We start from the raw sequence: 144,179 nt of genomic DNA, 5'->3' as shown, positions 1-144,179 counted from the left end.
GAACTGCATGTATTGAGTGCGTGTCATAACTTTCTATCATAGTGGTCTCCAGGCCTGTGGGTTTTAAGGATACTCTAGGCAGAATACCAAACAAGGGTTCGCTTGCTCCTAGACTACCCTAAATCCCAACCACTTTTGGTGGCAGCGGTGGGATGGTCATCTAAGTCCGGTAAGTCTGATCTAATTATTATTTCTCTTACCATGACCTCTAGTTCAAAGACTGATCCCTACATGGGACTAGCAGAAGGTGTAGTGTTAGAAGCATTCATGTAAATGTATGAACCTCGGCAGAAGTCCGTTTGGGTGACGGCAGTATAAGGAACTCTGAGATAGTTCCGGGGTTCTGAGAAGCCCAAAGTAATATAGTACAGTACTGTAAGAAGTTTGATAAAGATATCTGATAGAGTGTGCCAGAAAAACCCAACCTCTTTGCTTGTCTTTCCTGTCGCGTAGAAGTAAATAAGATAATCTGTACGTGTATTGTGTGGATTTTGTCAGACACCACAAGGTGAGGTAGCATCCTCCACGGTGTTATTATGGGTCAGCTTTCGGGGAAGAAGATTCCCCCTCCCAGATGTAGGAGAGACATGTAAATGTTATGTAGCCCGAATATGTGGAACTGATTATGTGTATATTAACCCTTGGGTAGATAATCTGGCGGGGTGGACTGAAACCACGAGGAATAGTAACCCGTTTCCCCGACAGGGTGATAACGATACATTCCATATGGATATGATCAAGGTTCTTTGGGAGATAGGGAAGCCTTCCCATATTACACGGGAGACCCCCAATGGGACAAGGACTATATGAGGAAAGGCGGAGAAAACTGGTTATTGTATGCCCCCTATTGGTATGAGAGAACTGATAAGAAAATAAGAAAGAAAAGTCCAAATCCAAGGGACAAGGAAGTCCCGGGGTTACATGCTTGTGAGAAGAGACTTAAATCAGGTTTCCCATCCCTAGCTCCCTGTGCCCCGCCACCTCCACCTTATGTACCGCAGCCAAACAAGGGATGACCTAAACAAATATACCCCTCATTCTCAAAAGAGGATATGGAGTTTTTGGCTGCAGTTGCAGCAGCCGCCCATTTGAGAATAGAGTGCCACCTGCAGAGGCACCTGCCCTCCCTGCCCCTGTTCAGCAGCAGGCTGCAGTGGTGGATCAGGCACTGCCTGTGGTCCTACAAGAACCACAGGTTGCCGCCGTAATAGATCAGCCACTGCCTATCACTTCACAAATACAACAGCTGACCGGTGCTGCCTCCTCCACTGTAGATGAGGAATTACCCAGAGCTAAAAAAATACCTGCAGAGGAACAAAAACAAAAAATGCCCCGTTATGCAGGACCCCATAGAGAAGATCCTGCCCAAACTAGGAGTGCAACACAGAAGTTAAAACAGGCTGCAGAGGCTGCACACGCTGCAGAGGGTCAGAGTACAAAACACGCAGTTTTAAAACAGGCAGCTGACAGAGAGAAGCCGGAAGAAGAAGAGGAAGTAACTATGCAGTTAGTTATGCAGAATTTTCCTTTATAGACAGTTTGGGGGGAACTACCTCCCCTTGGGATTGGACCAAAGTGCCCACCATAAATGTCCTAGAGGCACCCACCACCAAGGCAGAGGCTTATTCACTAAACACTGTTGAAGGAAGGAACCTTATGTGGGAAGAGCTAGAGAAGTAAATGAAAAGAGTTTTCATTAACAAGTCATCATTGCCTACTGCAGTAGCCTGCAAACAAAAATCATCAGAGTCAGTGTTGGAATTTTGGAAAAGATTTCAGGAAGTCTGGACACAAGATGCCGGACTTAACACTCAAGATGAAATGCACATCTTCTTCTAATACAGACTTATCTTAGCAACCTGACCCCTAAATATGCACTCACCGTGAGACAGCAGATATCAGACTGGGCTACAAAGAGTATGACTGACTTTCAAAAAACATTGACTGAAAAAGACGCAGCGGGATGTTTTAACATCGCCAAACAAACACCAGTACCGACACATTACCAGGATAATTTCTCAGGAAATCAAAGGGGTAACTTTTACAAGAAAAGGGGACAGAACAGAGGGGGTTATAGAGGTGGATATAGGGGAAGAGGATGGCCACAAAGAGGGGATTTCCAGCAGAGGCAACCTAAGACAGGGTGTTTTAACTGTGGAGACCCCAGACACTGGAAAGCCCAATACCCCTGGTATGACCAGGAGTGAACAAATTCAGGGCCACCCGCTGGCCCCGACCCCCCCCAGGCACCAGCCCCAGTACAGCAGCAACATGGTGTTAAGTACCCCATTACTTGGAAATAACAGCAGTCACAATGAAGCTGCCTGGAAGGTAGTATCCCAGCATTTCCACTATCCCTGAACCCTCGAAGATGACCTCGCTTATTTCACCACAGACTTCTGGCAAGGCATTTTGCCTCCTGTTCCTGATCACCCTGATGGTGTTCCTGCCCACTTGGATCGTCTCTAAGGCCCCTTTAACACTGGGGTGGTTTGCAGGCCTTATTGCGCTAAAAATAGCGTCTGCAAACTGACCTAAAACTGCCGCTGCTGTTTCTCCAGTGTGAAAGCCCGAGGGCTTTCACACTAAAGCGAAGCGTTAGCAGGAGAGAAAAAAACTCCTGCAAACAGCATCTTTGGAGCGGTGAAGGAGCGGTGTATTCACCGCTCCTTCACCGCTCCTGCCCATTGAAATCAATGGGGCAGCGCGGCAATACCGCGGCTATACCGCTGTAGCGGCGCTATGCGAGCGGCTTTAACCCTTTTTCCCCCACTAGCGGGGGTTAAAACCGCACCACTAGCGGCCGAATACCGCCGCTAAAACGACGGTAAAGCGACTCTAAAAATAGTGCTGTTTTACCACTGACGCCCCCACCGCCCCAGTGTGAACGCCCCCACCGCCCCAGCGTGAACGCCCCCACCGCTCCAGTGTGAAAGGGGCCTTACTGTATTTACCACCCTAAGGATTTGGATGACATTAAAAGTATTTGTGGGAACACACATACACAGGAGAACATTACAGTGATACAAGTTAGAAATAAGAGAGACATTGAAGATAATTTTGCTGATAAAATGCTTTTGCTAAAATTTAAATATGATTATGCTCAGAAATCAGGATTTCAGAAATGTTGGATCTGTAGCAAACTGCACCCTAGCACCGTTAGAATACCCCTAATGGCTATACCTTTAAATATTACCCCCCTTTTGAGAGGAAAGATTCCCCTTGACCTTTTGAATGTCAGTAGAAGAACTAATGACACCATTTCCTTTCACATCATCAATAGAAGCCATAATCCTACATGGTATTTTAATTTAGGGAATTCTACTAGAAATGCTCATACCTGTAGTCAATCAGTTTTGAACATCTCTGACTGTTATGCCCCTAGTGGTGAGTCCTGTTCCTTATATCAGGCTCATCCAAGTAAGACTGGAGTAAAAACAGACTTAAATAAAACTCTTGCCTCTAAAAATGATAGTAGTAAACTTGTACAGCAGTTGTTTCAGGTTCTGGCAATAGTTACAGCAGTAGATCAACAAACTGTTGTGAATATGCCCCTCTCATTTGGTAATAATTTTTATGTTTGTTGTGGAAAGACTTGTTATCCCTGGATTCCACAAGGGGCCCAAAGCTGGTGTTACCTGGCCTCACTGGTGCCCATAATGGGGGTGGTAGGCGATAGTGATGGGAGTCATTTACTTGAAGCTAGCATACACCCAAGGTATCCATTAAAACATCATAATAGGAGAGAGTTATTCCTTGAAAAGGATATGGCCTGGGCATGGTTTCCTTCCTGGACAGGATGGGGAATAGATTTGATGAAAAGGTTAAATAATTACTCAGGAATTATTGATGAGATCATAGAAAAGAACTCTGATGACATTTCAAAACTTAATGTTGAAAATAGGGCTGTTATAAAACAATTAGAATTGCATGACTTAGCCATTGAAAGCATGGGTTCAGCCCTTACAGGATTATGTGAAATGACTGAGGATTATGAATGTTGTACTTGGGTACACAATACTTGTATAGAGGTAACAGACTATTATGATGTGATAGCTCAGCATAGGAAAGAGGTGGCCAAGCTGCAACAAGAGGCTCGCAACATAGCCCAGACCTGGAGTCCTTTTGGAAATTCTGAGTTTGGATTTGGAGGGATATTCTCTTGGATAAGGGATATTGCCATAATTTTAATCACGATTGTGCTTTTTTCCTTTTCCTTTATCTTGTGTATAAGCTTACTATGTGCCTTATTAATAGAGCCACTCGCATTTCAGATCCCTCATCTCCCAATAAAACTTATCTCAGTATGTATCATCAGAAGCAGGCTGAGAATACCACCATGATAAGGAAGTGAGATCATACAGATATGATCTAAGAGGGGGCTGAAGGGATATTTTAGCTTGCTGTCCACCATTTTAGCTATACACCCTTGTAAAACTGTGTATTCATCTTAGAATAAATGTGTATACCTGATGTTTATGAGAAGTTAGGTTTCATGTTTTTGAGTTATAAGGACGTTATATTGTTTTCTGCATGTACTCAGTAATGTTCTATTTTTGCTTGTTTTAGAACATCCTGTAGAATGTCCTGTATGTCTGTATCTTTACCATATATTAATGTAAGAAGGGTTGGACCTTCATTGTGATGTCATTTTGCTTATATAAGCTGAAGTCCGGAAATAAATCGTTAGATCACTCTGAGAACTGCATGTATTGAGTGCGTGTCATAACTTCCTATCAGAGTGGTCTCCAGGCCTGTGAGTTTGAAGGACACTCCAGGCAGAATACCAAACAAGGGTTCACTTGCTTCTAGACTACCCTAAATCCCAACAGAGGGCCAGAGCTTCTCGTCCACATCAGTGCCTGACCTCACAAATGCGCTGCTGGAAGAATGGTCAAACATTCCCATAGACACACGGCTAAACCTTGTGGACAGCCTTCTCAGAAGAGTTGAAGCTGTTATAGCTGCAAAGGGTGTGCCAACTCAATATTGAGCCCTATGGACTAAGACTGGGATGCCATTAAAGTTCATGTGGGTGTAAAGGTAGGTGTCCCAATACTTTTGGTAATATAGTGTATCTGTAAGCAGTCATTGGTTATACGGAGAGTAGTTGTTTGTGCAGAGCAGAAATCAGTCTATCACAGCACAGCAGTACCAACAGCAGAGAAAACAAATAGTCCTTGTACTTTCCCAAGCAAATTCAACACACAGAAAATCTTGCTTTCTGCATCAACATATTGCCCTAGACCCAGTCTGTCTCAACAATATGGTGACCTGCTGATTAAGCTCCATCCACAGGCAGTTTAATTCTTTATTAAGACACAGAAGTGGAATCCAGTGCAATTTTACTTCAGCTAAACACAGTGCAGAGGATGGATGGAACATACTAAAATCACATTAGTAAACAGGTTGAAGTGACTTAAACCTGCCATTAGATGTCAGCACACTACTGAAAAGTTATAACCACATGCAGTTCTATAAAAAAATACATGAAAGTGTAGAACAGGTCATCTCCCACCACTGAGGGCTGGTATCTCTGATGATACCACTGCTGCATCCCTGGGACATTTTGATGGAGGTTCACAACTGACAGGTCCTTTGCCTACTTGCCAACAGTCCTGATTATCCCAGGATATTTAGGGTATTCAGACCTAAATCCCGGTTCTTACCGTGTCCTGGCAAAATTCACAGGAAATTGTTCTGGTGTTCCGTAATGAATCGACAGAGCCGCCAGAGATCTGGGGTCACTGCTATTTTTGCGAAGAGCAGCTCTCATTGAGTCTGAGAGGAAGAAAAAAAGGCGGAGCCCGGGCTGTGGGCCAGGCCATGGGGCGGGGGGTTGGCGGCAGCTCCATTTCTATTGGCAGCCGCTTTCATTGCCACCTGGGCTCTGCCTCTTGTTTGTTCCCCTCGGCCTCCACAAGAGCTGCTCTTTGCAAAAATGGTGGTGAAGACAATATCACCAGTGCCAACGTTGGACCTCTAGTAGCTGCTCTGGCGATACAGCAGCATGAAGGTCTCAGAATCTGGTGGCAAGCTACATCTTGGTGACAAGTGAGCACTGCATCTCTGTTGGCAAGTAATAAGCTGCATCTGGTGACATGTAAACACATTTTTTTGTTTATTAACTTGGTGTATTGCACAGCTCCTCCAGCTGCAGAAGCTTTTAGCTCCTCATAGAGTTTTACAGGATGCCGTCGTTGGGCCTGGAATTCTGGTACCTCATTCACAGGTGCTAAAACCCAGTGTGCTTGAGGCTTTAGCTGCTTCCCGCCTGCTGTATAGTGAAATGATGGATGGACGGAAGCAGTCTCATTCTGGGAGGAGGTCATCTGACATCCTCCCATCCTTGCCATGGGGGCGCGCAGCAATCGGTGGTGCATTGTGTCCCTCAGACACAGCGCATCAACGATCACAGTAAATAGCCTATGACGTAGGCTCCTTACCATGTGATCAGCTGTGTCCAATCACAGCTGATCACAGTGTAAACAGGAAATGCCTGTTATCAGCATTGCTCTCCTCACAATGATCAGTACAGCCCTATCAGTACCCACCAGTGATGCCTGTCAGTGCCCATCAGTGCTGCCTTTCAATGCCCATCAGTGATGTCTGTCAGTGCCCATCAGTGCCTCCTCATCAGTGCCACCTATCAGTGCCCATCATTGCCACCTATCAGTGTCCATCAGTGCCACCTATTAGTGCCCACCAGTGCTGCCTATCAGTGCCCATCAGTGCTGCATATCAGTGTCACCTTTCAGTGCCTATCAGTGCTGAATATTAGTGCCTTCTCATTAGTGCTGCCTATCAGTGCCCATCAGTGCTGCTTATCAGTGCCCATCAGTGCTGCCTTTCAATGCTGCCTTTCAGTGCCCATCAGTGCTGCCTATCAGTGCCTATCAGGGATGAACATTAGTGCCCCTTCATCGGTACCAATCAGTGCCACCTCATTAGCGCCCATCAGTGCAGCTTCATCAGTACCCATTGGTGCAGCCTATCAGTGCCTGTTAGTGCAGCTTCATCAGTGCACATCAGTGAAGGAGAAAAATTACATATTTACAAAATGTTATAACAGACACTAAGTTTCTGTGTTTTTTAGCTTGTGTAGCAACAAATAAAAAACACAGTGATGATTAAATACCACCAATAGCTCTATCTGTCTCAGAAAAATGAAAGAAAAAATTGTTTTGGTGCTGTATTGCATGACCGTGCAATTGTCATTGAAAGTGCGACAGCGCTGAAAGCTGAAAATTGGCCTGGGCAGGAAAGGGGTGAAAGTGCCCTGTAGGCAAGTATTAAAAGGAAGCCTGTCATGAGGGAAAAATGAAACTAATGACCTGGAGCTAGCATGCTGATTAGAAGCTCACAGTGGAGTCAGAACCTTGAGGCTGGGTTCACAGTGGAGAACGCAGCGGCTCATAGCAGGACTCCATTCACTGTTTCAGGTCTGATTACATCCCAAATTTTTGGCTGAATTTGGACCTGAAACAGAACCAAAAGACACACAGAACTCCTGTGCAATTTGCATAAAGAGCCGCTGTGGAGATGTGTGAACCGACTCCATAGAGAGCTGGTCAATCTCCTGACATGTGAATTGGATGTGGGGAAATCGCATCCAATTGGTAATAGTGTGAACCCAGCCTTAGTCTCTGCCAAGTAAACAGTGGCAGTTTCTATATTTTCTCACTACCTTTTTCCTTATATCCTAATTATATGGCTAGCCCAAGTATGCACAAAAGCTGTGTAATAGTAAAACCATATATAAAAACATTGTCATTCTTTTGTATGATGGCCATGAGATAGAACTCCTATCAAGCCTATTATGTTTGTATGAGATGTTTTGCATATTTACTGATCTGGTTGGGGACTTTGGTGTAATTAGACTAGCACAGCTGTTTAACAACCTGCACCTTCACCTACGCTGTTTGTTTAGCTGGCACAAATAATGTAAAAATGATCTGATTGCATTCACCATAGTCTCTCCCTATTGTCACGTGAAAGATTCTAAATATACAGAGCAATAAACAGTAGGATTATATTTTATGACCTAGAAACTGTTTTCCTGAATGAATTTATATATACTTCATCCACTGTGGGAATCACTAGCAAATGTTTCTTTTTTTGCTTTTATATCTAAATAATGTTATCATGCATTTCTAGAAAGATTACTCTGCTGGTGAAATAACTCATGGGAATTTCGATTTGGGAAATTAAAATTAAATCTTTGCTTGAAAATAGTCACAAACAAAGCAGAAGGAGTTGTAGTAAATATATACAGAAATAAAGTACAGTAATAACTGCTTTTAAATTTTAACACATAGAGCCTGGCTTTTTAGGACAAATTGATGTAATATGAAACCACAGGTCCATTTAAACATGATTAATAGTGGTGAGCTGAACATACCTGGGTTCGGTTTGGGGTGAGTTTAACTAACTTTGCTGAAATAAGGTACTAAAGTAATGCCCCTGCCCATGAGAATGAGTAAGGGGTACATAGTACCCCTACTCATCCACAAAAAAAGGAAACAGTATAGACACCGCACTTTTTGACTTTATTTTTTTTTTTAAACTGTCCCATGGTGTAAATCCATCTTTAGCCATGTCATCCAGTGATGCTGATCCTCCGCAATCATGATGAACAATGCCGGTCGGTACACTGAACAAAAAATATGCCAAAAAAATATGACCCGCTGACACATTTGCTCACTTGCTGCAAATGACAGATCCCTAGGTGACAGCCCAATGTAAACAAAGGGCCAGGATATACCCAGTAATATCACTGACCACATACGGACAGAACCATATTTGGTGGCCTATTGGGGGATTCACATGAGGAAGTGCAGTATTTTCAATGGGGACTTCTAGATTCCGATAAGTCCCCTGGCCTGAAGATCCCCAAAAGCACCAAGCCAGGGTTGTGGGGAGGAGGGTGCCCCCTGACAAGGTACCCTGCCCATGTGAAGGCATGTGACCTGGCATGGTTCAGCAGGGAGGTTCATGCTTTTTACCCAACCCTGTTCTGGTCTGCCACACTGCATGCTAGGATAAGGTGGGACCGCATGAACTTCACTCTTGTCAGCTCAGTGCTTGTGGTACATTGTCCAAACTCATTTGGAACCCTATCTCCCCCCAACTGCTAAGTCAACCGATACCAATACTCTATCTGCTGACTTTGCCAAACCCATACACACTATACCTACCTCTTTAGTGTTCATATTTATGGATGAATTCACCAAAGCATGTAGTGCAAGTGCCTGCCTGAATACTTTCAAATGGTACTGTTAGAAATTGTTTTGTTCTCCTATTATCTTCATAGGTAATTGCAGAATGTAAAAATGTGATTTAATTTGTTCAATTTGGACAGTGTATTCATATTTTTGGATTATGACACTTCTTACCTGTCCAGTGGGCTGCCAATAGTGTAAGTAAGTAGGGGCTGGCCAAAGTAACACACATTATTTATGCATTCAGCTCTCAATGAAGTGGAAAAGGGTTATCTGTCCAAAACATCTACTCACCCCCACCATTCATTTTTTACAATGGCCCACTAGAGGGTGGTGAGGAATCTGATAAGTTGACCTTATACTTTTTTTTAAATACTCATTTCAATAAATGTTACATTTATGTTGGCCAAGGATGTTTGTGTCTAATCTGCTTGCAATGTTATGTGCAAAGGTAGTATTTTTTTTGTTTGACTCCACAGTTTCCTTCCAACCCACAGAAATGACAGACTGTGGCTTCTCAATTGTGGTGGTGCTATCGATGGAAAGCACGTCAGGATCATCCCACCACCCAACTCTGGGTCGTACTACTTTAATTATAAGGGGTTCAGTAGTATAGTGATGTTGGCGGTGTTGACGGCCAATCATGAATTCATCTACCTGGACGTAAGGAAGAATGGCCTTCTCTCTGATGGATGAGTGATCGCCCAGACAGAGTTTTACCGGCAATCTACAAAATGGCACCTTGGGGTTTCCACCTCTGGAGGATAATGTTGCGGGCCTCAAGTTTGTATTTGTGGCGGATGAGGCCTTTGCTCTGGGGGAACATCTGATGAGGCAGTTTCCCATAAGGACCATGACCCCAGAGCAAAGGGCTTTTAATTACCGGCTGGCCCATGCCAGAAGAGTGTTTGAGAATGCCTTTGGCATAATGGCCAGCCGGTTCAGGCTTTTCCTTACGTCAATCAACCTGGCTGAATACAAACTTAATCATGTTGTCTTGAGCTGCTGCATTCTGCACAATTACCTTTGCAAGAATGCAGCCAGCTATCTGGCCTCAGTTGTGACTGAGGCCGACTTTTCAACACTACCTACATCGATCACGGTGCTCAAAAGTTGCAATCCTGGCTTGCCCCCCCAAAGAGCCAGGGAAGTCCGGCAAAACTATGTTGATTACTTCGTGGGTAGGGGGGCAATTGATTTACAAGAAACTCTTGCAGATGGTGAATAAAATTTGTTTGAAAAACTAAACTCATATTTCATTTGAATTACTGTTTGTGTTTCTTATCTGTCTCCTAGGTTCTCAAATGGCCTTTTAATTTTGGCCATTTTCTTCAATAGTGCAAACATAACTTATTTGATGCATGAGGTGACGATCTCTTCTTCAGCTAACTATTAAGTTGTGCTGATAGAAGGAACCCTAAAAACAGGTAAGAGGGAGCACTTGTACCCCCAGTACTTGGGACTTTAAAGGCGAACAGTCAAAGATTATCAAACCATATTGTTTATTTAGAAAAAATTACTTTACAAAAAGGGGGAATGATCAGTAAAAACATGGTAACAGTCTGTACATAACAGTCATATATATATCACAGTTTGCATATATTCAATATTCTATGAATTTCCAAACTGAATCCAGATTTTTCCATAAGCCTAACATGTTTCAGGACGATGTTCCTTCTTCAGAGGCGTTTTTATAGGAGAGAAAAATGGGTATATTCTGAAAGACAGGCAGAAACAATTTTAACATAGAAATTTCATTCAGCGTAACCATTGCAGCATGACAGAAATATCCAAATACATACCAGTATTGATGTAAAGAAATATGTATATGAATGTATGCAAAAAATATTTTCTTTGAAAACTTTTTTTGAATAGATCTCCGCTACCAGCTGTCCATCAAAAAGGTGATGGTCCCCGCCTGTGCCCAGAAGAGCCCACACAAAGGTCCCGTAGGAGGACGGCCACCACAGCATACCCGTAAGGGATCCTAAGAGGATGGTAAATTAGAATAAATTATAGATGAATTGAATGAAATAGGATTACATATAAAAGGGGAAAACTACCCATGCCTGAGCAAAACTCCAATGATCCCAGTAGTTTGGTATTACTCTAACTATAAAGCACCTTTGGAGATGCAATCAGCTAGTAATCTCATAATGATTAAAAACGTTTTTGCAGGGACAGGGAGAGATAGCCAAAAGACTACTTGTCCTTTCCTTAAATGCATAAAAAGAAAGGGGGGATTTTCAAACAGAGGGAAACAAAAGAAAGGTACACCAACTGAATTGTATAATTACTTACTTTAGGAACAGAGTGGCCAGGGCGTTGTTCATCTGGTTAAGCACCTGTCTGCATCTAGCAGAGCACCTGCAGCGGGCTTTAATGACTATTTGGCGCCTGTGCAGTGCAGATGATGCCACAGTGTCAGCAATGTGTGTATTAAACAGAAAGGCCGCGTCATCGCGCACAGCGCAGTGATGTCATTATTTCGTGGCCAAGAACCAGAGCAAGGGGAGGGGAGGAGGGAAAGAGAGAGCAGAGGCCACACACAAACCGACGTGTCAACCACGCACAGTAGGAAACTCCCCCAAACGTCCCCATGACAACCATCCACAAAGGGAAAGAGGCCATCACACACTCTGCAGAAATGGGCCATGGACAGACATCTGATGAGACCTCCAGAGCAGGATCTGCACGGCACCCGCCCATTGCCAAAAACATTGGAGGGGCGCCATGCAGATGAAGCCCACCGATGCAGCAACACCGCAAACACCCAGAGTGCCCAGGAAAAGACCCGGGCAAACTGAGCAAGCGGTGCAAAAAGAAGCCCGCCCACCCACCCAACAGGTGGAGAGAGAGGGCCCCCGTGCGCCAGGTGGGGATCACCTGGGCACAGAACGGGATGACAGAGAGCAGAGATACAAGTATAACTAGTCTGACCATATAGCATACAAATGAATAATGTATGTCAAAGGACATCTGGACATATTCGGATATCGGCAATGATCACACTAGAATGGATAAATGATCTACAAATAGATTTGACTTGTGTTAAGATATACAACATCAGGTGTATCATCTATTGTTTGAAAATGCACGAATAAAAATGCTTTACAGATAAATTAATACATCAGAAAGAAGCACTATAACGGCAAAAATTGGCGTGTGTTTCAAGAAATTATTTGAAAAATGCACAGATAAAAATGCTTTACAGATAAATGAATACATCAGAAAGAAGCATATATATCACAGCAGAAATTAGCATATTTTTTAAGAAATATGGTGGAATATAGATAGAACTTGAATAAGTGTCTATTCTTTTTCACATCCTCCTGACACAAAACCATCCAAAAATGGGCGAAAACTGAATTGGGTTTTAAGTCTGGGAAATTGGGTTGCCTTGAGATCAGCAATCCAGCGGACCTCCCTCTGGAGCAAGATTTTGTTCTAGTCATCCCCCCCGGCTGTCCGGATGTACCTGTTCGAGGATGGTGAAACAAACAGAGGGAAAATTGCCTGCATGATGGTCTCGCACATGTCACCCCAGAGGGAGGTCCGGGTTCGCCTGCCTCATACTGGTAATATGTCGTGCTGCTCTTTTATGGAACTCCAATTTTGTTTTACCAACATAAAAGCATTTGCATTGGCAAATTAGAAGATAGATGACACCGGGCGTCTTACAATTAGCGTAATGTCTAGGCCTATATCTTCTACCATTTGGTAATATGAATTTTAACTGTATATTTATATATTGGCAAAGGGGGCATCCCCCACAGGTAAAAGTCCCAAATCTTTTGCATTTATCAGAATGGAAGATGCCAGTGTACTCACTTTTGGCCAAATGGTCTCTTAACGCCTGCGCCCATCTAAAAGTAATGGTGGGTGTTGCAGATACATGTGATTTCAAATTAGGGTCAATTTGTAATAAGTGGCAATGCTTCTGTAGGACATTTCTAATGCTCTTATGTTGTTTATTATAGGTGGTAATTAGTCTCGTGATTGGCTTTGAATCATTAGGTGTTTTATTGGAAAACAGTATATTCTGTCTCAGATGCCCGCATGCACGATTGAAAGCCTTTTTAAGGCATGTAGGTGAGTAACCTCGGTCCAATAATCTTGTCCTCAATAAGTTAGCTTCACGGATAAATTCAATATCCGTGGAGCAATTTCGTCTAAGTCTTAAATACTGCCCATATGGAATGGACAGTACTAAGGACCTTGGATGCGAGCTGGATGCATGTAAAATGGTATTACCAGCAATCTCCTTGCGATAGAGACTGCTGGATAGGGAACCATCTTTAGATTTTACAATGTTTAAGTCAAGAAAGGTGATAGAAATGTCACTGAACGTCATTGTAAAATATAGATTAAATGCATTTTTGTTCATAACATGTATAAAGGCTTGTAAGTCTTCTGGCGTGCCATCCCATATCATCAGTATGTCGTCTATATACCTGAACCACGCCACCACGTGGGTGATACAGGACGACAAACTGAGATCAGACAGCAAAGACTGCTCCCACTCCCCCAGGTACAGGTTGGCGTACGATGGGGCACAACAAGTCCCCATCTCAACCCCCTGCACCTGGAGGTAGTGGGACCCATCGAAAGAGAAGGTGTTGTGCGTCCAGAAGAAAAAGGTTTAATTTACGATCGTCTTTATGTGATTGTGATAAGATGTGTTTGATTGCAGAGAGACCTAAGTTATGGGGGATGGAGCTATATAACGCTTCCACATCAATGGCAACTAAAAAAGAAAATGGTGGGAAATTAAATTTTTCTAAATTTTGTAATAAGTGAATAGTGTCTTTGATGTGAGAGGATAAATTAGCCACAAAGGGTCTAAGATGGCTATCAACAAATTTACTAAGATTTTCAGTTATAGATCCATTTCCAGAAATAATGGGGCGGCCTGGGGGTGTTTTTTTATTCTTGTGTACTTTTGGAAGGCAGTATAGCGTAGGAATGCGTGGGTATGGTGTTCTAATATATTCCCAGACATCCTTATCAATAGCGCCATTACAGAATGCCTCATCTACTAAATCATAAAAGGATTCATTAAATTTATCTATGACATTTTTCAAAATAGGTTTGTACCATGATTTGTTTGTGACAACCTTCATGCACATTGCTTTATATTGCTCATTTGTCATGATAATGATGTTTCCTCCCTTATCAGAAGGTTTAATTGTCAAAGAGTGTTCTTTTTTAAGGGATTCTAGGGCTAGTTGTTTCTGCATCTTTAGTAAGGTTGCTACAGAATGTCTGTGGTTTAATTTTATTAATTTCAGATGTAGTTGAAGCTATGCAAGCTGCTAGATTAGGATTGCTTGTGAATAAGGGAAATTTATCTGACTTTTTTTTAACTTTCTTTGTTCATTTGGTAGTGATGAAGGTTGTTTAGTAATATGTTCCTCTAAAAGAATTTCAATATCCATTGCATCAATCAAGTCATCTGGATCTTGTTCCTCAAGGAGCGCCAGGAGATCATCTAATGCTTCATCTGATCCCCTAGTTTCTGTTTGGGAGATGTTTGTTTCTTTCTCCTTGGAAAGGAGACTTTTGTAATAGAGTTTCCGCACAAATAGGTGTAAATCCTTTATTACTTCAAATGTGTTCAGGCCAGTGTCTGGACAGAAACTGAGACCCTTGTATAATAAATCCCTTTCCGCTTGGGTGAGTGAATAATTGGAAAGATTAATAATGGTTTGAATATTGGAATTAGAAGAAAATGAAGAATTCTGTGAGGAAATACATGATGACGTTATATATCGGGAGGACTCTCCATTTTGTGGACTAAAAAATCTTTGTCCATTTGTAATAAAGTTGTGGTAATTGAAGATACGGAAGGTTCACCAGTGTGTGAAATAGAACCACTACCAGAGAGGTCTGTAGAGGAAAGTTGATTACAACCACATGAATTACCTTTACCCGTAGATGCAAGAGTGAGTGTAGATTGAATAGAAGTGGGATCCATAATTTTTTTCTTGGTTGATGATGAATCGTCACCCGATGTCAATCTTTTGTTTTTCTGTGGTTTGCGATTCCTGTGTCTATTTTGGGAGGAAGATGAGACCGAAGAATTCAAAGAAGAATTAGATTCAGAATTTCTGGAATTTTTATTTAATCTGCCTTTTGGGGAACGTTGTGTTGGAGTAGTTTGATGCCATTTATAAGCCTTTCCTTCTTGGAAGGCTCTTTTATCACGCCAGATTTTTTTGTCTCTTATTGCTAGTTTTTCCTGAGATTTATGATTAAGTTGATTTTTGATTTTTTCCTCATGTTCTTTGAATATGGGCAAATCTTTAAAAGAAAGTAATTTTGCATAGATTGTATTGATGTCCTTATCAAAGTCCGCAATGCGTTTTTTTATATTCTTCGCTTAATAAAGTCATCATAGTCCTAGTGCAGAGTTGTAGATTCCCCTACCATTTGGTTTTGAAGATGGAATCCACATCCTCTAGCAAAGGAAAAATCTGAATTCGTAATCCTAGGGGATTAATATCTTCCTGGATATATCTATCAAAACTGTCAGCATGCCAGAAGCATGCGACTTTTTTTTCCACGATTTTGCCCAATTGAAAAAACAGATAGGAAATTTGTGATCGAGAAGATGATTTTTTGTTGTAATCTTTGGAAAATCCTGCCATCAGATTATCCCAATCCTTGCCTTGGAACATTTTTAGTTGTACAAATTAAACAACAAAGAGGAGAAAAAGATAATGTACATTTATAAAGTGATAATTTGTATAGAAAAATATGTGAATATCACATTTGTAACATTTTTTCACAAATACGATCAGTGGTTCGAGGGGTGGGGGGATCAGTATTTTCTACCCTATAATTGTGAATAAAGTAATGAACCACAAAGAGAAAAAATTAAATTCTCAAGGTTGTTGCGCTGTAGGTCTGCTACACACACACAATGTTATTGTTGTTAATGTATGTAATGCATTAATGATAAAAATAATCATCCCTTTCAACGCCATGAATTAATTGCTTGGAGTCCCTAAAATGGCCTGATTTTGGCAAATTTTACAGCACAGTGGGGGTTATTTACTAAAGGCAAATCCACTTTGCACTACGAGTGCGCTGCAAGTGCACTTGTAGTGCAAAGTGGATTTGGCTTTAGTAAATAACCCCCATTGTCACCGTAATTACACCAACTTAAAAAATAAATTGGTATTGAGCATTTAAATAAGAAGCCACACATTTTTGAGTATAAAACATTTTACTCTAAGCACATTCACATGTGCATAATAAAGGGTTTTGGAACAAACTGACATCTTGGTGTATAACATGTATGTTTGACATAAATTTGCCTTTTTTGGGGCTAAACAGGCATGTTTAAAAACATATCATACACATCCCCAACTCAGAAACGTACAAAGTTCAACTTTGCTAACGTGAAGACCATATGAGACATTAGTATGTTAAAACAGTGTTGATTTTTCCTTCATCAGATGGGGTTATCTCACCCCTCCAAAAGCCAAATGTTGAAGACGCACATAAATTGGGACTTAAAATTTGAATTTCCCTCATGATTCCATGCCTAAAATGTGTGTGTTTTCCCTACATCTATTTTGCTAAAGCCACAAAACACCTCCTTCCTCCAAACTAAAGTAGGTGAGAGGAAAGGGTTGCACCCCTGAAACACGTCCATTGATCCCCCATGATGGGAGCTAGCCCATGTTGACACACTGGGGCTTATTTCAGAAAGGACAATGCACTTTGCCCTACAAGTGCACTTGCATTGCACTTGTAGTGCAAAGTGGTTTTGACTTTTTGAAATAAGCCCCAGTGTGTCAAGTGCTAGCTCCCATCATGGGAGATCAATGGACGTGTTTTGGTGGTGCAACCCCTTCCTCTCACCTACTTTAGTTTGGAGGAAGGGGTTGCACCCACAAAATGCGTACATTGATGTACCATGATGGGAGATAGCACATGTTGACACACTGTGCGCATCTTCAAAATTTGGCTTTGCAATTCATTTAAAACTGTAAAAACATGTACAACATAATAACTACTTTAAAATGTTTTTTTGGTTTAGATTTTGCCTATAATATCAATGATGTTGCTCAGTCTTTTTTGAACATCATGGAATGTTTTGTTTCATCTTTTCCAAGTCACGATTGCACACCATGATGCATGATCTCACTGATCAGTATTTGTGCACTTGCACTGCTGAAGTGAGTTTCTTCTTCCACAACATCCACATCACCTAATATAAAAAAAAAGACCATGTATTATAAATATGCAGGTATCCATCTATTACCTGAAGCTGTGGTCTCAGACACTGACCTGTTGTCGACACCATTTCTACCACTTCACCCAGCAGTTCCTGAACCTCTGCATCCACATCTTCATGGTGTGTGGTGAGTTCCCTTTCTTCATTTGATGTGGGGTTACTGGTGTCCTCAGATGTCCCTATTATTTTCTCTCCTATGTGAATACAAAAAAAGATATACTTAGCAGACAGATAGTAATATGGAATATTGCTTGGAAGTGTCGTCTAATTGTCTGTTTTTGCAGAGTTCCAAGCTGAATTTTTTCACTTTCAAAAGCTGGACTACTTACTTGTTTTGTGCAAGTTTCAAACATGGAGAGACCCCTAGTATCCACTGGAGTACCTGCGTGGAACACCATAACAAGGTTGTTATGGTGTCCCACACTAGTACTCCTGCATCCAGATGTGTAAAAGACTGCTGAGTGTCCTCTCCTGACACTGAATAAAGTTGTCATTTCATTATAGTTTCAAACACATCTAGACAACAATGTAATAAACTTATTTTAATCAAAATAGGCATGAACAAATGTAGTTAACCTGCATCTGCCAAAAACGACGTATTAGTGTTTGAACGAACAATGTTTAATATGAACGATTCCTGTGTCCATGAACCTCAAATTTGGCATTTTAAACTGTACAACAGTAAAGAAAAGCACATGGACCAGCACGAAAATAATAATAATAATAGGAACACATGACAAATACTTTTTTGCAGCACTTTCCTGATCTTTCTATACTGATCTTGCTCCCTCAATTTCAGGTTTTACAATGTTTCCTCAATTGGTCCTTGGATCGTTGTACCCCAAAATTCCTGTGCAGGCTTCTCACAACTTTAGCCATGATCTTGGCCTTTCTCACATTAGGGTTTCTGTACGGCCCATGCTTCCCATCATAGTCTGTCCTCTTCAAGATGACCGCCATCTCCACCATTTCTCCAAAGGACATATTTGAGGCCTTATATCTCCTGCCTTGCTCCGGGCTTTTTGTCTTTGCTGCTCTCAGCACACACCTGCTGTGTCTCCGCCATGTGCTTTCCCACTGCCCCGAAAGAGAAGAGGGAATACACTAGAAAGAAGGACCAGGGTGGAGTTTCACGCATGCGCAGTGTATATAAAGCATAACATGCGGGCGACGTATGTACGATCTGTGAGTGGAGGACGGAGGTACGTTAGCGCCGATCATTCAAACGAAGGTACCATTGTAACTTGGGGCATCAGTGGTTAGTGGCCTATACTGCTTATAGATTGAGGCCTATATTGGGACAAGATTAGGAGAATTTAGCCTGACATTAGGGTTTGTCTTGTGTTGTGTCTTGCAGATAAAATGGTTGATAAATTTAAAGCCCCTGATTTCCTGCCCAACTTCATCGACAAATATAGGAGATGCCATGTCTCTGGCAAGTCCAATGCAGGGACTATTCTAACAAGCTAAACAAGAAGGCAATGCTGGAGAAACTGTTGGAATTAGTGAAGCCTGTGTATCCCACGGCAGACATCACCTATTTGAAGGCCAAAATTAGCAGCCTGAGGAGCACATATAATAGGGAGCGCAAGAAGGTCCAGGATTCCCTGAGATCCGGAGCATCAGCAGATGATGTATATGTCCCCAGGCTGTGGTACTACCACAGCCTGTGTTTTTTTGTAAGACCAGACAGAACCCAGGCCATCACTATCATCACTTCCTTCCACATCAGCTGAGGCTCCTGAGCTCCAACCTGGGCCTTCCACCCAGGAAGAAGATGTGGAGGAGCCCAGCCTGACCCAGGTATAGCATTGATATTTCTTGTCAAAAATTGAATGATGTTAACTAGATGTTATTGATCACAAATTTCTGATTTAACAAAGTGGTTTACATATCAATAGACAGTAGTAGCCAAAAATGATTGGGACAAGAATGAAAAATGCTGGGGTCAGAATGATAGTCTTTTCTATTTGTTAACATTTAATTTGCAACAGTCATGAGCTCAAAATTGTGTGTGATTGATGACCAAAAACCTAAAACTATGTACCATTTCCATACACAGGAAAGTCACAGCCAGGAGGAGGCCGTAGCAAGCAGCCTAACCGAATCACAGGTTCCTCTCCTCTACCCTCCCACCAAAAGGATCAGGAAGGCAAGGAACCTGGAGGGTGGCCATGGCTGCTTTCCTAAAACATGCTACTGCGGCAATTAGCATGGCCTCTGATGGCCACGAGGTGTTTTGATGCATCACTGTCAGTAAATTACAACAGATGGAGGAGGCCCAACGCACTATATGCAAAGAGATAATTCTGCAGGCCCTAAACAAGGGGATGAGGGGTGAACTCACACGTCAAACATACCTCTGTGAGTTAGACCATGCACCTCCACCACCTCCACCAACACCACAGCAGCATGGAAGGAAGTCTGGAAGGAAGTGTTGAGAGTGATGGCCTGGGTTTGGTGTGGTCTGGCAAAAATGCAGGCTCTTCGGGACATGTATGCAGGAGCTTCGGGACATGTATGTCATCTGCTGCTGCTTCCAACTTCTCGGAGTCCTGGACCGTATTGCGCTCCCTATTAAATGGACTCCTCAGGTTACCAATTTTGACAGTCAGTCAAATAATTGATGTCTGCCATGAGGTACAAAGGCTTCACCAATTCCAACTGTTTCTCCATTGTTGCCTTCCTCTTTATTTTGTTACAACCTTGTGCTCTCTATTAAATGAAAAATATTTTTTTGGACCAATACTTGGCTATGTGTTTTACTTCAAAAAGGACAGTTTGTTTGTGAGTAGGCAGGTACATTTCAAAAATACAATGTCAAATTAACAAGGGACACCAACATAGTTGTATCTTTGAGGTAAAAAACATACAAGATAATAATGTTGTTGTGGTAACTTGACACACAAAATGAAAAAACAAATTATTCTGGAGATCACTAGAAAAAGAAAAAAATATTATGGAGTTTACTAGAAAAAAAATATATTATTCTGGAAATCACTAGAAAAAAAACACAAAAAAAAATATTATTCAGGAGATCACTAGAAATAATAAAAAATACTTTTGTCAGAACTCTGTGAATACCAGCAGCAAAGCAACTTTTTTATTATACCATTATAAAGAAAAAGAGAATGCGCTGCATTGAGAGATTTCATAATTTGCAATATCTCCATTACGAACGCTAGTTTTACAAGACCAAGCGCTTCCAGCTTGTACTTGATTTCAAGCATGCGTGTTTGTACTTTTTTGTACTTTTGTGCGACGCTCTTGTGTATGCATGATCGGAAAGTCCGACAACAAACATTTGATGAAATTTGAGAACCTGCTAGCCAACATTTGTTGGCAGAAAGTCCAACAACAAATGTCCAATGGAGCATACACACGGTCGGACTTACCGCCAACAGGCTCACATCCAACATTTCCCGTCGGAAAATCTGATTGTGTGTACGCAGAATTATATAGAATACAATTGTTTTCTAAATGCCCAAGTGGTAGCCTGAATTTATCCAGTGAGGAAAAATGCAGGTTACCGTAAATAGTGTGAATGAGCCCTAAATTGATTTTTTAAATGTAAGCAATGTAATTACCTGAATTTGACTTTGTATTATTCTTTTTGCAGTCCATGTATAGCAGTGCTGGAGTGTGAGAGAGAGAAGCAATACAATTACAATTTATATGCTGATAGGGAGAGACAGCAGAGTGATGGAAAAATATGATAATCACTGTGCTCCTTCTCCTGCTCAGTTATGGACCAGGATGAACTGGGTTGAATGATGCTTGTCACTGGTCAAGGACATCAAATGGCAGAACAAAGGGAAGGGAAAATCCTCTAGATTAAAGCTGATTTTTGCAGCAAATGCTGGTTTTGTTAATTTACCTTAAATGGTTTATATAGCCGGAGTTTTAAACTCCAGCTCCACTTCTTTAAACTAAGAAGTGTAATTGAAAACCTAATACTCTCATCCCAAAATCGACCTGAAGATTACAATAAAACATGGTTTCATTGGAATAGCTTTAAATATTTAGATGAGGGAAACACTTTATTTTAAACCAGTTGCTGAATTATAGCAATTATTATTCTGGATGCTTGCTACCTACCCTCCTCCCCCACTTTTTTACTTTTATCATAACCACATTTAATCTGTACGTTAATTTTGGTTAGGGAAATTCCACTGCTATGTACCACATTATTCTTTCATTTTTCCTGACCATTTATTCATTAATGTTCTTTTACTAGAATTCATCTTTTTTCAGTCTTTTTTATACTACAGTGAATATTGATATAATCTGTATATTTGAATGTACAAAATAAAATTTTACTATTAAATAAAGAATAAAAAAAAAAAAAAGAAATGTAATTGTTATGGTGTTTTTTTGTGGCAGCATTCTAATGCCCCGTACACACGGTCGGACATTGATCGGACATTCCGACAACAAAATTATAGGATTTTTTCCGACGGATGTTGGCTCAAACTTGTCTTGCATACACACGGTCACACAAAGTTGTCGGAAAATCCGATCGTTCTGAATGCGGTGACGTAAAACACGTATGTCGGGACTCTAAACGGGGCAGTAGCCAATAGCTTTCATCTCTTTATTTATTCTGAGCATGCGTGGCACTTTGTGCGTCGGATTTGTGTACACACGATCGGAAATTCCGACAATTTTTTTGAAGGATTTTGTTGTCGGAAAATGTTATAGCCTGCTCTCAAACTTTGTGTGTCGGAAAATCCGATGGAAAATGTGTGATGGAGCCTACACATGGTCGGAATTTCCGACAACAAGGTCCTATCACACATTTTCCGTCGGAAAATCCGGCCGTGTGTACGGGGCATAACAGTTTCTCATTTCCTAACATTCTGCTCTCTTTTTCTACTTAGAAATATGTTTAAGTAAGGGAGAAAAATAAAGATGATGGCTATATGAGGAAAAAAAATAGGACATTGTGGAGTGGTGATATAACTGTATGTTGTCTACTGGGCGCTCGGGTTCGGCACACCATGGATCTGGTAATAAAGAGAAAAGTTGAGATAAATAGGACTGAGGGTGGGCCAACATCCCTGTGTACAATATACAGAGAGCAAGTCTGGATAATTCAAATCTTCCATTATGACGACACTTCCCATCCTTGCCGTTAATCCAAATTGTGATAGGAGCTCCACCTCCTCCCTCTGGTTAGGGGGCCTATAGCATACTCCCAGTATTACTTTACCCTTAGTTTCATCCCTTTGCAGCTCTACTCATTAGGATTCCACCTCCTCGCTTGCTCCCTTAGTGATGTCATCTCTCACATTCACTTGTACATCCTTTTTTATATACAGGAATACCCCTCCCCCTTTTTTACCCTCTCTATCTCTGCGATATAGGGAATACCCTTCTAATGGTTGCCAGCCAATCATGAGAGTTGTTGAACCAAGTCTCTGAAATTCCTAGAAAATCTAAATCCTCCTTGAACAACAGTAGCTCTAGTTCTCCCATCTTGTCCGCCAGACTCCTGGCATTGGTGGACATGCCACGTAGTTTAGACCGGTCGCATACTGTCTCCTAATTGGGTGTTCTGAGGTTGAAAATAGGACTTGTTACTATACTTACCTCGGGTTTAGGTGCTTTAGTCAACCTACTACTAATGTTTCCAATACTACCCTCTGGAATATGTTCCATGATGACTATCCCTACCTCTGGTCCCTCCCCCCTTTGCCTAGTTTAAAAGCCCCTCTAACTTTTCAGCCATCTTCACTCCCAACAGATCTCCACCCTCCTTATTTAGGTGCAGTCAATCCCTTCTATAGAGCTGGTGATCGACTGAGAAGGCAGCCCATTTCTCCAGGAACCCAAACCCCTCCTTACTATACCAGCTCCTCAGCCACTTGTTTACTTCCCTAATTACCTTTCTGGTGTGGCTCAAGGTACCAGTAGTATTTCTGAGAATACTACCTTGGAAGTCCTCTTCCTCAATTTTGCTCTTAAGTCCCTAAAATCATTTTTTAGGACACTCGATCTTCCTCTGACTTTGTCATTGGTGCCAATGTGCACCATGAAAGCCTGGTCTTCCCCAGCACCTCCCAGTAATCTGTCCACCAGATCCATGATACAGAGAGCAATGTTCCCCCTTGTGGGGTTTTAAAGGCCCTGGTGGTGATATAACACCAAAAAACAATGTAGGTAATATGTGTAAAAATAGAAATTTATTATAGTATATACGGTTCAAAGATAAATGACAGACAATAAATAATTGATAAGGAAAACGTGGCTAATACAATTACACATCAACATGACACAATGGCTAGATGCTGTGAGGGGTCATAAGACACCACATGGTAAAGATGGAGTGCAGGCTCCACACCCAATGCATTTCAGAAATTGCTTCCTTCTTCAGGGATATTTTAATGGATAAAAGCATTCATACTACAAATGCAAATAGACAAAGTTTAGACAAATACAGCATAGCAAGACATAAACAATATGGCCTCTGTCTATTATGGAACCAACCCAATCAACCCGTAAATCATGGAATCATGGAAATATATTGGCACCTCTTAAGTATGGACATGGAGATTGGCCCACATGTTTCAGACAAACCCTCCATTACATATAGGAGGGCCAAATCGATAAAAGACCAATTGGTCCATAGTGAATTTGCAGTTGGCGGTAGAAAAGATCCATGCAAATACCCCGGTACCTGTGTGGGGGCTGTAATTATTGTCAATTTATGAACAGCCAAACAAGTATGCTTGCCTAATGGCACTATTTTCAAACATCGTCACTACGCCAACTGAAAAACACAGGGAGTTGTCTATCTCCTTACCTGTGAGTGTGGGTGCTTCTATGTGGGTAAAACTATACAGGAGTTTTGGAAGCGCGCCTACAGACATATCTTGAGCATGAAATCATGCAACCCAGATTCACCATGGGGGAGGCATGTCAGAGATGCCCATAATGAGAAATTTCCTCGGATTCAGTTCCTTTTACTGGACAGAGTACACCCCCCTCCGGGGGGGTGATTGGAACAAAAAATTACTACAAACCGAACTAAGATGGATTTACCGTCTTGGAGCCACATCACCTCCAGGGATGAATGAGGTCACTAATTTCAAACCCTTCCAAGAGGGTTTTACCTTGGGGGGAGATGAGATATGGGGGGAACATCCACTATATGGAACATAGGAATCTTGGTACTACAATAACATTGTGTTTATTATGCAAGCAGCTTTAACCCTGCTACACAGCAAATAGGAACATTACACAAGTATAATGTCTTTGCCTGTCTTTTTCTTCTTTTCCTGTTTTGGTTTCTTGCTATATTTCATTATTGCATATTTATTAATATTTCTGTTTTGTCTTCTCCTATGTGCTGTTTTGAAGAGTAGGATGCATGTCTGTTGAAATTTCCAAGGTTTGTTTTAAATATATTATATTTTTCAGCCTCCTCCATCCGGGGGTTCACTCGCCCCATGTCTGCTGACACGATCCCTTGGCTCTTCTAGGCTCCCACCTGGTGCACCCAGGCAACTCATGCGGCTGCAGAGGGTGGAGGCTTTTTCCATCTTGGGAGAACTGGTTGCCGGACAGTGGCCTCTCCACCCCTGGGCTGCCTAGCAACCCTTGGCAGTGTTTGGTTGTGCTGTCCTGGCTCCGCCCATTTGTGAATCGGCAGGTGAGTGACATGGTTCCACCCCAGTGATGTGGTTGCACCACGCGCCATGCTCCTGGGGGCCAGCCCAGCATGGCGCTACGACGTGACATCGCGGCTGATACTCCCAAGGTGTATTTAAGGTGCTCTGCTGAGCCAATCCTGTCTCCTCCACATGCTATTTGGCAGGGCTGTTTCCACCACTGTCTTGGGTATGCTCCAACCCATGATTGATTTTTTCTGGTAAGTAATGCTGGGTTGTCCTCTTTTCTGTTGATTCTCTTTGCACGGCCAGCATATTTGTGTTGCATAGGGCCATATATATTAGAGCACAGGACAATGACTTCTATAATTTCTGAGTCCATATATTTATTATTACCTTCATGGTCACATGTATATATACATCCTTGCCTTGCTTGCCATGGTAATCATGTTGCTGGCTATTAAGGCGTTTACCTGCCTAGACTAGTGCACAACCTTCTCCCCTGCTATTGATATGATATATTTTTGTAAGTAGCATTTTCGCTGTGTTGCTTCATATCATTTTTTATGTATACCTGCTTCTTTTTCTCAGCAGCCATACCACTTAGAACCTAAGGACCTCTTTGCTGCACATCAGCCCTGCTGAGCTCGTTCCGATGTCTGACCTCGCTGGGCTTCCTTTTGCTGAGCCCCGGTGATGGTGAGTGGTTTTAGTGCACGGGATACCCCTGGATGAATCTGGCTGTTTTTAAATTTGTGTACTCTATGTGGCTGATATGCGATTTTTCATTGTCATGTAAGTCTGTTTTTGGCTTGGTTCCATAATAGACAGAGGCCATATTGTTTATGCCTTGCTATGCTTTATTTGTCTAAACTTTGTCTATTTGCATTTGTAGTATGAATGCTTTCATCCATTGATATACTCCTGAAGAAGGAAGCAATTTCTGAAACGTGTTGGTGTCTTATGACCCCTCACAGCATCTAGCCATTGTGTCATGTTGATGTGTAATTGTATTAGCCACACTTTCCTTATCAATTATTTATTGTTTGTCATTTATCTTTGAACCATATATACTATAATACATTTCTATTTTTATAAATATTACCTACATTTTTTTTGGTGTTATAACACCACCAGGGCCTTTAACATCCCACAAGGGGAAACATTGCTCTCTGTATCATGGATCTGGTGGACAGATTACTGGGGGGTGCTGGGGAAGACCAGGCTGTCATGGTGCACTTTGGCACCAATGACAAAGTTAGAGGAAGATGGAGTGTCCTAAAAAATGATTTTAGGGACTTAAGAGCAAAATTGAGGAAGAGGACTTCCAAGGTAGTATTCTCAGAAATACTCCCGGTACCTCGAGCCACACCAGAAAGGCAGAGGGAAATTAGGGAAGTAAACAGTGGCTGAGGAGCTGGTGTAGTAAGGAGGGGTTTGGGTTCCTGGAGAAATGGGCTGCCTTCTCAGTCAGTCACCAGCTCTATAGAAGGGACCGACTGCACCTAAATAAGGAGGGTGGAGATCTGCTGGGAGTGAAGATGGCTGAAAAGTTAGTTGGGCTTTTAAACTAGGCAAAGGGGGGAGGGTCCAGAGGTAGAGATAGTCATTACAAAACACATTCCAGAGGGTAGTATTGGAGACATTAGTAGTAGGTTGACTAAAAAACCTAAACCCGAGGTAAGTATAGTAACAAGTCCTATTTTCAACCTCAGAACACCCAATAAGCAGACAGTATGCGACCGGTCTAAACTACGTGGCATGTCCACCAATGCCAGGAGTCTGGCGGACAAGATGGGAGAACTAGAGCTACTGTTGTTCAAGGAGGATTTAGATTTTGTAGGAATTTCAGAGACTTGGTTCAACAGCTCTCATGATTGGCTGGCAACCCTTAGAAGGGTATTCCCTATATCGCAGAGATAGAGAGGGTAAAAAAGGGGGAGGGGTATGCCTGTATATAAAAAATAATGTACAAGTGAATGTGAGAGATGACATCACTAAGGAAGCAAGCGAGGAGGTGGAATCCTAATGAGCTGCAAAGGGATGAAAAGGGGAAAGTAATACTGGGAGTATGCTATAGGCCCCCTAACCAGAGGGAGGAGGCGGAGGCAGAGCTCCTATCACAATTTGGATTAGCGGCAAGGATGAGAAGTGTCATCATGGAGGATTTGAATTATCCAGACATAGATTGGGGAGAAGGAACCGCGCATTCATCTAAGGCTCACCAGTTCCAAAATGTCTTGCAGGACAATTTCATGGATCAGATGGTAAACACACCAACTAGAAACAAAGCATTACTAGACCTACTGATTACCAACAATACAGAGTTGATCACAGATGTAGAAATACGGGGCAATTTACTAAAGAGCGATCACAGGTCAATTAGCTTCAGTATAAGTCACGCTAATAGGAAACATAAGGGAATACAAAGACACTGAATTTCAAAAGAGCCAACTTCCCTAAACTATTAGCCTTGTTAGAATATACAAATTGGGATAAAATCTTAGGAACAAAGAACACGGAGGAGAAATGGGTATGCTTTAAGAGCATATTAAATAAGGGCATTAGCCAGTGCATCCCAATGGGAAATACATTTAAAAGGGCTAATAAAAGTCCTGTGTGGCTTAACTCCAATGTAAAAATGCATATAAAAGCAAAGGAGATGGCCTTAAAAAAATACAAGGCTGAGGGATCATCATCAGCATTCCAACTTCACAAAGAATGCAACAAAAAAAGGTAAGGGTGCAATCAAGGCGGCCAAGATAGAACACTAAAGGCACATAGAGTAAGAAAAATCCCAAGAAATTTGTTTAAGTACATAAATAGTAAGAAAGGGAGGTCAGATTATATTGGTGCCATAAAGAATGATGAAGGGAATCTGGTTACTAAGGATGGAAAGATGGTGAAGGTATTGAATTTATTCCTCTCCTCAGTCTTCACAAGGGAATCGGGGGGCTTCAGTAACCAAAACTGCAATGTTTATCCTCATGACACGTTACAGGAAGCACCCTAATGGCTAACATAGGACAGAATTAAAATTAGACTTGAAAAACTTAAAAATTAATACGTTACTGGGACCAGATGGCTTGCACACGAGGGTCCTTAAGGAACTCAGTCAAGTAATTGCCAGACCATTGTTCCTAATTTTTTGAACAGTCTACTGACTGGAATGGTACCAGCTGATTGAAGAAAAGCCAATGTAGCACCAATATTTAAAAAAGGGTCAAGATACATCCCTGGGAATTACAGACCAGTTAGCCTAACATCAATCGTATGCAAGCTCTTGGAGAGGATGATAAGGGACTATATACAAGATTTTAGCAATGACAACTGTATAATTAGTAGTAATCAGCATGGGTTCATGCCGTTCTTGCCAAACCAATCTATTACCTTCTACGAGGAGGTGAGCTGCCATCTGTATAAAGGAAGGCCCGTAGACATGGTGTATCTGGATTTTATAAAAGCATTTGATACAGTTCCCCATAAATGTTTACTGTACAAAGTAAGGTCCGTTGGCATGGACCATAAGGTGAACACATGGATTGAAAACTGTCTACAGGGGTGAGTTCAGAGGGTAGTGATAAAAGGGGAGTAATCGGAATGTGCAGGGGTGGAAAGCGGGGTCCCCCAGGGTTCTGTCCTGGGACCAATCCTGTTTAATTTATTCATAGACGATCTGGAGGATGGGATAAACAGTTCAGTATCTGTATTTGCGGACGATACTAAGCTAAGCAGGGCAATAACTTCTCCGCAGGATGTGGAAACCTTGGAAGAAGATCTGAACAAATTAATGGGGTGGGCAACTACATGGCAAATGAGGTTTAATGTGGAAAAATGTAAAATAATGCATTTGGGTGGCAAAAATATGAATTCAATCTACTCCCTGGGGGAGAACCTCTGGAGGAATCTAGGATGGAAAAGGACCTGGGGGTCCTTGTAGATGACAGACTCAGCAATGGCATGCAATGCCAAGCAGCTGCAAGCAAAGCAAACAGAATATTGGCATGCATTAAAAAGGGGATAAACTCCAGAGATAAAACAATAATTCTCCCACTCTACAAGACTCTGGTCTGACCGCAGTTGGAGTATGCTGTCCAGTTCTGGGCACCCGTCCTCAGGAAGGATGTGCTGGAACTGGAGAGAGTCCAGAGAAGGGCAACAAAACTAATAAAGGGACTGGGGGACATTAGTTATGAGGAAAGGTTACGAGCCCCGAACTTATTCTCTCTGGAGAAGAGACGCTTGAGAGGGGATATGATTTCAATGTAAAAATACCGTATTAGTGACCCCACAATAGGGATAAAACTTTTCCGCGTAAGGGCATTTAATAAGACAGGCTGCCGTTCACTTCTTTACCCTGAGAGCGGTTAGGATGTGGAATTCCCTTCCACAGGCAGTGGTTACAGCGGGGAGCATCGATTAATTAAAAAAAAACTATTAGATAAGCACCTGAACAACCACAACATACAGGGATATACAATGTAACACTGACATAAAATCACACACATAGGTTGGACTTGATGGACTTGTGTCTTTTATTCAACCTCGCCTACTATGTAACTATGTAAATGTGGTGGCAGATATGGGCAATTGAGGGTCTCCCTAAGCCTACTGCTACCTGTGTATTTTTCACCTATTTATTTTTTGATTGTCATTTATTGGTCTAATGGCTGAGATTGCAGAAACCCAAAATTGTGACAAAACTGCAGACAGGGTTTCAGCATATATAAAAACATTTAGTCAAGTAAATTACACATGCTGGTTACAAGCGTAACAGTTTCAGACAACCATGCCCCTTAAGATTCTCCCACAACCCTCTGCACACTACCAGATATAGGTTGAATAAAGACATAAGTCTATCCAGTTCAGCCCCGTGAATATATATGTCACTACCATTTTCAGTATCCCTTGCTAAGAAAAACATATAAAAGTTTTTTGAATTTTATCTACACTCCCTGCTGATACTACTAGCTGTCGGAGGGAGTGTTAGATCCTTACCACTCTAAAAGTAAAGGACCACTCACACAATTTAACATTTAACCAACATATGTAAAAAAGTAACTTTATCGAGTATATAAAGGTAATCATACATAGTTTACATCAAAAGATAAAACAGTTGGTAATAGGTAGGATACATAATATGATGTGAACACATCTGTTGCAAAGATCCATGTATTGTGATACACATCTAAAACTCTACGCGTTTCACGAGTCAATGCTCGCTTCTTCAGGAGTAAGTAAATTAGCAGTGCATCTAAAATAGAAAACATCAATTGTAGGTATATGTCATGATGATGCGAATCATTAGACGACATGGTGAGGAAGGGGGACCTTATGAGTAGAAGGTCCCACACTTACCACTAGGCAATACCAAGGTGCAACAGGCTTGTTTTCTAAACAGTGGCAGTGGCACGAGCATAGCAAGGGAGCTGAGGGAGTGGATCCAGCAGGACCCCTCCGGTTGCCAACTGGAGGATGAATGGAATCAGAATAAAAATTAGGTGTCCCCTGGGGTTTCTCAATGTCCATAGTTATGGAAAACAGCTGCAACACAAATGTGTATGGGTAGGTCAGTAGTTGCTACAAGAAAGCATGATACTTGTGGCTAAGTGTAACAGGTATCAAGTACAATGCAGCCTGGTGAGTCATGATATGGACAGAGAGACCGAGGAAGTTAAGGTGAGGTAAGAGGAAATGCCAATGAGGAAGTGGCTAACATGAAGTAAACCAAATAAGACCAAAAAGGAATGATGAAAAAAGTAATTAAAAACAAAATAGTGTTGAAGTGAAAGAGTCTAGAAGTATGGGCATCAAACTCATCCAAAGTGAGTAGGTGCTGGCGATGGGGGAATGACCTCCATGTGAAAAGCCAAAGAAAGAGATACCAGTGACACAGTTCTTCAAATAAATACCTCCTGGTGGGCACTACCCCCAACACCATGTGTGGATGGCTGGACATGCAGATGCTAACAGCTTCTGCAGCCAATGCAGCAAAGCAACCCCCATCCATCTCTAAACACACCAAAAATCATACATCGATATATGGATACTCACTCGGTTGAGGCCAGATGTAAATGGGGAAGCTGAGGGAACTTGAGGTGTATGTAGGTTCTACCATGAGTGCATCAGGCCATTGGAATGCACACCAAATTCCCGGAAGAATATTGACCTGTGTGTGCCAAAGCACTGGCTTGTGACCCACAAACGTCACTTCTGGTGATGCAGGGCAATGTAATATCTGGCGATCCCACTAGGGAGGCTGGAAACATCATTTCCAGTGATGTAGAATACATCCAGTGGCGCACAGGGGCAGCCGGAAACTGGAACAGTGACACCCATAGACGACGCATCCGGATGCTGACCACCATGGGGACACCCATGCCAATCTCCATTGTCAACGCGCATGTCGCAGCTGTTTTTTCACTATTTCTTTTTGCATTAATTTCACTTTTAAATGCAGGTATATACCAGTCTTTTCTCAACTGATAAATACAGACCAGACAGGTTTAATTCCAGGAAGGGAAGCTAGAGATGATGCATTGAGAGCCCTCTGAATGATAAATTATGTGGACAGGAACCCCCAGCCCACCTTGCTATTATTCATCGATGTACTCAGGGGAAGCATTTGATAGCTTGCATTGGGGATTCCTTAAGACAACTCTACCTTATTATGGTTTTGGATGAAGAATCAGCCAAAGTTAGGATCAATGGCCTCCTCTCATCCCCTTTTACTCTGTATAATGAGACTAGACAGGGATGCTCACTCTCCCCAATTTTATTTGCTAATTGAAACCATTTCTACACAGAGTTAGATTAAAAGCTGACATACTGTACATGGCTTACATATTAAAGTGATTGTATAGCTTTGTTTTTGTTTTTTAAATAACAAACATGCCATACGTACCTCCTCTTTGCAAGGTTTTTGTACAGCTCCCACTGCTATCAATCTATCCAATGAGGACCTGAGACAGTGGCTGGAGCTGCTGTACTCATCCCCGTTGCTGGAACAATCAGGCTCAGGTAAGAAAAATGGGGGATTTGGGAGGGTGTTGCAGTACAAAAGGTTTTTTCACCTATGATCATCTTTTTTAAATCAACAATCATCTGCATCTATTACTAACTAACCTGCTTAAAGTGATATTAAAGGAAGATTTTCTTTTTCAATTGCTATTGCTGCTATATCAGCCAATGAAGAAGAAGAGACCTCTGCTCTTGTGCACATCGCTAGATCGAGATAGGGCTCAGGTAAGTATTGGGGGTAACCGGGGGGGGGGGGGGGGGCTGCTGCACACTGAAGGTTTTTGTTACCTGCATGCAAGGGATAAATGAAGCTAAAAAACCTACATCCCAAATTTTGCGTTGTGCCCAGAAAAGTAATAGAGAGGAAGCCTTCAATTGGGGACACTAGTTCTGGTGACACAAATTCTGGTGACCTTTGGGGCCCCAAGGATTTCCTTAAATTTGCAGGGATTTCCACTCACTTCCTGATGCTATATATAAAGTGAGGCTGCTGCTATCACTAAATGTGTTCCCACATACAGTGCAATTGGTAAAGTAAAAAGTTGTGATAATGCTGCCCAATAGTGAGCAATCAATCAATCACTCAATCAATTGAAAAAACAAAAAATAGTGACTTCCATAAATATTAGGTAGCAATCAATTCTTGTGCTATAAAATTTCTATAAACATTGATACATTGAAAAATACATAAAGACATATTAGGTGAATAGATAAAGTCCCAACACCTTCTGAAGCAGTCACATGGGAGAGTGGTGTAATGCGTAAAGGGGGAGCCAGGTGATATGTATCATTACTTGGTCTGGATGCTGTGAGACCCTGTTACAAAGAGGAGAAGCTGGTGTGAGATGGGTGAACAAGAGGTGATGTTTCAGTTCCAATTAGTATTCATACAACAACTATCTTGGGCCCGCGGGACTTTTAGTGAGTCACACCTCAGACATATATAAAATATAAGAAAATGTATTTACATGCATTTAAAAATGACAAATCATACATAAATAGTAGGAAATACATATTTGATGCTACACATATTGCAATATGAACCTAGACGGTCCATATTAATATCCACCATCAACCTGGAAAATCTGTGCTAGCATTCTTGATGGGTTGCATGAGGAAAACTGTGCTTCTTCAGGACAGGCACAGAAGAGTATCTGGAGATAAAAAACACATACAGTATCTCACAAAAGTGAGTACACCCCTCACATTTTTGTAAATATTTTATTATATCTTTTCATGTGACAACGCTGAAGAAATGACACTTTGCTACACTGTAAAGTAGTGTACAGCTTGTAAAACAGTGTAAATTTGCTGTCCCCTCAAAATAACTTAACACACAGCCCTTATTTCTAAACCGCTGGCAACAAAAGTGAGTACACCTCTAAGTGAAAATGTCCAAATTGGGCCCAAAGTGTCAATATTTTGTGTGGCCACCATTATTTTCCAGCACTGCCTTAACCCTCTTGGGCATGGAGTTCACCAGAGCTTCACAGGTTGCCACTGGAGTCCTCTTCCACTCCTCCATGACGACATCACGGTCATGGTGGATGATGGAGACCTAGCATTAGAGGATGACCCACAGTTGCTCAATAGTGTTTAGGTCTGGAGACATGCTTGGCCAGTCCATCACCTTTACCCTCAGCTTTTTTAACTAGGCAGTGGTCATCTTGTAGGTGTGTTTGGGGTCGTTATCATGTTGGAATACGGCCCAGTCTCTGAAGGGAGGGGATCATGCTCTGCTTGAGTATGTCACAGTACATGTTGGCATTCATGGTTCCCTCAATGAACTGTAGCTCCCCAGTGTCAGCAGCACTCATGCAGCCCCAGATAATGACACTACCACCACCATGATTGACTGTAGGCAAGACACACTTGTCTTTTTACTCTTTACCTGGGTGCCACCACACACGCTTGACACCATCTGAACTAAATAAGTTTATCTTGGTCTCAGACCACAGGACATGGTTCCAGTAATCCATGCCCTTCGTCTGCTTTTCTTCAACAAACTGTTCTATTGGGCTTTCTTGTGCATCATCTTTAGAAGAGGCTTCCTTCTGGGATGACAGCCATGCAGACCAATTTGATGCAGTGTGCAGCGTATGGTCTGAGCACTGACAGGCTGACCCCCCCACCACTTTAACCTCTGTAGGAATGCTGGCAGCCCTAGTACATCTATTTCTCAAAGATGACCTCTGGATATGATGCTGAGCACGTGCATTCAACTTCTTTGGTCGACCATGGCAAGGCCTGTTCTGAGTGGAACCTGTCCTGTTAAACCGCTGTATGGTCTTGGCCACTGTGCTGCGGCTCAGTTTCAGGATCTTGGCAATCTTCTTATAGCCTAGGCCATCTTTATGTAGAGCAAAAAAATTTTTTCCAGATCCTCAGAGAGTTCTTTGCCATGAGGTGCCATGTTGAACTTCCAGTGACCAGTATGAGAGAGTGAGAGCAATAAAACCAAATTTAACACACCTTCTCCCCATTCACACCTGAGACTTTGTAACACTAGCAAGTTACATGACACTGGGGAGGGAAAATGGCTAATTGGGCCCAATTTGGAAATTTTTACTTAGGGGTGTACTTACTTTTGTTGCCAGTGGTTTAGACATTAATGGCTGTGTGTTGAGTTATTTTGAGGGGACAGTAAATTTACACTGTTATACAAGCTGTACACTCACTACTTTACATTGTAGCAAAGTGTAATTTCTTCAGTGTTGTCACATGAAAAGATATAATAAAATATTTACAAAAATGTGAGGGGTGTACTCACTTTTGTGAGATACTGTATAAGTAACAAAAGAACCTTTAAGCCAACCCGGCAGTACTATGCAGTAAGATTACTTCAGGATACGTCCTCCAACTGAGTCCCCAGGCCCCTCTCCAGATCAGCATTCTGCATGATCCTTCCATGACGGGTCCTCCCCTGGGATCTCCTCAGTTGTCCAGCTTCTTTTCTCAGGATAGACAGCCCAGGACCATTCCTCTGCTGCTGTGGTAGGCCCCAGACGGGCTTCTGGGCCCACCCACATGCTGCAGCGACGTGGGCCTCCGGAACGGAGGACCACGAGGTGGTATTCCTAATGCATACCTGTCGGCCAGGAGGGCCAGCAGGTGGAGGAAAAAGACCCCTAAACATGGCGTCTGTCCCATAAATACCTTCTCCCAGAATGCAACTCGGAGGACCACCTCCACCGAGTTGTCTCCGGGACAGAGGAGCACTCATACGCTTCAATATGTTGCCTTTCCAACACTGGCCCATGGGGACAATGACACCCACCGGCGCAGTGTGGAATTACACGCAACTCAGCCAAGCTGGAACAGAGGCAAATCTAACTTCACCTAACAAGTAACCCACTAAATTTACCTATCAGTAGTAGATTAAAAATCTACCAGCGCTACATATCTATGTATGGTTTGTTGTTTTTAAATGCATGTAAATACATTTTCTTATATTTTGTATATGTCTGAGGTGTGACTAAAAGTCCTGCGGGCCCAAGATAGTTGTTGTATGAATATCACATTACTTGTTTTTAACTAAAAAAATGTGAGTACATTTCCTTGGCTGGTATTCTCTTATGCATTTTAACCATAATACTGCACTATTGGAGATTGTTTCCTTTATTCTGAGAGTTCTGTGGAGTCATCCCAGCGGCCCAGTCTCCCAGAAGTTCGGCCCCCTCCTCCTTCCTCCACCGCTCGACCAATTAGAAATTGCAGCGTGCTTCATGCATGCGCAGTAGGGAACCTGCTGTGAAGCTAGAAGGCTTCACTGCCGGGTTCCCTTACCAGGAATGGCGGTGGCTGTAGATCGGCTGGGGTGCCGACATTGCGGGCTCCATGGACAGGTAATTGTTCATATGTTAAAAGTCAGCATCTGCAGTATTCGTAGCTGCTGACTTGTAATTTTCGTGGGGGAGGCTGGACCTCCTCTTTAATATGTGTTTATGTATTTTTCAATGTATCAATGCTTATAGCAATTTTATAGCACAGGAGTTTATTGTTAACCCAATATTTATGGAAGTCACTATTTTTTGTTTTTTCAATTGATTGAGTGATTGAATAATTGTTCACTATAGGGCAGCGCTATCACAACTTTTTTCTTAAAATTTTTTACATTCTCTTGGTATTATATTATCTGATGAACAGACATTTTAAAATCTTACGATAATGTCATACTTCTAAATCTCTCTTTATTTACTTGTGCTAGGATTATATTGCATGTTTTTGAGTTAATACCCCCCCAAAATGTATTAGTGTAATAGTGACGAAGAGCTATTGACGTAAACACACATATATATATATATATATATATATATATATATATATATATATATATATATATATAGTATTCATATCCCTTGAAATTTTGTCATGTTACAACCTAAAACGTAAATGTATTTTATTAGGATTTTATGTGATAGACCAACACAAAGTGGCACATAATTGTGAAGTGGAAGGAAAATGATAAATGTTTTTAAACATTTTTTACAAATAAATATCTGAAAAGTGTGGCATGCATTTCTTTTTAGCCCCCTTTGCTCTGATACCCCTAACTAAAATCTAGTGGAACTAATTGCCTTCAGAAGTCACCTAATTAGTAAATAAAGTTCACCTGTGTGTAATTTAATCTTGATATAAATACAGCTGTTCTGTGAAGCCCTCACAGGTTTGTTTAGATGGAGAAGTTTAAAGCAGGGTTAGGTTAATAAAAAATGACCCCAAGCTTTGAACATTTCACAGAGCACTACTCAATCCATCATACGAAAATGGAAAAAGTATGGCACAACTGCAAACCTACCAAAACATGGCCGTCCACCTAAACTGACAGGCCGGGTGAGGAGAGAATTTATCAGAGAAGCAGCCAAGAGACCCATGGTAACTCTGGAGGAGCTGCAGAGATCCACAGCTCAGGAGGGAGAAAGCTATAAGAAGTCCCATTTGCAGTTTGCGAGAAGCCATATGGGGGACACAGCAAACATGTGGAAGAAGATGCTCTGATCAGATGATACCAAAATTGAACTTTCTGGCCTAAAAGCAAAACGCTATGTGTGGTGGAAAACTAACACTGCACATCACCTTGTACACACCATCCCCATTGTGAAATATGATGGTGGCAGCACCATGTTGTAGGGATACTTTTCTTCAGCAGGGACAGGAAAGCTGGTCAGAGTTGATGGGAAGATGGATGGAGCCAAATACAGGGCAATCTTAGAACAAAACCTGTTAAAATCTGCAAAAGACTTGAGACTGGGGTAGAGGTTCACCTTCCAGCAGGACAACGACCCTAAGCACACAGCCAGAGCTACAATGGAATGGTTTAGATCAAAGCATATTTATGTGTTAGAATAGCCCAGTGAAAGTCTAGGCCTAAATCCAAGTGAGACTCTGTAGCAAGACTTGAACATTGCCATTCACAGATGCTCTCCATCTGATCTGACAGAGCTTTAGCTATTTTGCAAGGAAGAATGGGCAAAAATGTCACTCATGTCCAAAGCTGGTAGAGACATACCCAAAAAGACTTGCAGCTGTAATTACATTGAAAGGTGGTTCTACAAAATATTGACTCAGGGGGGCTGAATACAAATGCACGCCACACTTTTCACACATTTATTTGTAAAAAATTTGGAAGACCATTTATCATTTTCCTTCCACTTCACAATTATGTGCCACTTTGTGTTGGTCTATCACATAAATCACATAAAATCCCAATAAAATACATTTATGTTTTTGGTTGTAACATGACAAAATGTGGAAAATTTCAAGGGGTATAAATACTTTTTCAAAGCACTGTATACTGTATATATAATCTGGTGAAAAACAATTATATTAAAAATTACATTTAAAAAATGTATAAATATGTTGGATTTGCCGCTGTTATATAGACACTATTGCCTCTAGTACAATGTCATACTTCCATTAGTGCAAAATATAAGCTACTGAATTTCAAATTGGTTGCACAATGGTATTTATTCCATTTGTATCTGGCCTCTATTTCTGTGGCATACCCATTAAAGTGTTGGAAAGGTTGTGATGCAGAATGGACCATTGCACATATGTGGTGTACATGTCCAGTTATTTAAACATATTGGTTGAGTAGTGAGTGCAAACTCCAGGATTTCTGATCGGACTGCCCCTTTGGATCCATGGGTCTGTAATTTCATATAAAGATTATTGGAACAGTCTAATTCCCAATGTATTAAACTCTGCAAAGAATGTGTCTTTACATTGGAATTCGTCATCGTCCTATTGTGTGGTTTAATCAGATAGATCATATAATGCACATGGAGGAACTAATGCAGCACAACCACAGCAATCTTTAGAATCTAATATGTGGAATTTTTGGAAAAAACCTATGACAGCTACAAAATATTCACAGGCCTACAGTGCCTTGATTTAATTGATTTAATGAATAATGATTCAATTTGACCCTTAGACATAGAATTTTTCTATTCTTAGATTGTTGAGCTCCATGGAGATATAATTTTTTATCATTTGAACAGGGGAATCGGTCATTCCCCTAACCTTTTTGCTTTGTGTTTTTGTATTATTTTTGCTTATGTATAACTTTAACTTTAATGTTTGGATAACAATTGGATTGGAGATTGTTATGATGATTATTTTTCAGATAAGGAAAGCATTTTTCTATCAATAAAAATGTAGTGAATAAAAAAAAAGATCTTTTCCTAATTGTTTCATATCTACAGATAAACATGACTATAACCCCTGTTTGAAAAGGTACAACCAGGGTTCACTTCCAGTCTACTGAATCCAGTTTTTTCACTTTTAATTCTAACAAGGACATTGATTAGTAAATGTGTGGTTCTGATTTAAATGTCAATGGTATTAAAATATACTCTCTTACAATTAACATTTTTGCTATTTCCAGGTATAGGCTTATTTTCTAATTTTTTTCTAATCTGTTGATGTTTTACATTTTGATTGAAAGGGAAGTCAGGATCTCAGTGCAGAGATTTTTTTTTCAGAAGCTGCTTAAGTAGTTTTGTAATATGCAAAGATTGCGTTGGATAGAGAGAACAATATCATCTAGATGCATCTGCTTATCTGCAAGAAGTGAAACCTTGGAAACTGAGGGAGATAGTCATAAAAATATAATCAACTTCAAGCACAGAGAAGTGCTAATAAGACATAATAATATAATAAAAGAAAATTGGACTGAGATTTTACAGCTGAACACAGTCTTTTTTCATATTTTTTGTCCTGGCTGGTGAAATATTAAAAATATCCCTTCTCCTTAGGGTCATATGCCTTTAAATGTTAACTGTTTGCATTGAAAGAGGCCAACACTGTTGACCCCAACATTTAGATATCGTACCACATATACTAAAGATGGTACTTTGCTAGTCATAGACATGAAAGGCTCATCACCAATTTCATGTAAATAGGCATTAAAAGACGAGTTTGCAGCTAGCAGGACTGAGTGATGGTTTTCTGTTATAGGCACATACTACCTATGGTATACCTTCTATCCTCTTCCTTGTTAATAAATAGATAATAGCAGATAGATAAGACATTAGGAGGTTAAAGTGGATGTGAGTCTAAAAAATTGACTTAGATCAATTGTAAACCCTTTTTTTTTAACCTTTATAATGTGTGTGTTTTATCTAATGTGGCTTACAAAAAAACTCCAAATACCCATTTAGCCTCCTAATCCCTGGTGTTCTGCTCAGCTTCCTCTTTTTTACTGACCATGCTATCCACAGGTTCAGACCCAAGGTACAGGTGACAGATGTGTGCAGTAAAACTTTCATAATGAACACCAGGTTATGTAATGGATGATTGGACCTTGTGGTAACCGTAGAGAAAATGATGTCACTCGTACTGGACAAAACTACAAATGATGAGGTTACTAAACTGTTCTGCATGAAAACAAAATAAAAAATAAAAAACAGATAAAGGCTAATAATAGGAATTGCAATAAAAACAGTATAGTTAACTGCTTCATCATTTATTTTGCTTTTAAATCAGTAAAAATGGTAAAATAGTTATCATTTTTTGCCATCTGTGTCCCATTAAGGTCATATCCCTTCATTTGTTTGTTTGCTGTTTGTTTGCTGTTTGCTGTTTGTTTGCTGTTTGTTTGCTGTTTGCTGTTTGCTGTTTGTTTGCTGTTTGTTTGCTGGGTTGCATTTTTGGGGCTTTTCCTTTTAGTTTTTAATTTGCCTTTTGCTGTCACTTTTTAAATAGCTTTTTTTTTTTTTTTTTTTCTTCCCCTGGTTTCATCAGTCTATCAAATAAGGGGTGTGGTTAATTGCTCACAGGTGCCTATTTAACTGGTTGTAGGACTCAGTCTGAGCGTGCTCAGTCTGAAGCTGTGGAACTTGGTGTAAGTGGAGCTGGAATAAGTGGGAGTTAAAAAACCAGAGTTTAAAACAGGAGGTTATAACAGGGGTCATAGTACCTGTGCAGTGTGAGTATCTGAGTGTTGTCTGAGTAGTGTGTGTGGATCGTTAGTACTTGTGTATTGTGTACTGTGTACTTGTGTATTGCGAGTGCACATAGGTCTGTGAGTACCTGTGTATTGTCTTGTTGTGTACCTGTGTATTGTCGTGTACCTGTGTATTGTCTTGAGTATTAGTGCCAGGAATATTAATTAGGGGTAGAGGGTGCTACCTTACCAGGGTACCTTGATTTTGTGATATAATAAACCTCAAAGGAAAAGGGGACAAGAAAAGATGAAAGTGAAAATAAAATTAAAACCAACCCCTTATTCACTCATTTAGGTAGTGAGTCTAATTGTCCAGTGTTACCTAAATGGACTGTGCTACCAGGTGAGTCTTATACCTAATATGCAGGTATACACCGTGTGGCTAATCAACATAGATTAATAAAGTGACATTTTGTAAGAATTATGACATTCCAAAAAATAAAATAAAAACTAAAAAATAATTATAAAACACCACGGATTGAAACCTATATTAGTCTCCAATAATGTCCAAATGTGCTTTTATAAGAGGTGAGTTAGATGATCCCACCATTAGGCATATAGTGCAGGGCTGCACATTAGATTAAATAACCAGGTGTGAAATAAAATAAGTGAAAAGTATATTAAATAAATTTAAATTAATGTATCAAAGTCCAGTATCAAAAAGTAAAGACGTCTGTGGTAAGTGACTTTCGTGATAACCAGCTGATCAAATCCGGTGACTTGCGGTGCTCCCCCTCAAAGATCCCCACTCACCAGCTCCCTGCACCCCTGCAGGGGTAGTAGGCGTGTAGTAGCAACCAGCAGTATGATGTGTATGGGTCCTCAGGGTCCACCGTTCCAGCTGAGAAGTATCCTTCAATGTGTCCTCATATAGAAGAAACAGGGCTCCATAGTGTGATACGTTTTAAATAGTTTATTGGCTATCATAACAGCACAAAAATAGGCAACTAAAAAGTTACTAAAATAGGAATTAAAAAGACCAAATAGTCACACAGCGTGTGTTCTTCATTCGTATGGAGAGTGCAGTGTGTGTAGAACCATCAGCTGCGCGGCGTGCGCCTCAGCTGCGTTCCACACTCTCCTACTTCCGCGTGTGGCGTCAGTGCGTAGCTCCGCCTTACGCGTTTCGTCATCAACGTTGTCAAAGGCGCTTGTCACTCCTTCGGGGGTAAGTGTAAGGGGAGGCTGCAACCCTTCAGGTCCGTGAGCGCGGAAACCCGTTCCCCATTAGTGCCAGGAAGCTAGCTGTTAGGTAATTTGGACAGGGTAAAATTCCCAAATCCTCACTAAATTTAATAGGTACGATGCCCGGCGGGTGTGGAGAGGCGACTCTTTGTACATCTTGCCGCATGTATGCGTTCCTTGATCATCCGATCGAGGGCGAATACTGCTGTGCAAAATGTAAGCACATTGTTTCCCTGGAAGCCCAGGTTCTGAATCTGGGGAAGCAACTGTCAGCACTGAGAAGTCCCTCCATACTAAAGGTGAGCCAGGAACGTACACGGCAGGTGCCGGCAGGGGCCAGCACAGAGGCGGGTGGAGACAAAGAGGTGCAGGCACTAGCAAAGAGTAGATGGGTGACAGTCAGGAGGGGTAGAGGGGAAAGTGCCAGAGAGGCCGATCCAGGACTGGAGCATTCCAATAAGTACGCTCCATTGAGTGACATTGGTGAAACCAGTCAGGGACCAGCACTGCTGGAGATGAGGGACTCTCCTAGCTGCCAGGGGAAGAACTCCTCCAGTGAGAGTGGGGGGGCAGCAAAGGGAAAGGAAAGACAGATTCTGGTGGTAGGGGACTCAGTTCTTATAAGGACAGAGAGGGCAATCTGTAACCAAGACCTGAAGTGCCGAACAGTATGTTGTCTACCGGGCGCTCGAGTTCGGCACATCACGGATCTTGAGGACAGATTACTGGGAGGGGCTGGGGAAGACCCGGCTGTCATGGTGCACGTTGGCACCAATGACAAAGTCAGAGGCAGATGGAGTGTCCTAAAGAACGATTTTAGGGACTTAGGAGCTAAATTGAGGAAAAGGACCTCCAAGGTAGTGTTCTCAGGAATACTACCGGTACATCGAGCCACACCAGAAAGGCAGAGGGAGATTAGGGAAGTAAACAAGTGGCTGAAGAGCTAGTGTAGTAAGGAGGGGTTTGGGTTCCTGGAGGACTGGGCCGACTTCTCAGTCGGTAACCGGTACTATAGAAGGGACGGACTGCACCTAAATGAGGAGGGTGCAGATCTGCTGGGAATGAAGATAGCCAAAAAGTTAGAGGGGTTTTTAAACTAGGCGATGGGGGGGAGGGTCCAGAGACAGTGATAGCCAGCGTGGAAGATATTCCAGAGGGTAGTATTGGGGGCATTAGTGGTAGGTTAACCAAAGCACAAAAACACAAGGTGAGTATAGTAGCAAGTCCTAGTTGCAATCTTGAAACACCCAATACGAGGACAATATGCGACCGGTCTAAACTATGTGGCATGTTCACTAATGCCAGGAGCATGGCGGACAAGATGGGTGAACTAGAGATACTGTTGTACAAGGAGGATTTGAATTTTGTGGGAATTTCAGAGACCTGGTTCAACAGCTCTCATGATTGGCTGGCAAACATTCAAGGGTATACCCTATACCGCAAGGATAGAGAGGGTAAAAAAGGGGGAGGGGTATGCCTATATATCAAGAATAATGTACAAGTGAATGTGAGAGATGACATCACTGAGGGGGCTAGGGAGGAGGTGGAATCTTTATGGGTAGAGCTCCAAAGGGATGAAGCTAAGGAGAAAATAATACTGAGAGTATGCTATAGGCCCCCTAACCTGAGGGAGGAAGTGGAGACGGATCTCCTATCACAAATTGGATTAGCAGCAAGGATGGGAAGTGTTATCATAATGGGGGATTTTAATTATCCAGACATAGACTGGGCGGAGGGAACCGCGCATTCATTTAAGGCTCGCCAGTTCCTTGCAGGACAATTTTATGGGTCAGATGGTAGACGCACCAACTAGAAATAAAACATTATTAGATCTACTGATTACCAACAATACAGACCTGATCACAGATGTGGAAATACGGGGCAATTTAGGTAACAGCGATCACAGGTCAATTAGTTTCAGTATAAATCACACAAATAGGAAACATGAAGGGAACACAAAGACACTGAATTTCAAAAGAGCCAACTTCCCTAAACTACAAACCTTGCTAAAAGGCATAAATTGGGATAAAACATTAGGAACAAAGAATACGGAGGAGAGATGGGTTTGCTTTAAGAGCATATTAAATAAGGGCATTAGCCAATGTATCCCATTGGGTAATAAATTTAAAAGAGCGAACAAACATCCTGGATGGCTTAACTCCAATGTAAAAATGCATATAAAAGCAAAGGAGAAGGCCTTCAAAAAATACAAGGTTGAGGGATCATCCTCAGCATTCAGAATTTATAAAGAATGCAATAAGAAATGTAAGGGTGCAATTAGGACGGCTAAGATAGAACATGAAAGACACATAGCGGAGGAGAGCAAAAAAAAATCCCAAGAAATTCTTTAAGTATGTAAACAGTAAAAAAGGGAGGACAGACCATATTGGCCCCATAAAGAATGAGGAAGGACATCTGGTTACAAAGGATGGGGAGATGGCAAAGGTATTGAATTTATTCTTCTCCTCAGTCTTCACGAGTGAATGGGGGGGGTTCAGTAACCAAAACTGCAGTGTTTATCCTCATGACACAACACAGGAAGCACCTACATGGTTAACAGAGGACGGAATTAAAATTAGACTTGAGAAACTTAACATTAATAAATCACCGGGACCAGATGGCTTGCATCCGAGGGTACGTAGGGAACTCAGTCAGGTGATTGCCAGACCGTTGTTCCTAATTTTTACAGACAGTCTATTGACTGGAATGGTACCAGCTGATTGGAGAAAAGCCAATGTAGCACCAATATTTAAAAAGGGCCCAAAAAACATCCCTGGGAATTACAGACCAGTTAGCCTAACATCAATAGTATGTAAACTCTTGGAGGGATGATAAGGGACTATATACAAGATTTTAGTAATAAGAATGATATCGTTAGCAGTAATCAGCATGGATTCATGAAGAATCGTTCTTGCCAAACCAATCTATTAACCTTCTATGAGGAGGTGAGTTGCCATCTAGATAAAGGAAGGCCCGTAGATGTGGTGTATCTGGATTTTGCAAAAGCATTTGACACAGTTCCCCATAAACGTTTACTGTACAAAATAAGGTGCGTTGGCATGGACCATAGGGTGAGTACATGGATTGAAAACTGGCTACAAGGGCGTGTTCAGAGGGTGGTGATAAATGGGGAGTACTCAGAATGGTCAGGGGTGGGTAGTGGGGTTCCCCAGGGTTCTGTGCTGGGTCCAATCCTATTTAATTTGTTCATAAACAACCTAGAGGATGGGATAAACAGTTCAATCTCTGTATTTGCAGACGATACTAAGCAGGGCAATAACTTCTCCGCAGGATGTGGAAATCTTGCAAAAAGACCTGAACAAATTAATGGGGTGGGCAACTACATGGCAAATGAGGTTCAATGTAGAAAAATGTAAAATAATGCATTTGGGTGGCAAAAATATGAATGCAATCTATACACTGGGGGGAGAACCTCTGGGGGAATCTAGGATGGAAAAGGACCTGGGGGTCCTAGTAGATGATAGGCTCAGCAATGGCATGCAATGCCAAGCTGCTGCTAATAAAGCAAACAGAATATTGGCATGCATTAAAAGGGGGATCAACTCCAGAGATAAAACGATAATTCTCCCGCTCTACAAGACTCTGGTCCAGCCGCACCTGGAGTATGCTGTCCAGTTCTGGGCACCAGTCCTCAGGAGGGACGTACTGGAAATGGAGCGAGTACAAAGAAGGGCAACAAAGCTAATAAAGGGTCTGGAGGATCTTAGTTATGAGGAAAGGTTGCGAGCACTGAGCTTATTCTCTCTGGAGAAGAGACGCTTGAGAGGGGATATGATTTCAATTTACAAATACTGTACTGGTGACCCCACAATAGGGATAAAACTTTTTCGCAGAAGAGAGTTTAATAAGACTCGTGGCCACTCATTACAATTAGAAGAAAAGAGGTTTAACCTTAAACTACGTAGAGGGTTCTTTACTGTAAGAGTGGCAAGGATGTGGAATTCCCTTCCACAGGCGGTGGTCTCAGCGGGGAGCATTGATAGCTTCAAGAAACTATTAGATAATCACCTGAATGACCGCAACATACAGGGATATGTAATGTAATACTGACACATAATCACACACATAGGTTGGACTTGATGGACTTGTGTCTTTTTTCAACCTCACCTACTATGTAACTATGTATATGTAACTATGTAATTCCTGTCCTGTAGAGACAACAAGAGGTGAAAAAAATGCATCAATTATATGAAATGTCCTTGTATACAGCTGTCACCAAAACAAGTGCTACAATTCTGAAGATTTACCCTATATTCCTGTTTTGATGTCCACCTAAAATTTGGGATTTCTTTCACTGTCAGTAATAACTGTCACCCGGACAAATAGAGAGGGCGAATTATACAAACGGGGTCACAGACAGCAATAAACACTTGACAGATGTTCTAATCCCTCTGCACACAATCCAAAAAGTAAAAACAAAAAACTTTTTTCTTTAGTTTTAGATTAACAAGGGACACATACAGCAACACCACTTTACCCGCCCAAAAAATTTGGGCTTTACATAAACTTCAAGACCCAGCTTATGACTGGGTGGGGAAAGAGGGCTATGTTGAGGGTAGATAGATATGTTGAAAAGAAAGAATTTTGTATTATTTAAAGTTACTCTTCAACCACCATTATTTGTCATATACATTGCCTTGAAAAAGTATTCATACCCCTTGAAATTTTCCACATTTTGTAATGTTACAACCAAAAACGTAAATATATTTTATTGGGATTTTATGTGATAGATAAAGTGGCACATAATTGTGAAGTTAAAAAAATGATAAATGGTTTTCAAAATGTTTTACAAATAAATATTTGAAAAGTGTGTTGTGCATTTGTATTCAGCCCCTTTTACTCTGATACCCCTAACTTAAATCTAGTGGAACTAATTGCCTTCAGAAGTCACCTAATTAGTAAATAGAGTCAACCTGTGTGTAATTTAATCTCAGTATAAATATAGCTGTTCTATGAGCCCTCAGAGGTTTGTTAGAGAACCTTAGTGAACAAACAACATCATGAAGGCCAAGGAACACACCAGACAAGTCAGGGATACAGTTTTGGGGAAGTTTAAAGCCAGGGTTAGGTTATAAAAAATATCCCAAGCTTTGAACATCTCACGGAGCACTGTTCAATCCATCATCCGAAAATGAAAAGAGTATGGCACAACTGCAAACCTACCAAGACATGGCTGTCCACCTAAACTGACAGGCAGGGCAAGAGCATTAATCAGAGAAGCAGCCAAGAAGCCCATGGTAACTCTGGAGGAGCTGCAGAGATCCATAGCTCAGGTGGGAGAATCTGTCCACAGGAAAACTATTAGTTGTGCACTCCACAAATCTGACCTTTATGGAAGAGTGGCAAGAAGAAAGCCATGATAGAAAGCCATAAGAAGTCCCATTTGCAGTTTGCGTGAAGCCATGTGGCAACAACAACTTGTTGTTGTTGCAGAGATGTTTGCTTCAGCAGGGAAAGGGAAGCTGGTCAGAGTTGATGGGAAGATGGATGGAGCCAAATACAGGAAAACCCGTTAAGCCACGTACACACGAGCGGAATGTCCGACAGAAAAAGTCCAACGGAAGCTTTTTATCATCTATTCCGATCAGGTGTGTGCCTCATCTGACTTTTTTTTTTGAAAATTCTGACGGACCTAGAAATAGAACATGTTCTAAATATTTCCGACAGAACCAAAAACGACGCATGCTCTGAAGCAAGTACGAGACGGTAGCTATTGGCTACTGGCTATTGAACTTCCTTTTTCTAGTCCCATCGTACATACTGTACATCACTGCATTCTGGACGGTTGGACTTTGGTTGGACTTTGGGTTGGCCGTGTGTAGGCAAAACCACTTGAATGGAATTCCGTCAGAGAAACCTTCGGTGTTTATTCCGATGGCAAAACCGGTCGTGTGTACACGGCATTAGAGTCTGCAAAAGACTTATGACTGGGGCAGAGGTTCACCTTCCAACAGAAAAATGACCCTAAACATACAGCCAGAGCTACAATCGAATGGTTTACAGTAGATCAAAGCATACTCATGTATTCATGTGTTAGAATGGGCCAGTCAAAGTCCAGACCTAAATCCAACTGAGAATCTGTAACAAGACTTGAAAATTGCTGTTCACAGATGCTCTCCATCCAATCTAACAGAGCTTGATCTATTTTGCAAAGAAAAATGGCCAAAAATGTCACTCTCTAGATGTGCAAAGCTGGTAGAGACATATCTAAAAAGACTTGCAGCTGTATTTGCAGCGAAAGGTGGTTCTACAAAGTATTGACTTATAGGGGCTGAATACAAATGCATGCCACACTTTTCAGATATTTATTTGTAAAAGATTTTGAAAACCATTTATCATTTTGCTTCCACTTCACAATTATGTGTCACTTTGTGTTGGTCTATCACATAAAAGCCCAATAAACTACATTTATGTTTTTGGTTTTAACATGACAAAGTGTGGAAAATTTCAAGGGGTATAAATACTTTTTCAAGGCACTGTAAAGTGTATTAAACAATGCAAGCGAATACAACTGAATACACTCCCATCTCCCTCTTAGGCCTCATTAACACTTAACCATCAAACATGTGTTTTTATACATTAAGTGCTGTCAGGTAGGCACTAGGGATGAACCGAACACCCCCCCGGTTCGGTTTGCACCAGAACCTGCGAACGGACCGAAAATTCGCACGAACGTTAGAACCCCTTTGATGTCGGAGCAGGTCCTGCTGGGATGGTTTGTTTCTATCCGCTGTGAACTCTGGAAGGAAGCGCTAGCCCGTGAGCAGTGACACCAGGGAAAAGTTCTCCCCTCCATCGAGGAAAGGTACTGGTTGCAGTATGGATTGTGAGTTCTGTTTTTAGGAGAAAAACCGAACAAGGAGCAGACAGCGGAATTGAGCAGGCTGGCCTGGACAGAGATGCTGCTGGATGACAGCTACAGAGCCCTCTGGTGGCATGTATCCCAAGCATGCCCTTGGATAGCGGATGACAGTCCAATGGAAGGCTTTGGCTACGGCGGCCTGGGACTGTTGTATGTGAAGCTGACAGGGGACCCTAACTTTGGGAGTGATTTGGAGTCTCGGTTGGACGAAATAATGGATTACAGAGAACAGCTATTGAAGGTTTCGGAAGTGCACTGGGCACTAGAAGATATAGAGTTTCTGGCCGTTCAGGAATGGGAGCTGGAGATCGCCTACAGACGGCTGCTAGACTCTGCTCAGTGTGAGGGCTGGGCTCCCTTTGCCTGGGACTATCAGGAAATATCAGGTGACAACTCTGAAATCCTGGCTGAAGAGTCGGCAATGTGGCAGAGTAACAGTGTGCTTTGCCAACCTGCCCCCACAGCTAGGGAGGCAGAGGACTTATGGCGGATGCAGCAAGTGCTGACTGACCTTGATGATCCTGTTTCTGCATGGGATAATCTTGGATGGAGGCCTGTCCAGGAGCATGCCAGAGAATCGGCAGTGGAAAATCTGAAGATTGCCGTCCCCAAACCTGAAGTGCTGACAACAGGGCAGAGCTCTGCTAATCTCTGCCCAGCACTGATAGTATCTTCTGGGTTCCATGGGCAGGAGATGGTGAACCTCTATCCCCAGACACCAGTTGCAGAGACAGGGGATTTCATAGACTTTTCTGCTGAGGAAGAACAACCTGAACAACCTGATGAGCCTCCAGCAGGAGAGCTGGTATTAGGGCCAAACTTGACTGTGCTCTGCCCAGCACCAACAGCAGTATCTGTGGAGTTACAACAAACTTCTCCAGCTGAAGATCTGGTAACTGAACAGAGGGTCCAAGACCTCTGCCCCACACTTTTAGCAACTTCAGAGACTGGGGATTTAATAGATGTTTCTGTAGAGGAGGAAGCACCTAGCAAACCCCCAGCAGAAGTGCTGGCAACCGGACAGAGGGTCCAAGACCTCTGCCCCACACCTGTGGCAGTTTCGGAGGCTCAGGGTGAGAAGGTGGCAATCACTTCCCAGCAGCAGATACAGGGGGAGAAGGGAGAGGAGGTGTGTGTTGTCCCTCCCCAACAGTTGGCCAGGGTGGAGGAAGCGGCCTTTCCTCCCCAGCAAAGATCTGTGCACCTGGGAGACAGTACCATAGACATGTCATCCAAGCAGCCAGATGAGGGAATGGAAAAGGAAGCAGCCGGCTCACCTCCCCAATGGCAGCTACACAGTTTGGAAGTGGAGGAAGCCAGCCTCCTGCCCCAACAGTTAGCCGGAGCGAAGGATGCGGAGTCCACAGCAGAAGTGCTGGCAACAGGGCAGAGTGCTACCAACCTCTGCCCAGCATCGGCAACAACTGTGTGTCTCTCCAGCGACAAGCTGATGTAGTAAAGATGCTACTCCCAGCTGAATCACTGGCAACAGGGCAGATCGCTGGCGTCTGCCTAGCACCTACAGTGTCTCTACAGTTTCAGAAAGCTGGGGCGATCGGCCCCTCTGCCCAGCAGCAGACCGAGCCCCGGAATGTTAAAAACCACCCAACTGAAGCGCTGGCAGCCAGACAGAGAGTAAATGACCTCTGCCCCACACCTACTGAGGTCAACTATTCCTTGCAGCCAAGAAAGAAAATCATGCAGACTATGTGAGTTCACTCTGCCTGACTAACGCATGTCCAGACCAGGTGGAGGTCTGGGACCTTGTTAGTCAACCTTTGATGGGGGAGAAATGTGACAGACTCACCGGGGATAGAGGCTTTTGGAGGGGACTTAATGCAAGCCTCTTGCCGACCGATTATGGGCCCTGGCATTTGGGGGAACAGTGCTCTTTGTGAGCTGTATGCCTGGGGACTCTTGAGGTGGTATTACTGTGGATTCGGGTCCTGGTCCCCCAGGACACACAGACTCTGGGGACCCTGTGTATGCCATATGGGAAATGGTGACTTGGAGGATATGTCTTGGATTGCTTAAAATGGGACAGTAATATTTATCCCCAATATCTCCCAGGATATATATGTAAAGACTATTATTGGTTTGTTTGATTCTGAACTCAACATGTTAATTGAGTGAGCTGATCACATTGTTCGTCTCCTAGCCAGTCCTGGAGGCCAGTCTACTACTACTATAGTTGTTGAGGAACTAGGCTGAGGAGGGGGGGATTCCTCCAGCAGCCCCCCTGCTGATAAGACTGATTCATACTGTTGGGGCACATACTGTGAGGAGATGTTGGTGCCATCAACTCCAACTACCTGTCTTGTTGTCTGCTATAATGTGTTTAATGTAAATTAGTCTAGTCTAGCTTACCACAGGTTCTAAGGGTATTCCACACATTGTTGTTTGTTTAAATAACCCTGTGTTGATGTTTATGGTAATGTGTATTGAATAGTCACCTAGTCTGGGTAAATGATTTAGTAAACTAGCTCATGTTAATTAGGTTACAGTTGTATTGTTAGAGGAGGTTCCTAACAGCATATAAAGTCTTGTAATTTTGATTCTAAATAAAACAGTCCATGTTAGCAGTGAAACAAGTGTCACCTTGTTTTATGCTTGGGAGCAGTTGGAATATCTGATATCTGTATCCAGACAAAGGAAGTGGTATACTGGCGGAAACACTCAAGTGGAGTGTGGGACGTTCCGTGACAAGCAGTATGCAGGTGGTGCAAATAAGACAGGGACTGTAGATTTGTTGTTAAGTAGAATCTGTTTGTCATTTTGAACTGGTACATTTTTAACGTGTTTAGCTCCGGCCAAAAAATCTATTTTAAGATTTTTGGAAAACCTAGGGAAGGGTTATCACCCCTGTGACATTTGTTTTGCTGTCTGTGATCCTCTTCAGAAGATTTTACCTCACTTTTTGTCCCAATGACAAATGTTTTTTGAAAATTTGGGGTTTTAGTGAAACAAGGATTGGTGATAAAGCATCAGTGGAAAGGAGAAAAGTTTTTCCCATATTAACTCTAATGCCCTGTACACACGGTCGGACATTCCGACAACAAAATCCTAGGATTTTTTTCCGCCGGATGTTGGCTGAAACCAGTTTTGCGTACACACGGTCGCACAAAGTTGTTGGAATTTCCGATCACCAACAATGTGGTGTTGTCAACCATGTACGACGAGACTAGAAAAGGCCAGTTCAGAACCAAGCGCGGCACCCTTTGGGCTCCTTCTCGTGTTAGTAAAAGTTTGGTGAGAGACGATTCGCGCTTTTTCAGACTCGTGGCTTTCAGATCGTTTTCTGCGGTTCAGTTTGTGCTTGTGGGTTTGTATCTGCTCTTCAGTGCGTGCAAGCAAGTTCTGCGTGACTTAGTCATTGTGTTCTTGTTCGTTCGTTACTGTTTTTCAGGTCGCTCTTCACAGGCCTTGCTGTTCTTCAGTGCGTTCTGTTACTTCGTTCTGAGCAGCCGACCGTTTTCTAGCCATGTTGCGTATACGTACTCCTCGTAGAGTTCGTGCTGTGCGGGGGCTTGGTGTTGGGGTCCCAACCTTGACACAAGTCCAGTCCATGAACAGGGTGGGGAGGAGTTCATGGACCAAGAATTGGTTGCTTCAGCGTGACCAGTTCTCTCATATGCCTTTGCTCCATGAGATCCGTGAGAATAATCCTCATGATTTCAGGAACTTTCTCAGGATGGCGGACCCCGTATTTCACCATTTGTTGGCTTCGCTGACCCCCTATATCAGCAGGCAGGATACCTGCATGAGGCAAGCCATCACTCCGGAGCAGAGGCTGGTCGCTACCCTGCGGTACTTGGCGATGGGGAGAAGCCTGCAGGACCTCAAGTTCTCGACAGGCATCTCCCCTCAGGCTCTGGGGATCATTATCCCAGAGACCTGTTCTGCCATCATCCAGGTCCTACAGAAGGAGTATATGAAGGTAAGATTTTAATCCTTTAATATCACATTTTATTGTATTGAATGTTTGCTAATATATTGTATTTCTTTCCTCATTCCCTAATTACCATGATTGTAATATGCTATGAATGTCCCCTTTGTTCTCATGCATGCTGGATTTTTATGTCATTATTTTTTTGTCCTTCATACATATTTGCCTTCACTAACCTCCCCAGCATGCTCCCCTGGTCCTATATTCACCTCATGTAGTCACTTAACAATGTATTTTATCAGCTCCTTAGTAGTGCTTTAACCCAAACACCCCCTAAAATGTTTTTACATGTGATTTGTGCTTTAAATTCAGGCAAAGTGCCAGAGGCATTTTTTGTAGTGTCCCCAAATCATTTTTATTAACCCTCCCTCCCCAAACTGCTAAGTCAGCTGATAGCAATTATCTATCTAGCCTCAATCCTCTATCTGCTGACTTAGCCAAACCCATACACACTATACCCATCTCTTTAGTGGTGAGATTTATGGATGAATTCCCCAAAGCATGTAGTAGGGCCTGCCTGTATACTTGCAAATGGTACTGTTTAAAGTTTTTGTATCCTATTATTATCTTGATAGGTAATAGCAGAATGTCCAAATGTGCTCAAATGTGTACAATGTGTATGTATATCTTTGTATTATGACACTTCTTACCTGTCCAGTGGGCTCCCAATAGTAACTAAGGAGGGGCTGTTCAAAGTAATACCTGTATTTAGGCATTCATCTCTCAATGAAGTGAAGAGGGTTACCTGTCCAAGATCCCCCCCTATAATGTTAGAAATGGCCCATGGGGGGGGGGGGATATGATAGGTGTACCTTATACTTTGGTGTTGTAAAATTCCCCTTAATAAATGTTTTATCTGGATGTTGGCCAAGAATGTTTGTGTCTAATCTGCTTTACATGTTTATGTGCCAAAATACTAATTTTTTTTGGTTTTCCTCAACAGTTTCCTTCCACGCCACAGGAATGGCAGACTGTGGCCTCCCACTTTGCCCAGCGGTGGGACTTTCCTAACTGCGGAGGTGCAATTGATGGGAAACACGTCCACATCGTCCCACCACCCAACTCTGGGTCGTATTATTATAATTACAAGGGGTTCAATAGTATTGTGATGTTGGCGGTGGTGTCGGCTAATTACGACTTCTTGTATGTGGACGTGGGGAAGAATGGCCGGATGTCCGATGGTGGAGTCATTGCCCAGACGGAGTTTTACAGGCGTCTCCAGAATGGCAGCTTGGACTTGCCACCTCCAGAAGAGAATGTGGAAGGACTCCCATTTGTCTTCGTTGCGGATGAAGCTTTTGCGCTGGGGGACCATCTTATGCGGCCATTCCCGATGAGGACCCTCACCCCGGAACAGAGGGTTTTTAATTACCGGCTGGCCAGAGCCAGAAGAGTGGTGGAGAAAACGTTTGGAATCATGGCCAGCCGGTTCCGCCTATTTCTGACACCCATCCATATGGCAGAGTATAAACTTAATCTTATAATCCTGGCGTGCTGTGTTCTATATAACTTTTTACGCCAACATTCTGCCAACTATGCTGGCTCAGTTGGGCCTGAGGCTGGAATGATAAATGAAACAACCCTGACGGTGCTTGAAAGTGGCCGTCCTGGCTTGCCCTCCCTGAGTGCCCGTGATGTCCGGTTACGATACCTTGAGTTCTTTGCGGGTAGGGGGGCAATCAATATGCCAGACCATTTGTGAAGCCTTGATCAAATAAAATTAAAAAAAAAAACAAATCTTTGGTGACATTTACTGCTTGTGTTTATTTTAGCTGACCCTGACAGAAATGTGGGGAGTCCTCCAAATGGCGTGATTGTGTAACCTTATACAAAGCACTGTTGGGTGTTATTTACTAAAGGCAAAGACACTTTGCACTACAAGTGCACTTAAAGCTACACTTGTAGTGCAAAGAGGATTTGCCCTTAGGAAATAACCCCCATTTTCCGTGAAAGCTGCAATTACATCACCACAAAAGTGTTGTAGCGTTGAGACAATAATCCACACATTCTTGATTAACAATCATTTTAATACCTGCACAATCACATGTGCATTTAGAAAAGGTTTTTAAAACAAACCAACATGTTTGTTGTATAACAATCTTTGGGGTGGCATTTTCAAAAATAGAAATGTCCATTTAGGATAAAACAGGCATGTGTAAAACTGACAAGAAAGACACAAATCTTGAACTTACAAAGTTCACATTAGGTAGAACTTGAAGGCAATATCAGACATGAGTATTTAGGAACTGTGTTTGATATTGCGTTCAGATGGGGTGAAGTCACCCCAGGAAAAGCCAAATTTGGAAGATGCACACAAATTTGCCAATGTCAACATGTGCTAGCTGCCATCACGGGGGGTCAAGCGACGTGTTTTGGGGGAGAAACCCCTTCCTTACAGCTACTTTATTATTGAGGAAGGGGTTGCACCCCCAAAACGCGTCCATTGATCTCCCGTGATGGCAGATAGCACATGTTGGCACACTGTGTGCATCTTCCAAATTTGGCTTTTCTAAAAATCGCTAAAACATTTTGAACTTTGTAGCTCACAAAAAAAGGGATTTGGAGGGGTTTTAAACTCGCCCCAAAACATCAATGATGTTCTTATTTTTTGGAATAACATCATTGATGTTTTTCTTGAGTTTTTCCAAAGCTAAATTACACCCCATGATCTCCCCGATCAGGATCTGTGCACTTTCTGATGTGAAAGGATCTGGATCCACAACATCACAATCACCTAAAAAGAGAGAAAACAAACAAAAACAGGCATAAAAAATATGCCGGCATCCATCTCTTACCTGAGCCTGTGGTCGCAGACACTCACCTGTTGTGGTGACAATTTCCACCACATCTTCTTCCTCCTGCTCTTCTTGTGTTTGTGGGATTTCCCCTTCTTCCAGAGGGGGGTTCTGTGGTCTCCTCAGATGAGGGGTGTCCTCCGAGTCTTTTCTCCCCTATGTAAAACAAAAATGGTATACTTAGCACACAGATATGTGATGGCAGAACTATAAATATGAAACATTGCTTGCAAGTGGGGTACAATTGTCTATTTTGGTAGAGTTCCAAGATGTAGCATTTTCAGTGTCCTTTGTCAAGCCTCAATACTTTACCTGTTTAGTACAAGCTTCACAGATGGAGACACCCCTATAGTATACACAGGAGCACCTGTGTGGCCCCCTAATAAAAATGGTGTTCTGGGGTACACTAGTGCTCCAGTGTCCAGATGTGAAAACAGCTGCTGAGTGTCTTCTCCTTACACAGAATCTAGTTTGCATTTCATTCTAGTAACAAAGCCATCTACACAACCAAATGAGTTTCATACAAGTAGGGCGTTACAAATGTGGCAAAATGCATATGGCCAAAACAATGGTGTTTTCTAGGCAGAAAGAAAAATGTTTGATACGAACGAATAATGTGCCGATGAACACGAAAGTTGCCATTTTAAAATGGACACTTTTAAGAAAAGCTCATGGAGCAGCACGAACGTAATAAACAGAAAAAGAATAGGAACACAGCACAACTACTTACTTTTTTGCAGCACTCTCCGGATCTTTCTGTACTGCTCATGTTCTCCTAATTTCAGGTCCAACCACTGCTTCCTGAGCTGATCTTTCGATCGTCGTACCCCAAAATTCCGGTGCAGACTCCTGACCGCTTTCGCCATGATCTTGGTCTTTCTGACATTGGGGTTGGGGTAAGGTCCATACTTCCCGTCATAGTCGGCCCTCTTCAGGATGTCCACCATCTCCAACATCTCCACAAAGGACATATTTGAGGCCTTAAATCTCCTTCTGGATCGGGACGTTTCAGGCTCTGGGCTGTCCTCCTCCTCCTCCTCGTTCCTGTAATTAGCACACACCTGCTGTGTCTCCGCCATGTGCTCTTCACCCACTGCGCAGAACGAAAAGGGGCGGGGAATAGACTAGAAAGAACGTCAGGGGCGGGCAGAGTTACACGCATGCACAGTGTGTATAAAGCGTAACACGTGTGCGTATTACGTACGATCTGTGAGCGGAGGAAGGAGCATCGGAGGCGCCGATCGTGATAACGAAGGCAAGATCTAAACTTGGGCCTATACTGCTTCGAAATGGAAGCCTATATTGTAACAAGATTCGGAGAGTTTGGCCGGACATTAGGGTTTGTCTTGTGTTGTGTCTTGCAGAGAAAATGGATGGGTTCAATTACCACAATTTCCTCCCCCTATTCATAGACAAATACAGGGAGCTGCCCTGTCTGTGGCAGGTCAGACACCCCCAATACAATAATAAACAAAAGAGGCAGGCAGCGCTGGAGAAACTGCTGGAGTTGGTGAAGGCGGTGGTCCCCACAGCAACCATCCCCTATTTAAAAGCCAAAATTGGTGGCCTGAGGAGCACTTATCTAAGGGAGCGCAAGAAGGTCACAGATTCCCAGAGATCCGGAGCTGCAGCAGATGACATTTATGTCCCCAGGCTGTGGTACTATGAGAGACTGCGATTTCTGTCAGACCACATTGAAGTCAGGGAATCCCTCTCCACTCTTCCTTCCACTCTTACTTCCACCCCAGATGAGACTTCCGATGTCCAACCTGGGCCTTCCAGCCAGGAAGAAGTGGAGGAACCCAGCTTGAGTCAGATATAGCATTCTTCTACAGATTTCTGGTCAATAAATAAATGATGTTTACTAGATGTTATTATTGATCACTAATTGCTGATTGAAAAAAGTGTTTTACATATCAATAGACAGTAGTGGGCACCCAAAATTGGGACAAGAATGAAAAATGCTGAGCTCAGAATGATAGTCTGTTATATTTGTTAACATTCAATTTGCAACAGTGAGGAGATGAAAATTGTGTGTGATTGATGAAAAAAATAATAAATCTATGTCCCTTTTTCATACACAGGAAGACCTCAGCCAGGAGGAGGCTGTGGAATGTGGCAGCCAGGAGGAGGTGGGGATTAGTGGCAGCCAGGAAGAGGCGGGGCTAAGTGTCAGCCAAGAGAAGCCTGGGACCAGTCGCAGCCTGACTGAATCGCAGGTTCCTCCCCTCCGCCTTCCATACAAAAGGGCGAGGAAGGCAACTCACATGCAGGATTCTGCACTCAGGCTAATTCAGGAGGCTTCTGCGTCCCTCCGAGCCTTACGCACTCCTGAAGAGGCCTTTGACTGCATGGCTGCCACAAAACTGCAGGGCATGCAGGAGGGTCAATGCCTCATATGTGAGCAACTTATTTATAAAGTCCTAACTAAGGGGGTGAGTGGCGAAATCACACCCAAGACCGACGTGATTGAGTTGGACCATCTTCCTCCTCCTGCTGCCACAACTCCACCACCAGAGCCACCGCATGGAAGGAAGACCAGAGAGTGATGGCCCTGGGTTCAGTCTGGTCTGACAAAAGCTGCAGTCTCTCGTATGACCACAGCCTGGGGACACAGATGTCATCTGCTGCTTTCCGGATCTCTGGGACTTCTGGACCAGACTGCACTCCCTTAGATATGGACTCCTCAGGCCACCAATTTTGCTTCAAAATAGTTGATGTGTGCCCTGGGGGTCCAAGGCTTCACCAATTTCTGCTGTTTCTCCAGCGTTGCCTCCCTCTTTGTTTAGTTGTGAGCCCTTAATAAATGTTTTTTTTGGGAAAATTATACTCTCCTATGTGTGTTTTCATTCAAAAAGGACAGTTTGTTGGTGACGATTCAGGTACATTTCTAAAATACAATGTGAAATTAACAAGGGACACCAACACCAAACAATCTCCTACAGATTAAATATAACAACATATCAATGGTGTTGTGGTAACTTGACACACAAAACACACACAAAAATATTCTGGAGTCCAAATAAAAATCCAATAAAACAAAGATCAGCCTTGAAAAAAATACAAACCAAAAATAACTAATCTGCCTTAAAACCCCCCCCCCCAAACAAAATACAACACCAAAATAATGTTGTCAGATGTGACAAATTAAAATATATTGAGGGAATCCCGATAAATAGTGAAGAAAGAAGTTTGTGAGAAGTCTGTCTGAATATGAGCAGCAAAACTACTTCATTCTTCTCATATTATAAAGAAGAAGAGAGTGCGCTGTATTAAACCATTTTTAACATTGCAGCGTGACGAAAGTGCTGTATCCATTGCGAACGCTAAGTTTACCAGACCGAGCTGTTCCGTGTCGGAATTTCTTCTGAGCATGCGTGGCACTTTGTGCGTCGGAACAGGCCACACACGGTCGGAATTGGCGCGATCGGATTTTGTTGTCGGAAAATTTTATAGCCTGCTCTCAAACTTTGTGTGTCGGAAAATCTGATGGCAAATGTCCGATGAATCCCACACATGGTCGGAATTTCCGACAACACGCTCCGATTGGACATTTTCCATAGGAAAATCCGACCGTGTGTACGGGGCATAATAGGAGAGAATTTCCCTTCCTAGGAGTAGATTTCATCTCACTTCCTGTTGTCTCCTTCCGTTTGCAAATAGGAGTCATTTGTAAGTTGGATGTTTGAAAGTAGGGGCCTGCCCTATATGCTCAGCAGAAATTTGGGCCTTAGGTGTTGTTGTGGCCACATCACTGTAAGCCCTCACAGGGCCCTGCTGTGAAATATTAGATCAAGAATTGTAATTACATGCCCCTGTTGAACAGGGGCAGAAAAATTGGGCCTTTGGTGGTGGTGGTGGTGCTGGTGCCATAACACTGTAAGTCCTCACAGATACTCTTGGTGGGCGCAGAAACAGGCCCTGCTGTGAAATATTAGATCTAGAATTCTATTTACATGTCCCTGTTGAACAGGGGCTGAAAAAATTGGGCCTTAGGCACTGGTGCCACAACACTGGAACCCCTCACAGATACTCTAGTTGGAGCGCAGGAACTAGCCCTGCTGCAAAGAATTGCATCAAAAAATGTAATTACACGCCCCTGTTAAACAGGGGCTGAAAAATTGGGCCTTAGGCACTGGTGCTGGTGCCACAATACTGCAACCCCTCAACAGATACTCTAGTTGGAGCGCAGGAACTAGCCCTGCTGCAAAGAATTGCATCAAAAAATGTAATTACACGCCCCTGTTAAACAGGGGCTGAAAAATTGGGGCTTAGGCACTGGTGCTGGTGCCACAACACTGCAACCCCTCACATATACTCTAGTTGGAGCTCAGGAACTAGCCCTGCTGCAAAGGATTGCAGCAAAAATTGTAATTACATGCCCCTGTTAAACAGGGGCTGAAAAATTGAGCCTTAGGCACTGGTGGCGGGACTGGCGGTGCCCAGAACCAAAAATGTTCTTACAAGCTATCATCATGATCATTGAGGAGGAAGACTATAACAGGATAGTCACTCAGCATCAGCATAGGCAGTCTTTGAAGGGATCTGACATTTCAAAAAAATGTATTCGGTTACATCAGGTGCTTGGTAGCTGGTGGTGATCCAAGACTGATTCATTTTTATGAAGGTCAATCGATCGACCGAGTCAGTTGACGGACGCACCCTGTGATCGGTTACAAAGCCTCCAGCAGCACTGAATGTGTGTTCCAAAAGAACGCTGGATGTAGGACAGGCCAGTAGCTCAATTGCATACTGTGCAAGCTCTGGCCAGTAATCCATCCTCAAGACCCAGTAACCCAGAGGATTTTCAGTGGGAAAGGTGTCCAAGTCATATCTTGCCCCTAGGTAATCCTGCACCATGTGAATCAGACACTGGCGATGGTTGCTGGAACCGATCATACCTTGGGGCTACGGACTAAAAAATTGTCTGAACCCATCGGTCAGACGGCCACCTTCTCCAACCCTCCTTTTTTGACTGACCGAAGCCTCACCAACACATTGTCCAGAAACAGGAGTTTGTAACCTCCCAGTCTCTGGGAACGCGTTTCACAGACCTTTCTGCAAGGCCTCCCGAAGATGTTTCATCCTCTGCTCCTTCTGCGATGGCAAGATAAGGTCCGCAACCTTACCCTTGTAACTTGGATCAAGGAGGGTTGCCAGCCAGTATTGTTCCTTCTCCTTGATACCACGAATACAAGGATCCTTCCACAGGCTTTGCAGGATCAGGGAGGCCATACAGCGTAGGTTTGCTGAGGCATTCGGTCCGGAGTCCTCTGGGTCACTAAGGACGACATGATCCGCAGCCACCTCCAAGTCCATGTGTTTCTTGGGACTGTAAATGATCCCTTAAAGACTGCTGCTGATGCTGAGTGCCAGGTTCCACCTCCATACTGACACAATCCTCCTACTCCTCCTCTTCCTGTGTGATCGGTGGGCAAGCAGGAACACTGTCTGGATAAAGGAGGCCTTGAGAGCTAAGGAAGTCCTCCTCTTCCTGCCTCTGTTCTGCCTCAAGTGCCCTGTCCATTATTCCACGCAGCATGTGCTCCAAAAGGTGGACAAGGGGGGCAGTGTCACTGATGCATGCACTGTCACTGCTCACCATCCTCGTGGCCTCCTCAAATGGTGACAGGACAGTGCATGCATCCCTGATCATGGCCCACTGGCGTGGGGAAAAAACCAAAGCTTTTCTGACCCTGTCCTGGTGCCATAGTCGTACAGGTACTCATTGATGGCCCTCTGCTGCGTGTGCAGCCGCTGCAGCATGGCCAACGTTGAGTTCAACCTGGTGGGCATGTCACAGATTAGGCGGTTCTTGGGCAGGTTAAATTCCTTTTGGAGGTCTGCCAGCCAAGCACTGGCATTATATGACCGGCGGAAATGCACACAGACTTTCCTGGCCTGCCTCAGGACATCCTGTAAGCCCGGGTACCTGCCCAAGAACCGCTGCACCACCAAGTTAAGGACGTGAGCCAAACAGGGCACATGGATCATTTGTCCCTGTCGGAGGGCGGAGAGGAAATTGGTGCCATTGTCGCAAACCACCATTCCTGCCTTAAGTTGGCGTGGCGTCAACCACCTCTGAACCTGCCCCTGCAGAGCTGACAGAACCTCTGCCCCAGTGTGGCTCCTGTCCCCCAAGCGCACCAGCTCAAGCACCGCATGGCATCTTTTGGCCTGCATACTTGAGTAGCCCCTTGAAAACCTACGGAGCACCGCTGGTTCTGAGGACAAAGCACAGGAAGAGGCCATGGAGGAAGAAGAAGAGGAGGGGGTGGTGGAGAGAGGTGTGTCAGAATCATTAGTAGTGGCATTTTGGAGGCGTGGTGGCGGAACAACCTCCAACACTACTGCACCTTGTCCTGCATCCTTCCTAGCTGCCAGCAGTGTCACCCAATGTGCTGTGAAACTAAGGTAACGTCCCTGTCTGCTGGACCATGAATCAGCGGTAATATGCACCTTACCGCTGATCGCCCTGTCCAGCGAGGTATGGACATTGCCTTCCACATGCCGGTAGAGAGCTGGAATCTCCTTCCGTGGGAAAAAGTGGCGTTTGGGTACCTGCCACTGAGGAACCGCACATTCCACAAACTCACGGAAGGGGGCAGAGTCTACCAACTGAAAAGGTAGCAGTTGCAGTGCTAGCAATTTTGCCAAGCTAGCATTCAACCGCTGGGCATGTGGATGGCTGGGAGCTAACTTCTTTCGGTGGTGCAGCAGCTGGGGCAGGAAAATTTGCCTGGTACAATCTGACATCGGTGTACCGAAAGCAGATTGCCCACAAGTACTTGGCTGTGACACACCTAATTCTATACCTTCATTCCTCTCAGTGCAGATCTCAGAGAGGACTGAAGGTATTGTGGGGTTGGAGATCTCAGCTGATGAGGAGCAAGGAGAGGTCCTCTTTGTTCTTTGTTGTGGGTCTTTTAGATACGCTTGAAATCAAGATATAGGGGATGGCGCTGTGTAGAACAAAGGATGTGAAAGTGAGTATTTTTAAAGTGACAAGTGCTATGGTGCGTGATACAATCCTATATAGATAAAAAATAATTTATAAATGAAAAAATAATAATAAAGGAAGTGAATGGACCAGAAACTACTATATATTATAAAGTGATAAATACTTATTAAAATGTAGATAATTATATTCCTAATACATTAATATGTATATTGAACAACCTCAATCCTTATTATAAAAACATGTGTTAATGGAACTACAAATTGACAAGTGTAAAAAAACTGCAAAAAATTGGTTGTCAGACCCCAGTGCAATACACACACTACAATTGTGCGAAAAAACGTTAAAAATTTAAAAATTAATTAAAACCAGTCCATAAACCAAGTGTATCAAAAACATGTGTATCAAAAGATATATCAAAAATATATATATATAAAAAATGTTTTTACATAAAAAAGGTGTATCAAAAAATGTATATGTGTAGTCCCAAATAGTTTATATAGTGGTACCATACACAGTGCAATAGATTGTATAGTGCTTTCCCAGAGGAATCTTCTAATCAATGGAGATCCGTGCAGTACTTTTAGCAATTCCCCCCAATTTGATTGCACTCACCGGAGCTCCCTGCCCCTGCAGGGGTATGAGCGTGTGATGTTGGTCCTCTGCCTCTAATCGCTCCGATCCCACCGGTGCCAATGTCCTTCCACTTAGCTCAATCCAGGTGAACCACTCGTTGAGGGGGAGGGGGATTCACTGCCCCTTGCTACAGCACATATCCCAACCAGGCTTCCACTTGCCTACTGCTGGGCTCCAATCAATGCTTGTTTCTTACAAACCCCAACCCTTGGGAATAATAGTTTTGGAGGTCAGTAAAATTGTTACTGTACAGGACATGCGTAATGCATTCTAATTGCTCTGTAATTACACCATAATTGTTCAGGCTTGTTGGGCTGAACAATTATGGTGTAATTACAGAGCAATTAGAATGCATTACGCATGTCCTGTACAGTAACAATTTTACTGACCTCCAAAACTATTATTCCTAAGGGTTGGGGTTTGTAAGAAACAAGCATTGATTGGAGCCCAGCAGTAGGCAAGTGGAAGCCTGGTTGGGATATGTGCTGTAGCAAGGGGCAGTGAATCCCCCTCCCCCTCAACGAGTGGTTCACCTGGATTGAGCTAAGTGGAAGGACATTGGCACCGGTGGGATCGGAGCGATTAGAGGCAGAGGACCAACATCACACGCTCATACAACTGCAGGGGCAGGGAGCCCCGGTGAGTGCAATCAAATTGGGGGGGGGAATTGCTAAAAGTACTGCACGGATCTCCATTAATTAGAAGATTCCTCTGGGAAAGCACTATACAATCTATTGCACTGTTGGAAGCCTGGTTGGGATATGTGCTGTAGCAAGGGGCAGTAAATCGCCCTCCCCCTCAACGAGTGGTTCACCTGGATTGAGCTAAGTGGAAGGACATTGGCACCGGTGGGATCGGAGCGATTAGAGGCAGAGGACCAACATCACACGCTCATACCCCTGCAGGGGCAGGGAGCTCCGGTGAGTGCAATCAAATTGGGGGGAATTGCTAAAAGTACTGCACGGATCTCCATTGATTAGAAGATCCCTCTGGGAAAGCACTATACAATCTATTGCACTGTGTATGGTACCACTATATGAACTATTTGGGACTACACATATATGTTTTTTGATACACCTTTTTTTTATGTAAAAAACATTTTTTATATATATATATTTGTTATATATCTTTTGATACACGTGTTTTTGATACACTTGGTTTATGGACTGGTTTTAATTAATTTTTTTAATTTTTAACGTTTTTTCGCACAATTGTAGTGTGTGTGTTGCACTGGGGTCTGACAACCAATTTTTTGCAGTTTTTACACTTGTCAATTTGTAGTTTCATTAACACATGTTTTTATAATAAGGATTGAGGTTGTTCAATATACATATTAATGTATTAGGAATATAATTATCTACATTTTAATAAGTATTTATCACTTTATAATATATAGTAGTTTCTGGTCCATTCACTTCCTTTATTATTATTTTTTCATTTATAAATTATTTTTATTTATATAGGATTGTATCACGCACCATAGCACTTGTCACTTTAAAATTACTCACTTTCACATCCTTTGTTCTACACAGCACCATCCCCTATACCTTGATTTCAACTCCTTTGGGGTAACACTGAGGTGTTCCCTACCTACATAGGGGGGCAGCAGTGTTTATAAGTCTGAAGCGCGGACCCATTGATAGATTTATTTTAGATACGCTTGCCAACGAACTGCATGGCAGGTCAACATATGTCTGGTCAAGCATGTGGTGCCCAAGCGGGAGATATTTTGGCCACGCGAGATACGCTTGAGACATACAGTATGTTGCAAATAGTAGCGGTGCGATCTGATGCACTCGTCTCAACAAAGGCCCACGCCAAAGAACTTTTGGAATAACGTGCAGAGACAGCAGCGCCCTACACATGTGGAGCTCTGCGGTGTGATGCAGTCAGTGTGCTGCCCTTAGGCTGGCCCCTGGAGGGCATCCTGCCTCGTTGGTGATGTGCCGCCTCCTCCTCCTCCTCCTCTCTCCTATCAGGCACCCACGTTGAGTCAGTGACCTCATCATCCCCTCCCTCCTCATCACTGGAGCAAATCTGGCAGTATGCTGCAGCAGGGTGAGCATGACTGCCAGATTGCTGTCCTTCTTGGCCACCCCCTCTGTCCGTGCTCACGTTACTGCCATCATCTAGCTCAGTATCATCATCAGAGCCTTCTAAACGCTGGGCATCCTCCTGGAGCATGTACCCAACACTGTGGTCAAACAGTTCGAGGGACTCCTCAGGAGGACATGGTGGGGCTAGGGAAGGAGTCACTGATGCCATTGAGCCGAGGGAAGAGGTCGCGTTGGTAGCTGCTTTGCCAGACAAAGTACCCTGAGCATGGGTGAGAGAGGATGAGGAGGATGAGGATGGCTTGGTCATCCACTCGACCAAGTATTCCGCATGTTGCGACTCAACACGGCCAACTGCCGAAAAAAAGGCCAAGCGTGTCCCACGGCCATGTGCTGATGAGGATGCACCGTCTCCACGACCAGCACTGTTGCCTCTAGAAACAGAGACTGCTTGCCCTCTTTTATTGGCTTGTGACTGTCTGCCTCTCCTTGTTGGCCTTCCAGACATACTAATGGCCTGCAGTGAGATGTAGCTGCACTAAGCTGGGATATATATATATATATATATATATATATATATATATATAATATACTGATAATGCAGCTAGCAAAATCAACACCACCAATCTTCTACAGGTAGCTTTAGATGAACACTGTGCAGAGGTCGCACTACACTAACTTGTAGCTTTAGCTGAACACTGTGCAGAGGACGCACTACACCAACGTTAAAATAATGTAGCTGCCTGCGGTAGTGATAGGATCAGGAAAACACCACCAACCTTCTACAGGTAGCTTTAGCTGAACACTGTGCAGAGGTCACACTAGACTAACGTGTAAATAATGTAGCTGCCTGCGGTAGCGATAGGATCAGGAAAACACCACCAACCTTCTACAGCTTTAGCTGAACACTGTGAGGAGGACGCACTACACTAACTTGTAGCTTTAGCTGAACACTGTGCACTTCACTAACTTGTAGCTTTAGCTGAACACTGTGCAGAGGTCGCACTACACTAACTTATAGCTTTAGCTGAACACTGTGCACTACACTAACTTGTAGCTTTAGCTGAACACTGTTCAGAGGATGCACTACACTAACTTGTAGCTTTAGCTGAACACTGTGTAGAGGTCGCACTACACTAACTTGTAGCTTTAGCTGAACACTGTTCAGAGGACGCACTACACTAATTTGTAGCTTTAGCTGAACACTGTTCAGAGGATGCACTACATTAACTTGTAGCTTTAGCTGAACACTGTGCACTACACTAACTTTTAGCTTTAGCTGAACACTGTGCGGAGGTTGCACTACACTAACTTGTAGCTTTAGCTGAACACTGTGAGGAGGATGCACTACACTAACTTGTAGCTTTAACTGAACACTGTGCAGAGGTCGCACTACACTAACTTGTAGCTTTAGCTGAACACTGTGAGGAGGATGCACTACACTAACTTGTAGCTTTAGCTGAACACTGTGCACTACACTAACTTTTAGCTTTAGCTGAACACTGTGCAGAGGTTGCACTACACTAACTTGTAGCTTTAGCTGAACACTGTGAGGAGGACGCACTACACTAACTTGTAGCTTTAGCTGAACACTGTGCAGAGGTCGCACTACACTAACTTATAGCTTTAGCTGAACACTGTGCACTACACTAACTTGTAGCTTTAGCTGAACACTGTTCAGAGGATGCACTACACTAACTTGTAGCTTTAGCTGAACACTGTGTAGAGGTCGCACTACACTAACTTGTAGCTTTAGCTGAACACTGTTCAGAGGACGCACTACACTAATTTGTAGCTTTAGCTGAACACTGTTCAGAGGATGCACTACATTAACTTGTAGCTTTAGCTGAACACTGTGCACTACACTAACTTTTAGCTTTAGCTGAACACTGTGCGGAGGTTGCACTACACCAACTTGTAGCTTTAGCTGAACACTGTGAGGAGGATGCACTACACTAATTTGTAGCTTTAACTGAACACTGTGCAGAGGTCGCACTACACTAACTTGTAGCTTTAGCTGAACACTGTGAGGAGGACACACTACACTAACTTGTAGCTTTAGCTGAACACTGTGCACTACACTAACTTGTAGCTTTAACTGAACACTGTGCAGAGGTCGCACTACACTAACTTGTAGCTTTAGCTGAACACTGTGCACTACACTAACTTTTAGCTTTAGCTGAACACTGTGCAGAGGTCGCACTACACTAACTTATAGCTTTAGCTGAACACTGTGAGGAGGAAGCACTACACTAACTTGTAGCTTCAGCTGAACACTGTGCACTACACTAACTTGTAGCTTTAGCTGAACACTGTTCAGAGGACGTACTCCACTAACTTATAGCTTTAGCTGAACACTGTGAGGAGGAAGCACTACACTAACTTGTAGCTTCAGCTGAACACTGTGCACTACACTAACTTGTAGCTTTAGCTGAACACTGTGCAGAGGTTGCACTACACTAACTTGTAGCTTTAGCTGAACACTGTGAGGAGGACGCACTACACTAACTTGTAGCTTTAGCTGAACACTGTGAGGACGACGCACTACACTAACTTGTAGCTTTAGCTGAACACTGTGCACTTCACTAACTTGTAGCTTTAGCTGAACACTGTGCAGAGGTTGCACTACACTAACTTGTAGCTTTAGCTGAACACTGTTCAGAGGACGCACTACACTAACTTTTAGCTTTAGCTGAACACTGTGCACTACACTAGCTTGTAGTTTTAGCTGAACACTGTTCAGAGGACGCACTACACTAACTTGTAGCTTTAGCTGAACACTGTGCAGAGGTCGCACTACACTAACTTGTAGCTTTAGCTGAACACTGTTCAGAGGACGCACTACACTAATTTGTAGCTTTAGCTGAACACTGTGAGGAGGACGGACTACACTAACTTGTAGCTTTAGCTGAACACTGTGCACTACACTAACTTGTAGATTTAACTGAACACTGTGCAGAGGTCGCACTACACTAACTTGTAGCTTTAGCTGAACACTGTGAGGAGGATGCACTACACTAACTTGTAGCTTTAGCTGAACACTGTGCACTACACTAACTTGTAGCTTTAGCTGAACACTGTGCAGAGGTCGCACTACACTAACTTGTAGCTTTAGCTGAACACTGTGAGGAGGACGCACTACACTAACTTGTAGCTTTAGCTGAACACTGTGCACTTCACTAACTTGTAGCTTTAGCTGAACACTGTGCAGAGGTTGCACTACACTAACTTGTAGCTTTAGCTGAACACTGTTCAGAGGACGCACTACACTAACTTGTAGCTTTAGCTGAACACTGTGCACTACACTAACTTGTAGCTTTAGCTGAACACTGTTCAGAGGACGCACTACACTAACTTGTAGCTTTAGCTGAACACTGTGTAGAGGTCGAAATACACTAACTTGTAGCTTTAGGTGAACACTGTTCAGAGGACGCACTATACTAACTTGTAGCTTTAGCTGAACACTGTGAGGAGGACGCACTACACTAACTTGTAGCTTTAGCTGAACATTGTGCACTACACTAACTTGTAGCTTTAGCTGAACACTATTCAGAGGACGCACTACACTAACTTGTAGCTTTAGCTGAACACTGTGCAGAGGTCGAAATACACTAACTTGTAGCTTTAGGTGAACACTGTTCAGAGGACGCACTATACTAACTTGTAGCTTTAGCTGAACACTGTGAGGAGGACGCACTACACTAACTTGTAGCTTTAGCTGAACATTGTGCACTACACTAACTTGTAGGTTTAGCTGAACACTATTCAGAGGACGCACTACACTAACTTGTAGCTTTAGCTGAACAGTGTGCTGAGGTCACACTAAACTAACTTGTAGCTTTAGCTGAACACTGTGAGGAGGACGCACTACACTAACTGTAAATAGTTTAGCTGCCTGACTGTGGTACTAATAGGATCAGAAGAACACCAGCAATTTTCTTCAGGTAGCTGTACTGTAATAACACAAGCCTGCCTTTTAGTAGGAAGATAATAACTGGAACATATCTAGCTAAACTGAATACAGTGTGTATATATATATATATATATATATAACACCTGGGATGCATATATATACACAATACACTGTAAGTGCAGCTAACTGACTGACTGTATTGCCTAATCTATCTAACTTAAATCAAATGACACTGTCTCCCTGTTTTTGTCTCTCAACGCCGGAACACACTACACAGGGCCGCTGTGTAGGCGGCCTTATATAGTGTGGGGCGTGTACTAAACCCCCTGAGCCATAATTGGCCAGAGCCACCCTGGCTTTGGCCAATTACAGCTCTTTCTACAGACGGCACTGTGATTGGCCAAGCATGCGGGTTATAGTGCATGCTTAGCCAATCATCAGCCAGCAATGCACTGCGATGCCACAGTGAATTATGGGCCGTGACGCGCCACACGAATTTGGCGCGAACGGCCCATATCGTTCGCAATGCGGTGAATGGGCGAACAGATGATGTTCGAGTCGAACTTGGATTCGACTCGACGACGAAGCTCATCCCTAGTAGGCACTTCTAAATATATATGTAGCGGCGGCTAGAGTGGCTGTAAATCCCCCCCCCGCTGCTGGTGTTGCTGGCTGTGACAGGAGAAGGTGTATGCTTTGTGTGCCCATCATCCATCTACCTTTCTCCCTGCTGGGCTGCTGTCTGCAGAGCGGGCTGAACTTCTTCTGTGTGTGATCTCCCACTCACTTCCCAGCCGCTGCTGTAGAGAGGGACAGAGTATGCAGCTGTGGCTGTATGAATTTAAAATATCCTGTTCACTTCTCCACCCCCCTCCTATCCCCCTGGCAGAGGTGGCCAGCCAATCAGCAACAGGGGACAAGACTTGCTATGCCACTGCAATCTATAATGGGTGATGTAGTCCCCAAGGGGCACTGTACAAAACAAATTGAAGGGGGCTTGGACTTCAAGACCTAGGATTCCAGGCAAACAAGAGGAAGAGAGGACAGTATTTTCCTGGGCAAATCTGGAGAAATTGCGGCAGTGTTGAGCAGAGAGAGTGCTGACTTGATGCTATCAGGGTCTGCGATTCCAAAAAACAAGAGAGGGAGAACTTGTGACAGCTGGGCCAGAGTCACTGAGTACTTATGAGGACCGGATTCCTTAGTGTATGGCTGGAGCAGTGTAAAATTTGGAGCGATGCTTGCCTACAACATATCTGAGAGAATGAGCTACAGTCACTGTGTCCTGGGACAAGTGTTGGGAGACTTATTGATGTGAGTGTCTACACTCAATGAGGACCTTTTAGCGAGAACTAAGCCTTCCAGGACAACCGTGTATATGGGAGTGGACCCACTGCACACCAGAAGTGGTAAGCAGAACAACTCATGCTTATCCTATTACTGACTATAGTCAATGCCACTATGGACTGCACCTTTCTTAACAGCCCTACATTCCTCACCTGCCTGCAGTCAGTCTTAAAAGGACAGCCTCACATGTACCTCCTTACAGATGGCCCCATCATTAGCTGGCTTAAATCTGCTAGTTAAGGTGCCAGGTACTTTACAGACATTTTCAGGAGTATCCCTTTCAGGAATGTGTATATCCAGACACTTTTAGAGGTGTATTCCAGTGCACTCTGGGACTTTTTTTTGAATAGCTACTGTCAGCGAGGCTTTTCATGTATGTGCCATTCATGCTTTCACAGCTGATGCCTGTTCTTACCAATGCTGTGTATACTAGTGTAATGGGGCTTAGCCTTATTGCAAGTTAATGGCTGTAGGTGAGGCTAATATTTCCGTCAGTTAAACTAACATGTTAATTTCCCTGTTTACTGGTCCTTTGCATTGCCTTTTGCTTGCCCTACAATGATACATTTTCTTTATTTTTTTAATTTTTCAAGTTGTTTGTGGCCTATTTTCTGTGTATTAGTATAGAGTAGTAGCATACTAATGCTTACGTTACACAGGTGTGAGCAGCCTTCACCTTTTAACCAGTTGTGTCATTGGGGACCAAGCGCTTACAGAGTTTTGACAGAGAATAGAGAACCCATCATACTAAGTGTCTCCTGTGGGGGTAGTGCTACATATATACTGGTAATGATTTTCAATGGAGCAAATCACACTGAGCGTTTATCTGGAAAAAGCAGAAAGCATAAAAGATGCATACTTCCCAGGAAAGACAAGCTAAACACAGAAGTGCCAGTGTGAATTGGACCTTTAGTGTTTACTCCCCCCTCCAAACTCTCCATTTGCAGGAGAAAAACCCCTGATTTTCTTTTTTCCAACTCAGTGTTGCACCCCACATACACTGTCCTTAGTAAGGATATACAGTATTCTTCTTCTGTGCTTCTGCTTCTACCCACCATTGTGACATTGTGTACTGTAGTACACAGACATAACTACCAACTTTCCTGAAATGAGAAAGAGTTAGATAACAAGAAAGGAGCACCCGGGGTCCAGAGATTGTGACTTTTTAAACATGCTTCATGGACCTTTATTAAAAATTAGCAACATGTACATCAAGCCAGCGCATTTCGGGAGAATAGACTTCCTGCCCCTTCAGGGCTGAATGGCAGGATGTCGGCTTCAGTTGTATAGGCAGCAAATGAGATGAGAAAGAGGGATACCTTTCAGTTAAAGCTATATGGCAAAATGACATGTCCCCTGTCACACCCCCAGTAAAAGGCCACAAAATGTAATCAGTAAAGATTTTAAAATTGAATGCAAAAGTTTTTTTCTTTTTTTTCTTTCCTTTTTCAAAATAACAAAGCAATAGTTTATCTGTTGGATGAATGGGTTAGAGTATAATAGCATTTTTGGCAGTTAAGTAGTAAATTATTTTATAGAGGTCAGAAACTAAAAGAGGTACAACTTAGGAACAAGGCGAGACAAAGAAATTTGGCATCAAAAGGGGAACAGTCCCTTTAAATGAGGGATGATTGGGAAGCATGCACATCCTTGGTAGTAATTTCACCTTCAGATAGTGAAGGCTGAGGGCCATCATACCTACAGCACAAAACAAATGCACTTCACACATGCATAAACACTGTACTTAGTCACAATACAAAGGAGAACCCTACATGAAGTGGGCAGTTACAACATGCAGATTGAGCTCATCCAGACAGACCTCATGCCCAGTCACAAAACATAGGCATGCATAGGCTGCTCTTTTCCCTCTTCTCTTTGTAGTGCTTCCTGGATGTATCAGAGCAATGCTGATTGGTTAGGACCATCACAGAGCATCGCTCTGATCTGTCCTTGAAGTGCTGCACAGATAAGATGGAGAAGAGAGGGATTTCAAATTCCCGTACCACTGGACTAGCTTTGTGGGCTCAGCTTCCCCAGAGGTAAGTACAGCGAGGACTGGGGAGGGGGTGGGTTCACTTTTTCTGTAAAGGTGAACTAACTTTTTAAATTACTTACTGAGCATGCAGCTTCCTTATCTTTTAACCCTTGCCTATGATCCAGTTTAAGCTGGTGCCATGACTGCTGCCCTGTATCCCGGTTTAAGAGTGGCAACTTTTTTTTGCATCATCCTAAGAAGCCACTCTTGTATGCAGGGATAGCACTGCACTGTTCACTGTTAACTCTTTCCTAAGAAGACTGGAAGTTCAGGGAAGTGGCACTGAGTGATTAATTTGTTTAACAGTTTACTAGGGAATGTTTCTTTTATTGTGCTCAATGTGTTAGAATAAGGCTGATGGTTTAATACTACTTTAATGACTGCTGATGTACATGTGGTTCTTTGTGTATCTATCTAGTATGATCTTTTGTATGTCTCAGCTATAACAATTGCCCATAATAATCTGTATTTCCTAAAAGTTGGTGAAATACATAATTTGAGCAACTTTATTTAATGTGGAGCTTGCTTGCTTATTATTACATACTATGTAAGAGGAAGACATTCCTGTGTAGTTGTTTTGGAGTCAGAGGGAATGACTCTAATATTAATTCTTCAACTTTCCTTGCTTCAATTTCCATCGTACTTAGATTTCATGACAAGAGTGCATTTGATTCTTTTAAGAGCCAGTAAACAACCATGACATCAGCAATGCTGCAGTACTCAGTTAAATGGTTGAGAAATATTGGCTTTTTAAATTATATATTTAATTATTCATATAATGAAGGACAATACAGTGGAATAGAAACACAAGCATCAGTGAGTGACACACTGCAAACAAGTTCAAGTAGGCAATAGCAAATCACAATCACAGATTGTAGAATTATTGATTTTTGCATCTGAAACATATTTCCTGACTGTGCCTTATTGGAAATATTGGAAACCAATTAGAAACCAAAAAACTGTAGCTCAGTGACCTATTTATCTATGGGAATCTCTACAGGTGTGTTATGGTCATAGCATATATCATCATTTTGTAACAGTATTGTAATAGCAATATAAACAATCGCTATATTTCAAAATTACTTGATAAAAATGTCCTTTCATATTGTTAGTGCAGCTTTTCCTCCTCTCTGTTCTGTTTTACTTTCTAGGAACTAAAATGTGGTATAAAAATGTGGTATAGTTTTCTGAAGTACCTCAATGAGAAAGCTATACCAAGTTGTGGCCACTAGTTGGATGAAGGATAGAAGGATGTGGTGAATGTGACCAATATATTGTGAGGTGGTTTTGATGCACACTTTTCTGACACTTTTTTCTTTCCAATAATGCAAAAAAGGAAAATACAGCAGGTAAAAAAGTGGCTGAGGTGTTGGCCATTGAAGAGCTAGTTTATATATCAGTTGTTGCAGGAAGATTTTGTTCCCTGAAGGATTTGTACGTGTATAGGTCTGTGCACACAGGTAGGGTACATAAAAATGTATCCCATCACTGCAATTCAAAGAACTCAAGCATGGTTTGTTAAAAATAAATAAAAACCCAACCACTAAAATCTCAAATAAGCTTTAAAGGCTGGTGATACTAAAACAATGGTCCTTGTTTACTGTCACATTCTCTCCCAGAGAAAACTATAAGGTTTTGTTTTGATGCACATTGCACGCTACTATTACAGCCAGCAACATTATGTATTATGCCCTGTGAGAAAACACATGTATCCTGTTATTTATGTTGTGAATGTGGAGAGGGATATGCTGTGAGAAAAATCATTTGCAGCCAGCAACAATTAGGAAATCTGCCTTGTGAAAAAATACATGCAGTCTGTTATGACTGTACTGCACGTGGACTGGAGCAGGCTGTATAGAAGTATCAGAACATCAGCAGCATTAAGATGTACCCCACACACTCACACACACACACACACACACACATTCACTAAGATACACTGCAAGAAGTACTTTTTTTTCAGGAAGTACATTAAGTGTTTACATCACTAATCTATCTTTATGCACCTTATATCAGCAGCACTCGCTAAGCTGTCCCTATCACAGCTAAGAACATTGTCAATATGGCTACTAGGAACAAAACTTTTTATATTGAGGGGGCTGACTTATTCATACAAACCCTTTTTGTCCCTTCTAAGCTATCTGACCTAAAATCAAAGGCCATAATGTGCATTTTTGATAGTTGGTTGCTATGGCAGCAAAATGGTGCATTCATCTGCCAGGTCCCCCAACGGGATGGGTTTTTCTCAAACCAATGTTAGTTCTAAAAATTGTCTCTCAAAAAATACCCTATAATGGCCTAACTAAGCAGCTTACATACTGCCCAGCCACTGAACAATATTTTTTATTATTGTTTCTCAGATAATACTCCCTAATTTCTATTGCAGGAAAACACCTGTCTTCTCTCTGTCTATTTACTGCTATTCAAGTGTTTGTGTACTGATGTTATTTTGAGCACTTCGGGAATATTTGTGGAAAAGGGGATGAAGGGAGCGTCGGGTAATGTGGATTTATGGTTTTAAAGTGTTTTTGTGCACAATGTTTTGACATTTTATTAAACTTTTAAGAAAATGCAGTTGTTGGAAAATTCTGAACACAGATTCAATCAGGGTATAAGCTCAATGATGGTTATGATCTTTCAACCCTCAGATCCACCAGCTAGAAAGAGGGTTAATAGACAGGCATGTCTTGATGTGGAAGAGGTGCAGATTGTTATGACAATGTGACTGTTTATTTTCTGCGCTCAGATGCTCCTTTGACCCCTGGGTTCCCACAATCCCTCTGTCTCCTGGAAATGCTTAAGGAATATAAGTTTCCCTGTTTCTTGCCCTCAGTAGCTCAGAGAGACCACACCTGATGAAGCTAACATGGCTGGGCACATGATCTGCAGCCAGGTGTACAGTTGGTCCACTGTCTCTGCGTGCAGGAAGCTGTGCAGGAGTCCAATAGCATGTAGCAGAAAAGACCCAGCCACTGCAGAAAGAACTTCTCCAGTTGCTACCAGAGTACTGAGCTTCAAGTGGAGTGGGCCTGTGTATCCAGTCACCTAGCCTGGACTCCACAGGGGAGGGCACTGTCTGTGAAGATAAAAACAAGTAACTGTCTATCATGATTTTTCTTTAGTCCCTGTAACCAAAGAGCCTTATGGAGACATTGCATTGAAGAGCTAATGTTTGCACAACTTCATAATCTGTTAAAATTATTCTGTACTGTACAGAGACGTAACTGGAATCTTCCGGGCCCCGGGGCTAGAAACCATGAAGGGCCCCCACCAGGGGCATTGCTAGGTCTACAGAAGATCTTGGGCTAGAGCCCATAGCAGTGAAGTAAAGAAAGCTATATGCTTGGGCAGGCATACACATGAGTATAATATACATGTGTGTGCATGTGTATATACTGTATATATAGATATATATATCTATATATATATTATATTATATTTATATATAAAATATCGCTACATATCTGAGTGCAGATCCCCCTTACATCAGGGTCCCCAGAGATACCCCACTTACATCAGGGTCCCCAGAGCCCCCCTCATTACATCAGGGTCCCCAGAGAGCCCCCCTTACATCAGGGTCCCCAGAGAGCCTCCCATTACATCAGGGTCACCAGAGATCCCCCACTTACATCAGGGTCCCCAGAGCCCCCTCATTACATCAGAATCCCTAGAGAGCCTCCCCTTACATCAGGGTCCCTAGAGCCCCTTCATTACATCAGGGTCACCAGAGAGCCCCTTCCTTACATCAGGGTCCCCAGAGAGCCCCTTCCTTACATCAGGGTCCAAGAGAGCCCCTCCTTACATCAGGGTCCCCAGAGAGCCCCCCTTACATCAGGGTCCCCAGAGAGCCCCCTTACATTAGGGTCCCCAGAGAGCCTAACCTTTACATCAAGGACCCCAGAGAGCCCCCATTACATCAGGGTCCACAGAGAGCCCCCCATTACATCAGGGTCCCCAGAGAGCTACTCCTTACATCAGGGTCCTCAGAGAGCCCCCCTTAAGTCAGGGTCCCCAGAAAGCCTCCCATTACATCAGGGTCCTCAGAAAGCCCCCTTACATAAGGGTCCACAGAGAGCCCCCCCTTACACCGGGGTCCACAGAGAGCCCCCCCTTACATCAGAGTCCCCAGATAGCCCCTCCTTACATCAGTGCCCCCAAAGAGCCCCCCTTACATCAGGGTCCCCAGAGAGCCTCCCCTTTACATCAGGGTCCCCAGAGATCCCCTCCTTACATCAGGGTCCCCAGAGAGCCCCCCTTACATCAGGGTCCCCAGAGAGCCCCCTTACATCAGGGTCCCCAGAGAGCCTACCCTTTACACCAAGGTCCGCAGAGAGCCCCCATTACATCAGGGTCCCCAGAGAGCCCTCCATTACATCAGGGTCCCCAGAGAGCCCCTTCCTTACATCACGGTCCCCAGACAGCTGCCCCACCCCCCCTTCCAGAGGTTCCCCTGTACCTGACTGGTCTCCGCTGTGCACCTCCAACCCTCCCACCTGGGGGGAGGTGGGAGGGTGCGATTGGCAGCTCTATGGTGCCTTCCCTGGGGCTAGTAGTTCTCTTCCCTACTGTATACAGTGGAGAGGGGAGGGGCCTCTGACCTGACCAGGTATCAGCAAGAGTGTAGAAGTAGAGCCAACTCACTTGTAAACTGAGTGATGGGGTTACATGCCTGGGTCAGAGGCCCCTCCCCTCTTCACTGTATACACTCAGGGAAGAGAACTACTAGCCCCAGGGAGATCCCGCGGCTGGCGGGAACCATAGAGCTGCCAATCGCCTTGTCGCACTCCCCCCACTGCATATTAAATTGACAGCCAGAGGTGCAGGGGGAGATGCTGGGTCTTGGGGCCCCCCCACAGTGACAGAACACCAGGGCCCAGTCACAAGTGTGACTGCTGCGACCCTCAAAAATTCCGCCACTGGCACTGTATGTATGCAATTTGTATTGTTAATCCTACTCTGCAGCTGTTTATTAAATTGCAATGTCTGATAATTTGTCAAATTTTCACATCCAGTTACATTAGGCGTCAACTTGTTAAAAAATTAGCCTGCCCTCTGAAAATCCACAGAGTTTAGGATGTCTAGAGCATTACATAAATGGATTTAGCTGGTATTAACGAGGAGTATGTCAAATTCTTTGTATAAATTAGCAAAATGGTATAAATATATCTTCAGATGTAAACTATTTAGCACTTTCCCCTTTGCTGTTTAAATATATGTAAATAAATGTAATGAGCTGTAATTATATTTTCACTGCACAAGATAGTGTTCTGAATTCTTCTACAGCAGATGGAGAATGGTGGGCACCTATATATAATTTTATATATTGGACCAGATTTGGAGGATGGATACTAGGGTGTTTCATTTTCTGATGGAAAAAAAATAAACTGTAAAATTTTTGCAGATTTTGCTTACACCACGATTTTGAGTGATGTAAAAGATATATATGCTAAATTTCAAGAAGATTGGATAATATTTAGAGGTTGCACACTTTGATCTGTTTTGTAAAAGTAGGCAAAAAATACGATTTTTCAATATTAATTTCTTTTATTGGGAAAACTAGAAATCACAAACTTAAAATACTATTAAAACTATACACTAACATTAATAGGTAATATGATAGGCAAAACATGTGTTATATTAATCAACTTTGAACGATGCAATCCCTTGTTTTGTTCGCTTGGTGACGACTTTTCTGTGATGCTTGACTACCCTCAACAAGAATTGTTTTTGTTGTTCATCCCTGACCGATTCGTTATACTTTTTTGTCAGAGCAATTCTTCTTTCTGCGGTATCATTGACAACCTTAAGAGCGTTCACATGGCTTCTTAGAGAATCACTGCAGTATTCTGTCACGTCGTGGATCCCAAACAATTCAAAGAACATCTTTGTTTTATTAGTAACAAAATGGCTCAGGTCTTTTCCTTCAAAAATCATGTTTTTACCCTCTAATCGTTTCACTTCCTTTTTCTTTGCAGGTTTGGTTTCTAAATTTTTTGTCATATTTTCCTTAACAGCCTGAGTAATACATTCGTCCAAAAAAGCCAATCCTATGTTTGTTTCTGACAGATACCAAAGGTGTCTCTTAGTAACTGTGAGAGCACATTTTTTGACGTCTGCATCTGGGTAAGTGCTCAAAAGATGTAGCATATCCAAATCATTCTTTGGAGCATATCGACTTACAATTGCCTCAGGCAGTTGTAGGCTGACAAAATGTGCAACCGTTTCATTCCTTCCAATTGTCATTGAGGAATATTCAACTGTTTAGTGAAGAGGACAATTTTAAGTGCATATATTGCCTTTTCCACCCACCTTTCTTGATGCAGTGCCCCTGGGATCCTGAAACTGAAGTCGTTTTTAGACCAACCTCCTAGGTACAGGAGTGAGAGTTGTAATAACTCTTGTAGTCTTCTCTTGGATGACTTCCGTCTTTTGGGACATTTTGGATGTAGTTAACTATTTTCACTTGTTGTTCTTCTAGAAAGCCTTGAACGGGACTTTCTGCATCCAGCATTGTTGAATATGACTTCTTATCAAGTGAAGCCCACAGACTTTGCTTTGATAAAAATGATCAATGTGTGCAACCCCTAAATATTATCCAATCTTCGTGAAATTTGGCATATATATCTTTTACATCACTGAGACTCGGGGCGTTAGCAAAGTCATATGAAAATCACATCTTTGGAAAAATGAAACACCCTAATGGATACAGACAGTTGGCCATGTTAGGTAAAAGTTTTACCTTTAGTGCCGGTTCACACTAGACGCGGCACGACTTGCAGGTCGCCTCACCGAGGCGACCTGCACACGACTGCCGGGGCGACTTGCAAGACGACTTCTGTATAGAAGTCTATGCAAGTCGCCCCCAAAGTAGTACAGGAACCTTTCTTCTAAGTCGGAGCGACTTGCGTCGCTCCGATTAGAACGGTTCCATTGTACAGAACGGGAGGCGACTTGTCAGGCGGCTAGGTCGCCTGACAAGTCGCCCCCGTGTGAACCGGCCCTTAGTCTCTCCCCTCCTAACAAGTTCTCCTAGACCTTGTAGAGAGCTAACTTGATCTCTTGTGTGCAGTTAAAATTTCAGGGTACTAATGTTGTGTGTTTATTAGGGATAAGCTGAAGGATAGGTCCTTGGCTGTTTGGGTGGTCAGTTACTCACCCCAACATTTAATCATTTGGCTGAAATATGGAATCCTGAAACCCCCTTTAACCGCTTCAGCCCCAGAAGATTTTACCCCCTTCCTGACCAGAGCACTTTTTGCGACTCAGCACTGGGTCGCTTTAACTGACAACTGTGCGGTCGTGCGACGCTGCACCCAAACAAAATTGATGTCCTTTTATTCCCACAAATAGAGCTTTCTTTTGGTGGTTATTGATCACCTCTGTGGTTTTTATTTTTTGCGCTATAAACAAAAAAAGAGCGACAATTTTGAAGAAAACGCACTATTTTTTACTTTTTGCTATAATAAAAAATCCCCTCAAAAATATATAAAAAAACATTTTTTTTCCTCAGTTTAGGCTGATATGTATTCTTCTACATATTTTTGTTTAAAAAAATGCAATAAGCGTATATGGATTGGCTTGTGAAAAAGTTATAGCGTCTACAAAATAGGCAATAGTTTTATGGCACTTTTATTATTATTATTTTTTTTACTAGTAATGGCAGCAATCGCCATTTTTTATTGTGACCGTGACATTATGGTGGACACATCGGACAATTTTGACACATTTTTGGGACCACTGGCATTAATACAGTGATTAAAAATGCACTGATTACTGTAAAAATGTCACTGGCAGTGAAGGGGTTAACACTAGTGGGCAGTGAAGGGGTTAACTGTGTCCTAGTTTGTGTTCTAACTGAAAGGGGATGGGGACTGTGCAGGGGAGATAACAGATCATCTGTTCATACTCTGTGAGTCAGGTACCTGCGATCGCCTCATGGAGAGGACGAACGGGGAGATGCTGATGTAAACAGCATCTCCCTGTTCTGCCTAGTGACAGTGTCACTGATCTCTGCTCCCTGTCATCGGGAGCACAGATCAGTGATGTGTCACACACAGCCCATCCCCCCAACAGTTAGAACACATCCCTAGTACTGACTTAACCCCTCCCCCTAGTGGTTAACCCCTTCACTGCCAGTGTCATTTACACAGGAATCAGTGCATTTTTATAGCACTGATTGCTGTATAAATGACAATGGTCCCAAAAATGTGTCAAAAATGTCCGACATGTCCGCCATAATGTCGCAGTCACAATAAAAATCACTGATCGCTGCCATTACTAGTAAAAAAAAAAAATTATTAATAAAAATGCCATAAAACTATCCCCTATTTTGTAAACGCTATAACTTTTGCGCAAACCAATCAATAAACGCCAATTGCAATTTTTTTTACCAAAAATATGTAGAAGAATGCATATCGGCCTAAACTGAGGAAAAAAAGTCTTTTTTTATATATTTTTGGGGGATATTTATTATAGCAAAATGTAAAAAAATTATGCGTTTTTTTTAAACTGTCGCTCTTTTTTTGTTTATAGTGCAAAAAATTTAAATCGCAGAGGTGATCAAATACCATCAAAAGAAAGCTCTATTTGTGGGGAAAAAAGGACGTCAATTTTGTTTGGGAGCCACGTCGCACACCCGCACACTTGTCAGTTAAATCGACCCAGTGCCGAATCGCAAAAAACGCACTGGTCAGGAAGGGGGTAAATCCTTCTGGGGCTGAAGTGGTTAAGGAGTTTAGACAGACCTCACAAATTTTATGTGTATGAATTAGGGGGGAACCCAATGCCAATTTATTTTTGTGTGTGAGTGCCCCTCATTAACATCTATAATAGACTCTCGTCTAGGATAAGGATCTAGTATACTGTAGATACATGGATTCTCTGGCTCCTTTGTTTACAAACCAAAGAAAGTGGTTGGGAGCTGTAATTTTTTCGGCATATTAAGCACACATTTTCCTTTGTAAATGTCAATGTTGCTAAAGTAAATTGTATACATTGCACAGATATGCCACTTCATAGGTAGGGTCAAGGCATCCTCCAGGCATGTTATGTAATGGAGTTTTGCATTTTTAATGTTTCAAGTTAGGCATTACTAAAATCCATGTTCCCAGCCAAATGAAATGTATGTATTTATTTGTATTTTGCTTTGCTACATGTTATTTATGGCTGTACCCAGCCCTATATGTCATTCCCTTGCCTTCACGCCTGGAAAATGACCAGAACAGTTTTTTTTTAACATTCAGCTCTGATTGACTTCAATAAGGATTGGATTTAGCACCTGGACTTTAGTCACGTTGGCTAAACCCTACTTGAACCAGGTCCGTTCCACCTAAAACTAGTATCTGTAAATGCATGTTGTCTGCTTCTGTTTGCTGTGTTTTAGAGCTAACCCCTGTGTGTGTTTGAATGCTAAATGCAACTAATGAGTGAAACTTATGAGTGAATGTAAACTAGTGTGGGATGATTCTGTAATTACACCAACTTCTTTCTAACTCACTCACCAAGTTTTTCACTAATCAAAGGGAGATAAGGGGGTAGAGGCGTGACGGCAGTTGCTGCTACTGTCTCTTCACGTCTATACCCCCCCAAAAAGAAAGCGAATGGGACTATTCCGGTACTGGGTAAAGTACAGTGATAGACATAGAACAAATTAAAACTTATATAAATTCAAATTTTAATAGTAAAAAATACATGATTACAGACAAAATATCTACATACAATCATAAAAACAAAAGGGATATACCACACTGACTAAGCAAGTGGATCCCGCAAGTTGTTGAATAGGGGGTGTATGTAAAGCTTTTAATCTCGACCGGTTTTGCGGTTGGCACCGCTTCTTCAGGAGTAACACATCTATAACATAATGTAAGGTAGCTTTAACATATACATGTATGTACAATAGACCATTGCAGCAAAAACGTTTACAAAGGTAACAGAAAAACACAGTACAAATGGAGTAGAAATGAGGGCAAGCTCACCCGCTCAGGCGGATTCCGTGGATATGCAGGACCCAATATGAATCCCCCCGCAGCGGACACTGGGGATTGTGGACAGACTCTAGTTAGGTAGAAAGTAAATTAAGAAAAGTTGTAATTATTAAAATGATGATATAGTGACTGGTGAAGGGGCGTGCCATTCCCATGAAAATGAGGTGGACCCGAGGTGGTGACATGGGAGGGGAGGTGGATGTGGAAAATAGGTTAGGGGAGAGGTAGGAAGGGAAAGAGTGGTGTAGTCAGGAGTAGGAGGGAGGAAGGGAAAGAGGAAGGAAGGAAGGAAGGAGGGGGGGAAAGAAGAGGGAAACAAGGGGGGGGTAAAGAGGAGGCAAGGAAAAGGAATAAGGGGGGAGGGGGGAGGGGCCAGGGGGAGGGAGCCACCAGGGAGGAGGAGGGAACAGATGGGGGAGAAAGGGGGGGAGAAGAAAAAGGGGGGAAAGGGCGGGGAAGGGAGGAACGGAAGGGGGGGAGGAAGAACGAGGTCGGGGGGAAAAAAGGGGGAGGGGAGGGGGGAAAGAGGGAAGGGGAAGAGAGCCAGGGAAGGAACGGTGGAAAGGGAAGAGGGGAGGGACAAGGAAGGAAGGAAAGTTGGGAAAGAGGAAAGGCGGGGGGAGGGTGGGTGGGTAGAGGGGGGAATGAAAAGAAAAGAAAAGCCACCGGAGATACCACCCATAGAGGTGCTTAGGGCTGTGAAAAATAGAAAAATTATATTAATACACATTGACCGCAACAGGGGCTGGCACTCACCAACTATTCAATGAATTCATATAATACGCATGAGCCGTGGTTAATGCAAGATGCCATATATGGATAACGTAGATAGAAGAGATAAAGTAGAACGATATGGGGTAATGATACCTCAGATTACGGAGTTGCACGGCTGGTGGAAATAGCGCATTATGGCCACTTCAGCTAAAGGTAAAAATATAAACATCTAGATTAGCCAATATGGTCAGTGTAAAGGGATCATAACCAATAAGGTCAGGTAAAGAGTAAAGGTGCTGTAAAGACCTGTCTACCAAGGAAAGGAAACTAATGAGGTGTAGATGGAAAGTAGTTAGAAAGGGGGGAGCTGAAATGAAAGTAAGAGTGCCCAGGGGCAGGAGGCGGAGCCTAGCGGAGCAGACATGCATTGTTAGAGCTCCACACCACTGAGGAGAAAAGAGAAGGACAAAGCGGAGCCTGCAGGCTCAAAAGGTATCCATTTGAACCTTTTTGCCCCAGGGAACAAACTGTGAAAGTTTGGGCAGGAAATATGGTACTGGGAGGAAACCGTGGCAGAAATAAAAATCACCTCACAAAGAGCTCACAGGCACTCACTGCAGCTGAAGCAGCTCCAGTCACCTCACAAGATACAGCATCAGGGCGCTCTCACAGACAGAAAATGTCACAGCAAGACTCTCCATTTGAGTCAGATACAGAACAAATCCTCTCACAAACTTCTCCACAAGCCTCCTCAGTATCCCCAGTAATATTATTACAATTTGAAAAGATGCTTCATAAGGCTTTAAAACAAACCTCAGACCAAATAACAAAAAGCCAACCAAAGAAATAAGAGAGCTGGGAAACCGCACCGCAGCCTTAGAAATAAAAATGGATGAAATTGAAATTACAACTCAAGAAAATATAACAGAATTGGAACAATTAAAAAAAGAGAATTTAATACTTCAAACTAAGCTCAAAGATTACGAAAATAGAGCCAGACGTTCAAACTTGCGCATAAGGGGAATACCTGAAACTGTGACAGACCTGCAATCTACTATTACTGCTCTATTACAAGAACTAAAGCCAGATATCCCTATTGAACGTTTAGAACTGGACAGAGTACACAGAGCCCTCACAGCCAAAAAGAAAGATGGACCCCCACGTGATATAATCACAAAATTTCATTATTACAGAACGAAAGAACAAATACTAATTGCTGCAAGAGAAAAAAAGGAACTTAATTTTCAAGGACACAATTATCAAATTTTTGCTGACCTATCCCAACTTACTATTACTAAAAGACGATCCATGAAACCCCAACTAATGGAACTGCAATGCCACAACATTATGTATCAATGGGGCTTCCCCTTTTCAGTCAGATTTAACTACCAAGGTACAATTTACAGAAGCAGATCAGCAGATGAACTACAACAAACCCTTTTAAAATTAAATCTGACAGAACCCACAAGCAGCAACACTCCCACACGCAGAAGAATGGTGTCATCTTCACCTTCAGGCAGCACCCAGAAAATTTCAGAACAAAATGGAAATCATCATTCTCACAAAAGAGGCCGTTATGCCACATCATCCATGGACCAAGAAGATTCAATGGACTGACATCCTAATTCCTGATATCTCTTCATTTATTATACTAAGAGATGGTTCTCTATAAAAAACCTATATTTATAACTGAATGTAACTGCATTCTGATAGTCACACACTGTGTGGGATCATGTTACATTCCAGTTATATTTCTTATTACTTCTGATTCATATAGCCTTAGATTATATAAGTGAAATAAGGAAATTCTTGTTCAGTTATATATTATCAGGTAATAACAATAGATTTATTACTTTTTAGGACAAATATGTTCAATAATCCAGAAGTAATGGAAGCTTTTTCTTTCTTTTCTTAAAACAAATATATTATTACCTAACTAGTTCCTAGAATTATGTTTTTGTTTATTCTAATCTGAAGCAATACAACCTCAATTTTAGGAGTTAACATATCTAAACAGTTACATATGAATAAAATATGTAATTGTTTACTCTAAAAGGGTTAAAATCCCAAAATAATTCAAACTATCTTCATCAATACCAAAGTTATTAACAGTACCTTTCTAACTGAATTATTTAGCCTAGGGCAAGACTAACCATATACAACCACCCTGGAATAAATAATTTCAACAAAAACTATATTCTGCACTCCAATTAATGAAACATCATTTTGATGTCTTTTGACATAGCACTTCTCACCTGTAAACGGAAGATCCGTGTACCCCCATTAGCCCTCCTCATTCTCCCAACCATATTATGTGGGAGTGTGACAAAGGCACTTATTCCCCTGAGAGAGATATTTATTCTCTTTCACGGGTAAATTGTGATTACTTGCAAAAAATAATTTATACAATGTATCATCTAATCTCATATGTTTTTTGTTTACTCTTTACTCCAGAATTCACTGGTTTCTTTTCTATCTATTCATCTCTTCAGTCCACACAGGCTGATCTGCGCAGTCAGCTCTGCATAACAAAAAGTAAGTCAAAACTATTTGATCTATTGCCATGGCACCACTGAATATACTTTCCCTGAATGTTCAGGGAATAAATGTCCCTCAAAAAAGGACCAAAGCCTTCCGTACTTTCCATAACAAGAAGGCTCACATAGTATGCCTCCAAGAAACACACTTCACCAAAGATTCTACTCCAAAATATATTTCTCCTTTTTATCAACAAATTTACACGGCTTCTGCCTGTACCAAGCAAAGGGGAACTCTAATTGCATTTCACCGATCCACACCATTCACCTTATCATCAGAAATTAAAGACCCAGAAGGTAGATACCTTATACTCATGGGTTATATAATGGATACAGCAATCACGGTGATTTCCTACTACGCTCCTAACAAACAACCTACACCATTCCTCTCACATATATTACAAGTGATTAATACACACAAAATAGGAACAGTGATAATGTGCGGGGATTCGAACCAGGTCCTCCTCCCATTTCTAGATAAATCACCTTTTACACCATCCAAAATAACCTCTAGATTACCTTTTTCTCAACTTCTTTCCAAATACAATCTGGTAGATTCATGGAGGGAAAGTAACCCAATGAAAAAGAAATTCACTTATTTCTCGCACCCTCATCAAACCTTCACCAGAATAGATCATATTTTTCTAACAATAGGAATGATACCAGAAATTATTGCATCAGATATAATTCCGATTCCGTGGTCTGACCATAATGCAGTATACACTACTATAGCCTCAGCCATACCAAAAGCACATGACCCAACGTGGTACTTACCGGACATAATGCTCAAACACCCACTACATCAGATGGCCATTGAAAAAGCTTTAAAGGAATACATATCAATTAATAATACAACAGACATCTCCCCAATAACACTGTGGGAAGCTCATAAGCCTGTCTTGCGTGGTACAATACAAAGACAAATGGCACTATTTAAACGGGAACGCAAAAATCTAGCAAAAAAACTAGAACTCAATTTTAATGCAGCCTACATATCATTTCAAGATAATCCATCTCAGAGTACAAAATCTCATCTGGAAAAATCTAGATTGGAATACGATCTATTTCTCACTGAGTCAGTTGATAAATCCCTCAAACGCTCCAAACACAATTTCTACATGAATACAAACAAACCAGGTACATATTTGGCTCGGGCATTAAATTCAACTAACAAATCTTTCAAACCAATACGTTTGAAATTATCAAAAAATGTTTACACTTGTAATCCAGTTAAAATAGTCCATAAATTTCACTCACATCTCGCAACTTTATACAAGACAAACAATGAATTTAATCCTACAGAGGCTGAATCCTTCTTCTCAAAAATAACCTTACCTGAGTTATCTCAGAATCAAAAAAGCAGTTTGGATAAGCCTATAACTATAGATGAAGTTGCTAACGCCATAAAAGACCTAAAACTTAACAAAAGACCAGGCCCAGATGGCTACTCGGCTTTATACTATAAAACATTCTCAGAAATACTCTCTCCCATTCTCACTGAAACTTTTAACAAACTTCTAGATGGACATTCTTTTCGGCAAGAAACACTAATGGCAATTGTTTGTATGATCCCAAAACTCTTTTCTGATGATACTTCCTGTGTGAATTATCGGCCTATCTCTCTGTTAAACCTCGATATTAAATTATTAGCAAAAATAATAGCAAAACGCCTCAATAGCATTATAGGAAAATTAATACATAGAGATCAAGTAGGCTTCATGCCAAATAGACAGGCAGGCGATAATATACGCAGGGCAGTGTTATTGGCACATATTGCTAAAAAACGGAAAATCCCTTTATGTTTTCTATCTCTCGATATTAAGAGGGCATTTGACACAGTATCCTGGCAATATATGCAATATTCATTACAAAAATGGGGTTTTGGACCCCACTTTTTAACATGGATCAAAGCATTATATAATAAACCCAAAGCCTATATAAAATATGCTGGATACAAATCTGAAGCCTTTAATATCGAAAGAGGTACCCGACAGGGTTGCCCATTATCTCCCTTATTATTTGCCCTTGTACTCGAACCCATGGCCCAATACATCAGAACAAACCAAACTATAACTGGCATTGAAGTAGGAGGTATTACACACAAATTATGTATATTTGCAGATGATATATTACTTTTTCTATCATCACCACAGGTCTCTGGTCCTAACTTAATACCAGCTCTTGATGGATTTGCAGCCCTATCCGGCCTTATGATTAATCCTAAGAAATGCCTAGTGCTTAATATTTCACTCACAAACATGGAATTGATCCCGGCTAGGGCTGCACTCCCATTCACATGGGCAGAAAAATCAATCCCATATCTTGGAATTCATTTAACAGCATCTCATTCTGACTTATTCTCAAACAATTATCCTCCTGTATTAAGACAGATCACAAATCTAATAAAACAATGGTCGCAACTTCCTTTATCCTGGATAGGGAAGATTAATGCAATCAAAATGACTATTCTACCCAAATTGCTTTATCTATTCAGAGTCCTCCCTATTCCAATTCCTTCCTATTTTTTGAGAATAGTACAAAAAAGAGCAACTTCGTTTATATGGGGCTCTTCTAAACCACGTATACCTATACACACACTACATCTTCCCAAAAATAAAGGAGGCCTGGGATACCCTAATTTTACTAACTACTACAGAGCAGCACATTTGGCCAGTCTGTCCAAATACCATGCAAAACAGGAAATCCCATTATGGATATTTATAGAGGCTTCAGAAAATGACCCTCTATTAATATCAAATTTATTATGGCTTGATCCTAAAGACCGCTTTAAAATTCATAATCCCATAACTAAACACTTCCTATCTCTCTGGGATAAACTAAAAACCAAATATCAGTTACAATCCCCACACAATCCTCTCCTTTCTTTTATCAGAAATCCGGCCTTTTATCCGGCATGGATCTACCCAAATTCTTTTAAAGCTTGGACAACATCAGGCATTCAGACACTAAATGACTTCATAGCATCTAAATCATTCCTTTCATTCCCATCGCTTAGAGAAAAATATGATCTACCAAACTCTGAGATATTTAGATATCTCCAAATCAAAAATTTCTATACACCATTCCTAAAGGGGGATACACCATTATCCCAATTATCCATTTTTGAATCAATCTGTACAAAAGATCCATTTGCTAAAGGTACAATTTCATCACTTTATAATCAATTATATGGAGTAGCAAATCTTAATAGACCCTCTTACGTTCAGCGGTGGGAGGAGGACCTGGGACGAACTTTAGAAGACACGGACTGGTCTAACATATGGCTCACATCTAAGTCATCTTCACCCAACATCTTAGCAATGGAGACAAATTATAAAGTCCTAACTCGCTGGTACCTTGTACCCGCTAGAGTGGCAAAATATTCACCTAATACCTCAGCTCTTTGTTTTCGAGGATGCCCAGAAATAGGCACATATTTACACATATGGTGGACGTGCCCAGTAATCCAAACCTTCTGGAAGGAAGTCTTCGTGATTGCATCTAAAATATTTTAAAAAATAATACAACCAGATCCATATTTAACTTTACTTAATCTAAAACCAGAATGGTTAACACTCTCTCAATTCAAACTTATGATCCAACTAATAACGGCTGCAAAACAAACAGTGGCCAAGGCATGGAAATCTCCTACATTGGTACTAGCAGAAACAATTCATAGAATGAATAATACAATGTCCCATGCTAAGATGGTAGCCATCGATCAAAATCAAATTCCAAAATTTGAAAAACTTTGGCATCCTTGGATAAAACAACAGTTCCTGTCAAACTTCAATGACTCTGTCCTGTTGCCATGGTAACAGATTAAATGACTTACAGAGACACCCATTCTAAGGCTTCAAAGAGAACTAAAAAGAATAATAAACTGACGAGCGGGACAACCTTGTGGACCATACCTCTACCTTTCAACCCTTTTTCTTCTTTCTCTTTCCTTTTCTCCACCTTACGATTAAAGCTCATTATCAGACTTTATTTGACCTATATACACTCTACTTGTAAACAATATGTATAGTAGGTATAAATCATTTAAATACCTACAAAAGTAACTAAGGAAATGATATATATCTTTAATTTAGGTTTACGTGAACCCAATGTTTAATATTTGAAATTTCATGATATTTACCTATATAAACCCTACTGTAAAACAATGAGCTTACTTTATAGATCCTTGTAAACTTACTTTATGTATCTTTATAACATTGTATACTCAATAAACTTCTTTTGACAAGGAAAGTAAGAGTGCCCTGTGGAGACTGCAAAAGTGTACAATGTATAAGAAGGTACAGGGAGAAGAACCATTGAACACAAGCCTCTGTGCCTGGTATGGGCGCAAAGCAGTGTTAACACAGGGGACAGTGGAGCAAGCACGGAACAGTGCTGACACAAGGACAGATATAAAGGCGGTGCAGCAGCGAAGAGGAGGATGATGAAAGACTGACCTTATGATAAACGATCCATGCAGAGCTCAGCGTGCAGTGTCTGTCAGGCTCACATGGTGGACCTCGTATGGCTGACATAAGAGCTCCCCAACCCGGAAGTCAGGGCACGCCAACGTGGGCGGCCTCTGACGTCACCGGTCTGTTTGCCCGCACTGCGCAGGTGCACAGTATTGTGCTACTGCACAAACGCGCGCCAGTGTCAAAGCGAATATTGTTCCCAGAGACACATAGTCACAAGCAGACCTGTGGGGTTGCCAGGGCAAACACATGTCTGCCACGGGGAGAGAAAAACGGGCCACCGCAAGGTACCAACGCCGCCTGAGAGGAAGGGGGAGGTTGCCCTCGTACAGCAATGAATAAACAATTTCAATAAAAAGAAGGATAAACATATAAACAAAATACATGTTCAGTACAGTGTATGGTGATGTAAAATTGTCACCTCAGGACAGATACCTGTCCCAACATCATTAATGAGTAGTCATAGATTAACAAACATGTGGTGATGGATTAATCCTAAAATAAGGATAAAATAGGGAGAATGCACAAGGGAGAGGGGGGGGGAGAAAAAGGGGGGGGGGGAGGGAGGGGGGAAGGAAAGGGGGGTTGAAAAGTTTTAAATTCAGCTTTGATGACAAACAAATATACTAAAATTAATGAGGACACTATTTTTTTTAGATCTGAAGAAGCGACAGAGCAATCTAGACACTTATGTCCTGAAACCTTCACAACCCCAACAGAATCCTCCTCCCCACGTGACACCAACCTCAACGTCATAAATCTCACTCCTTATACACTCAATGACGAGGAAATCTCGTTATTGCAATTAGGACTTGGTTTTTGTCCCCTCGATGCGCTTAGGGTTACTGAGACCATTAAGGACTTATATTTGTTTGCACGCAATCTTACATTTAGATACATCTATGACAAGGATCGTGTCAACCTTGGTCTGGAGCGTGAGCTCACGGAGCGGACCAGAAACTTCACTATGGAGGAGTTTTGGGCGCTCCGTGACCTCATGCTCTTGTTTGATGAGGGTGATATGGGTGATTCCGATCTATCCCAGGATAGCGGATCCCTTGGTGATATCCCTCTAAGTGGGTCCCATACGGGGACGCCCCCCCTTCACACCTCTTTACCTAGCGCTTCCAGTCGGACTGTTGTCTCCAATCAAGCCTCACACCTTAAGTCGTTCCGATTACGATCCCATAGGTTTCCTGACCTCAATACCTGCCCTGAGATTTGGGCTTTTCTTCGAGCCACCATTAGTGACCTTAAAAAACAACAATGGCCTGACTTCCCCTCTAATCTTAATCCCAGCCAAACTCGAGCTCTTCAGTCCTTGCAGAGACGCTCAGATGTCATTATAAAACAATCGGACAAGGGCGGGAATATCGTCCTTATGACACACTACCAATATCAATCAATGTGCCTTGCCATCCTCAATAATAAGAATTGGTATGTACCTATTACCCAATCCCATGTATCGTCTTTTGCACAGGAACTCCAGGCTCTTTGCACTGAGGCCTATATTATGGGCCTCATTGACAAAGATACCTTGGAGTTCCAGGTCCCAAAATTTCCCCGTGTCCCCACCTTTTACTCCTTACCCAAGACCCACAAAAATGAAAAAACCCCTCCAGGAAGACCTATAGTCTCGGGGATAGGCTCTTTAACGGATAACGCTAGTAAATTCGTTGACGCATTTTTGATGCCCCATGTCCGTAGCCTCCCGTCCTACATTAGAGACACCACTGACATATTACAACGCCTTGAGGGAATCCAGATCCCTCCTGACGCCCTGCTCGTGGCCATAGATATTGAGGCACTTTACTCCAGTATCCCCCACGAGCAGGGCGTACGGACGGCTGGTTCCTTCTTGTTCGAACAGGACACCACAACATGGCCCCTAAATCACTTCGTACTTGCATTGTTACACTTTATACTAACTAAAAACTATTTTACTTTTAACAATCAACTGTTTTTGCAAATACAGGAAGTCGCAATGGGGATGTCCTGTGCCCCAGCCTACGCAAACCTATATTTAGGGGGCTGGGAGAGGCACATTCACTCTAATGACAAATTCTCTGAATTTCTTGATGATATTCTTCTGTGGTATTGTTTTATTGATGACCTACAACTGACCAAACCCCCTAGGACTGGACCGAACGGTACATTCAGATGCAGGGACTGTCCCCATTGCCCTTGGGTCTATGAGGGCAGACACTTCACCCTACCCAATGGGGAGCCCCTGGTCCCGCGTACTTTTGCTAATTGCGGTACCAAAGGGGTGATCTATTTGATGACTTGCACATGCAAAGCATTTTATGTGGGAAAACGATCCGAGAATTTAAATTTAAAGAATTAAAAAAATTACAAAGAATTGGCGATCATCTTTATTATTCGGAGAACGGGAAATTAACCACGATTGGCCGACACATTGGCTTGTACCACAAATTCGACAGCTCGGTTGTTCAATTTCTGGTTCTCGAGGTAGTCCAGCCCAACCCCAGGGGCGGCGATTGAGACCGCTCGATCCAAAGGGACTCCCTCTCAATGCCACCCTTCCCCCGGGCCTTAATGAGACAGTATCCTATAAGGCCTTCTTGTGATAATCTTGGGTCCCTTTTCAACCCCCCTCCCCCCCCTCCCTTTTTCTCCCCCCCTCCTTCCCCTCCTCCCCCCCTTGTGCATTCTCCCTATTTTATCCTTATTTTAGGATTAATCCATCACCGCATGTTTGTTAATCTATGACAACTCATTAATGATGCTGGGACAGGTATCTATCCTGAGGTGACAATTTTACATCACCATACACTGTACTGAACATGTATTTTGTTTATATGTTTATCCTTCTTTTTATTGAAATTGTTTATTCATTGCTGGACGAGGGCAACCTCCCCCTTCCTCTCAGGCGGTGTTGGTACCTTGCGGTGGCCTGTTTTTCTCTCCCCGCGGCGGACATGTGTTTGCCCTGGCAACCCCACAGGTCTGCTTGCGACTATGTGCCTGGGAACAATATTCCCTTTGACACTGGCGCGCGCTTGCGCAGTAGCACAATACTGTGCACCTGCGCAGTGCGGGCAAACAGACCCGGTGACGTCAGAGGCCGCCCATGTTGGCATGCCCTGACTTCCGGGTTGGGGAGCTCTTATGGTGGCCATACGAGGTCCGCCATGTGAGCCTGACAGACACTGCACGCTGAGCTCTGCATGGATCGTTTATCATAAGGTCAGTCTTTCATCATCCTCCTCTTCGCTGCTGCAACGCCTTTATATCTGTCCTTGTGTCAGCGCTGTTCCGCGCTTGCTCCACTGTCCGCTGTGTTAACACTGCTCTGCGCCCATACCAGGCACAGAGGCTTGTGTTCAATGGTTCTTATCCCTGTACCTTCTTATACATTGTACGCTTTTGCAGTCTCCACAGGGCACTCTTACTTTCATTTCAGCTCCCCCCTTTCTAACTACTTTCGATCTACACCTCATTAGTTTCCTTTCCTTTGTAGACAGGTCTTTACAGCACCTTTCCTCTATACCTGACCTTATTGGTTATGATCCCTTTACACTGACCATATTGGCTAATCTAGATGTTTATATTTTTACCTTTAGCTGAAGTGGCCATAATGCGCTATGTCCACCAGCCTTGCAACTCCGTAATCTGAGGTATCATTACCCCATATCGTTCTACTTTATCTCTTCTATCTACGTTATCCATATATGGCATCTTGCATTAACCACGGCTCATGCGTATTATATGAATTCATTGAATAGTTGGTGAGTGCCAGCCCCTGTTGCGGTCAATGTGTATTAATATAATTATTCTATTTTTCACAGCCCTCTATGGGTGGTATCTCCGGTGGCTTTTCTTTTCTTTTCATTCCCCCCTCTACCCACCACCCCCCTCCCCCCCGCCTTTCCTCTTTCCCAACTTTCCTTCCTTCCTTGTCCCTCCCCTCTTCCCTCCCACCGTTCCTTCCCCGGCTCTCTTCCCCTTCCCTCTTCCCCCTCCCCTCCCCCCTTCCGTTCCTCCCTTCCCCCCCTTTTTCTTCTCCCCCCTTTCTCCCCCATCTGTTCCCTCCTCCTCCCTGGTGGCTCCCTCCCCCCGGCCCCTTCCCCCCCCCTTATTCCTCCCCCCCCCTTGTTTCCCTCTTCTTTCCCCCCCTCCTTCCTTCCTTCCTCTTTCCCTTCCTCCCTCCTACTCCTGACTACACCACTCTTTCCTTTCCTACCTCTCCCCTAACCTATTTTCCACATCCCCCTCCCCTCCCATGTCACCACCTCGGGTCCACCTCATTTTCATGGGAAAGGCACGCCCCTTCACCAGTCACTATATCATCATTTTAATAATTACAACTTTTCTTAATTTAATTTCTATCTAACTAGAGTCTGTCCACAATCCCCCGTGTCCGCCGCGGGGGGATTCATATTGGGTCTTGCATATCCACGGAATCCGCCTGAGCGGGTGAGCTTGCCCTCATTTCTACTCCATTTGTACTGTGTTTTTCTGTTACCTTTGTAAATGTTTTTGCTGCAATGGTCTTTTGTACATACATGTATATGTTAAAGCTACCTTACATTATGTTATAGATGTGTTTCTCCTGAAGAAGCGGTGCCAACCGCAAAACCGGTCGAGATTAAAAGCTTTACATACACCCCCTATTCAACAACTTGCGGGATCCACTTGCTTAGTCAGTGTGGTATATCCCTTTTGTTTTTATGATTGTATGTAGATATTTTGTCTGTAATCATGTATTTTTACTATTAAAATTTGAATTTATATAAGTTTTAATTTGTTCTATGTCTATCACTGTACTTCTTTACCCAGTACCGGAATAGTCCCATTCCCTTTCTTTTTGGGGGGTATAGACGTGAAGAGACAGTAGTAGCAACTGCCGTCACGGATGATGGTACCTATAACAGCTATATACTACATTGTAACCAAGGCCTCACTAGTTTTGAAGTTTTCCACTAAACATAATAGTTGGCTATTGGAGTACATGGATTGGGTATTCTTTGTTGTCAGGACATTTAGACACCTTGCTGTTGGGTGACATTAATATAGACAGAGAGAGCTATTTGGGGGAATACATATCAATGCTGGTGAATGGGGTGGTGGTACAAATAGTAACTTTAAATAGTGGCATTCAGTATTCAGACCCCCTTAAATTTTTCACTCTTTGTTATATTGCAGCCACTTGCTAAAATCATTTAAGTTTATTTTTTTCCTCATTAATGTACACACAGCACCCCATATTGACAAAAAACACAGAATTGTTGATATTTTTGCAGATTTATTAAAAAAGAAAAACTGAAGTATCACATGGTCCTAAGTATTCAGACCCTTTGCTCAGTATTTAGTGGAAGCACCCTTTTGATCTAATACAGCCATGAGTCTTTTTGGGAAAGATACAACAAGTTTTTCACACCTGGATTTGGGGATCCTCTGCCATTCCTCCTTGCAGATCCTCTCTAGTTCTGTCAGGTTGGATGGTAAACGTTGGTGGACAGCCATTTTTAGGTCTCTCCAGAGATGCTCAATTGGGTTTAAGTCATGGCTCTGGCTGTGCCATTCAAGAACAGTCACAGAGTTGTTGTGAAGCCACTCCTTCATTATTTTAGCTGTGTGCTTAGTGTCATTGTCTTGTTGGAAGATAAACCTTCGGCACAGTCTGAGGTCCTGAGGACTCTGGAGAAGGTTTTCATCCAGGATATCCCTGTACTTGGCCGCATTCATCTTTCTCTCGATTGCAACCAGTCATTCTGTCCCTGCAGCTGAAAAACACCCCCACAGCATGATGCTGCCACCACAATGCTTCACTGTTGGGACTGTATTGGACAGGTGGTGAGCAGTGCCTGGTTTTCTTCACACATACCGCTTAGAATTAAGGCCAAAAAGTTCTATCTTGATCTCATCAGACCAGAGAATCTTATTTCTCACCATCTTGGAGTCCCTCGGGTGTTTTTTTAGCAAACTCCATGTGGGCTTTCATGTGTCTTGCACTGAGGAGAGGCTTCCGTCGGGCCACTCTGCCATAATGCCCCGACTGGTGGAGTGCTGCAGTGATGGTTGACTTTCTACAACTTTCTCCCATCTCCTGACTGCATTTCTGGAGCTCAGCATACCACAGTGATCTTTGGGTTCTTCTTTACCTCTCTCACCAAGGCTCTTCTTCTCCGCTAGTTCAGTTTGGCCGGACAGCCAGCTCTAGGGAGAGTTCTGGTCATCTCAAACGTCTTATTTTAAGGATTATGAAGGCCACTGTGCTCTTAGGAACCTTAAGTGCAGCAGAATTTTTTTTTGTAACCTTGGCCAGATCTGTGCCTTGCCACAATTCTGTCTCTGAGCTTTTCAGGCAGTTCCTTTGACCTCATGATTCTCATTTGCTCTGACATGCATTGTGAGCTGTAAGGTCTTATATTGACAGGTGGGTGGCTTTCCTAATCAAGTCCAATCAGTATAATCAGACACAGCTGGACTCAAATGAAGGTGTAGAACCATCTCAAGGATGATCAGAAGAAATGGACAGCACCTGAGTTAAATATATGAGTGTCACAGCAAAGGGTCTGAATACTTAGGACTGTGTGATATTTCAGTTTTTCTTTTTTAATAAATCTGCAAAAATGTCAACAATTCTGTGTTTTTCTGTCAATATGGGTTGCTGTGTGTTCATTAATGAGGAAAAAAATGAACTTAAATGATTTTAGCAAATGGCTGCAATATAACAAAGAGTGAAAAATTTAAGGGGGCCTGAATACTTTGCGTCCCCACTGTAGATCCTTGATCTAGGAGAGGGAACAATCTGCAGTAAGGTATGAGAACCTATGAATTATCTTTTTCTAATGTTAGTGTACCAAGGCTAGCAGAAGTCTGGCAGTGAAAGAGGAAATAAACAGTTTACACATATGGGTGTTGATTTATCAAAGGGAAGTTGCACTATGCAAAAGAATGTGCCCCAGAGTTTAATAAATAAAGTTTTACTTTGCAAAGAATACCAAATAACATTCAAGTAAAATTAAAAAAAATAAATAAATACATTTTGCACATGAATAGATGATGTTAGTCAGCAGTGCTGCGCCTTATTCATTAAGTTCTGGGGCACATTCTCTTGCAAAGTGCAGCTTTCCTCTCAATGTGAACAGCCTATTTGCCTTTAGTAAATGAACCCCCTAAATTCATGGCAGTCAAGGGGAAGAGATCTTCTTTTCTGGGAAATCAGAGCCTCATAGAAGTGTCATCCCTTAAAATGCAATGCAAGGATGGAAACCACTGGGAATACACCACTATGTTATATTTCATGTACCACAGCAGATAAATGTGTGTTTTCCTGTGTACCTTCTTTTTCTTTCTTACAGGCAGGTCAGATAGCACCAACATTTGCAAACTTTCTCCAGCTCTGAACAAAAAGTGGGTCAGATGATGAGAGAGTAAGGATAATGTTATAGTTACTGTATGCTTTCTTTATGTTTTCAGCTTGTTCTTTTTTTTTATTTGCTTACAAACTATTTATTAGAAGTCATTATAAAGGTACAAACACAGCAGAGGAACCAATCTTCAGATACAGAAAGTACATAAATGTACAGAAGAAAGGAAACATGGGAAATAAAACATAGAAAATAAATGAAAATGCAGTATCACATAATGTCAATTTTGGGCAAGTACAAAATACAGTAAAGAAAAAAGTACAAGGTATTATAGAATTCAAATGTCTCACATGCTTTACCAGTAAAGACTGAATTCAACCTAGTCAATAAAATAAATCTCAAGATTTAGATATTGAAAAGTGAAAGTTGTTAAAGTTCCAATAATCCCACTTAGCAAAGAAATTTGACATTGAGTTATTGAGGGTATGGGAGATCTGTTCCATTTGCATAATGGAATCCATACTGGAGATAATTAAAGGAAGTGGAACCGTATTAGATTTCCAATTCAGAAGTTAACTACTGTTAGTTGCATAAGTTAGTCCATAATCTTAGAGGAGAACTGCTGCACTTTGCTCCAATTTGGGGTGATTACCTTACAGCTCCTGAAGGTGAAGAGTTGGGAGTTGAAGGGTAAACGGTGTGAAGCTTGGTAGGGGCATGATACCATTGGGTAAAAAGTTTTATTGCTGTCTCCATAATAGTGAGACATTTGATGTTGGGAATTGACGTTCACAGTAGGCTTCCTATTTGAGCATCTGTGGCAATTTATCAGGAGCAGAAACGTTTAATAGGTAAAAGTATAATGAAGCAATCAAACCTTTACCACATGGTGAATTTTTGCAATATTTTTAAAAAATAGTGGGGAGAGAGCAAGATATACATTTGTAATGCACAGAGAAAAAATGTATAATTTAAAGGTAGTGATAATGTTTTTGAGGTGGGGCATTTTTAGTCTGTCAAAAATGTGAAAAGAGGATATATTTAGAAGCCTTACAAAAAATCAAAAGTATGTATAAAGAATTTGAAATCTACCACTGCAAGGGTGAAGGGTTGGAAAAGCAACTGGAAAAGCAGATTGTCTAAGAATCAAGCTCCTGAGGGTGCTTCCAAGGTCAATTGGTATTTTTATTGGTATGTTTATATTGTGCCCATATCTTATAAGACTAAGCTACCAGAAAGTTCAGAGGAAGTAGGTTTTTATACAAAGTGCTAAGTAATAGGGTTGTATAGAAGATGATTCATACCTAATCCAAGGCACTTAAGAGTTAGGAATAATCCACTGAGCTAATTGGGTAAACCTAGAAGACAGATAATAGAGCCACAGATGCGGGAGTCCAAGACCTCCTGAGTACTGGGAATAGTAAAAGATATGTTAATAAAACCTAGTTATTTATTGGACCAAATACATTTGTTTAGTTCAGCTTGAAACCTGTAGAATCAATATGGGAAGGGCCTGGAAGAGATTTTCGGGAGCTTATTGACCATAACTGCCACAATTTTACCTAAAAAAAATTTGATCTTATACAATGTCCAAAGTTTAAGCATACTACATAATTTCATGATAAGTGGGGGACAATTGTATTGTAACATAGTATGGATATTTGGCATTAAGGTATGGATCAGAATCCAAAGACCATGTAAAATGAAAGGAGGACTGGAGATATTCGCACTGGCAGGGGGGGCACAGCAAAAGGCATGATTTAGACAAATTGACTCGAAGGCCTGAAAAGGAGTCAAAGGCATTAAGGATTGAGTATAGATTAATTGGTTCCCGACCAGCTTACGTAGATATACTGCTGCAGAATGGCTCTCCTGGGTGAAACCCTGTATGGGTATGGCTTTACCTTTAAGAGCCACCACAGGGATCATGGTTGTAAAAAAAAAAAAAAAAATGCCATAAAAATGCCTAAAATCTTTCCCATAGTTTATAGACGCTATAACTTTTGCGCAAACCAATCAATATACACTTATTGCAATTGTTTTTACCAAAAATACAGTCAGGTCCATAAATATTGGGACATTGACACAATTCTAATCTTTTTGGCTCTATACACCACCACAATGGATTTGAAATGAAACAAACAAGATGTGCTTTAACTGCAGACTTTCAGCTTTAATTTGGGAGTATTTACATCCAAATCAGGTGAACGGTGTAGGAATTACAACAGTTTTTATATGTGCCTCCCACTTTTTAAGGGACCAAAAGTAATGGGACAATTGGCTGCTCAGCTGTTTCATTGCTAGGTGTGTGTTATTCCCTCATTATCCCATTTACAAGGAGCAGATAAAAGGTCCAGAGTTCATTTCAAGTGTGCTATTTGCATTTGAAATCTGTTGCTGTAAACTCTCAATATGAGATCCAAAGAGCTGTCACTAGGTGTATGTGTGTCAAAGTCAACAATCAAGAGAAGACTTCACCAGAGTGCACACAGAGGGTTCACCACAAGATGTAAACCATTGGCGAGCCTCAAAAACAGGAAGGCCAGATTAGAGTTTGCCAAACAACATCTAAAAAAGCCTTTACAGTTCTGGAACAACATCCTATGGACAGATGAGACCAAAATTAACTCGTACCAGAGTGATGGGAAGAGAATAATATGGAGAAGGAAAGAAACTGCTCATGATCCAAAGCATACCACCTCATCAGTGAAGCATGGTGGTGGTAGTGTCATGGTGTGGGCATGTATGGCTGCCAATGGAACTGGTTCTCTTGTATTTATTGATGATGTGACTGCTGACAAAAGCAGCAGGATGAATTCTGAAGTATGTCGGGCAATATTATCTGCTCACATTCAGCAAAATGCTTCAGAACTCATTGGACGGCTCTTCACAGTGCAGATGGACAATGACCCAAAGCATACTGTGAAAGCTTGCTGAATTTTGCTTGCTGAAGACAAAACTGAAGGGAAAATGCCCTAAGAACAAGCAGGAACTGAAGACAGTTGCAGTAGAGGCCTGGCAGAGCATCACCAGGGATGAAACCCAGCGTCTGGTGATGTCTATGTGTTCCAGACTTCAGGCTGTAATTGACTGCAAAGGATTTGCAACCAAGTATTAAAAAGTGAAAGTTTTATTGATGATTGTTAATCTGTCCCATTACTTTTGGTCCCTTAAAAGGTTGGAGGTACATATACAAACTGTTGTAATTCCTACACCGTTTACCTGATTTGGATGTAAATACCCTCAAATTAAAGCTGAAAATCTGCAGTTAAAGCACATCTTGTTTGTTTCATTTCAAGTCCATTGTGGTGGTGTATAGAGCCAAAAAGATTAGAATTGTGTCGATGTCCCCATATTTATGGACCTGACTGTATGTAGAATAATAATGATTGGATTAAACTGATGAAGAATTTTTTTTTTAAATTTGGGGGATATTTTTTTTTTTTTTTTTTCATCATTAGATTTTTATTGATTTTTGCAAAGAGTATATAACAATACAATGTGCACATTGTATATTGGGTACAGTACAATCGTTTAGTTGTGTACAAAGAAACATATTATCTGGATAGTGTTATAACATATAGCAGAGAACTGTCATAATACCGCTTCCGATATCGGAGATTAATTATGGTCTGAGTAGCACCACCCCAGGTGCCCTAATGGGAACACTTTTCACCCGGGGGGGTGGCACTCTGTGTGGACAGTCTCCGGTTTGTATATATCATAGGTAAAATAGAGTCTATAAACAGAAGCAGTAGGAATATGCAAGAGAGGGGAAAGAAAAAAGATCTTATCAAGAAAAGGCGGTAACGCTATGTTGCTTATCATGAAAATAAGAAAGGTTTCTGGATCATCAGGTGAATGGTTATGAAAGGAATGATGCAGCTCCGGTCCACAACTCCCATGGCCTCCATTTATATTTCACAGTGTGTGTGAGGCCTGAACTAGAGGCCATCATCATTTCAAAGCTGTAGTGGAGGTTTACCGTATCTAGAGTATGTTCAACGGAGGGGGCAGCATCCGTTTTCCATAGTCTTGCGATACATAATCTTGCAGCTAACAGGATATGGGTCACTGTGTGTCTGTAAGGTGTAGGTATTGTTTCAATAGTGAGGTTCAGCACAGCTAGATCAGGTGATGGGTGTAAATTTTGGTGTATAACGTCAGATATTATTTGGAAGATCTTGTTCCAGTAGTTACGCAAACGTGGGCATGTCCAGAAGATGTGAAGGAGATCACCCCTGACTGAACACCCGCGCCAGCATTGATCACTAATAGAAGGATTGAATTTAGCAATTCTGGATGGGGTTAAGTACCACCTGAGATGTATTTTTTGGGTGTTTTCCCAGAGCGTGGCGCATTTTGTGGATTTATAGATTGACTGGATCGCTTTTTGCCATTGGTGTTCCGAGTAGGTCTGACCTAAGTCATGTTCCCAGTGAATATGTGGGGGTGTCTTGTTAAACTGCTGTTTCTGGTGTAGGATATTATAGAATAGGGATATTCCCTTGCGTTTGGGGATGGAGGACGTTAGAAAATCCCATGCTTTAGGATGTATAGTGTATAACTGAAGGTGGGAGTTTTTAAGGCAGTGCGTGATTCGGAGGTAGGTGAAGAGTTCTGTTTGGGGTAGGTTATATTCTTGTTTCAAGAGGGTAAAAGACTTGGGTTTGTCTTTGAGTAGAATGTGTTGTATGTTTCGGATACCGTTCTTGGTCCAGTGGTTTAAATTTAAGTCTGGAGAGAGGTGATGGAGAGCTTCAATAGGGATAGGAGTGGGGGGAGTGTCGGGTGTAACACCGCTGTTGTGTATTAGTTTTTTCCATGCTGAGGTTGCCGCCACCATGGTGGGAGGTGTTGCCGTCGACAGTTTTGGACCCCAGGGTGCGCTCATCAACCAAGATTGTAGGTTTGGGCGAAGCAGGTGGGAATGTTCTATTGAGCTCCAGAGTTTGGTAGGTTTTGTACTGAACCACTCGCCGAGCTGGTCTAGTATTGCTGCTGTGTGATAGTCTTCGAAGTCTATTGTCCCTGAACCTCCCGCCAGTCTGTGATTTCTAAGTGTCGAATGTGCGCATCTAGGTCTGGATTCATTCCATATGGTTTTGTTAAGTATGGTTTGCAATGATTTAAAGTAGTATTTAGGTAGGGGTATGGGTAGAGTTCTGAATAGGTATAGGATTTGGGGCAGGTGTAGCATTTTGAATGCAGCCAGCCTACCAGACCAAGAAAGGTTGTGTTTGGTTATGGTCTGTGCATCTATTTTTAAGGTGGCGAGGAGAGGTTTGAAATTGGCTGCAAATAGGTGTTTAACTGATTTCGTGAGGTGGATTCCTAAGTATGGGATGCTTTGGTCGGCCCAAGCAAAGGGGAATTGTGCTTGTAGCAGGTTTCGAGAAGTAGCGTCCAGTTTAAGGTCTAGAATATGGGACTTAGTTACGTTAAGCTTGTAGTATGATACGCGACCGAACCAGTCCAATAATTTTTGGGCTTCAGGAAGGGAGGAATTTGGATTGGTGAGCACTAGTATGACATCGTCAGCAAAGAGGCTGATTTTATGTGACGTATTCCTTATTGTGACTCCTGTGAGTAGGGGGTTTGAGCGAACATGTTCCGCGAGTGGCTCTATGAGCATGTTAAAAATTAGTGGGGACAATGGACAACCCTGGCGAGTGCCATTTGTGATGTGAAAGGTTTGTGAAAGCATATCTGCGGAGTATACCTTCGCAGTTGGGACAGTATATAGAGCTAAGATAGCGTTGTATATGAGACCTTTAAATCCGAGTTTAGTTAGTACTGCTCTGAGGTATGCCCAGTGTACTCTATCGAACGCCTTCTCTGCGTCCAAAGAGAGGAGCAGAGAAGGCGTTCCACTGGACTCAATATGGTGTATTATGTTTACCATCCTTCTTGTGGCATCAGGGGCTTGCCTGCCTCTAATGAACCCTGATTGGTCTGTGTGTATGAGATCAGGCATAACAGCCATAAGGCGTCTGGCAATCGTTTTGGCATATATTTTTACGTCAAGATTCAATAGGGAGATAGGGCGGTAGTTTTGGGGGGAGGTAGGAGCTTTACCTGGTTTCGGGATAGTAATGATAAGAGCGTTTAGTGATTCATCAGGGAATGTTGAGGAGGAGGCAGCAATGTTGAAGAATTCTGTCATTTGGGGAAGTAAGTGTCTAGAAAACCTTTTATAGTATTCTCCCGTGAGACCATCTGGTCCTGGGGCTTTGCCCGTTGGTAGGGAGGATATCGTATCAAGAATTTCCCTGTCTGAGAATGGTTCGTTGAGGGAGGTCAGTTGAGAGTCAGTCAGCTTTGGTAGTTTAATTTGTTGAAGAAAGTTGTTGATATCTTCATGGGATGGTTGGTAAGTAGCGTGGTCATGTTTGATGTTGTAGAGCTTACTATAGTAGTCGCTGAATGCGTTCGCTATGTCCTGGGGGTTAGTCAGAGTGTCGGTTGAGTGTGGGTAGGATAATGTCGTGATTTTGGATTTGATCCTTCGTCCTTTGATGCGTTGCGCTAGTCTTTTACCTGCTTTATTGGACGTGGAGTATGTGGTAGCTTTAAGCTTACGCTGGATTAGTTCATAGGAGTGGAGAAGAAGTGAGCGCAGGTCACGTCTTAGGGTCAATAATTGGGCTTGGGTGTTCGGGTCAGGGTTAGTCTTATGTTGGGATTCAAGAGTCGCAATTTGGGAGGTAAGGGTGTCTATTTGCTGCGTCCTCTTCTTTTTACACACAGAGCTCAGTTTCATGACAATACCTCTGATAACCGCTTTGTGCGCGTTCCACACCGTCACGGGATCCCCCACTGACCCTTTGTTTAAATCAAAATAATCACTTATATGTTTTTCTATATCTAAGGAGTAGGTGGGGTGCTGTAAGATATAATTGTTCGCTCGCCAGAGGAACGTATTCCGCTGGGGCGGCATGTCGTTGATGGAAATAGAGATTGGGGCGTGGTCTGACCACGTCACGGTGTGGATTACAGATGCGCTGATGTTTTGTAGTAGCCATTTGTCTGTGAGGAACAAATCAATCCTAGAATAGGAAGTGTGGCGGGGGGAAAAATAGGTAAAATCTTTTTCGGACCCATGATGGCATCTCCACACGTCAAACATGTCGTGTGACGTGAGGAGCCGCCCCAGGGGTGACTCTCTTCTTTTCGCAGGAGAAGTAGTGTCCATATGAATATCGGGAACTAAGTTGAAGTCTCCGCAGACTATCAAGTGTCCCTTGCATTCCGCTCTAACCTTAGTGAAGGCTTTCTTCAGGAAACTGATCTGGCGGGTGTTGGGGGCGTAGATATTCATTAAGGTATAACTCACTTTGTTGAGGGTGAAGGATAGAATGAGATATCTACCGTTGGGGTCAGAGGTTTGTTGTAGCAGTTGGAAGTCCAGTCCTTGTTTGATCGCTATGAGAACTCCTCTTTTCTTGGAGCTATAAGTGGCATGGTATATTTGGGGGTACTGCCGATTATGACAAAGGGTTGTTGCCGCAGGGAGCAGGTGGGTTTCTTGGACACAGAGGATGTCACAGTCCAATTTTGCCGCAGTGTGCCATAGAGAATGCCGTTTTGCCGGGTGGTTGAGGCCCTTGGCATTGAGGGACACAATGTTGCAGGGCATGATCAAGGGATGTTGGGTGGAGTGTGTTTAGTGTAGAAGAGTCACTTACAGTTAGTTGCTTGTAGCTTGCAGGATGTTGGCGATGGTGTCGTGGTTAAGTTGCTGGATGGATGGTCACTTGCGTTGTGTTGGAGATCTGTACCGGAAGCCGCAGGAGGGAACTGGAGGAAGGCAACAAATTAAAAGGCTGGAAGAACCAACAATTAGAACAAGAATTGGTAATAGATTCAACTTTCTACTGCAATCTCGCTGTATAGGAAACGTGGCGGCGTAAATAACAAAGAGCTTATGAGAAGCTATGCCGCAGTTGGGGGAAAACAGTTAGTGTTCAAAAGGAAAGAAATAGAACAATTAGGAACATTGCTCAAGACAGCGAGGGAGAAATGAGCTGTAGATATTATGGCCCAACTTATTCAGGTATTCGTGTGGGTATGGTGGATCTTGGGGTTCTGGTTGTTGCGCCTGTGGGAAGAATTTCGTTGTGGCAGAGGGGAGATCCCGTCCGTTGGGGGATCCAGGATGATGCCCCATTCGTGGAGAAGGTGCAGCCCCTTCATTAGGTCATTGACAGCGTGGGTAGTGCCATTTTTCAGGATGAGGATGGTCGCTGGATATCTCCATTTATATGGGATTTTATGGTTGGAGAGGCCTTTTGTGATGGGATTTAGCTTCCTCCTCATTTGCAGGGTGAACTTGGAAAGATCTGGAAAGATCTGTATTGCCTCGTAGGGTCTGGGCAGGGGAGCTTTGGCTCTGGCTTCTGACATCATTTTTTCTTTTATGTGGAAAAAATGAATTCGCATGAGTACGTCTCTTGGTACTGATGCTGCTAGATGAGACGGTTTGGCGATCCTGTGAATTCTATCGATGACGATATCTCTGGGAGCTGCGTCGGGTAAAATAGTGTGTATGAGGTCCTTGGCATATTTGGGGAGATCATTCGGGGGTATGGACTCAGGGACCCCTCGCAGTTTGACGTTGTTACGTCGAGAGCGATCTTCCAAATCGGCCAGCTTGGCCCGGACCCAGTGCTGCTCATCTTTAATGTCATCTACCGCATCTATAATGTCATTCACTGTGGCTGTGCATTCTGTCATTCCCCTTTCCATATTAGAGATTCTATTGTCCATAGAGTGCATCTCTGTGGAGATTTTACTGAATAGGGAAGATAAATCTGTCATCAGAGAGGTTTGTAGGGACATCAGCATCTCTTTTAGGGTTGTGTCTATTACTGGCTGGCCTGAGGTGGGGAAAGATGCCATGGAGTTATGCAGCGCCTGGTTAGACTGAAAGGGGTTGAAGGCTTGGGCCTGTACTGCAGCGCTGGTATGAGGAGAATGTGATTGCGGTATATCCATCCGCATCCGAGCTTTAGCAGGGCTGGAAGTGAGGGGATCAGATCCAGGGTCCTGGGTAGGGGATAGAGGCAGAGGAGCCGTGCCCATTTCACTGTGGATGGCGTCAGGGAGGTCTGTGTAAGCCTCACTGGTGTCTGTCAGGCCGCCGGCGCCATCTTGGATAGTACTGACCTTGTCCTGAGGAAACAGGAACGTAGTGAGTTTTCTGATTCCCCTCTCTCCCATCCGTTTGCGGGACATTGTCGGTCGGCACTGCGGGAAGCTGTGTAGCGATTTTGGGGTGAATCGGTCCGGTCTGTCAGGCGTAATTCGTTCCGGTGTACTCCCTCGCTGTGGAGCTATGAGGTTAAGCAGCCATCTTCAGCGCCGGCTAGCCACGCCCCCCAATTTGGGGGATATTTATTATAGCAAAAAGTTAAAAATATTGTTTTTTTCTTCAAAATTGTCACTCTTTTTTTGTTTATAGCGCAAAAAATAAAAACTGCAGAGGTGATCAAATACCACCAAAAGAACGCTCTATTTGTGGGAAAAAAATGACGCAAATTTAGTTTGGGTACAGCATTGCATGGCTGCGCAATCGTCAGTTAAAACGACAAAGTGCCAAATTGTAAAAAGTGCTATGGTCAGGAATAGGGATGGACTTTATGTTCGGGTCCAACATGAGTTCAACTCGAACATTGGCTGTTCGCCCGTTCGCCGAATAGCGAACAATTTGGGGTGTTAGCGGCAAATTCGAAAGCCACAGAACACCCTTTAAAAGTTTATGGGAGAAATCAAAAAAGTGCTAATTTTAAAGGTTAATATGCAAGTTATTGTCATAAAAAGTGCTTGGGGACCTGGGTCCTGCCCCAGGGGACATGTATTAATGCAAAAAAAGTTTTAAAAATGGCCATTTTTTCGGGAGCAGTGATTTTAATATTGGTTAAAGTGAAACAATAAAAGTGCAATATTCCTTTAAATTTCGTACCTGGGGGGTGTCTATAGTATGCCTGTAAAGTGGAGCATGTTTCCCGTGTTTAGAACAGTCTGACAGCAAAATGACATTTCTAAAGGAAAAAAAGTCACCCTTCAGGTCTGGTATGGATATTAAGGGGAACCTCGCACCAAAATTAAAAAAAACTGGAGTGGGGGTCCCCCTCAAAATCCATACTGAAGGGCTGGTATGGATTTTAAGGGGAACCCCGTGCCGAAATTAAAAAAAATGGCGTGGGGTCCCCCAAAAATCCATACCAGACCCTTATCCAAACACGCAACCTGGCAGGCCGCAGGAAAAGAGGGGGGCCCCCTCCTTAACCGTACCAGGCCACATGCCCTCAACATTGGGAAGGTGCTTTGGGGTAGCCCCACGGGGACATTGTAAGCAAGTAAAGGCGCAAAAAGGCTGGGTATTCCTATGTTCCCATTATGTAAATGACAATAGGTAATTATGACTAATAAAGTCCATAAATAGTCTATGTGGGTAAAACAGACTCAAAAATTCAAAGTCCACACAGATGGCTGCCTTCCTGGAAGAGCTGAACCTAAGCCCCAAAAATCTGCAGAAAAAACACAAGGAAAGGAGGCGCCTCTAAGTGCAGTATTTAAAACCAGATTTAATAAAAAACTCTGTGCAGAACACTCACATTTAGTAGAAAAAACATAAAGCGTGTAATGTAGTTAAAATCCAAGGAAAGGGGGGTCCGTCAGATCCATTACAACAACGCTGGGTCCTGCTGTGCGTACGGCTTTTGCTTGAGCACCGCTGAAGCCGGCCGCGGTGACGGAATTCCAAAGCGAGGCCTGAGACGCTGATGGAAGGCAGGCGCGGAGCTGTGACGTCACTGGAATGCGACGCGTTTCATGAGCGTACGGGCTACGATGTCACGGTAGCCGCGCTCCTTCATCAAAGCTCTGATGCTCCGCGCCTGCCTTCCATCAGCGTCTCAGGCCTCGCTTTGGAATTCCGTCACCGCGGCCGGCTTCAGCGGTGCTCAAGCAAAAGCCGTACGCACAGCAGGACCCAACGTTGTTGTAATGGATCTGACGGACCCCCCTTTCCTTGGATTTTAACTACATTACACGCTTTATGTTTTTTCTACTAAATGTGAGTGTTCTGCACAGAGTTTTTTATTAAATCTGGTTTTAAATACTGCACTTAGAGGCGCCTCCTTTCCTTGTGTTTTTTCCCACGGGGACATCCCTATGGCTTTCCCGTAGCTTCAGAGGGGTGGACCGGGTGGCCCCGCCCCCCTCTGATGCTACAGGGGAAGCCATAGGGATGTCCCCGTGCGTCAGAGGGGGGAGGGGTCACCTGGCCATGACACTGTGTGGCCCCGCCCTCAGTTTTAAAAGAGCTGTCACCTGCGAGTACGCATCATATGGCGTGTGCCTCCCATGGAGGCAGATCTTCTTTATTTATTTTTTCGGTACGTCAGCGGAGATGAATGGACTATGTGGGACAGTTTTATTCTTTAATTTTTTTAATAAAGGACTTCGACCATGGTGTGTGCTACCATTTCAAACGGGGGGCCGGGATCTGAGGGTCCCCTTGTTAAAGGAGGCTTCCAGATTCTGATAAGCCCCCCACCCGCAGACCTCCACAACCACCGGGCAAGGGTTGTGGGGATGAGGCCCTTCTCCCCATCAACATGGGGACAAGGTGCTACCCCAAAGCACCCTCCCAATGTTGAGGGCATGTGGCCTGGTACAGTTCAGGAGGGGGGGCGCTCTCTCGTCCCTCCTCTTTTCTTGCGGTCTGCTAGGTTGCGTGCTTGGATAAGGGTCTGGTATGGATTTTTGGGGTGACCCCATGCCATTTTTTTTTTTAATTTTGGCGTGGGGTTCCCCATAATATCCATACCAGACCTAAAGGGCCTGGTATGGAATTTGGGGGGACCCCCACGCATTTTTTTTTTTTAATTTTGGTTCGGGGTTCCCCTGTGGGGGAATCCCATTCTGTTTTTATCAATTAACTTTTATGTGTATTGCCGGACTGACAATTCATTGTAGCCGCGAGTAGTTTTAAATGACTTTTTTCCTTTAGAAATGTCATTTTGTTGTCAGACTGTTCTAAACACGGGAAACATGCACCACTTTACATGCATACTATAAACACCCCCCAGGTACGAAATTTAAAGGAATATTACACTTTTATTGTTTCACTTTAAGCATTATTAAAATCACTGCTCCCGAAAAAATGGCTGTTCTTAAAACTTTTTTTGCATTGATACATGTCCCCTGGGGCAGGATCCAGGTCTCCAAACACTTTTTAAGACAATACCATGCATATAAGCCTTTAAAATTAGCACTTTTGATTTTTCATGTTCGTGTCCCATAGACTTTAACGGTGTTCGCGTGTTCGAACAAATTTTTTGCCTGTTTGCATGTTCTGGTGCAAACCAAACGAGGGGGTGTTCGGCCCATCCCTAGTCAGGAATGGGGTAAAATCTTCCTGGGTTGAAGTGGTTAAGGAAGAGATATGTAAGGTTGAATCATTTCTTGCAGTGCTTAAAATATGTCCTTTAATGAAAAAAGTCTTTCCAACACAAGATAACACAAGATAATGGCTCTAGGTGGTTTATCTGGGGGTAGTTTGGGGCACAAAGGCCGATGAATTAGGTCAAGTAAATGCACATTGGTCTTGGTCAGGCAACAAAGATTTAAACAGCCATAGCACTGCAAACATTAAATCAGTGGTGGTTTCCAGGATACCCAGAACTCTCAGATTGTTCCGCCCTTTTGTGGTTATCTAAGTCCTCAACTTGGGACAATAAATGTTTAAAAAAAAACAACAAGCTCTCATGCACTCAGTGTAGCTCATTGTAAGCAAACCTAAGCTCATCGTGTTTAGTCTCTAGCCTGTCAGTAGGAGTCCCAAGTATAGCGAGGAAGAGTTTGGGTAGCATTTTGAAGTTCTTATTGGAACTTAGCTGCAAGTTTGTTATACATTGCTTATTGGCTGTGTCCCTGTGAGTTGTGCTGATTACTCAGCCCTGCTGAGCTGTAGTAGGAAGCGCTTCAGTGTGTGGACAAGGAGCTGGAGAGAAAGGACCATCTTGAGCAATGTTAAACTTTTCACAGGCATGGAGAAGATAAGTGATAAGGGATGTATATGTGCTGCCATTACATTTTTTCTGTCATGTAGGCATGCACAGTGTTTAGCGAGGGGGATATTGTAGTTGCAGCCTATGATAAGCAATGAAGGCCCCTCTATGCAGGCAAACATTCCCATTCTGTCCCTGAGCTACAGAAAGCTGCTGCCGCCCAGAGTCATGCCATGTATGTGCCCCCCCCCCCCCCCAGCTAGCCACCCCAAGCTGGAGGTGTTCTGTACACAGTTAGTGTACAGAACACCCCCAGAAATGTAATTTCCTGCTTAGGTGAAGAACTCTGCACTAAGATATGTCAGGTTTTAGTAACACCTCTGCAACCAAAATGGCATTTTTGGTGAGATGGTGAGATATTCCCTTAGGGTTAGTCACTTCTAATAGGATGCAGACACTGCAATTTTTCTCATCAAAACATTGAAAGTACATCAATTGTTTGTAATAAATGATTTACTCCCATTCCGAATCAGTCCATAGCATGATCTAACAAATCACTATTCCTTTAGAACAGAAACAGGTCGGAATCTGCAACAAAGTTTGTTAAAATCCTTGTAATGTACATTGATCACCCGGAGGTGATTGTTTTTTTTCGCAAAAAAAATTGAGTTACCCTTTAACCACTTGCCGACCGCCTAACGTAGATATACGTCGGCAGAATGGCACGGGCAGGCAGAATCACGTAACTGTACGTGATCTGCCTCCCGCGGGCGGGGGGTCCGATCGGACCCCCCCCCGGTGCCAGCGGCGGTCGGCATTTGACTGGGAGTGTCGCGAGGGGGAGACCATCCGATCGTGGCCCCCCCTCGCGATCACTCCCAGCCAATCGGAATCCTCCCCTGCCTGTGTGTAGTTTCACACAGGCAGAGGATGTGATGTCATCTCTCCTCGGCTTTGGCAGTTTCCGTCCCAGCGCCGAGGAGAGAAGACATGTAAGTGCACAACACACACACAGTAGAACATGCCAGGCATACTTTACACCCCCGATCCCCCCCGATCGCCCCCCGATCCCCCCCCCAATCACCCCCCCCTGTCACAAACTGACACCAGCAGTATTTTTTTTTTTTTTTTTCTGATTACTGCATGGTGTCAGTTTGTGACAGTTACAGTGTTAGGGCAGTGAGTATTACCCCCCTTTAGGTTTAGGATACCCCCTAACCCCCCCTAATAAAGTTTTAACCCCTTGATCACCCCCTGTCACCAGTGTCACTAAGCGATCATTTTTCTGATCGCTGTATTAGTGTCGCTGGTGACGCTAGTTAGGAACGTAAATATTTAGGTTCGCCGTCAGCGTTTTATAGTGACAGGGACCCCCATATACTATCTAATAAATGTTTTAACCCCTTGATTGCCCCCTAGTTAACCCTTTCACCACTGATCACCGTATAAGTGTTACGGGTGACGCTGGTTAGTTCGTTTATTTTTTATAGTGTCAGGGGACCCGCCGTTTATTACCTAATAAAGGTTTAGCCCCTGATCGCCCGGCGGTGATATGCGTCGCCCCAGGCAGCGTCAGATTAGCGCCAGTATCGCTAACACCCACGCACGCAGCATACGCCTCCCTTAGTGGTATAGTATCTGTACGGATCAATATCTGATCCGATCAGATCTATACTAGTGTCCCCAGCAGTTTAGGGTTCCCAAAAACGCAGTGTTAGCGGGATCAGCCCAGATACCTGCTAGCACCTGCGTTCTTCCCCTCCGCCCGGCCCAGCCCAAGTGCAGTATCGATCGATCACTGTCACTTACAAAACACTAAACGCATAACTGCAGCGTTCACAGAGTCAGGCCTGATCCCTGCGATCGCTAACAGTTTTCTTGGTAGCGTTTTGGTGAACTGGCAAGCACCAGCCCCAGGCAGCGTCAGGTTAGCGCCAGTACCGCTAACACCCACGCACGCACCATACACCTCCCTTAGTGGTATAGTATCTGATCGGATCAATATCTGATCTGATCAGATCTATACTAGCGTCCCCAGCAGTTTAGGGTTCCCACAAACGCAGTGTTAGCGGGATCAGCCCAGATACCTGCTAGCACCTGCGTTTTGCCCCTCCGCCCGGCCCATCCCACCCAAGTGCAGTATCGATCGATCACTGACACTTACAAAACACTAAACGCATAACTGCAGCGTTCGCAGAGTCAGGCCTGATCCCTGCGATCGCTAACAGTTTTTTTGGTAGCGTTTTGGTGAACTGGCAAGCACCAGCCCCAGGCAGCGTCAGGTTAGCGCCAGTACCGCTAACACCCACGCACGCACCGTACACCTCCCTTAGTGGTATAGTATCTGATCGGATCAATATCTGATCTGATCAGATCTATACTAGCGTCCCCAGCAGTTTAGGGTTCCCACAAACGCAGTGTTAGCGGGATCAGCCCAGATACCTGCTAGCACCTGCGTTTTGCCCCTCCGCCCGGCCCAGCCCAGCCCACCCAAGTGCAGTATCGATCGATCACTGTCACTTACAAAACACTAAATGCATAACTGCAGCGTTCGCAGAGTCAGGCCTGATCCCTGCGATCGCTAACAGTTTTTTTGGTAGCATTTTGGTGAACTGGCAAGCACCAGCAGCCTAGTACACCCCGGTCGTAGTCAAACCAGCACTGCAGTAACACTTGGTGACGTGGCGAGTCCCATAAGTGCAGTTCAAGCTGGTGAGGTGGCAAGCACAAGTAGTGTCCCGCTGCCACCAAGAAGAAGACAAACACAGGCCGTCGTGTCCATAGTGCCCTTCCTGCTGCATTCGCCAATCCTAATTGGGAACCCACCGCTTCTGCAGCGCCCGTACTTCCCCCATTCACATCCCCAACCAAATGCAGTCGGCTGCATGAGAGGCATTTTCTTTATGTCCTCCCGAGTACCCCTACCCAGCGAACCCCCCCAAAAAAGATGTTGTGTCTGCAGCAAGCGCGGATATAGGCGTGACACCCGCTATTATTGTCCCTCCTGTCCTGACAATCCTGGTCTTTGCATTGGTGAATGTTTTGAACGCTACCATTCACTAGTTGAGTATTAGCGTAGGGTACAGCATTGCACAGACTAGGCACACTTTCACAGGGTCTCCCAAGATGCCATCGCATTTTGAGAGACCCGAACCTGGAACCGGTTACAGTTATAAAAGTTAGTTACAAAAAAAAGTGTAAAAAAAAAAAAAAAAAAAACACAAACAAAAATATAAAATAAAAAAAAAATAGTTGTCGTTTTATTGTTCTCTCTCTCTCTATTCTCTCTCTATTGTTCTGCTCTTTTTTACTGTATTCTATTCTGCAATGTTTTATTGTTGTTATGTTTTATCATGCTTGCTTTTCAGATATGCAATTTTTTATACCTTACCGTTTACTGTGCTTTATTGTTAACCATTTTTTTGTCTTCAGGTACGCCATTCACGACTTTGAGTGGTTATACCAGAATGATGCCTGCAGGTTTAGGTATCATCTTGGTATCATTCTTTTCAGCCAGCGATTGGCTTTCATGTAAAAGCAATCCTAGCAGCTAATTAGCCTCTAGACTGCTTTTACAAGCAGTGGGAGGGAATGCCCCCCCCCAACGTCTTCCGTGTTTTTCTCTGGCTCTCCTGTCTCAACAGGGAACCTGAGAATGCAGCCGGTGATTCAGCCAGCTGACCATAGAGCTGATCAGAGACCAGAGTGGCTCCAAACATCTCTATGGCCTAAGAAACCGGAAGCTACGAGCATTTTATGACTTAGATTTCGCCGGATGTAAACAGCGCCATTGGGAAATTGGGAAAGCATTTTATCACACCGATCTTGGTGTGGTCAGATGCTTTGAGGGCAGAGGAGAAATCTAGGGTCTAATAGACCCCAATTTTTGCAAAAAAGAGTACCTGTCACTACCTATTGCTATGATAGGGGATATTTACATTCCCTGAGATAACAATAAAAATGATTTAAAAAAAAAAAAATGAAAGGAACAGTTTAAAAATAAGATAAAAAAATAATAATAATAAAGAAAAAAAAAAAAAAAAAAAAAAAAAGCACCCCTGTCCCCCCTGCTCTCGCGCTAAGGCGAACGCAAGCGTCGGTCTGGCATCAAATGTAAACAGCAATTGCACCATGCATGTGAGGTATCACCGCGAACGTCAGATCGAGGGCAGTAATTTTAGCAGTAGACCTCCTCTGTAAATCTAAAGTGGTAACCTGTAAAGGCTTTTAAAGGCTTTTAAAAATGTATTTAGTTTGTCGCCACTGCACGTTTGTGCGCAATTTTAAAGCATGTCATGTTTGGTATCCATGTACTCGGCCTAAGATCATCTTTTTTATTTCATCAAACATTTGGGCAATATAGTGTGTTTTAGTGCATTAAAATTTAAAAAAGTGTGTTTTTTCCCCAAAAAATGCATTTGAAAAATCGCTGCGCAAATACTGTGTGAAAAAAAAAAATGAAACACCCACCATTTTAATCCGTAGGGCATTTGCTTTAAAAAAATATATAATGTTTGGGGGTTCAAAGTAATTTTCTTGCAAAAAAAAATTATTTTTTTATGTAATCAAAAAGTGTCAGAAAGGGCTTTGTCTTCAAGTGGTTAGAAGAGTGGGTGATGTGTGACATAAGCTTCTAGATGTTGTGCATAAAATGCCAGGACAGTTCAAAACCCCCCCAAATGACCCCATTTTGGAAAGTAGACACCCCAAGCTATTTGCTGAGAGGCATGTCGAGTCCATGGAATATTTTATATTGTGACACAAGTTGCGGGAAAGAGACAATTTTTTATTTTTTTTATTTTTTTTTGCGCAAAGTTGTCACTAAATGATATATTGCTCAAACATGCCATGGGAATATGTGAAATTACACCCCAAAATACATTCTGCTGCTTCTCCTGAGTACGGGGATACCACATGTGTGAGACTTTTTGGGAGTCTAGCCGCGTACGGGACCCCGAAAACCAAGCACCGCCTTCAGGCTTTCTAAGGCCGTAAATTTTTGATTTCACTCTTCACTGCCTATCACAGTCTCGGAGGCCATGGAATGCCCAGGTGGCAAAAACCCCCCCCAAATGACCCCATTTTGGAAAGTAGACACCCCAAGCTATTTGATGAGAGGTATAGTGAGTATTTTGCAGACCTCACTTTTTGTCACAAAGTTTTGAAAATTGAAAAAAGAAAAAAAAAATTTTTTTTTCTCGTCTTTCTTTATTTTCAAAAACAAATGAGAGCTGCAAAATACTCACCATGCCTCTCAGCAAATAGCTTGGGGTGTCTACTTTCCAAAATGGGGTCATTTGGGGGGGGTTTGTGCCACCTGGGCATTCCATGGCCTCCGAAACTGTGATAGGTAGTGAGGAGTAAAATCAAAAATGTACGCCCTTAGAAATCCTGAAGGCAGTGATTGGTTTTTGGGGCCCCGTACGCGGCTAGGCTCCCAAAAAGTCCCACACATGTGGTATCCCCGTACTCAGGAGAAGCAGCTAAATGTATTTTGGGGTGCAATTCCACATATGCCCATGGCCTGTGTGAGCAATATATCATTTAGTGACAACTTTGTGCAAAAAAAACAAAAAAAAATTTGTCACTTTCCCGCAACTTGTGTCAAAATATAAAACATTCCATGGACTCAACATGCCTCAAAGCAAATAGCTTGGGGTGTCTACTTTCCAAAATGGGGTCATTTGGGGGGGGTTTTATGCCATCTGGGCATTTTATGGCCTTCAAAACTGTGATAGGTAGTGAGGAGTAAAATCAAAAATGTACGCCCTTAGAAATCCTGAAGGCAGTGATTGGTTTTCGGGGCCCCGTACGCGGCTAGGCTCCCAAAAAGTCCCACACATGTGGTATCCCCATACTCAGGAGAAGCAGCTAAATGTATTTTGGGGTGCAATTCCACATATGCCCATGGCCTGTGTGAGCAATATATCATTTAGTGACAACTTTTTGTAATTTTTTTTTTTTTTTGTCATTATTCAATCACTTGGGACAAAAAAAATGAATATTCAATGGGCTCAACATGCCTCTCAGCAATTTCCTTGGGGTGTCTACTTTCCAAAATGGGGTCATTTGTGGGGGTTTTGTACTGCCCTGCCATTTTAGCACCTCAAGAAACGACATAGGCAGTCATAAATTAAAGGCTGTGTAAATTCCAGAAAATGTACCCTAGTTTGTAGGCGCTATAACTTTTGCGCAAACCAATAAATATACACTTATTGACATTTTTTCTACCAAAGACATGTGGCCGAATACATTTTGGCCTAAATGTATGACTAAAATTGAGTTTATTGGATTTTTTTTAGAACAAAAAGTAGAAAATATCATTTTTTTTCAAAATTTTCGGTCTTTTTCCGTGTATAGTGCAAAAAATAAAAACGGCAGAGGTGATCAAATACCATCAAAAGAAAGCTCTATTTGTGGGAAGAAAAGGACGCAAATTTCGTTTGGGTACAGCATTGCATGACCGCGCAATTAGCAGTTAAAGCGACGCAGTGCCGAATTGTAAAAAGTGCTCTGGTCAGGAAGGGGGTAAAACCTTCCGGGGCTGAAGTGGTTAAGATATTATTATAAACACAAAAGATGCAGCGCTAAAAATACGTGAAAAAATTGTGACTGAAGAAAACTAAGGCAGAGTCCCATAAGCATATCAACATGTGATCAATGGTGAAAAATTCATATGAGGCATAATCTAGTGAACAATGATAAAAGAACATATATGAAACTTGACATATATAAAAAATGCAAAAAAAAATGCAAAAAAATTAAAGTCCCATCAAAGTATTAGTCCATGAATGAACAAGGAAAAAACACCCATCCGTGAAAATGCAAGGAACCAGAAGAAATTAACAAATCATCCATGTAGTTTCACACCCTAAGTGAGTATTGTAATCCGCTTACCAGATGGCAATGACTGCTGTTACGGCAGTCTCGCCCAGCTCAGGGACATCGGTCTCCCCAAAACCAAAAGCACAATACCGGAACAGCAGCTAGCGGTGGATGATTCTCGGGAATATGAAACAAAAAACTTCCATAGTGTAATATGTACAAATAGGGTGATTTATTAAGGTTAAAAAGAATCGCACTTACAATATTGCAGTCAGTTAAGAGCAGTGGAGTATGGCATAAGAACAAATGGCGGTGTCTCCGTCTGTTAAACTTCACTTCCTACGTTCGTTTGTTAGCCCATCCGAAAACATAATGACGTCACCATTGCAGGCTCCTCCCTACTCGTTTCGTCACGAGAGGACGTCGTCTGGGGATTGGCCAGGTAACAGTGTCATCACGTTTAGGCATTATATACACCGTAGGCACCATCTTGACTATTGGCAACCAAATCGATATAATAAGAAAAGAACGGTTCAGCCATCTTAGTTGCTGGCCATCAAATAGGGCGATAATGAACGTAGGCTGATATAGAAGGTGAAGGAAAAGAGCGCCATCTTGTGGCGAAAAAGGATATAGATAATAAAAATAGGATGGCATAAACCAGGGGTGTCCAAACTACGGCCCTCCAGCTGTTACGGAACTACACTTCCCATGAGGCATTGTAAAACTCTGACATTCACAGACATGACTAGGCATGATGGGAGTTGTAGTTCCTTAACAACTGGAGGGCCATAGTTTGGACACCACTGGCATAAACAAACCAGAATAGAAGAACTAACAGACGCCGGTACCGCAACTAATCATAGACAATACCAAAAAAATTACATTAGCTATACATCAAGACAATAGTTTATGGGCGCTAAACATAATCTGTAATATGTTATATATAGATAGTTAGTCCACATGTTAAACCGAACTATAAAACAAATAGATTTAAACAATAAAAAATAAAAGATAAAGGTAAAAAAGGGGAATTAAAAATTAAATAAAAATGATGCATTATTTATAAAACAATTAATGTCCCATTCAACATTCAATCCGTTAGGTCTATAAGATTTCATGTCAAAGATCCATCTGGTTTCGAGCCTAGAGATGGATCTAACCATATTAGTGCCTCCCCAATGGGGACGTATTTTATCAAAAGCAAGGAAGAGAGTACTATTCAGTTTTTTATTGTGATATTTTGCATAGTGTCTTGACAAGTTATGCTTTGTAAACCCTCGCTTAATATTGGCCACATGTTCTGATAAACGCACATGTAGTTCACACTTTGTGCATCCAATATATTGTTTTGAACATGCACATTGAATAAGATAAACTACATACTTAGTGGAGCATGTGATAAAAGACTCGATGTTGTATATCCTATTCGTAACTGTTGATTGGAAAATTTCACATTTCCTCCCTCTGAAAGAGTTAATTTGACAAATCTTGCACTTACGGCAGGAAAAAAAGCCATTCATGTTTTGAAAAAAGGAAATGGTTTTAGGAGGATCAACTATATTTGAAGCAATACTATGTCTCAAAGAGGGAGCACCCCTATATATCACTACCGGTTTGTCTGGAATAACTGCACCGAGTATTTTATCATTTTTAAGTATGTTCCAATGTTTCTGGAAGATTTTTTTAACTGAAAAATGTTGATTGGAATAGCCTGTAATCATGGACCATTCAAACTTATTAACAGGTGGCTGGTCACATTCTCTTTCTCTGTGTAGCATAAGAGACCTATCCATATTGGCAACCCTATTGATGGTAATATCAATATCATTTTCCGAATAGCCTTTATCTAGAAAATGCTGTTTTAATAGTAAGGCTTGTTGATGGTAGTCTGAAACGTCAGTATAGTTACGCCTAATGCGCTGAAACTGGCCTTTAGGGACAGCGCCTAGCCATGATGGATGATGGCAGCTAGAAAGTGGAATATAGGCATTCTGATCCGTCTCCTTAAAGTGTGTATTAGTAATCAGATGTCCATTCTTGACCATGATGTTTAGGTCAAGAAAATGAATCTTAGAATTGCTAGCTTCAAAATGTAGGGATATACCCCTGTCGTTTTGATTAAGTTGTAAGAAAAAGTTCTCAAGGGAAGGTAAGTCCCCATCCCACAAGAGAAGCCCTTTTGTAGCTGTGATAAGAAAGGGCTTGATCAAGATAGAAATTTACTGCTTCAAACCCCTGCTGGTGGGAAATGATGGTGTAGAGAGAGGCCACATCAGCCGTAGCCAGGATGTAGCCATCTTTTCACTCACACCCATCAAGCAGGTTAATGACCTGAGTAGTGTCCTTCAAATATGAAGGAGTCGCAACCACTAGGGGCTGAAGGAAATTATCGACATAGCTGCCAATCCTAGCTGTAATAGAGTCTAATAATAGGGCGACTCGGAGGTTTAGAAAGGTTCTTGTGGATTTTTGGCAGATAGTACATAACTGGAACCCTCGGAGCAGAGGTAACCAGGTATGCTTTTCTTTTTTGTTCAAAATACCTTGCTTGAATCCCCTGTCAACTAAGCCCTGGAGCTCTCTTTTAAACTTGACTGTAGGATTTGAGGCCAGGGGTAAATATGTATCACAGTGGGATAAAAGTCTGTTGATTTCTTCCAGATAACTAGTTTTATCCAAAATAACAATCCCCCCTCCTTTATCCACAGGACTTTTGACAATGTCATTCCGTTCGCAGATTTGTTTTAAATGATGTTGAAAGTCACTTTTGATGTTATTTTTAGGGCTTTTAAGTGCTAACAAGTCCTTAATAACCATTTCTTTAAAGACTTGTATTGATGGAGCGACAAAACCTGTCGGGTTGAATAGTGAAGCATTTGAAAAGTTGGTATGTCTAATTGGAATATTAGCCACATCTCTAGCAACAACCTGGGGTGTGGGATTAGTGACACCACAAGTCACAAGGGAAGGCGTATTGACAGGGAGAATCTGACTTCGATTTCCAATAGGGTTAAAAATAAAATGCCTTTTAATATTAATTTTTCGTATAAAATTGTGCACATCGATAAATGTCTCAAATTTGTTCAATCTATGTGGAGGTGTGAACTTTAGGCCTTGACTGAAGACTCTTTGTTCACCCTCAGATAATTGAACTGTGCTTAAATTAAAGACATCACTAATGTCTACTGCTTTCTTTTCTTTGGACCTGATCCTCCTCCCCCCTCTGGTGCCTCTCTTTCTTTGTATCCCCTTTTTGCTCTGTTGTTGTTCGGGGGAAAAAACGAGTCTGGCTAGCATCTGTGTAATTTTGAGGTGAGTCTTGATACTCGTCTCTAGGAAAATCAACATATTGATTAGGGTGCCTAGTAATGACATGATTATCCTCAAAAAAAGTATCTTGATTGTAAGAAAGGGGAGTGAATCTATTTTGTAAAGGGATCTGTCTCCCCCGGGGATTATAGGCCTGTGGGGCAGGCAATGGGTTTCTAAATTCCCCCCTATATTCCCAGGGCCTCTGGAAAATATCTCTAGGGTTACCTCTGTAATCCCATTGTTTCTGCTGTTGATAATTTCCATTGGGGGTTATCCTGGGAGGATAGTTACCTCGAATGTTATTCTTAGGGAGTGGGCCTTTATGATAGGATCCTTGAGAAGTCCCTTGAGAGGAAATCCCTTGACGGGTTTGTTTGTCATTATTTATTATTATTATTAAAAGATTTGGGCCTAACAACAGGTTGACCTCGTTGGTTAGTCCGGGGAGAAAGAACAGTAGGGGCAACCCCAGTACTTCCACTAGTTAGAGATGAGGGTAGCATAGCCCTATTGGAAGAAGGGGGTGGGGGAGGCTGTAATGGAAATGCCTGGTGAACAACCGTCCTTTCACCTTCAGTGGCAATTTGCCATTTGAAGACTACTTTGTTAGAGTAGTCTGCAAAATCGCGATTATATTTTTTCTTTTTTTTTCTTTTCTGGGCATTATCTTCTTTCTCAAGAAATTGTCTCAAATGATCAGATTTTTGTTTGTAAACTTTTTGGTCTTTATAAACTATTAATTTGTCTCAGACCAAAGAAATTTCATCATTTAAAGTCTTGAGTTTGTCTCCTTTCTTACCCAACAAAAAATCGAGAAATTTAATGCCAGTATCATTGAAATAGACAAACCAGCCCTCTATATCTGTTTCACCCATTTGGGGGTTCACCTCCCATCTTAAACTACAAGGTACCATCATTTGGACAATGTACTGTTCCAAATAAGCCACATCCCAGCTGGTATGTAACTCAGATGTCAGTAGGTTTTTTAATCTGAGAAACAGGCCGCTGACCTCATCCGTCTGTTCCACATTCCCGTCAAAGACCCCCTCAGTATTAATACTGTGCTGGGATCTTAAGTCAAAGATGTCCATGACAACCTTTCAGCTGCAACTTCCTGATAACTAAAATATAATATAGAAAAAACAAAAAGCCCAAAGGCTGAAGCTGCGCTAGAAATAAAAAACAAAAATTAAAAGTGATTAGCAATGAATAAGTGACAAAATAAATAAAAGCTGGCAGCACCTGAAAGTCTAGTATCAAACTCCAAAAGTACAATTATAAACACAAAAGATGCAGCGCTAAAAATATGTGAAAAAATTGTGACTGAAGAAAACTAAGGCACAGTCCCATAAGCATATCAACATGTGTTCAATGGTGAACAATGATAAAAGAACATATATGAAACTTGATATATATAAAAAATGCAAAAAAAAATGCAAAAAAAGAAAAGTCCCATCAAAGTATTAGTCCATGAATGAACAAGGAAAAAACACCCATCCTTGAAAATGCAAGGAACCAGAAGAAGAAAAGAAAATCATCTGTGTAGTTTCACACCCTAAGTGAGTATTGTAAGCCGCTTACCAGATGGCGATGACTGCTGTTACGGCAGTCTCGCCCAGCTCAGGGAAATCGGTCTCCCCAAAATCAAAAGCACAATACCGGAACAGCAGCTAGTGGTGGATGATTCTCGGGAATATGAAACAAAAAACTTCCATAGTGTAATATGTACAAATAGGGTGATTTACTTTGTCAAGCCTCTGCAGTCGTGAACTCAAAGCGGATGTTGTTCAAACAAATGTACTTCTGTCAAATTAATCTGGTTTGCCCATAAAAAAGGCGATGGTAAGAGAATTTATGATTGACTTCTAAGAACCAAAGAAAGGAATGTTGGGGAATTCTGAACAGGCTGGCTTTAGTCAAGTTATAGGCCTTCCAGGGGATATGATCTTGCTCTCCTCATCTAGATAGAGGGTTAATAAACAGAAATTTGTGAATATATAGAAAGCGTCAAATGTTTATGGTATAAGATCTGAGAAACACTAGGTTGTCACACTGGTTTCTGCAGTTGGGTTAACAGCCAAGAGATAGAACCATTCCCTAAACTGTATGGACCCTTCCAACAGGTAAATGTTTGCTGTTTTTCTGTTTATGTGCTGCTTTTTGAAGTGTCATTTAAACCCAGCTGGCCATTTGTGTTTTGTCAGTAATTTTTTTTCCAGCTATGGCCAAATCTACATAGACTGACAATGTTTGGTGCAGCTACACAGTTCTGTTTGAACCTGAACCACTGGCTGTGTGGCCATATAGAAATCAAAATAATGTGTATGGACTTTATTGGTACCCTATGTATACAACACACTACTTCTAAAAGAATCAAAATTTATCTCCTTCTGATAAAAAACATCATTACAAATAATATCAAATTAAAAGCAAAGGAAAGAAATTGCACCCTGCTGCATTGTTTAGGGCGGTTCCCCAAAATAGGGTCTAATTCATTGTAGTAATGAAGTCCCAGAAAAGCAGGTGTCAGTATACACTACATAAGGGAAGCACAACCTCCAAAATGTTCAATCATCTACATGTTTTGTGGACATGACATGTCTCTGGAGCATCCCAATCTTCTGGGGGGCGTGGCCTGACCTGGCATGGAGAAAGACGTCTAATCCCCGAGCTCTGCCCGCCACAGGAGATAGCTACTGAATTACGGAGGTATTTTCCATCTACTATCCCTGATAACTATGGGAACGGCTTCCCGAACCTCTTCTGCCTCCCACTCTCGGTCCCCCAGAGACTTAGCTGGCTCACAAGGTCAGAACATCCCGGAGATGTTCAGAGCTGGCAGACACAACATGGCGCCTTCACGCCACGGGCCCCCTCACTCTCCTCAGATGCTGAACCCGCCGACTGACTTGAGCGGTCAGCCGCACCAACCCCCGCATTCTCATGGCGGGGAAGAGGGAATTGAACTCAGACCTCATCCTCCTCTTGATCTACAAGACCTCCGCTCAGTCGCCGACGACATTAAGGAGGCCCTCGCAGCGGCCGTCTCAGAACTCAGGCTGGATCTGCGTGAGCTCAAAGACAGAGTACAAGTAGTTGAAAGCGCTACGGAGAGACAAGAAGAGACGCTGCACACTGTCACTACCTGCTTGGACTCACATACCCTACAGTTGAGTGACATGCAGCGACATCTGGAAGACCTCGATAACCGAGGTAGGAGGCATAACTTGAGAATCAGAGGTCTTCCAGAGTCAATAGAAGGGGAGCACATCTCACGATCTGTAGTAAGCATTTTTAACAACCTCCTACAGCGCCCCCCTCAAACCCCCATCGCTATGGAGAGAATCCACTGGGCCCTTTGACCTAAAGGAAGGGAGAACGATCCACCTCAAGATGTTATCTGCTGCATCGTCGATTTCAAATTAAAGGAGGAAATCATCAAACAAGCCAGGGGCATGCAGCAAATTCTTCACGAGGGCTGCCCTGTCCAAATATACCAGGATCTCTCGGGCATCACCTTGCAACATAGGCGTGATCTAAAGCCCTTGCTGGATGCCCTTCGAGCAAAAAATATTATGTACAAATGGAAGTTTCCATTCTGCCTCATGGCCTCCTTTAATGGACGCTCAGCTGCCCTCAGAGTTCCTGAGGACCTACCACATTTTTGCTCCACACTCGGCATACCCCTGATTGCTGTACCTCTGTGGTATGTGGCTTTCCGCCCCAGGCCATCCCATTGGGATGGGCCACAGGACGAACCCATGGAAACGCACAGCTCCAGGCACCGCAGGCACCGCTCTCCTTCTACCCCAAGGAGCCACGTCATCCATCGTGCTGGGACACAGGAAGCTAATCCCACTATATCTTCGCGGTCCAGAAGAACCCATAGGGATCACTAAATCAGGGTTGTTAACGCCCTGTCACTCCTGTCGGATCACCCAGTTCGACCGTATGACAGCCGTTTGGCCTTTTGAATCAGTTCTGTTTTGCAAAATTTATTTTCTTTGTTTTCGTTTTGGTTTTACATCGGCAGGACCTCAGCTTTAACAACCGATCCCCCTCCCTGCACACTGTACAACGCCCGATGGACTGCACCTTGCACCTCAGACAGCCACTACAATCTGCCATACCAGCAACACCACCCTGCTATACTGGTCAGCTTTCAGTGTAAACGACTGCACTCCATCGATCCACCCAGCGCGGAACTACATTCCCCACACTGCTTAGCAGATGTAAGCTCTGCCCGGAACCACCACGCCGTCACGTCTCTCTGTACGGACTTCCTGTCTTCCCCAAGACGTGCTTTGAAGGACTCCTCGTAGGACACTTCCGGCAACGAAAGCTCCACTTCCGCATCTCACCTCCTCTACACCTGCTTCAATCCAGCATTCCTACCACCATCCGGCTCCCTACAGCAATCCTCTACAGTACGTGAGAATTCGCATCTAGAATACAACGCCTCCCGGTGGACAACACCTGCTGTCACCGACGTACCAATCGTCTCTCCCACTCTACACTGCTGGACTGTCCTGGTAGTATCATTTTAACGATATACTCTTGTGTTCTATGGTCCTACACCAAAAACTATCATTGTTGTTATATAATGTTGCTTGTACCTTGCACCTATTGTTTAGTGCTTTTAGCCTATCTAGCTCTGCTCTCTAAGTTTCATAGGGCAGTACTTGACCTTAACAGGGCTGCTTCAAGAATCGCAAGTTAGAAAAATTTTTTTTTTTTTTTTTTTTTTGTTGTTTAGTCATTTTTAGACTATTATTGTTTTATGCTGCAGTTTGTGTGTGGGTCGTGGCTCCTCTCCCCTAACTACACCACCAGACCCTTTGGGTGCCATGGATATGGCTGACCTGGGGGAGATGACATGGTTCTTGGGCTGTCATCGCTCACAGATCAAGACGGGGAGCGATCACACGGCGCACTATACAATGCTAAGCACCCTAGGGGTCCACATATTTCTACAACCCATGGGGCACAACACATACCTCTGCACACTGACAAAAAGCTATTGCTACCAGTCTCAGAAGACTGTTATGATAGCTAGTTACCTCTACCGTTGACTCTCCTTGTCCTGTGGCGGCAGACCACACTCCACCACCTGTACCTTTTCCCCGTAATACCCTCCTCTCTCCATCGCCTAGATTAGGGTCAACCCCCATACGGATCCGCACTGTGGTTCAGTAATCCCTATTGGGAACTGTGCCACAGGCGCACTCCGTAACACACCGACCTCTTACATTAGAGGTTTGTGGACATATCGTTCCGCACCTCTTCGGTAACCCCCTGGTTTCTTACTCACTTCACACGAGCCTATCCCCTGTAAAGCGGATCGTTCCGCTCTCCCCCTACCCCCTATTCCTTCCCCTCATAATGGTGGCTACCTCAAACACCCACCCACACGGAAAGATGCCTCTTCCTCAACTGAATGATCTCAAATTGCTCTCGGTTAACATCAGGGGTCTGAACACTCCTGAAAAACGATCCCAACTCCTCCATTCACTCAAACAGTCCAAAACGCAAATAGCACTGATACAAGAAACACACACACACACGGATTCGATCCCCAAATTACACAACAACCACTTCCCCACGGTCTTTCATGCTTCCAACTCTGCGGCAAAATCGAAAGGGGTATCCATCCTCATTTCTAAACACTGCCCCCTCCAAGTGACTGACGTTCACCGAGATCCGCTCGGCAGATTCCTTTTTATAAAAGGAACTCTACACCAGAGAACATTTACAATCGCCAATATTTATGCTCCCAACTCAGGCCAAGTTACCTTTTTTCTTAACACACTGCAACTACTCTCCAGCTTCTACTCCGGCACCCTTATAGTCGGCGGTGATTTTAATGTTCCACTCGTCTCGTCTATGGACACCTCTACTGGGACTTCCTCCCTCACATACCGAGCCCTACGATCTATCAAACACCAACTAAGCAATCTTTTACTCCATGACACTTGGCGTACCCTCCACCCTAAAGAAAAGGATTTCACGTTCTTTTCCTCCCCACACAACAAATATTCTAGACTGGATCACTTCTTTCTTTCCCAACAAGACCTGACATACCTCACTAGTGCGACCATTGAACCATCCTTACTCTCAGACCATAGCCCCATCTCCATGACTTTACAATTCACCGCTCCACACAAACGGACTCGTATTTGGCGCCTCGATAACTCATTGCTGTCTGACGAGGTCAATGCCCTCAGACTGTCTACGTGCCTCGCAGATTTCTTCTCAAACAACTCGTCAACTGATGTCACCCCCGCTGTTATATGGGCCTCACATAAATGTGTCATTCGCGGAGAACTGATGTCTATAGCGGCGCAACGCAACAAACTTAGGTATGCCCGTATTAACGAACTCACCGCACGTATACGCAAACTCGAACAATCGCACGAGGCTTCCCTTGCTGCGGCTACCCTAACTGAACTTACTCAGACGAGAGAGGAACTTTTAGATATGCTAAACGTTACACTGAAACGGAAATTCGCATTAACGCACAAGCTTTACTACGAATTCGGCAACAAGGCTGGTAAATTCCTGGCAAGGGCTCTCCAAGCCCGGAAGGCCTCTAACACCATCCACAAGATTAACAGCCCTACAGGGGAAGCCTTAGTTACCAATAAAGACATATCAATGCAATTTATCCAATACTTCTCCAAATTATACAACCTTCCTCCTTCCACCCACGCTACCAACACTTCAATAGACCGTCCAAATGCCATCAAAGAATTTTTAGCACAATATGGACCCACACCTCTTTCCCCTGAAGATGTGGAATCCTTAGACCTCCCTCTCTCGGTGACCGAATTACACACGGTTTTAAAACAAATGAAGTCAGGTAAAAGCCCTGGACCGGATGGTCTCTCAGTCAGCTATTACACATCCTTTGCTACCACCCTCCTCCCACATTTAACCAAAGCTCTAAACACCCTTGCCCCCGACTCATTGGCTAATAACGACCTGCTTGACGCACACATTACACTACTGCCCAAACAGGGTAAAGACCCTACACTTGTGACCAATTATCGCCCCATCTCCCTACTAAACGTAGATTTAAAAATTTATGCTAAAGCATTGGCCAATCGCATTTTGCCCTTCATCCCTACCCTGATCTCCTTGGACCAAGTGGGCTTTGTCCCTGGCCGCGAAGCTAGGGACAACACCACCAAAGCACTGAACATTCACCACTGGCTCACTAAAACGTCTACACCTGGTTTCTTCCTTTCATTGGATGCAGAGAAGGCGTTCGGACTACATGGCAGCCTCTTTGAGAGCTGTAGGCTTTCCACCACGTATGATGCAGATGGTTCTGGCCCTCTATTCTTCCCCGAGGGCGAGAGTCAGGGTTAATGGGGAATTGTCGGACGCCTTCTCTGTATCCAATGGCACCCGCCAAGGCTGCCCCTTGTCGCCTCTAATATTTATATTGACCATGGAACCTATGCTTCGAAGACTGAGGGACAACCCGGCCATTAGGGGTGTAGACGTTCATCACACTCAGTATAAACTGGCAGCCTACGCTGACGATGTTCTACTTTTCTTGACAGACCCCATTACAACTTTACCAAATTTACTGACAGACTTCGCTCTCTTCAAATACCTCTCAAATCTTCAAATCAACTTTGAGAAATCAAAGGCCCTCAACATCACACTGCCAACGGCCACTGTAAACCTATGCAAAAACAACTTTCCATTCAGTTGGGAAAAATCTGACATTTCATATCTCGGAATCAAACTTACAACAAACTTATCCGATCTCTACGCCAAAAATTTTCTACCTTTGATCCTCTCCATCCAAGCGGATCTCAGGAAGTGGCACCTGGGCTCCTTTTCTTGGCTGGGCAGGATCGCCATACTAAAAATGAATATCCTTCCCAGACTCCTATACCTCCTCCAAGCTATACCGATCAAACTCCCGACTTCCTTTTTCCTTTCATACAAGCGTATTTGCAGGACCTTCATTTGGGCAACTAAAGCCCCACGACTTAGTTGGGATAGGTTGGCTCTCCCCAAACGACTTGGAGGCTTAGGCCTTCCTGATCTTCAAAAGTACCATTGGGCCTGCCATTTAACCAGAGTGGTGGATTGGCACATACACTATCTTTCCAAAGACTGGATTGCTCTGGAAGATTCTTTCACAAGTCTCCCAATTACCAACTCACCCTGGATCAACCATAGACAGATCCCCCAGGTTTTCACTTCTCACCCCCTCATCGGCGCTACACTCTCCATTTTTAAAATGGCATGCAAACTGCTCGATCTTACCCCTTCACCTGGCCCTATGACGCCACTCGACAACAACCCAGACTTCCCCCCAGGCCTTGCACTTAAACATAAGACTCTTGCTACACATACCTCACAGGCGAGGGCACATAAATTTTTTCAGAACGGATCGCTCCTTACCCAACCGCTACTCTCTGCAGCTCTACCCAACTATGCTATACCCTTCTATAAATACCAACAACTAAGACACTTCCTTCAGGCCACCCCACGCACGTCCCAGTGGCATAGAGACCACTCACCACTCGAACTTCTCTGCCTGAGCACCGAGCCCCAAAGTCACTTAATCTCCACGCTTTACTCCCTCCTTTTCTCGCATCACAAAGTTAAACAGGACAAACTGATACGCCAATGGGAAAAGGATCTGTCCCTGGATATCTCAGCCAACGAATGGGACCAAATCTTCACCCTCATGCACAAAGGCTCCATCAACGTCTCCACGCAAGAAAACAGGTTCAAACTGTTTTCCAAATGGTATAGGACACCTGAGAAGGTCCACCACTTTCACCCCACCATTCCCCCTACCTGCTGGAGATGTGGTACATCCCGGGGCACTCTACTACACATTTGGTGGGAATGTAACCAGATACAACCATTCTGGAATGAAATCAATCAGTTGATCTCCCAAATCACTACATTCCCACTAACACTCTCTCCAGCACACTACTTGCTCCACCACACTCCCGCCTCCCTGAGCTCTTATAAAAAATCCCTCACTTTACATCTCATCAACGCAGCCAACCTATGCATCCCCGCCCTTTGGAGGAACACTGCCCCCCCCACGGTCCGAGATTGGATCCGCAGGGTGGACAGAATAGCCGACATGGAAAACCTTATCTGCCAATCAAATGACCGCCCTACCAAATTCTACGCCACTTGGGCGAGCTGGCTACACTACAAACAAACCCAAACGTGGACATCATTGTCCCAAACTCCTCCATGATCCTCTTAAAAGGCTATCCTATACTCCCCGTGTGGGTCAACCCCCTATAACAATACCGCCTTTCTCGCCCCCCCTCCCCCATCCCAGTTCCTCCCTACAATGTCCTCCCCGCACTCTCTCTCACTAATACTCACATTATACAAATACCAGTAAATGCCCTTCCTGTTTAGCCCGCAAGTAAGGGCACATGTTTGCACTGCTATGATCACTACAATCCCAGCCCGTCCTCCAGAGTCCCTACCGGGAACTAAACAGACATACCACCACACCACTGCTCTGTACTTTATTCATTTCCCTTTCCAACATCCCGGTCCATTCACAGCGAAGTTCCCTTTAGGGGTGAATGGTACCGGGATTGTCACCCAGTGGTCTGCACTCCACCCACAAGCTTCTCCCGGGCTTAATGTTTACCGCTGCCTATCTTGGCAGAAGATACATCAGCAACTATCTGCTGATTGTCAATTCCACGGTGCTCCTCACTGGCTCCCTCGGGCTAATTACCAGCCCGTGGACGTGTTACATACGCTAAAAATATCTTGGGAATCTTGCTAGTTCACACATGTTACTGTTTGTATGTCTCATAGACTCACTTATGTTGATCAGAGCCTTTTTCAAGGGCGGACAGCTTGTACTACTGCATTATGACTGTCTATTATTCACCTGTAACCTTGCTTATTGAAATGTATGTTACATAACTTCTGTTTGCCAAAAAAAATTTAATAAAAACTTTTTGGGAAAAAATCCCAATCTTCTAAATGAAGTAACAACCTATCCTTAGGGGTGGATGTGGGAGCAAGCACACATGTGGAGGAAAGTACAAATATAAAATCATTCTAGAAAGTGACCGAGCGCATGTGCAGTCTGCGAATCAGGCCTGGTGACGTCACCTGCATACATATATAAGGGGGGATATCCCTCTTGGAGGTGATGTTGGAGGCACTCATCTTTGGAAACTTTGCTTCTATCTGACTTTAGTAAATAGGCACCAATTATTATACGGTCCACACTGGTTTAATGTGTCTATTCTTGAAACTATTTTTATGTTTCTGCCTCTTTGTTTTGTTTGTGTAGATTTTGGTTAATGAAATATGGTCCTTCTCTACTCCATTCTATTGAGATACTTCAGTCTCACTCAGAGACTCCAGGTCCTGGAGTAAGCCTGGTTTAATCTCTGTGGTACCTCTAGGAGTTGTGATATTTATAAATCTATTTAATCCGTCTTTGCATGGTAGATTTCAAGTTGGTACTGAACATCTGATATATTACTTTATGCAATTGGGATGCAAATGTATCTATATGCTTTTTAAATTATATAACTCTTCTTCTTTTTTGTGTATGTTTATACTTGCCTCCTGGTGTATGCCTGCTCCCATACCCACCCCAGGGATAGGTTGTTTCAGACCCCAGGTTAGTCTCCTTGCTGACACCCTTCCACTGTGGGTAAGCCCCTGATGACGCACTATGTGCAAATTGATATACTGTTATATTTACATTGTTAGATTTATTATGTCAATTGTCTGTTTTCATTTAGAAGATTTGGATGCTCCCCCAAGCCTCCAGAAGCGGTCACGTCCATGAAACTTGTAAAGATTGAACACTCTTGTGTGAAGGAGTGTGTCGTGAACATACATAGGGTACCTATAAAGTCCATAATACACATTCTTAGTGTACAGGATGTAGTACCCCTCATGAGGAATATTCTGGCACTGATCCCATTTCCCTTACTGGGTGGCCATATATCTATTACTGTTTTTGTGGGAACCTTCCCTTATTGGGGCTCCCTTTACAGACTCTGAGAAGATTTATTTTTAATAAGAGGTTTGCTTAAGTAGAATCCCTGTAAATATCATAAAGTTATTCTAAATTTATTAGATTTCCTGTATCACTGAAGAGATGAAATGGTTGCCAAATGTTTAGTGTTGTAAGAACTGAAAATTCATGGTGGGACAGATACCTACCGAAAGGGGTTCACCTTTTACATTTTTGAGAGAATCTTTTCACAACAATTCTTAAATTACATTAATGGAACTAAGAAAAGGAGTTTCACTTTATTGGCTAACAAAGAGAATTCCCTTGTCAAAAAGGTTAATACATTTCATTTTGTTTTGTAACTTTCAGTAATTTTAGTTTATGTTTGAGAAACCGATAATGGTCCCAACAGATAACTTTAATTTCCCTTGTGAAAGAAGTGTTCTGAAATTTTAATTCCATGGGTAACTGTATGTCAGTTGCCATATTTATAAGAGAAAACCTTAATATTTCCCAATACTTCCCTGACCTTCATTTTTATTACAGTGTATGCATTTTTATAGTGAACTCTTCATAGACAGGATGGGTAATCTTAAATTTATATAATGAATCAGATAGCCTTTTGCTCTTGGCAGCTCATGGTGGAGTCTGCAGACTGGTGTCAGATAATAAGTGTTGCCCATTTATTTTAAATCATGAGGATCTCATAAGGGGACATTTAAACAAGCTGAGAGAGTTGTAGCAGGCGGTTAGACACCTGGTGAGCAAGAGTGGATCCATTTTTTAATGGGTTTAAATAAAAATTGGTTGAATAAAATGTTAGGTTCATTTCTTGAGCCAATATTTGCTGTTATAGTTTTAATATTAATTTTATGCATTGCTCTCATTGGCTGGTGTTGTTTAACCACTTCAGGATTTACCCCTTCCTGACCAGAGCACTGTTTGCGATACGGCACTGCGTTGCTTAACCTGACAATTGCACGGTCGTGAGATGTTGCACCCAAACAAAATTTACGTCCTTTATTTCCCAACAATAGAGCTTTCTTTTGGTGGTATTTGTTCACCTCTGTGGTTTTTATTTTTTGTGCTATAAACAAAAAAAGAGCGACAATTTTGAAAAAAAAGCAATATTTTTTACTTTTTGCTATAATAAATATCCCCAAAAAATTTATAAAAAAACTAATTTCTCTTTCTCAGTTTAGGCCAATTTGTATTCTTCTACATATTTTTGGTAAAAAAAATCACAATAAGCGTATATTGATTGCTTTGCGCAAAAGTTATAGTGTCAACAAAATAGGGGACAGATTTATGGCATTTTTATTATTATTTTTTTTATTAGAAATGGCAGCAATCTGTGATTTTGAACTTGACTGCGACATTATAGCGGACACATCGGACATTTTTGACACTATTTTGGGACCATTGTCATTTATACAGCGATTAGTGCTATAAAAATGCACTGATTACTGTGTAAATGACACTGGCAGGGAAGGGGTTAAACACTAGGGGGCGTTCAAGGGGTTAAGTGTGTCCCTGATGACAGGGAGCAGTAGATCTCTGTCATGTTGCTAGGCAGAACAGGGAAATGCCTTGTTTACATAGGCATCTCCCCAATCTGCCACTCCATGACATGATCGCGGGCCCCCACCAGACATAATAGACAGAAATTTGTGAATGTGTAGGAAGCATCAAATGCTTATGGTATAAGATCTAGGAAACACTAGGTTGTCCCCTCCCCAGCCAACTGATTATGGCTAAATAATGAGAAGGTATTCTTGAAATTCACAGACTTTTGGATGTCTAGAGTTTTACATAAATGGGTTTTGGCTGGTATTAATGGTGGTATGTCATATGTTGATCAGTTACTTTGCATAAATGAGCAAAATGGGAAAAAGTATATTCTAAAAATGTAAACAATTTAGAACTTTCCCTTTTGATACTAAAGTGCCATGTAAATAAAGTATGTGTAGCCTCCCTGACGGTATTCCCGAGTGTGGCTCGGGGTAAATTTCAGCACCATTAGCGGTAACCCCGAGCCACACTCGGGATTGCATTGCAGGATCCTGGTAGAGGTTACTTACCTTGTCCCCAGGATCCTGCAATGTCCCCCCGCTGTGTCCGTGGGCTCTGTCCTCTGCCCCGATATCCTGTGTGCCGTGCTCCGTTCCCTGTTGGCGGCAAATTAAAAAAAGTGAAAATTCATAACACATACAGTACATTATAATCTTACAGATTACATTACTGTATGAAATCATTTCACGTCCCTTTTGTCCCCAGTGCTTTGTCCAATGCCCTGCATGCAGTTTTATAAGATATATACTGTTCTTTCTGCCTGGAAACTTGAGATTGTCCATAGCAACCAAAAAGTGTCCCTTTACATCAAAAGTGGTTTTAGACCAGCTAAAAAACAGTGATAGTAAATTAGGACACTTGCAGAATTGAGCGATTGTAAATCGTGGGGAATTGTATTTTATTATTATTATATTATTATTTTTTATAATTATTTATATTTATTATATTATCATTTATGATTTTGTGTTTCAAACTTCATACCCGGGATATCTACTAGGCTCTTGGTGGACAGGCATAAGTGTGTTATTGCTAAGAATTACAGGCCTACAATATAAAACGTCAAATTTCTATGCAAAATAATTGTACCACTTTGAGACGCAAAAATCTAAAATAATCATACCGCCAGGGAGGTTAATAAACTTGGATTATATCTCCCTTGTACCAGTCACTGTCCTCTGGTTGGTCAGGTAAAAAATTGGACCTTAAATCGTTTTCGTGTGCATTTCTATACACATCTTCTGGAAGATGAGTTTCAACTGTCTTCTGAATAGTTTTATTTGAAATATTCTGCCAGGTGAAGTGTCATCTACTGAATGTATACGGCAATGAATAACAAAGTCAGATACATTTGTATTTATTTAACATTAGATTATGTGTGATGTAAACAACAAGATAGCTGTAAGGCCACAGAAAACAGGTTGGCACTGCAACTGGCAGACTCAACTTGGTAATTTAAAAATGCCCTCTCCCTGTTTACTTGTGCCACATGACATATGAAAGGAAATGGAGAATGACAAGGTTTTATTCAATCCGTGAAGCTGTGTAATTCTCTGAAGTTGAGTTCTCTGCCATCCTGACCTCTTCAATATTCTTTATTGAACTTGGTAGGATATGTCTGTTCTGTTCTTTATTCACAGGCTCACTTACATGTGGGAAAGGGTAGATTGGTCTAAAGCATTCAAGTACTGAATGATCAAAGGAGAACAGCACAAAACTGTATTTCATTGAAGTTACCGGACATAAATTCTGATAACTCATTCTTGTGACAAGCACTGAAGCCAGAAACGAAAATGGCACAACATGAATTCATCATTTTGACAGAATTTCAATGAGGATGAAAACAAGGAACACCAAGCACACGTTCATGCATATCTAAGCTATTTGTCTCTGTGTAATTTGATATTTATTTTCTCTTTACAAAATCCCACATACTTAGTCATTCTTTAATTGCTTTTATAAACTTGGTAATATCCTGCATCTTATGCAGTTATGAAACCAGGGAGGGGAAAGCTCTTATTCCTGCCCAACCTAAAGCCCAAGTATTTAGGGCAAGATTCAAACAAATCTCCCCACCATGTATAATGAATTGCTCAGTAGCGGATTGATTCAGCTGTTCTTAAGGAAAAACAGGGATAACACGTGCACTGTGGGGATTTCTTGAGGGGAGGAATTAGTAATCGTAATTTAAAGCTGCCAGTCTTTAGGCTAAATTGCATTGTTGAGTCAGTTATCTACTTGGAGACAATAAATGTATTTTTTTAAGTACTAATTGGTCATTTCTACCTTATAATTTACAAATGTATGAAAAGTGAAAGAAAGAAAATTTTTTCGTATTATGTATGGTAAACAGATTCCAGTTAACAATATTTTAAGCAGGTTGGAAATGTGGTATATCACTGGCAAATATGAGTAAAAGGGACACATTTCTATACTCCAGATCTGACCTGGCAAACGTTGCAAGATCAAATTCCATGTGATCTTGTGTGCATTTTGGCTACAGAGCTAAGGAAATATAAGCATTCAAGCAAATACTGTAATTAGTTGCCAATAAATATGGCCTCCCATTGACACTTGATGCAAAGAGCTGTTTAGATGTGATAGATCCTGGTAGATTTGGGACTGCGACATGACATTGTGTTGCAGGAGGACCAATTGGATTAACCACTTGACCTACAGAAGATTTAATCCCCTTCATGACCTAGCCATTTTTTTGTGATACGGCACTGCATTACTTTAACTGACAATGCAACACTGTACCCAAATAAAATGTATGTCATTTATTTTTTACCACAAATAGAGCTTTCTTTTGGTAATATTTGATCACCACTGCATTTGTTATGTTTTGCGTTATAAATAAAAAAAGACATAAAAAAAATTACTTTCTGCTATAAACACATCTGATAAAATAAATAAATAAATAAAATTTCTTCATAAATGTAGGTCAATATGTAATCTGCTACATGTTTCTGGTGAAAACAAATCCCAATTAGCATATAACAAGTAGTTTACATAAACGTTATAGTGTCTACAAACTATGAGATATTTTTATGGAGTTTTTATTTATGTATTTTTTATACTAGTAATGGACGGCGTCTTATAGTGGGACTCATCAAATTTCTTCATAAATTTGGGCCATTATGTATTCTGCTACATATTTTTGGTGAAAAATTTCCAATTAGCATATATTAATTTGTTTACACAAATGTTATAACGTCTACAAACTATGGGATATATTTATGTAATTTTTATTTATTTTTAATACTAGTAATGGCGGTGATCAGCTAACTGACACTTTTGACACTTTGCGGGAACCAGTGACGCTAATACAGGAATTAGTGCTAATGATATACACTGTCACTGCACTAGTGACACTGGCTGGGAAGGTGTTAACATCTAGGCTGATCAAAAGGTTAACTGTGTGCCTAGCCAGTGTTTTTGTGTAAACAGTGTGGTGCTTTCACTAGTGAAGAGATGAATTCTAGTCCCTATTTTGCAGTAACACAGAATAAATTCCTTCCCACCTGTCAGAACAGCGATCTGCCTTGTTTACATAGGCAGATCCCTGTTCTGTGAGTATTATCAGCGGGTGCCAAAGGACATCGAGTGTCCGGCACCTGCAGATTGGTTTCTGCTGCAAAAATTCACAGCACAAGCACCCCCTAGCAGCGTGCACGCCCCCTATAGGCGGAAGTGCAGAATCACGTATATATAAATAAAACTGCTATGGGGTGTACGGGAAGTGGTTAAAGTGGCGTTCCTCTGAAAAAAAAAAATTAAGTCAGCAGCTACAAATAATGTAGCTGCTGACTTTTAAAATAAGGACACTTACCTGTCCTGACCTGAAGCCGATCCATCCCTCAGCTCCTGGGTGGGGGCGCGGGCATCTTCAGTAAGGGAATCAGGAAGTGAAGCCTTGCAGCTTCACAGCCTGGTTCCCTACTGTGCATGCGTGAGTCAAGCTGCACGTCCTTACTGGTCCCTGCTGTCTTCTGGGACCTGTGTGTCTCCCAGAAGACAGCAGGGGGGGCAGAGGAAGGGCCGGACATGGAATAGATCGCTGCAGATTCTGCAGCGATCTATCACTGGAAGTGGGAGCAAATACCTGTATTAAACAGATATCTGCCCCCCCCCCCGCCGACAGGTGGCAAATGTGACACCGGAGGGGGAAAGGAACCGGATAAGCGGAAGTTCTATTTTTTGGGTGAAACTCCGCTTTAAAGCAAATCTGCCAGGCAAATGCATAAAAAAATGAACAATAAAATACTGTTATGCCTGAATACTGGGTCATTCTGTTAGGCAAAGTTCTGCAACTTACTGGAAGTGCTGGACCTGTCCCACCCTCCCAGTTTTCACACATTGCTATAGGCCAGTGAGTCAACCCTTCTAGGTGCCTGGACTTTATACTTGACAGCAGATTTAGCAGACTTATGCCCCGTACACACGGTTGGATTTTCCTACGGAAAATGTGTGATAGGACCTTGTTGTCGGAAATTCCGACCGTGTGTAGGCTCCATCACACATTTTCCATCGGATTTTCCGACACACAAAGTTTGAGAGCAGGCTATAAAATTTTCCGACAACAAAATCTGTTGTCAGAATTTCCGATCGTGTGTACGTAAATCCAACGCACAAAGTGCCACGCATGCTCAGAATAAATAAAGAGATGAAAGCTATTGGCTACTGCCCTGTTTAGAGTCCCGACATATGTGTTTTACGTCACCATGTTCAGAACGATCGGATTTTCCGACAACTTTGTGTGACCGTGTGTATGCAAGACAAGTTTGTGCCAACATCCGTCGGAAAAAATCCTAGGATTTTGTTGTCGGAATGTCCGATCAATGTCTGACCGTGTGTACGGGGCAATAGAGTTGCTTTTATGCAGTACGTCCATCCTGTCTTGGCAGATTCATTTGTCTGATGCAATATCTGAACAGGAGCCCTAGTTATATTTCTATAAAAAAAAACTTTGGTTTTCTCTTTCTTGGGTTAATTCTTAATAAAAGGGGTAACATTTCACATGTTCAAATCTTATAAGCCTACTGAGGTCTGAAATCAAAGTTGGAGGAAAAGAAAAAAGGGAAGTGTCAGGGAAATGCTTCTTTTATTCTGTTTGGAATACAATGTGCAAATATAGCATGAATGTGGCTTGATTCCCTGACCTTTATTTCAGACTCAGTTCCCTGTGTAGTTCAATTTTTATAAAGTCACAGATATCCAGGGATGTTCAAGGATGTCTGTGTTTCCACTGAGAATCAAAAAAGCAAACAAAAGACATCAATCACATTTTACACAGCTTAAGATAAACCTGTAATGAATGCAGTTTTACCTAACTCTACTTTAGCCCTTAGTGCCCTCAGTGCCTTATCAGCCAATCACTACGCCTGTGTCGAGGCATATGGAGAGCATAGAAAACTGGATAGCTTTGTAACTACTGAATTTGAAAAAATCAATAGTTGCATAATGTTTACTATGATGTCTGGTGGCATATTAGTGAGTTTAGGAGCATACTCAGAGTAATATAATTCACATATAATTCTCTTCATTGTCTGCTTCAATGGTAATAGCCGCAATGACAAATAGTAAGGGTAGATCTCCATATTAGGGACCCTACCGTAAACCTTTCCTAGGGAAAGCAATCTGTGCTCCTTCAGATGGGTGCAAGCTTGCCTATAAATTCGTAGCGAGGTTCATATTCTGATGGTCTCTGAGAAATTGCATCACAAAAGGAAGAAATGATGGCACAATCCAACATAAGCTGCATACATGTTATTACCTCAGAAACAAGGTACAGACATGAAAAACCTTTAATACATTTAATGCTAAACAGAGGTTTTTGAGAAAGCACTGTTTAACATGAAACACATTGAAGTTTTGCAGATCTATCCCATTTTAGTACTAATAAAAATATATGCAGCTTATTCAGATTGTGCTGTCTATTCCGTAAAGCTGTTCTTCACTCTTCAAAAAAGTAGGATAACTCACATAAATGTGTACAACTGTACATGTTTACTATAACAAAAAATATTCCACTAAGCACAGTTTGCATCTAAAGTGGTCACATAACAAACCATCATAATTACAGAAAAAAAACATATATACTGTTGATGGGTCATTATGGCTTTTATCATGAAGCAAGAAGATTTAAAGCAAAAGGGACTTGTAATTGTAAGCTTGAAAGCTATTCCTTAGCATGTTTATAGATTAACAGGTAAGATTCTGGAAAAGAATGTGGCTCCTGTGGTGCTGTAAGATCCTCCCCTATTCTTCTCTCTTAAACTTTACTGTCAACTTTACTAAATGGTGGGCATATGCAAGACACAACATTTTCCAGGGAGGCAGATCCTGGGCTGAATACCTATTATCCCATTGCAAGGGATGCAAAGTGAATTGAAATAACTGTCATTGTTTTCCACTGTGTCTTCTAGTGCATGTAAGCATATGCTACTGGATCAGACCTTTATATACTATTGGTATTTATTTAATACCCTCTATAGTGATCTGTGTACTGCTGTTTAACATTAGTACATTGACTCTGCGTCTTGTAGGCAGCCCTCACAATTCACATATGCTCTTCAGAAATGTCATTTCTCTTTGGAGCTCTGTACATCACTGCTGTCCTTTTGCTTTGCTGCTATTTATCATACTTCATACTCTGCTAAATCTGCCAATTTTTATTTTTCTCACTGACAACAGCTGTCAGCACTCAATTTATGTCTTTAAAACTCTTGGTGGCAGCATAATCACCAGCCGCTAGATTTGTGCTTTTCTGTTTTCTATTCCACTACCCTCCATTTGTGGCTTTAAACTGGCAAAGGCACTGTTATTAATTTCTGTTCAAGGGACTTATTTACAAAAGGTTAGCATAAAACATATGTCATGTGGTGATTGACTATCACCTAAATCCATATGATTAAGAGAGGGAATGGACTATGTGTGAACAAGACTTGGGCTGTCTGACCCAAATCAAACAAATAGCAAAAACACCTGGTGCCAAGGGCACGGTGGCGAGAGCCCCTTAGGGTCTTTAATAGACAGACCAAAATATGAAGTATAAAAAGTATGAATTTATTGAAAATTGATAAAAATATACATGTAGAAAAAATACATTGGACATAAGAACAATATCTGATACCCAAAATGATACAGTTGTATGAACTGGTCACTGTCCTGGTGCAGAATGGACTAGTGGCAGTCAATACAGTATATAACACCTTACATGTTATGGACTACAAGTCCTTCTTCAGAGGTTTTGTTATAGATTCAGATGGGTATAGATTCTCTACAATAAAGAGAGTATGCAAATGATACAAAATTTGTATAAAGTAATGAAAATCAATATTGTTTCAGCTTGATTACACTATACATTAAGTTAACACAGCAGGTATTGTCAGTCATGGGGATGGATTACTTACATTGTAAACAGTTCAGACAAAGCACATCTGAAGAGAATAAGATGATCAAATCACTCATGAGTATCAGGGACATCTATTTCCAAGGCATGGCAGAATTCAGGGCCAAAGGGAGGGCAGATAACATGCTTCACTGCAAGGACTTTAACTAGAGGAACCGCATTGTTCCAACTAGCGCTGGGCCAGTATAACTATATGGGAGGTATGGAATAGTATAATAATTAAACACCATACCTAGTGCAAGGATTAAGCACTAGGATAGCAGACATACCAAAAAGGTTGTGACTATGTAATTGTAGTCTGCTATATATAGGGTAGTGAAAGTGAACCTACCTCAGAAAGAGAGTGTGCTGGACATGTGCCTTGTGCTCCTTCAGTGTCTGCCGGAGAGGTCCAAAGAGTCGGCATATGAGCAGTTGTGGAGAGGCTAATGGCCAACCACAATAATAATTGTGATGGCCATCAGCTGGCACAGTGGATCGGCATGTGATGCCAAACCAAGACCTCCCAGAGTCCCCCAGCAAGATGGCACATGGCGTGGACCCGATCAATGGGGGCGGGGCCATGTCACGCGTCATCATGCCGTCGACACGACAGTGACACCGCCTGTGCTTCAGGTTGGAGTGCACAGTGGTGTGGGCACCAGAATGGTCCACATGCCAAGTGAGGGACGTTTTAATTTTAGGCACCATTTCAATTATGAAAACTTGTATAATCCCCTCCCCACCCCTTTATGTACAAGTAGGTCAAGATTTCTAATAAAGCAACATAGGCCATTGTCTAGGGCAGGACGAGTCTAGAGGGAGGCAGATGGCTTCTTGTTTTATATTTCCAGGGAAGCAATGAGTAATTATCATTTTATTACAGACAGGATATATGTATCTCTTTTAAAATAAACATACAAATCTCAAGCCAAGCCACATAGCTTTGTGTTAATCACAAAAAAGGGTGTCAAGGGGGTACAACTGAAATCTTATCCTGTCTGCTGAGAGTATTTTTCTTGTTCAATATTTGTATTAAGAAGCATGGACAGGTTACAGTTTAATGCATGCAGCATTAATGATATATAAAGATAAGTGTACTGTTTGCATACTGTTTTTTTACATACGTTATCATATATATCTATATCTATACAGTTTAGTACGGCACATGTTCATACCTGAAAATGTTTTTCACAAAAAGACATCAGAAAAAAGGGGTAACAAACAACAGGATGGGTGCAGGTGGGAGTAAGAAGGGATGGGGGTGTTTGGAGGTGGACAATAAAGTAATTGGGTACTGATGGGGCTGGTATTAGTTTACCCTTTGTGGTGTTGTTAGGGTTCTAAAGAATGTAAGCCTGGTGGGAGATATTTATCTATCCAGGGCTGCATACTTTTCTATATTTTGAGAACCTGGGAGTATTTTAACAATGTTGTACTGTATACTGTGTACTGTACTGTTGCTAATTATTCTACAGAATGTGCATTTTAATTAATGCAATTTAAGATCAACCTATGTACACAAGTTACCCATACTTTAAATGATTCTGGTACACATCTGTTGATGTGCATTGTCTGATTTTAGATATATCAACAAATAATATAGGACCTATTGATGACAAAGGCATGAGAGGGGATCTTGCCTCTCCACACAATAACTGCAAGGAGAGGACTCAGAGTCATTGGTGCTGCTGTGGACAACAGTCTTCTCAACAATCTCCCCCTATGCCACCTACTTACAAATCCGGTGAGTCTGGAAGTCTGACCCATTACTATGTCTCCTCACCACCAGACCTCAACCCTTCTTCCTTACTTGTACTACTCCTCTGCCTCCTGATGCCTCTGCCTCACAGTGGTGGAGGCACTAGGCACTAGGTCCTACTGTCCCTGAGACAGGAGGAAGTCTTCCTCTTCTTCCTACTGCTGTACTTCCAGTGCCCAGACTATTCTTTACCTCAGTGTGTGCTCCTGCAGGCATACCAAAGGGATTGTGGCACTAATCCATACCTAGTTGCGGCTTGCAATTTTGCTATTTTGGTAGCCTATTTACATGGTGACTACAAGTGCAAGTGCTACAAGCATCCTGATTTCAAAAGCCACTTACATGGTGAAAAGAAACACAACTCCCAAGGGCCTGTCCTTATCCTGTACTCACACAGGTACTCATTGATGGTTCACTGTTGGTGCACTAACACCAAGTTCCAGGACTTAATTGCATCGCATATCAGGCAGCTTGATCTTTCTAGGTGAACAATTAATGATTATGGCCACACTCTTCTGGCCTGCCTCATCCTAGAAGACATCCTAGAAGTCTAAATACCTAACTAGGAACTTCTGCACCAGCAGGTTCAGGACATGGGCCAAGCAAGGTACATGTGTGACATTTCTCTGCCAAAGGGCAGTCAGCATGTTGGTGTTGTTGTGACACACAGCCTTGGTTACACAGGACAGCTTGACGTTTGCCACTTCTTGACCTGCTCCTGAATAGAAGCCAGAATCTCTGGCCCAGCGAGGCTTCGCTAACCTAGGCATACTAGCTACAAAACAGCATGGCAGCATTTTGTTGGGCCATTAACCTCTCTGGCGGTATGATTATTTCGGATTTTAGGTGCTGAAAGCGGTACAATTATTTTGCATGGAAATTTGGCGTTTTATATTGTAGGCCTGTAATTCTTAACAATAATACACTTAAATCTTTCCAACAAGAGTCTAGTAGATATCCCGGGTATGATGAAGTTTGAAACACAAAATCATTAATTATAATATAATAAATACATATAAATAATTAAAAAAAAAAATAATAAAATAATAATAATAAAATAAATTTCCCCATGATTCACTATCGCTCAATTCTGCAAGTGTTCTAATTTACTATCCCTGTTTTCTAGCTGGTCTAAAGCCACATTTGACGTAAAGGGACACTTTTTGGTTGCTATGGACAATCTCCAGTTTCCAGGCAGAAAGAACAGTATATATCATATAAAACTGCATGCAGGGCATTGGACAAAGCACTGGGGACAAAAGGGATGTGAAATGATTTCATACAGTACTGTAATCTGTAAGATTACAGTACTGTATGTGTTATGATTTTTAAATTTTTTTTAATTTGCCGCCAGGCTCAGCTCCCGTGCATCGCGATGCTTGCAGGGAATGGAGTCTGGCACAGAGAGGCTTCAGGCAGAGGACAGTGCCCGCAGACACCACGGGGGGGACATCGCAGGATCCTGGGGACAAGGTAAGTATACCGCACCAGAATCCTGCAATGCAATCCTGAGTGTGGCTCAGGGTTACCGCTATTGGTGCTGAAATTTAACCCCGAGCCACACTCAGGAATACCACCAGGGAGGCTACATAGGCTCTGGGGCACTTGTTTGGGACTAGTGGTTCTGAGATGTCACTGGGTGAGGCTATTGAGGAGGAGGAAGTAGAGATGCCATTGCTGTCACCATCAGCAAGGTGCAGGACAAGGGGATGCACAACCAGCTTCAGTGGTGTGGCCCATCCTACATCCCACCCAGCCACCAGCAAATCTATCCAGTGAGATGTAACATCTCTGCCCATGATTGCTGGACCACATATCTTTGGTCATGTGGACATTGATTACTTGGTCCAGTGACATTGAGACATTACCTTCCACAGGCTGGTGGAGTGTAGGAATGGCCTTAAATGGTGGCGTTGTACCTTTCACTGTGATGTAGCACAGGCCATAAACT

The sequence above is a fragment of the Aquarana catesbeiana genome, linkage group LG04, assembly GCF_042186555.1.
Source record: "Aquarana catesbeiana isolate 2022-GZ linkage group LG04, ASM4218655v1, whole genome shotgun sequence".
Lineage (NCBI taxonomy): Eukaryota > Metazoa > Chordata > Amphibia > Anura > Ranidae > Aquarana > Aquarana catesbeiana.
Note: the sequence above shows the minus strand (reverse complement) of the source record.